General features: G+C 39.5%; 2 protein-coding genes and 3 non-coding genes across 8 annotated transcripts; all 5 read left to right on the top strand.

Moving 5' to 3' along the window:
* Window positions 1-25,097: 25,097 nt before the first annotated feature.
* Window positions 25,098-65,968, top strand: LOC120858167 (cyclin-T1). Its single transcript, XM_040234056.1, has 9 exons — window positions 25,098-25,345; window positions 29,204-29,285; window positions 43,523-43,651; window positions 45,738-45,798; window positions 47,271-47,333; window positions 48,777-48,822; window positions 49,993-50,156; window positions 50,321-50,391; window positions 59,996-65,968. The coding sequence occupies exons 1-9, from the start codon at window positions 25,185-25,187 to the stop codon at window positions 61,397-61,399; spliced, it is 2,181 nt and encodes a 726-aa protein (XP_040089990.1). The 5' UTR covers window positions 25,098-25,184; the 3' UTR covers window positions 61,400-65,968.
* A 4,028-nt stretch (window positions 65,969-69,996) lies between these two features.
* Window positions 69,997-88,473, top strand: LOC120858178 (KAT8 regulatory NSL complex subunit 2). Of its 4 annotated transcripts, none has more exons than XR_005719799.1 (11): window positions 69,997-70,088; window positions 70,667-70,933; window positions 71,940-72,118; window positions 72,618-72,732; window positions 75,843-76,006; window positions 76,183-76,349; window positions 77,276-77,372; window positions 79,226-79,320; window positions 80,886-81,037; window positions 86,949-87,068; window positions 87,744-88,473. XR_005719799.1 is itself a non-coding variant. In XM_040234079.1 (10 exons), the coding sequence occupies exons 1-10, from the start codon at window positions 70,033-70,035 to the stop codon at window positions 87,873-87,875; spliced, it is 1,449 nt and encodes a 482-aa protein (XP_040090013.1). In that variant the 5' UTR covers window positions 69,999-70,032; the 3' UTR covers window positions 87,876-88,473. The 4 variants fall into 4 exon arrangements, 2 of the variants coding, with proteins under 2 accessions (XP_040090013.1, XP_040090012.1); XR_005719798.1 differs by having other exon boundaries at window positions 80,886-81,139; XM_040234079.1 differs by lacking the exon at window positions 79,226-79,320 and having other exon boundaries at window positions 69,999-70,088.
* LOC120858968 lies at window positions 77,464-77,599 on the top strand. The gene has a single exon (XR_005719994.1). It is a non-coding gene; the product is annotated as a small nucleolar RNA SNORA2/SNORA34 family (small nucleolar RNA).
* Window positions 85,852-85,983, top strand: LOC120858969. Its single transcript, XR_005719995.1, has one exon. It is a non-coding gene; the product is annotated as a small nucleolar RNA SNORA2/SNORA34 family (small nucleolar RNA).
* Window positions 87,395-87,533, top strand: LOC120858973. Its single transcript, XR_005719997.1, has one exon. It is a non-coding gene; the product is annotated as a small nucleolar RNA SNORA2/SNORA34 family (small nucleolar RNA).
* Window positions 88,474-110,317: the final 21,844 nt, after the last annotated feature.

Here is a 110,317-nt window from a genome sequence, read left to right as displayed (position 1 = left end):
ACGTTTTGAAAATATTTCCTATCAAATTTGTCTGAGCCCACATTTTGTTCTACACAACTGTAATAACTTTCATTTTCTCTTATGATTATTGATTTAATAAGTTTATACTTATTTATTTTAAAATCTGTCTTATAATCCAAACATTTACAAAAACACATAAACCTCTTTTCACTTACTTGACAGTTTTCTTTGAAACACAAAATGTTTTAATTTTTATGAAATCCAGTCTATCTTTTCTTCTGTCATTTATGCTTTTGCTGTCATTTATTACAAAACATTGCCTAATCCAAGGTCATGAAGATTTTTCTTCTAAAGTTTTAAAGTTTTAGCTCTTAATGTCTGTGATCCATTTTGAGTTTATTTTTGCAGATGGTGTGAGGTGGGGTCCAGTTCATTCTTTTGCAGGTGATTATCCAGTTTTTGCAACACCATTTGTTGAAAAAACTATTCTCTCCCATTGAATTGTCTTGGCACCTTTGTTGCAAATCAATTGACCATAAATATAAGGGTTTATTTCTAGACTCTCAATTCTATTTCACTGATCTAATATGGCAATTCTTATGCCAACATCACCATGGTCTTGATTATAGAAGCTTTGTAGAAGAATTGAAATTGGGAAGTATGTCCTCCATCATTCTTATTCTTCAAGATTGCTTTGGTTATTCTGGATACCCTACATTTCCATATGAATTTTAGAGTATCTTGTCAATTTCTATCAGATATCATTATCTTTGGGTAATATTTCTTTGTTTTTTAACTGAAGTATAGTTGACATACAATATTAGATTAGTCTCATTTGAGTGATATTTCACCACAAGGAATTCTAAGCTTCTAAAATATGTCTGGAAAGAGACCTCACATTTATTTCCCCCCGTATCCTAACTCACATATAGAATTTGGCAAATATTCAGGAACCTCTAGCTTGGTCCAGGACAAGCATATCTAAGTTTTTATCAATAATTCTTTACAATGCCCTAGTTCCTTGGTGTATTTTAGAGTATTAAATGTGAATAGCTCAATATTATAAATATTAGGAGCTCTTCTAAAGAAGCTCCATTGAATAGGTTTGCTAGATTAATGTTCTGCATTTCCTCTGAAAAATGTATTAAAAGATGCCTGAAACACTCCAGTTGCAGCCAAGAGCTACTCTCTAGCATACCTGCATACTTATGCTCCCACCAGCTGAACTGTATGCATACCAAGAGTCAACTGTTATTTTTCTCCCCGCAAAATTTACTCCAGTTTTACTTTGTAATTGCAATTTAATGATATATTATTTAAACTAATGGAATATGTATTTTTAAAAAAGGATCAGTGGGTGCCTCCATGAGATTTACTAGGGGCACCCCAAGCAAATAGTCCCAACCTTTCTCTATAAAATGTATCAAGCAAGAATTAAATAAACTTCCGGGATATTAAAAAAAGAGCAGTGATTTTGTATAAAAATGAAATGGAATGCTTTGGAAAAACTCATGCCTAAATTTTACACTTGGAGTTAAAATGGATGTGAGAAAATTACCATTTTGGAACTATCGTAGAGATAACCGAATCATCAGTAGATGCTAAAACTAGTAAGAAAAAGTTTGATGTAAAATAGGGTATTTACATTTCTTCAAAATATCTTCCTGGAAATCACTACTAATTACAAAATAAAAATAGCAACTTTGAAACTGTTTGGGTTTCGTCTCAGGGGCTCTGAAGAGCTCTGATACTGTAGTACTTTATGTCTCAGTGCAGAAAAGAATTCAACAAGAGACAAAGTGATAGGTAAGAAGTAGCTGATTAGAGGAGGACACTTGGGAGGCTTACAAGTAGGTGGGCAAGGGGATGCCATGCTCTGAGAACTTACTGGGCTAGTTTTATAATCACAGGAAAAGTGGGGAGAGGGAGAAGGACTTCTTTGTCTTTCTTGAGTAGACGTCATGCTTCCATCATCAGCTCCTCCTCCAGGTTGGACAAGGGAGTTTTTTGTCCCTACATGGTCAAGCTAGGTGCACAAATTATTGTTTTTTATGTGTGCAGAGAGCATGTCCTAGGGATCATTAACTTACTGAGCTCAATGGGCAGGATGTGAGTCTCACGCCACCATTGTTTTATTGTTTTGGTTCATGTCTTCTGCCGCTGCGTGGTTCTGTTGCTAAGCTAGTCTGCTTGGTTTCGTGGTTAAGCAAACCTGCTTTCTTAAGTAATCATTAAATTACAGGGTCTCCCATACTGTTTCGTATAATCTCCCAGTGGGATTAACTACTTATTCACCTATTTTGTTCCTTTACTCTGTCACTATCAACTTGGCAGTGAAGAAGACTGGAAAACACCACCTTAATCAAATGGTCAAAGTTAACATCACCAATAATGGGACAAAATGACATCTCAAGCCTCCTGATGTGATGTATTAAAAACGTACTATTGCTTATTCCTGCCCAAAATATTTAAACCTGATCTAGAGAAAGGAAGTGTTAGTTGCTCAGCTGTGTCCAACTCTTGGCAACCCTGTGGACTGTAGCCCACCAGGCTCCCATGTCCATGGCATTTTTCAGACAAGAATATTGGAGTGGGTTACCATTCCCTTCTCCAGGGGATCTTCCCGACCCAGGGACTGAACTTGGGTCTCTCACACTGCAGGCAGATTCTTTACCATTTGAGCCATAAGGGAAGCCCTTAATCTTAATAAACATCAGATAAACCCAAATTAAGAAAAATTGTATTAAATGTCTTGCCTGTACTCTTAAAATTGTCAATGTCACGAAACAAAGGAGCAGAGGAATTTTTCCAGATAAAAGGAAACTAAAGAGGCATGCCAACTAAATGCAATGCCTGATCCTTAATTGGATCCTAAAAGGGAAAATTTTGTTCTAAAGGACATTAACAGGGCAACTGGAAAAATTGGAATATAGACTGTAGGTAATTAGATAATAGTATTGTATCAGTGTTAAAATTGCTGAGTTTGATAACTTATACTGTGGATTATCTAAAAAAATGTCCTTATTCTTTTTTAAAAATAATTTTATTTATTTGTTTTTGGCCGTGCTGGGTCTTTGATGCTGCTCGGGCTTTTGTCTAGTTGCATGGAGCAGGGGCTACTCTCTAGTTGCAGTGTGCAGGTTTCTCTTTCTGGTGGCTTCTGTTGTTGCAGAGCATGGGATCTAGGGCATGTGAGCTTTAGTAGCTTTAGTAGCTGCGGCTCCCAGGCTCTAGGGCACACGCTCCATAGTTGTGGCACACTGGCTTACTGCTCTGGGGCATCCCAGATCAGGGATTGAACCTATGTTCCCTGCATTGGCAGGCGGATTCTTTACCACTGAGCCACCAGGGCAGCCCCTAAAAAAGTGTTTTTATTTTTAAGAAATACAAACTGAAATATTTGAGAGTAAAGGACATAATATGAACTACTGATTCTCAACTAGCTGAGAAAAAAATAGATGTTTATATATAGATATGCTAATATATATAATATATATATATATGAGGGGAGAGAGAACAAGCAAATATGGCCAAATATTAACAATTGACTAATTTGGGTAAAGGGTATAGGGAATTTCTTTGTACCAGTCTTACAAATTTTCTATAATTTTGGAAATACATCACAAAAATCAGTTTTAAAAATGATTAACCATAAAGTTTATTTTCTTTCCCTCCTAAATTTCCTAAAGTGACGTCAAAATAGCAACAACAAGGACTTCCTTGGTGGTCCTGTGGTTGAGAATCTGCCTGCCAATGCAGGGGACACAGGTTCCATTCCTGGTCTGGGAAGATTTCACATGCCACGGGGCAACTGAGTCCATGCACCACGACTACTGACACCAGTGTGCCTAGAGCCCATGTTCACAAGAGCAGCCACTGCAGTGAGAAGCCCACACCCTGCAACCAGAGAGCAGCCCCCACTTGCAGCAACTAGAGAAAGCCTGTGCACAGCAAGGAAGACCCAGTGCTGCCCCCAGAACAAACAAGCAAAAAAACAGTGATGAAAATGGCATTAACCTTCAGGGGCAGAGGGAGAGTAAGTGTGCAGTAGCAGATGATTATTTCACTGGAAACATCTTTTGAATAATGGAAGTGGATAAAGGGGCAGCAGCTAACTTATCAGAATGCCCATGCGTGTGTGCTGCAGCACTTCATCCTGTCTGACTATTTGAAACCCCATGGACTGCAGTCCCCCAGGCTCCTCTGCCCGTGAGATTCTCCAGGCAAGAATACTGGAGTGGGGCATCACGCCCTCCTCCAGGGGATCTTCCCAACCCAGGGATGGGACCCCCATCTCCTGCATTGGCAAGTGGGTTCTTTACCATTCATGCTACCTGGGAAGCCCCAGTTTATCAGAATAGGAAAAGTTTTAACTCAAGTTTCTGCAATGGAGGATATATCTAGAATTGACCTAATCTGCTTGAGAATCTCAAACTTTGGTATATAGCAGGTACCACAGATGGTAGGAGTAAAAAAATAGGTCTGAGAACAGGGAGGTACTCACTGAAACTCTGTCTACAGAAGGCTCATCATATTCACCATGCCCCAGCAAGGAGATGAAAGAGTTCTCTGTCCAGAAGCCCCATTTCTGGCTATATATTCAAAGGCAATAAAAACAGGATCTTGAAGAGAAATCTTCACTTTCATGTTCACTGCAGCATTATTCACAATAGCCATTTACAGAATCTCAAGTGTCTGCCAACGAATGAATGGGTAAAGAAGATGCGGTATGAATACATTTACAATGAAATACTATTCAGTCATGGGAAAAAAGGAAATCCTGTTATTTGCTGCCACATGAACGAACCTTCAGGGCACGATGCTAAGTAAGATAAGTGAGTGAGTCAGACAGAAGAAGACAAATACTGTACGATCTCACTTATATGTGGAATCTATAAAAGTAGAACTCAGAAGGTAGAATGGTGGTCACCAGGAGCTGGAGGTGAGCGGATGAGATGTTGGCCGAAGGGTATAAACTTCCATTTATAAGATGAATAAGTTATGGGGATCTAACGTACAGCATGGTGATTATAGGTAATTAAATGGTATTATATATAATTGAAAGGTACTGAGAGAGTAGATCCTAAATGTTATTACCACAAGAAAGAAATGGCAATTATGTGATGTCATGGAGGTATTAGAGCTAATGATACAGTGGTTAACATTCTGCAATATATTTTAAATGTATCAAATCAACATATTGTACACCTTAAACTTACACAATTTGCTTGTTGTTGTTTAGTAGCTAAGTTGTGTCCAACTCTTTGTGACCACATGGACTGTAGCCCACCAGACTCTTCTGTCCATGGGATTCCCCAGGCAAGAATACTGGAGTGGGTTGCCATTTCTTTCTCCAGGGGATGTTCCTGACCAGGGATTGAACTCACGTCTCCTGCTTGGCAGGTGGAGTCTTTACTGCTGCACCACCAGGGAAGCCCAAACTTACACAATGTTTTATGTCAATTATATCTCAATAAAAATGAGGAAAAAAGAGAAAGATGTCTTTGGAGGAACTGAATCTTGGAGGCACTGCACTCCTGGACAAGATTTACTGTGAGGGATGGCATATGGTGTAGGACTAAAAATACCATGATTAAGTGAAAACCAAGATCCTCAAAAGTGAGACTCTCAGTCTTGGTCGCAGTATGCTAGCAACAAACACGTAACAATCCCCAGAGAGGCAAGTATGGTGTTCTTCCCTGGAGAACACGTAGAAAGCCAGTGGAAAGCTCCTAGAGAAGCCCAAAATGGATAACCAACCCTGCCCTCCAGGCTTCTAGTCAGCTTTTTAGTTCCTCACTCTTACAATAAAGAGCCAAGGATAACCAGTTATTTGACAATAGTTATCAGTGAGGAAAACAGAGCCCAAAATAAACTCATAGGAAAGAAAAGAGCAGGAGAAACAGAGCTAATGCAGAGAACAGAAGAGAATTTCAAATAAAGTATAAATATCCTGGAAGAAAAAAGATGTGGAAAAGGAAAACCAGAGGACCAAAAACAGTCCTTGGAAATTAAGAATATAGTCACCAAAATATTCTGATACAAAGATATGGTGATTTGCCCATGTCCACAGCTTCTTTATTACCCTTCCTCTTGTGTGTGGGCTGGATTTAGTGACTCTCTTCTAACAAAAAGAATAAGGTGGAAGTGACAGTCACTTCTGAGACGAGGTCATAAAAAGACATTTGGCTTCCTTCCTCCTTCCTCTCTTTCTCTGATCACCAGCTTTCAGGAAAGTTAGCTGCCAGGTTAGAACACTCAAGCAGCTTATGGGGAGGCTCATGTGGTGAGACACTGAGGTGTCGTGTCAAGAGCCAGAGATGCCCAGCTGTTGATAAGAACTGAGGCCTCCAGCCATGAGATGACTGGAGCCCCTGTTGACACCCTGTCTGAAAACACATGAGAAACCCGGAGCTAGAGCCACCTCCCTAAACTCCTTCCGGATTCCTGATTCACAGATACTATAAGGTAATACATGTTTTGTTGGTTTAAGCCTCTATGTTTTAGGGTAATTTCTTACACAGCAAAAGATAATTAACCCAGAAGGTTGGAAGATAAAATTGAGGAGGCTCCCAAAGAGTAAATTTTTTAAAACCCAAAGGAAATATAGAGAAATATGACTAAAGTTAGAGGATCACCTCAGGTTTTACAGCTGATAAATGGAAGTTCCAAAAAGAGAGAAGAGAGAAAATAGAGAATACATTAATAAAGAAGTAATAGAGGAAAATTTGTCAGAAATGAAGGGTACAAATGTCCAGGTTGAAAAAGCTCATGGAAAGTCTATCACAGTGAATAAAAAAAGACCCATACAGAAAGTTCCAACATTATGAAATTTTGAACACTTTGGGTACAAAGAAGGAAACAAAAAGCTTCTGGAGACAAATAAATCCTACACAAAAGAATACAGCCGGAAGTTAGAGGGCAATAAAGTATACCTTCAAAGTTTTCGGAAAATGACTTTCAACCTAGAATTCCATATCTGGAAAAGCTGACAAGTGTGATGGCAGTCTAAAACCATTCTTCACTCAAAAACATACTTCCGATACATTCTTAGAAAGCTAGTCAAGGATATATTCCAGGAAAAGGAGAGAGTAAAACCAAGAAAGAAAGAATCCAGGAAATAGGGAATAAAATCCTGGACAGAGGCAAAAGCAAGTTTTAGGAAAGAGCTATGTGCCAGGAATAGAAGGCAGAATGTAGGAGTAGGAGAGAGAAGTTTGGGAAAAAAGGAATTGGTAGATTAGTTGTTGTGTTTTGAATGATTGGAAAAGATATCACTGGGCATTGGATAGAGTTGTTGAAGTAATAGCAGAGAACCAAGCAAATGGGGGGAAAAAAAAACAATGGTGGCAGTTCTTAACTCTAGGAATAAACAAAAAATTGAACAAAAAAGTTATTATAGTCAAATTAATTGCCTTAGAAGTAAACAATTTTTACATATTTTAAGACTACAAGACTATAGATATAAGCTTGTATTAGGGTTTCTACTGCTACATCTCAAATGACCACAAATTTAGTGGCTTAAAACAACACCCTGGTGGTCCAAGTGGCTAAAACTCCACTCTCCCAGTGCAGCTGGCCAGGGCTCAATCCTTAGTCAGGGAACTGGATCCCATATGCTGCAACTAGAAGAGGATTCCTGTGAGCAGCAACTAAAGATCCCACATGCTGCAACTAAGATGGGAGAGCCCATCTGCCGCAACTGAGACCGGACACAGCCAAAATAAATAAATACTTAAAACAACAACATCATTCACTCACCATCTGACACTTCTATAAATCAGAAGTCTGGCAAGTCTCTACTTAGTCTCACAAGGCTGAAATCTAAGTCTTGGCTGGGCTAGGGTCTTATTTGGAGTCTCTAGGAAGAATCTTGGAGAAGGCAATGGCACCCCACTCCAGTACTCTTGCCTGGAAAGTCCCATGGACAGAGGAGCCTGGTAGGCTGCAGTCCATGGGGTCACTAAGAGTCGAACATGACTGAGCAACTTCACTTTGACTTTTCACTTTCCTGCATTGGAGAAGGAGATGGCAACCCACTCCAGTGTTCTTGCCTGGAGAATCCCAGGGACGGGGGAGCCTGGTGGGCTGCCGTCTATGGGGTCACACAGAGTCAGACATGACTGAAGCGACTTAGCAGCAGCAGCAGCAGCAGGAAGAATCTATTTTCAGGTTCATTCAGGTTATTGACAGAATTCAGGTTTTTGTTGTTATAGGACTGATGCCTTGCTGACTGTCAGCTGGGACACTTTTTTCAGCTCCTAACTGCCACCCACATTCCTTGGCATGCAGCCTGCCTCCATCTTCAGAGCCCCACATGCTTCCAATCTCCAAATTCCACTTTTTCTGTTAACTGGAAAAAACCACTCAGATTTTAAAGGGCTTGTGTGATTAGATTAGGCCCACTCACATAATCTCCTTTTTTTCTATGTAAAGTAACAATCACCAGAGTGTTTTCCATCATATTCAGAGGTTCCACCCACATTCAAAGGGGAGGGGATGATATAAGGCCAAGATTCACTGAGGGTCATTCTTAGAATTTTTCTTACCATAAACCTAAAATTGTGACATAACTATACTAGAAGAACTAGGACGGGAGAGGGGAAGCTAAATTCTCAACTATCATTACAGGAGGGCAATATATAAACCAAAATGGAACATGGGAAATTAGTGAGTAGGCCAAGTGTGTTTCTCTGAGAGAGGGTGATGAACTAACTGAGAGAGGGTGATAAACTAATTTGGAGACAAAACTATCCTCACCAGAGCACAATGCTTCGACCCAGCTGGGTGGGGGCAAGTAGGGTGTAGCGCTATTAAGGGATTCCTAGGGTTTATTCAGAGAAGGCAATGGCACCCCACTCCAGTACTCTTGCCTGGAAAATCCCATGGACGGAAGAGCCTGGAAGGCTGCAGTCCATGGGGTTGCTGAGGGTTGGACACGACTGAGCGACTTCACTTTGACTTTTCACTTTCATGCATTGGAGAAGGAAATGGCAACCCACTCCAGTGTTCTTGCCTGGAGTATCCCAAGGACTGGGGAGCCTGTCTATGGGGTCGCAGAGTCAGACAAGACTGAAGCGACTTAGCAGCAGCAGCAGCAGCAGCAGCAGGGTCTATTAGTGGGACCCTTTGTACAAATCTTACTTGAATGCTAAATACATGAAACAGAGCTTCTTTGATATGATTAGAGAAGAGAGAGTGCCCAGTGGAGTCCTACACAAGCTCAGTCCTTCTCAGCCTTAATTTTGTGCTTTATCCTTCCCCAGTTATCCCCTCCCTTTACCCCAATACAACTTTTGCAACAGTTCCTGCCCACATTTAATTTCCTTCACATGTGTTTCTTATTCTGCCTGGAGTACCCTTTCTCTTTTATTCCCGTTTTCAAGCAATTCATCTTTTACTATCTTAATCTTGTCATATCTCCTGTAAATCCTCCCTTTAGAATTAGTCATTCAGTATCACTTATTCATTCATTCACCCTACAGATACATTTATGAGACCTCTATTAGATATAAGGTACTGCTAGGTATTGCAGATATAATATGGGTCTGATTATTTACTCACTGCCTACTAAAATTCCTTCAATAGTTCCTATAAAGTTAAAAGGTTAGCATGGATAACATAATCCTCAATTATCTGGCCCCTGCCTAGTTTTCAACACCTGCTTCTTAGCTCCTGTCTACCACTTGTCTGTACTCACGGACTTGGAGCTCATTTAATAAGACTCTCAATTCTCTGTTCCTTTGTCTGTGCTGTATTCCCTTCTTGTCTCCTCAGTTAATTCCAATCATCCTTTAATATTGAGTTCTAGAAGCACTTCCTGTGGAAGTTCTTCTCTAAAGGTCCTTGCATTCTCATTTCAATCTAATAGCATTAGGTACTTCCTCTTTAGTGGTTCTACAGCATTCCATATTTAACTGAATCATACACCATATTGCAAACTTTTTTGTTTGCATACTTATCTTTATTGGATAGTTGGCCACTTTATGGCAGAGAGAGGTCTAATCCTATCTATCTTTGTAACCCTAGTCACCAACATAAAGTCTGACTCATAGTTGGGGTGCTTAAAAAATATTGATTAAATGAGCAAATGAATTCATTCAGTTGAACAAACTGGGTGTTTTAACAAGGATATTAAATGACAGGAGAGGGAATGGATGGTTACTTTCTCTACTACATAATTTTAACTAGTGTAGTGGTTAATCTTGGGGGATAAAACTCTAACCCAAGGTAGGAAAAGAAATGACTAAGAAGTGGCCCTTCTAACCCTCTATTCTATGTTTCCCTTACTTGTTTCTTCAGGTTTGTCCCTCTTCTTGTTCTGAAAGGAATTTTGATATCCTAACAGATATAAGTTGAAGAAGGCCATCTCAGGTCCTCCCTGACTTCTTCTAGAATGTTCAGGCGGGAGCAGTGGAGTCTGTTTGGTAACCATGGTAATGTCCTGAAAAGGACATCTTTTTTTGGGTGTTAGTTCTAGAAGGTCTTGTAGGTCTTCATAGAACCATTCAACTTCAGCTTCTTCAGCATTACTGGTCGGGGGATAGACTTGGATTACTGTGGTATTGAATGGTTTGCCTTGGAAACAAACAGAGATCATTCTGTTGTTTTTGAGATTGCATCCAAGTACTGCATTTTGGACTCTTTTGTTGACTATGATGGCTACTCCATTCCTTCTAAGGGATTCTTGCTCACCATAGTAGATAAATGGTCATCTGAGTTAAATTCACCCATTCCAGTCCATTTTAGTTCACTGATTCCTAAAATGTTGATGTTTACTCTTGCCATCTCCTGTTTGACCACTTCCAATTTGCCTTGATTCATGGATCTAAGATTCCAGATACCTATGCAATACTGCTCTTTACAGCATCGGAATTTACTTCCATTACCAGTCACATCCACAACTGGGTGTTGTTTTTGCTTTGGCTCCATCTCTTCTTTCTGGAGGTATTTCTCCACTGATCTCCAGTAGTATGTTGGGCACCTATTGACCTGGGGAGTTCATCTTTCAGTGTCCTATCTTTTTGCCTTTTCATACTGTTTATTGGTTTGCAAGGCAAGAATACTGAAGTGGTTTGCCATTCCCTTCTACAGTGGACCACGTTTTGTCAGAACTCTCCACCATGACCCATCCGTCTTGGGTGGCCCTACACATCATGGCTCATAGTTTCATTGAGTTAGACAAGGCTGTGGTCCATGTGATCAAATTGGTTAGTTTTCTGTGACTGTGGTTTTCATTCTGTCTGCCCTCTGATGTAGGATTAAGAGGCTTATGGAAGCTTCCTGATGGGAGAGACTGACTGAGGGGGAAACTGGGTCTTGTTCTGATGGGCAAGGCCATGCTCAGTAAATCTTTAATCCAATTTTCAGTTGATGGGCAGGGCTATGTCCCATCCCTGTTGTTTGACCTGAGGCCAAACTATAGTGGAGGTAATGAAGATAATGGCGACCTCCTTCAAAAGGTCCCATGCAGGCGCTGCTGCACTCAGTGCCCCCAACCCTGCAGCAGGCCACCGCTGACCCACCCCTCTGCCAGAGACTCCTGGACACTCACAGGCAAGTCTGGGTCAGTCTCTTGTGGGGTCACTGCTCCTTCCTCCTGGGTCCTGGTGTGCACAAGGTTCTGTTTGTGCCCTCTAAGAGTCTGTTCCCTTAGTCCTGTGGAAGTCCTGGTGGCTCTACGGTGGGGTTAAAGGCAACCTCCTCCAAGAGGGCTTATGCCATACCCAGGTCTACTGCACCCAGAGCCCCTGCCCCTGCAGCAGGGCAAAGGCTAACGGAGTTTTGCCAAGAGAACACACTGGTCATAGCAAACACCCTCTTCCAACAACACAAGAGAAGACTCTACACATGGACATCACCAGATGGTCAACACCAAAATCAGACTGATTATATTCTTTGTAGCCAAAGATGGAGAAGCTCTATACAGTCAGCAAAAACAAGACCGGGAGCTGACTGTGGCTCAGATCATGAACTCCTTATTGCCAAATTCAGACTTAAATTGAAGAAAGTAGGGAAAACCGCTAGACCATTCAGGTATGACCTAAATCAAATCCCTTATGATTGTACAGTGGCAGTGACAAATAGATTCAAGGGATTAGATCTGATAGACAGAGTGCCTGAAGAACTATGGATGGAGGTTCATGACATTGTACAGGAGGCAGTGATCAAGACCATCCCCAAGAAAAAGAAATGCAAAAACGCACAATGGTTGTCTGAGGAGGCCTTACAAATAGCTGAGAAAAGAAAAGATACGAGAGGCAAAGGAGAAAAGGAAAATATACCCATGGGAATGCAGAGTTCCAAAGAACAGTAAGGAGAGATAAGAAAGCCTTCCTCAGTGATCAATGCAAAGAAATAGAGGAAAACCATAGAATGGTAAAGACCAGAGATCTCTTCAAGAAAATTAGAGATACCAAGGGAACATTTCATGCAAAGATGGGCACAATAAAGGACAGAAATGGTATGGACCTAACAGAAGCAGAAGATATTAAGAAGAGGTGGCAAGAATACACAGAAGAACTGTACAAAAAAGATCCTCATGACTCAGATAACCACGATGGTGTGATCACTCACCTAGACCCAGATATCCTGGAATGAGAAGTGGGCCTTAGGAAGCATCACTATGAACAAAGCTAGTGGAAGTGACAGAATTCCAGTTGAGCTATTTCAAATCCTAAAAGATGATGCTGTGAAAGTGCTGCACTCAATATGCCAGCAAATCTGGAAAACTCAGCAGTGGCCACAGGACTAGAAAAGGTCAATTTTCATCCCAATCCCAAAGAAAGGCAATGCCAAAGAATGCTCAAACTACAGCACAGTTGCACTTATCTCTCATGCTAGCAAAGTAATGCTCAAAACTCTCCAAGCCAGGCTTCAACAGTATGTGAATTGTGAACTTCCTGATGTTCAAGCTGGATTTAGAAAAGGCAGAGGAACCAGAGATCAAATTGCCAACATCCGCTGGATCATCAAAAAAGCAAGAGAGTTTCAGAATAACATCTACTTCTGCTTTATTGACTATGCCAAAGCCTTTGACTCTGTGGATCACAATAAACTGGAAAATTCTGAAAGAGATGGGAATACCAGACCACCTAACCTGCCTCCTGAGAAATCTGTATGCAGGTCAAGAAGCAACAGTTAGAAGTGGACATGGAACAACAGACTGGTTCCAAATCAGGAAAGGAGTAGGTCAAGACTGTATAATGTCACCCTGCTTATTTAACTTATATGCAAAGTATCTCATGCGAAATACTGGACTGGATGAAGCATAAGCTCGAATCAAGATTGCCAGGAGAAATATCAATAACCTCAGATATTGCAGATGACACCACCCTTATGGCAGAAGAACTAAAGAGTCTCTTGATGAAAGTGAAAGAGGAGAGTGAAAATGTTGGCTTAAAACTCAACATTCAGAAAACTAAGATCATGGCATCCAGTCCCATCACTTCATGGCAAACAGATGGGGAAACAATGGAAACAGTGAGAGACTTGATTTTGGGGGGCTTCAAAATCATGAAATTAAATGATGCTTGCTCCTTGGAAGAAAAGCTGGACAGCAACCTAGACAGCATATTAAAAAGCAGAGACATTACTTTACCAAATGAAGGTCCGTCTAGTCAAAGCTATGGTTTTTCCAATAGTCATGTATGGATGTGAGAGTTGGACTATAAAGAAAGCTGAGCACTGAAGAATTGATGCTTCTGAACTGTGGTGTTGGAGAAGACTCTTGAGAATCCCTTGGACTGCAAGGAGATCCAACCAGTCCATCCTAAAGGAAATCAGTCCTGAATATTCATTGGAAGGACTGATGCTAAAGCTGAAACTCCAATACTTTGGCCACCTGATGCGAAGAACCAACTCATTGGAAAAGACCTTGATATTGGGAAAGATTGAAGGCAGGAGGAGGCGGGGACAACAGAGGATGAGATGGTTGGATGGCATCACTAAAGCGATGGACATGAGTTTGAGTAGGCTCCAGGAGTTGGTGATGGACAGGGAAGCCTGGTGGGCTGCAGTCTTTGGTGTTCCAAAGAGCTGGACATGACTGAGCAACTGAACTGAACTGAACTGAATGTCCTGAAGAACTACTATGACTGAAACTCCCATTGTCTGAGGAGGCACAGGATTTATGGGTTCACAGTAGGGATGGAATGGCAGTGGACAAAATAACTTCACAAAAATTGATGAACCAAAGTGCTTGTTACCCTTTTTCTTGTCCTAGTCTTTATACTGTAAGCTTCAGAAAGCAGAGTAGAAAGAGCGCTGAAAAAAGTGAAGTGAAAGTGTTAGTCGCTCAGTTGTGTCCAACTCTTTGTGATCCCATGAACTGTATAGCCTGCAAGGCTCCTCTGTCCATGGAATTCTCCAGGCAAGAATAGTGGAGTGGTTTGCCATTCCCTTCTCCAGGGGATCTTCCTGACCCAGGGATCAAACCCGGGTCTCTTGTATGGCAGGCAGATTCTTTACTGTCTGAGCCACCAGGGAAGCCACTGATGTGGGCTCAAATCTTAGTTTTGCCATATTCTAGGTGTCTGACTTTAAGGGCTATGATATCTACTTCATAGTTAACAGAATTAAATAATGTATGCAAACTTCCTCAGCATGTGTTCTGCATATAATAGAACCTTATATATGTATATAAGGCATTAATAAATCTGAATATGGTACTTTCAATAAGTAAGTTATTTCAATAGTAATGTGCTGTGCCAGTTCATACTGACTTTTGAGAACTACCTGCTAAGTTTTCAGGAATTCTGTGAGCTGGTTAACCCATTATTATTATTGTTGTTGCTATTACAGATAATCTACAGATTATCTAGACTTACAATTGAATAAAATATACTTATTAAAAATAAGGGTGGTGGTTGTTCAGTTGCCCAGTCATGTCTGACTCTTTGCAGCTCCATGGATTGCAGCATGCCAGTAGTGAATCCTAAAAATTCATCTTTTCCTAATTATTTTATTACATTTTACTATTATCTATGTTTATGAAGTTATTTACATCTACTGTATCTAGATATTCTGTTCTGTTGTTTTCATTACTTTTCCTCTTTGCTTTTCAGTTTGGGAAGTTTCTACTGACATATTTTCAAACTCTCTGATTCTTTCCTTGGTCATATCCAGAGTAGTGATTAGTCCATCAAGGCATTTTTTATTTCTGCTATCGTGCTTTTGATTTCTAGCCTTTTGATTTTTTCTTAAGAGTTTTCATCTCTCTGCTTATATCACTCACTGATTCTTTCATGGCGTCCACTTTTTCCATTAGAATCCTTAGGATATTAATCAGTTACATTTCCAGTTTCTGCCATATATGAGTCTGATTCTAATGCTTGCTTTATGTGTACATAATTTATATATATATCTCGAATGCCCTGGGCATGGCCAAATATATATTTGTCCAGTTGTCCAGTATGTATTTGTATATATGGCCATGCCCCAGGGCATGTGGAATCCTAGTTCTTTGACTAAGTGTTGAGCCTGGGCCCCTCTGCAGTGGAAGCATGGAGCCTAACCACAGGACTGCCAGGGAAATACCCAGACTGTATTTTTTGCATTTTAGCATGCCTTGTAATTTTTTGTAGAAAGTGAGACATGATATATTTGGTAAAAGGAACTGAGGTTCTATGTTTGTCTGGCTGGGAGTTAGGCTATGTTTCCTGTTTGTTAAAGCTGTAGGTGTCAAATTTCCTCTGATGTCCTTGTTTCCTCTGATGTCTTTGGGTTTCCCTAGAAATTCCTTCTTAATCGGGTCTGAGTTTATAGTTCTTTTAGACCGAATCACCTGTTAACAGGAACTCAACTGATGTATTGGTAAAGGGTGGGGAGGGGAAGTGTCCTGTGGGTCTCATTCTTTTAGTGAGATTGTGTCCCCTTACTCTGACTTTCATAGATGCTTTTTGTCTTTTTTCCCTCTTACATGAAACAAGACAGCTACAGGAAACTGGAGTTGGCTTATTTTCCTTCTCCCACTTTGGTCAGGCTCTGTTGAATAGTTTCCCTTGAGGGAAGGGCTTTTTAAAGAACTGAATGCTCTAGTATATTTCAAAATGGCTACTTTTCACTCTTCCCATTGGAAGGATGAAAGGATTTTTCTCCTATCTTCATAGTAAGACCTGTGGGGCTCTGAGAAGTAAAACTCATAAAAATGTGGATATCTACTTAGGCTGGGCACTAAGGAGTTTTTGTTTCTGGAAATCTTTCAATCAAGTTCATGTTCAGTCTCCAGTAGTTAATCAATTGTCCTTTAAATATTTACATCAGTTACTGGTTCCATGATTTTGCTCCTAGTAAGCCACGATTCTGTGTTCTGCCTGTTCTGATTCTTCTTTTTTGTGGTAGAGGTTTGCCCTGTCACCTTGATTCTCTGAGGGATCTAAGAAGGGTTACTGCTTTTCAGTTTGTTCAACTTTTTTGTTGTGAGAACAGGAGTGATAACTTCTAAGCTCTTTATATGTCATACTGGAAACCAGAATCCCTGTCTATTACATCTGTGTGGAGGAAATACTATGTGATGGTATGTTCATCTCTTCCCAATTTCATGGTCAGTGATGTCACACTGGTAGTTTGAAATTAACTATGGTGAAAGAATTACACTACAGAAACTGGTAAATACTACAGTCAATTTATTTGCTTTGTCAACTGTTTAGACTTAAGAAAGTGATCAAGAAAATGTTAATAATGTACGTTAAGTTTAAAAATGTATCATATCTGCAGCCATTAAATTGTCAAAAGCACAAAAAATTGAAATATTTTCCCAGTATTCAAAAACTATTCTCCAATTCAGCAAAGATGTTGCTCAAGTCACTGACAAATAAGTGAAGTTCCAACATGTCTTTTTGCTTCACTTTCACCTTATTAATGCATATGAAAATGTCAACCAGCAGTCAAAGCTATACAGGCATCCCTCATTTTATTGCCCTTTACTTTTTTGCACTTTGCAGATTCTGTGCTTTTTGAAAACTGAAGGTTGGAGTGAGTCTACCAACATGAACTTTTTTCTAACCATATTTGCTCACTTTGTGTTTCTGTGTCACATTTTGGTAGTTCTCACAATGTTTTTAGCTTTGTCCTTACTATTACATTTGTTATAGTGATCTGTGGTCAGTGATCTTTTGTGCTACTATTGCAAAAAGATTACAACTCACTGAAGGCTCAGATGGTGGTTAGCATTTTTTAGCAACAAAATATTTTTAAATTAAGGTATGTATTATTGTTTTTTAGATATAATGCTACTGCACACTTAAGAACCAAAATATTCATGACTCACTTTATTGCAATATTTGCTTTATTGTGGTGGTCTGAAACTGAGCCCACAATATCTCCAAGGTATGCCTGTATTTGTCTGTCAAATGTCACCACACATTTGGTTCTTGATTCAAGATTTGGGAAAATTCAATGAAAGCATTTCATGAGGATCAGCTGGCTATAAAAAATTTACAATAAAGAAAATTATATATTTTAGTTTTATAAATTACATGCTATATATCCTATCAGTAAATTTTGTAATAAACTTATGTAAATATACACATCACTCAACGTGGAGCTAGGGATAGTTATGAATAGCACACCATCTTTTCATATTTTCGTTTGGAAACTACATGAATGTGTGGAGAGATTGTTGTAAAAGCAGTAAATGGTAATGTGTGACATGACTGAAATATGACGTTCATAAGCACAATGCAAAATAAGATCAAAGCATGAAATATCATCCTATACCCAGAATGAATAGCCTTGTAAGTGTGACAGGAAACAGAGTCCTATTTAAAATGTTAAAAAAAAAAAAAAAGAGGGAAATTTCTCTGGTCTAAGATTTTGTCAGTTGTTCTTTAAGGGCCATGTGTCTGAAAGCTAACGCTATTCTGACAATAAGCATATGTTGAACACCTACCGTGTGCCAAATGGTGTTCTGTTCAGGATGACATTTAAGATCACAGCTAACAGCAACCAGTGAAGAAAAATAAGTAAAGGGAATCCAAACTGGAAAAGAAGAAATTAAACCATCACTGCTTGCAGATAACATGAGAGTATACATAGAAGATCCTAAAGACGCTACCAGAAAACTACTGGAACTCATCAGTTAATTTGGTAAAGTTGCAGGTTACAAAATCAATACACAGAAATCATTGCATTTACATACACTAGCAATGAAAGATCAGAAAGAGAAGTTCAAGAAGCAATTCCATTTACCATCACATCAAAAAGAATAGAATCAGTTCAGTTCAGTTGCCCAGTCGTGTCCGACTCTTTGAGACCTCAAAGACTACAGCATGCCAAGCTTCCCTGTCCATCACCAACTCCTGGAGCCTACTCAAACTCATGTCTATTGCTTCAGTGATGCCATCCAACCATCTCATCCTCTGTTGTCCCCTCCTCCTCCTGCCTTCAATCTTTCCCAGCATCAAGGTTTTTTCCAATGAGTTGGTTCTTCGCATCAGGTGGCCGAAGTATTGGAGTTTCAGCGTTGTTAGCATCAGTCCTTCCAAAGAACACCCAGGACTGATCTCCTTTAGAATGGACTGGTTGGATCTCCTTGCAGTCCAAGGGACTCTCAAGAGTCTTCTCCAATACCACACTTCAAAAGCATCAATTGTTGAGTGCTCAGCTTTCTTCCCCAGTGGCTCAGAGGTTAAAGCGTCTGCTTGGAATGCGGGAGACCCGGGTTCGATCCCTGGGTCGGGAAGATCCCCTGGAGAAGGAAATGGCAACCCACTCCAGTACTCTTGCCTGGAGAATCCCATGGAGGGAGGAGCCTGGTAGGCTACTAGTCCATGGGGTCGCAAAGAGTCGGGACACGACTGAGCAACTTCACTTTCACTTTCAGCTTTCTTTATAGTCCAGCTCTCACATCCATACATGACTATTGGAAAAACCATAGGTTTGACTAGACGGACTTTTGTTGGTAAAGTAATGTCTCTGCTTTTTAATATGCTGTCTAGGTTGGTCATAGCTTTTCTTCCAAGGAGCAAGCGTCTTTTAATTTCATGACAGCAGTCACCATCTGCAGTGATTTTGAAGCCCCCCAAAATAAAGTCTTTCATTGTTTCTATATCTATTTGCCATGAAGTGATGGGACCAGATGCCATGATCTTAGTTTTCTGAATGTTGAGTTTTAAGCCAACTTTTTCACTCTCCTCTTTCACTTTCATCAAGAGGCTCTTTAGTTCTTGTCCACTTTCTGCCATAAGGATGGTGTCATCTGCGTATGTGAGGTTATTTATATGGAATATTATTGAGCCATAAAAAGGAACGCATTTGAGTCAGTTCTAATGAGGTGGATGAACATAGAGCCTATTATAGAGAGTGAAGTCAGAAAGAGAAAAAAAAAGTATCGTATACTAATGCATATATATGGAATCTAGAAAAATGGTACTGATGAAATTATTTGCAGGGCAGGACTGGAGACACAGACATAGGGAACAGACTTATGGACACAGTGTGGCAGGCAGTGGTGGGGGGGTGTGAGGAGAGGGTGGGATGTATGGAGAGAGTAACCTGGAAACTTACATTACCATATGTAAAATAGATAGCCAATGGGAATTTTCTGTATGACTCAGGGAACTCAAACCAGGACTCTGTAACAGCCTAGAGGGGTGTTATGGGGAGGAAGATTCAGGAGGGAGGTATACGTATGGCTGACTCACATTGACATTTGGCAGAAACCAACACAATTCTGTAAAGTAATTACCTTAAATTAAAAAATAAATTTAAAATTAAAAAAAGGAGACGATTAAAAACTTAAAAGAAAAAAGATTCCATCACTCCGGGATGAGCCTTAGAGAGCATCACTGGCTGCCCTTGGCCTTTGTAAGGCTTAGGAAAATTGGCCTGGTGCAGGGATGGAGAAGCCTTTAGTGGCCAGAGGACTGCCAGAAATTGGGATGAGGAGGCAATGGAGCAGAAGATGCCAAGTTGGGAATGAGGGGAATGGGTTTAAATGGTTGAGACTGTGGACTCTGGCAAGCAACACTAGACTCTCAACGCAGACTCTCAAAAAAAGACAAAAATGTTAAGAGAGAAGTACTGTACCTGCGCAGAACAAGTTCATGGAATAGAACAGCCCAGACCAGACCAGACCATTCGTACAGAGGATACTGGATTATTTATAGATTCTACCTCCTCAGCACGAACACTAGGTCATATTAGCTACATTCTTCCATATACTCTGACAACAGTTTTACAAGGAGCAGGGGAAGGATAATACAGTTCGAAATACTGAAAAGAAACTGTTAAACCAGAAGAAACTGAACTATCTTAATGAAATAATTAAACTACTGGATCTAAAATTTTACCAGATTAGATTAACATTTATTATCTCCTCTATTAATGGGTAGTACGGGTGTGCATGTGTAGAAAAAATTGGAGAATGAGAACACAGGGAATATAGCCAGTATTTTATGATAATTATTAATTGAGTATAACTTTTAAAAGTTATGAACCACTATATTATATATCTATAGCTTATATAATATTATATATCAACTATACATCCATGTATTTTTAATTAAAAAATAAATGGGAGCTTTCTTTCAAGAAAAAAAATGTGATACATATATACAATGGAATATTACTCAGCCAAAGAAATAAGGCCGTTTTCAGCAACATGATGGACCCAGAGATTGTCATACTGAGTGAAGTAAGACAGAAGGAGAGATATCCTATGACATCCTTTATATATGGAATCTAAAAGAAATGATACAAATGAACTTACTTACAAAACAGAAAGAGACTCATAGACTTAGAAAATAAACTTATTGTTGGGGGGGGAGGGACATTTAGGGAGTTTGGGAAGGTCATGTACACAATACTATATTCAAAATGGATAACCAACAAGGACCTATTGTATAGTACATGGAACTCCACTCAAAGTTTTCCTGCCAGCCTGGATGGGAGATGGCTTTGGGCGAGAATGGATACATGTATATGTACAGCTGAGTCCCTTCACAGTTCACCTGAATCTATTGCAACACTGTTTATCGGCTTTACCCATATACAAAATAAAAAGTTTAAAGTTTGCAAAAAAGTAACAATATTTTTTTAAAAAAAGATCACACAGCTAGTCAACACATAACTGGGAATTTTTAAAACATTATGCTAAGTGAAACATTATACTAAGTGAACATTATCCAGTCACAGAAAGACAATCCTGTGAGACTGTCTCATATGACATATATGAAATACCTGTCCACTAAAATGAATAAGTATCTTTCCACTTATATGAAATGTCTAAAGCATTCAAATTCAAAGCAACACAAAGCAGAACAGGAGTTGTCAGGGTTAGGGGAGGGGGAACTGGGAAGTTTTTCAATGGATATAGACTTGTAGTTATGCAAAAAGAAAAATCTGTAGATACCTGTTGCATAACAATGCAGTTGACACTGAACTATACACTTCAAAGTGGTTAAGACAGTTTTAAAATAACTGGGATTTGATATCAGGCCTGACTCAAAAAGCTATGTTTAGCAATTATGTAGTCACTGCTGCTTACTTTCAATAATTTCATCTTCAGTCAAAGAACATTTCCTTTCTCTGATTTACACAGGTCCCCCTCTTCCATTTGACAGGGTAGGAAACCATTGGCTAGCATATGCTTTGCCTGAAGCCTGTCAAACGAGAACTTTTTCTTGGAAGACTGGTACACAGCTACAGTAGCAAATTCAAAATGGAGTCATCAATCCAAGAGATTCAGCAGAGAACCAAACACTGGTCAGAGAAACAGGCAAGAGGGATCTGGGAGAAATAATTTTGGCTGTTTAAAAGACAAAATTCATGATGACATGACTGAAAAGTGCTTTTTCTATTAACAGAAAAAGTCTGCCATGGAAGAAGTTTGAAATAAAAAATGTTTAATGTTATAATTTGAAGTATTTTTGAAACCATTTGGTGTCATTTCAGGGGCTCTGAAGAGCTCTGGTACCAGTCCTTTATATCTCAGCACAGAAAAAGAATTCAGCAAGAGACAAAGTGATAGATAAGAAGTGATTTATTAAAATTGGATGCTTGTGAGGCTTATGAGAAGATGGAAAAAAGGATGCCATGCCCCAAGAGTTTACTGGGCTAGTTTTATAATTAAAGGAAAAGTGGGCAGGAAGATCAGAACTTCGTTATCTTTGAGTAGACATCATGCTTCCATCATCAGCTTCCGCTCTAGGTTGAGGAGGGAGGTTTTCTTGCCCTTACATGGTCAAGTTAGGTGCACAAATTAACTGTTTTTTATGTGTGCAGAGAGCATGTCCTAGGGATCATTAACTTACTGAGCTCACTGGGCCACATGTGAGTCTGATGCCACCATTGTTTTATTATTTTGGGGCCTATCTCTTGCTTCTGTTGCATGATTTTGTTGCTAAACAAGCCTGCTTGATTTTGTGGTTAAGTAAACCTGCTTTCTTAAGTAATTAATAACTTACAAGGGTCTCTCATACTACTTCTACTTACAATCCCCTAGTGGGATTAACTATTCAATCATCTACTTTATCCCTTTACTCCATACTTATCATCCTTTCCTCAATTTTTCTGGAGTAAAATGGAGCTAATGGTAGTTCAGATGGTAAAGAATCTGTCTATAATGCAGGAGATCTGAGTTCAAACCCTGGGTTGGGAAGATCCCTGGGAGAAGGGAATGCCAACCCACTCCAGTATTCTTGCCTGGAAAATCCCATGGACAAAGGAGCCTGGCAGGCTATAGTCCATGGGGTTGCAAAGAGTCAGAACTGAGTAACTAACACTTCAGTCAGTTCAGTCGGTCAGTCGTGTCCGACTCTTTGCGATCCCATGAATCGCAGCACGCCAGGCCTCCCTGTCCATCACCAACTCCTGGAGTTCACTCAAACTTATGTCCATCGAGTCAGTGATGCCATCCAGCCATCTCATCCTCTGTCATCCCCTTTTCCTCCTGCCCCTAATCCCTCCCAGCATCAGAGTCTTTTTCAATGAGTCAACTCTTCGGATGAGGTGGCCAAAGTACTGGAGTTTCAGCTTTAGCATCGTTCCTTCCAAAGAACACCCAGGGCTGATCTTCAGAATGGACTGGTTGGATCTCCTTGCTGTCCAAGGGACTCTCAAGGGTCTTCTCCAACACCACAGTTCAAAAGCATCAATTCTTTGGCACTCAGCTTTCTTCACAGTCCAACTCTCATCCATACATGACCACTGGAAAAACCATAGCCTTGACTAGATGGACCTTTGTTGGCAAAGTAATGTCTCTGCTTTTGAATATGCTATCTAGGTTGGTCATAACTTTCCTTCCAAGGAGTAAGCGTCTTTTAATTTCATGGCTGCAGTCACCATCTGCAGTGATTTTGGAGCCCCCCAAAATAAAGTCTGACACTGTTTCCACTGTTTCCCCATCTATTTCCCATGAAGTGATGGGACCAGATGCCATGATCTTTGTTTTCTGAATGTTGAGCCAACTTTTTCACTCTCCTCTTTCACTTAATGCTAATTATAGGCAGTATATGGCAGAGGAAGGCTTGCAGTAAAAGAAAATACTTCTGAGAATGAATCAGAATCAAACTGAGTGGGAAACGCCATGTCTAGAAATGACAAAACTCAAAATATTTTTTATAAAAGACAAAAGGTTCTAATATTACTCAAATATAATCAAGGTGAATTGACTGTTCCAGGAAAGCAAGAACAATGAAATTACATTTGATTTTAAAATCTACATTAAAAAAAAAATCTACATTTACAAGTGGTATAGTGTAGGGCAAACTACCTAATCTCCCAAGCCTCAGTTTCTTTATTATAGGTTGTAGTGATCGTTTGTTTGACAAACACTCATTTACTAGGGCCAGGACTACAGTAGGTAGGTGCTAAGGATACAAAAGCATAGATGGTATTGTTCCTACCCTCAACTTCACATAATGTAATAAATATTATGAGGAAACCTACTGAATGTTTTCTATGTGCCCGGTACTACTATAACTGCTTGGAACTTATCAAATCACTTAATCCTTTTCAGAACCTAAATCGTATGTACTGCATACCATATAGAAGGCAATGGCACCCCACTCCAGTATTCTTGCCTGGAAAATCCCATGGATGGAGGAGCCTGGTAGGCTGCAGTCCATGGGGTCGCAAAGAGTCGGACACGACTGAGGGACTTCACTTTCACTTTTCACTCTCATGCATTGGAGAAGGCAATGGCAACCCACTCCAGTGTTCTTGCCTGGAGAATCCCAGGGACGGGGGAGCCTGATGGGCTGCTGTCTATGGGGTCGCACAGAGTCGGACACGACTGAAGCAATTTAGCAGCAGCAGCATACCATTTATAACAGGTACAAATAAGTTAAGTATCTTGCCTAGGAACAAACAGTCCTCAAGCTTGGAGCGGGGATATAGCTTGACAGTGGACAGGAATTAAAAAACCTGTGCATGCGCAGAATGGTAGTGGAATTTTCCACACGGAAGGAGCAGTTTTAGTTCATCCGGTCATACAATGGGGTTAAGATAGTACCACTTTTTCGGGTTGTTCCGACTGAATAAGAGTCAGCGATGTGGTAAGCACTAAATTATTAATAAAATGAAATTATTAATTTATTTTATTCCTTTAAATTGGTTCAGCGTGGCGAATCATTAGTGTTTTCGAGGCTTTTAGCTACGCGTTGAAGCTTTTCAAATGGGTAATTTATACTGCTACCAACGAATTCAAGAGCTTCCGGTGGCTTTATGTTACGATATACGATAGGGCTACTCGCTTTGATTACTTTTTTCAGTTTTTGACACTCTTACCCATTTTCTCTGTCAAGTTCTCTATCTGCCTCATTTTGTACAGCCACCTCCGTCACAAGCGAAATTCTCCGAGAAACCGCCACGCGGCGCGAGGGCGGGAGCCTCATCCACCCACAGCCTTTGCCTCGCCCCCTCGCTCAGGGCGCGAAGGCTCAAAATAGTTCTCGCGAGAGGAGACATTTTTTTTTTTAACGAGAACTCCTAACCCCACCTTGCCTTTCCAGGGTCACATGACTGGCGCCTGTGTCTTAGAACCAAGGTTTTTCTGATCACCTACTGGCTGTTAACTCGGCTGCAGCCTGACCAGGGGTCCATTCCGGAAGTAGATCCTTTAACTAGCACTTCCTCCCCGGAAGCGTGTCACAACCTAGCCGTCCGGCCTTTGCGGAAGTTCGTCACGTCGCAGTTGCCCCCGCATAGCGGATGTGTGTCGCCGCTTAGGTGACGCCGAGAAGTGCTTGCAGCCGCCGCCGCTGCCTTCTGGTTGAAGCACTATGGAGGGAGAGAGGAAGAACAACAATAAACGGTGGTATTTTACTCGAGAACAACTGGAAAATAGCCCGTCTCGTCGTTTTGGCTTAGATCCAGATAAAGAACTTTCTAATCGCCAGCAGGCGGCCAATCTGCTTCAGGACATGGGCCAACGTCTTAACGTGTATCCTTGCGGCCTAGGCCTTCGGCCTTGGAGTCGGTCTCGCCCTGCTCTGCTTCCAGTCTTCAAGGTCTGCTAGACAGGAAGGGAAGAGGGTGGGCAAGGACTGGGTGTCTAGTTAGGAGAGCCTACGATGGGCAAAAGTTAAGTGTTCGCGAGAGGGAAGCGAGGCGGAGTTAATTTCCCGCTCGCTCACCCGTGCCACCAGCCTTGGTGGGAATGCGTTTCCTTCCCACTTTGTATTTTAAAGTAGTAGTAGTCCCATTTCGGTGTGTTGTGATCTCCTGTTCTGGTGACTTTGAGATTCTGATTTTCTGTTATGCCCAAAGTGTCTAGTGGAGGTTTCACTGTTGATGGCTGCCTTAAACTTACTGTGTAAAGAGAGTTTTGAGAAATTTCAGTACCTGAGGGTTATTAAAAGGGTGGCCTAGAATTAATACCCCAGCTTTGGCTTAAAATCCGTTCCTTCCACTTACTGGTTGCTTAAGACTGGTTTATAAAATGGGATGATACCTCTTGAATTTGATTTCTATGCCCAGCACAATATTTGGCACTTATATGTTCAAAAAGTAGTTACTGTTAAGAGTTTTACAGTATTTCAGAGGAAGGAACGATGTCAGTTTAGTTTTTAGGCAAGTAGACTTACAGATCTAATGTTCTGAAAAATCTTTTATAAAATACTGGGGTTTTAAGTTACTCAAAATGCTAATGTATATTCGTTTTTCTCATATTTAAAAGATTTATTGGGGTTTTTTTTTCCACTTTAAGTGTTTGGTCAGAAAACGTCATTTTGTAGCAGAGAAAACTGTAGAGTTTTGAAGTTCTTTCCACTTAGGAAGTAAAAAATTTGTTTTTGGGCGCAACTTCCATTTAAATGTGTTGCTGGCTGTATGTTTCTTTCTTAAGGTTGTCCTCACTTGAAAAAAGGTGTCTTTGGTGCCCATATTCAGTGTGTTTCCTAAGCAATCCAGTCCGTACTGAGTTAAATTTTTTAAAATTCTGTTTTAGTGCATCCTAGTATTTTCCTTGTGTGTGTATTACTGTGGTACTGTCTCATCTCTGTGTGCTCAGTCGTGTTCCACTCTTTGCGGCCCCATAGACTGTAGCCTGCCAGGCTCCTCTGCCCATAAAAATTTCCAGGCTAGAATACTGGCTGCTAAGTCGCTTCAGTCGTGTCTGACTCTGTGCGACCCCGTGGACTGCAGCCTACGAGGCTCCTCCGTCCATGGGATTTTCCAGGCAAGAGTACTGGAGTGGGTTGCCAATACTGGAGAGGGGTGCTATTTCCTACGGGGAGGGTGGAGGGGGAGAATCTTCCTGACCCAGGGGTTGTTCCTGTGTCTATTGCGTCTCCTGCAATAGTAAACAGGTGGTTTCTTTACCACTAGGGCCACCTGGGAAGCCCCCATCTGTGTATATCCCACATTGTTTTCTGAGGTCTTTTTAAGTAAGGCATTCAGAAATTTCCCTTTTCAAGAGAACCCTTGGACAGTGTTGGTGGTAGTGTATATTGGTGCAGTTGTTGTGGAAAACCAAATAGAGGTTCCTCAAAAAGCTAAAAATTGAATTACTATATGACCCAGCAATTCCATGCCTAGGTATATATCTGAAAAAACAAAGACACTCATTTGGAAAGATATGAGCACCCAATTGTTCATAGCCTGGAGAAGGAAATGGCAATCCACTCTAGTACTATTGCCTGGAGAATCCCATGGACAGAGGAGCCTGGTAGGCTACAGTCTATGGGGTCGCAAAGAGTCGGACACGACTGAGCGACTTCAGTCAGTTCAGTCAGTCAGTTGTTCATAGCAGCATTGCTTATAGTTGCCACGATATGGTAGCAAACTGAATGTTCATGGACGGATGAATGAGTAAAGAATAGGTGGTATATATAGACAATGGAATACTATTTAGCTATAAAAAAGTATGAAATAATGCCGTTTACAGCAATGTGGATGGACCTAGAGGTTATCATACTCAGTGAAACAGTCAGAAAGAAAAAGACAAATGTATATTATTTACATGTGGAACCTAAGGAATACAACTGGTGGAAACAAAAAGGTAGACTCAGATCTAGAGAACAAACTAATGCTTAGCAGTGTGGAGAGGTGAGGGGGCAATGTAAGGGTGGGAGTGGGAGGTACAAACTACTGGGTATGAGGTAAACTACAAGGATGTATTTTATATTTTACAACAAGAGGAATATAACCAATATTCTGTAGAAATTGGAAATGGAGCATAATCTTTAAAAATTGTGTTAAAAATTAAAATCGAAATTTTTCTTTTCAGTGAATATCAAATAATTCATTAAATACCAAAGTGTTTCTGGTCCCAGGGATCACCTTATGAGAAAGTTTGGTTGCCAGAGGGAAGTAGAACTGAAAAGTTAATTGCTGGAGCTTAGAAGATGAGGAGATTAGTGGAAAGATTCCTAGGAGGAAATCAATCCTGAATGCTCATTAAAAGGACTGGTGCTGAAGCTGAAACTCCAATACTTTGGCCACCTGATGTGAAGAACAGACTCATTTGAAAAGACCCTGATGCTGGGAAAGATTGAAGGCAGGAGGAGAAGGGGACGACAGAAGATGAGATGGGTGGATGGCATCATTGACTCAGTGGACATGAGTGTGAGCAAGCTCTGGGAGAAGGTAAAAGACAGGGAAGCCTGGTGACACAACTGAGCAGCAGCCTAGGGGGCAGATCAGGGAGGGCTTGAGAAGATGAGATAAGCAGAAGCATACCTAGAGGACAGATCAGGGAAGGGTGTTGTGAATCAGTGTGAAGAGAGATTCTGTGCTAATGGATCACCTTGGCAGGATTTTCAGTAGACAGGTGACAGGTTTAGGTCTTAGTTTTGTTTGTGGTCCTTCTTGGTCCACACATATTGAGACCTTGTTTATTCAGCAAGTTTATAGTGATACCTGTTTCATAGAAGGCATTGTGTTAAGTGTCAATAGTTTGATAAAAACAGATTTGCTTTTTAATTCTGAGAGGCAAGTATGATATCTTGGTTTAAAATTGAAGAATTATAATTATTGATTTCCAACATTGTGTTTCTGGTGTACAGCAAAGTGATTTAGTTACACGTATATATAAATGTCTTTTTCCATTATGGTTTTTTACAGGATATTGAATATAGTTCCCTATGCTGTTATCTGTTTGCTTATATGTATATATTATATATAGTTGTTTGTATACTAATGCCAGGCTCCTAATTTATTCTCTCCTGCCCTCTTCTGTGGTAACCATAGTTTGTTTTCTATGTCTGTGAGTCTGTTTCTGTTTCATAAATAAGTTCATTTGTGTCATTTTAGGTTCCACATAAAAGTGGTATCATGGTATTTTGTCTTTCTCTTTCTGACTTCACTAAGTATGATAATCTCTAGGTCCATCCATGTGGCTACAAAGGGCCTTGTTGCATTCTTTTTTATGGCTGAGTAATACTCCATTGCACATAGGCACCACATCTTTATCCATTCATCTGTCCATGGACCTTTAGGTTGTTTCCATGCCTTGGCTTTTGTAAATAGTGCTGCTGTGAACGTTAGAGTGCATGTATCGTTTTGAATTAGAAGAATTTTCTTTGAATATATGCTTAGGAGTGGGATTGCTTGATCATATGGCAACTCTGGTTTTAGTTTTTTGAGGACCCTCCATGCTGGTTTTCATAGTGGCAGCATCAGTTTACAGTCCCACCAATAGGGTAGAGAATTCCCTTTCTCCACACCGCCAAGAGGTAAGCATGATTTTCATTTAAGAGCATCTACTGTGCTTGGCTGCATGGTCCTTTTGGGGGCATATAGAGATTGTATTTTGGGGGATTGTACTGTCTGTTTTGGGACCTTAACTTGGACATTTTAGCTCACAATTGACGATCAACACTGCTATAGTGTACATGCATCGATTCTACATGATTCAGTCCTTTACACAGTTCCATCGAAATGTAAGTATAATTTTTCTATATGGTATAATTCTCTTGTGATTAATTTCAACTTCATATTTCTTTTGTGGTTGATCTTTGCTGCTGAACTGGGGTTTGAAGTTTAGAATTTAGTATTGATCACTTTCATTATGTATGACACTGCTATTCTGAATCCAGCCTTCTAGTTTTTCTGTTTAATGTCTAGCTACTTGTTTAGCTTTAGTGAATTCTTAGTGTAGGTGGATTCTCTAATAGATCATTGAACACTTAGAGTTAACATTTTTGGTTTGGGAGAGTAGTGTTAAAGGGGAAACTAACTTAAGTGTAACTTTTGAACTGGTTAATAATATGGGCACAGGAAAACAAGTGAATGTTAGTCATTTACATTTTCTAAAAATCTTTTTGAAAAGAGTCCAATCAGTGTCTGGTTGGAAGGGGAAGGTACATTATATGATGACTGGGTGATGACTTTTAAGAGGAGAAAAATAAAATAATAGTAATAAAGGGATTTTTTTTTTCTGGACAGAATTGTAAATAATGCTATTTTCAGTTTTGCTACCTGAAATGGTCCTATTTAACATTATTGTAAATGACTTGGAAGCAAGTGAATAGTGATATTCCAATTGCAGGTAAGAATATATTTGTTTAATAAAATCACAAGATAATAGGGCTGAACTTGATGACTACTTCATATGGATTTATGAGTCAAATATTTCACTTTTTTTAAAGAAAAGGTTATGTTTTGAGGTAAGGTGTTTCAGACTTACCCTTAGGATAATAGGGTTTGAATCTCTTTTTTATGCCATAGGAAAAGAAATTAAAAAGCAAGATATTAGTGGACTCATTATTGGGAATAATTGTACAGGAAACCCTTTAGATTTGTGGATTAAATATTCCCAATTTTTGCAGATTATTCAGTCATTTTGGCTGTCTCCTATCTTTAATCCCTCTACCTCCTGTGATTGCCAGGAACACATTCTTCTTAAGAGAGAGAAGCATTTATTGAGGCTGTCTGATAGCTCTAGAAGAGAAAGTAGTAGATAAAAAATGGTATTTGAAGAGGAAGTCTATTGCTGTCTTGCCCATTCTAAAAGTTTTCTACATTTCTTTTATTATGGTAAAGATTTGAAATCCAGGGTGAAATACATCTCACATCAATTTGTCCACTCTATGCATGTGTGTGTGTGTGTGTGTATGTGTGTATGTGTGTGTGTATGTATGTATGTATGCATGTATGTATGTATGGGCTTCCCTGATGGCTCAGTGCTAAGGAATCCACCTGTCAGTGCAGGAGATTCGGTTTCAGTCCCTGGGTTGGGAAGATCCCCTTGAGAAGGAAATGGCAACCCACTCCAGGATTCTTGCCTGGGAAATCTCATGGACAGAAGAGCCTGGCTGGCTACAGTCCACGGGATCAGGAAAGAGTCAGACACGACTCTGACTAAACAGCAACATGTGTGGGTGTGTTTCCCCTGCTTTACCTTTTAAATTACATCTTGTCTTATTTTCTATGTATTTATCTTAGCAAGGACAGAGACTTTTCTGTGTATCCTCTAAAGCACCTTCAGTAAACTTAATGAATGAATGGATGATCTGGTAATTATCCAATATAGAGATATTCTTTTGGATTTCAGTACCTTTTCGAGAATCCAGTGATTCTTTTAATTTGGGGTTATTGATCCTCTTTAGAGAACTGATTTTAGGAACATTCTGGAATTAATGGATGAAAAATATGACTCCTGTAGGATGTTAATTCTAAGGGTTTAGCTGTGTTGAGTCTGAATTCAACTTTAAGGGGATTTAGTACATTGTGGCATTGATACATAGTATGTCCTGTGAAGTGCTCATACATGTTTCTTGTTAATTTTTTATTACAAAGGTAATAAATGCTTGTGGTAAAAATTAATACAAGCATGTACAATGTAGAAAGTAAAAGCTCATCTGTAATCCCATCCTCCAAAAGTAACTTTTGATAAACATTTTGACAGTAGCGTCTCAGACATTTTTTTGTGCCTGTAGTACCAGCATTTACGTATTTCTATAAAAATCACTTGTTACTATATGACTCTTATGCAGTTGCCTTTTATCACTTAACAGTATTTATGTATTGGGCATTTTCTTGTTATTTTAAATGGGCACATAGTATTTGAGTAGTTCCTATAATTTATTTTACCAGCTTTTGATTGGTGGATGTTTGGGTTGTTATAGTTTATTGTATTAAAAATAATTTATATAAAGTAGTCTGGTACACATGACTGTTTTATAAGTTCCTATAGATGGAATTGTGTCCAAGAGTATGCATTTAAAAGATTTTTATGTGTCTGTTTGCTTTACTGAAAGATTATATCAGTATACATTGTTTCCAGCACTGTGGAAGACTGTTCTTTTCTCTCCATCCTTGCTAATAACAAATACTCATTATTTTAGGAAATAATATTTGTCAAGTTCTAGGGATAGAGTGGTGAGCAAGATAGTGGGAGTCCTATTTTCTGAATTTACATTTCTTCAGTTAGTGAAATTGAACTTCTTTTGCCTGTTGGTCATTGCTCTTGTGAAATTGAAGAATTGACTTAAAAATTCTCTGTTGATTCTTTTTGCCCCTATTTTATTTTGGTTTTCTCATCTATCAAAGCTGTGTGCCATGTGCCATGAATACTTTTCTTGTTTTGTTGTAACTCTTTTATAGTGTTTCGGAGCCTAAAGCTCTTGCGTTTAAAAAAATTTTTTTTTAAATCTTTATAGAGGTATAACATAAAGCATGGGCTTCGCTGGTGGCTCAGTAGTATCCACCTGCCAGTGCAGGAGATGTGGGTTCAATCCCTGATTGGGAAGATCCCCTGGAGAAGGAAATGGCAACCCACTCCAGTACTCTTGCCTGGAAAATCTCATGGACAGAGGAGCTTGGCAGGCTACAGTCCATGGGGTCATAGAAGAGTCAGACAGGACTTAGTGACTAAACCAACAATAGCAGCAACATAAAGCACTCAAGTCTGAGGTGCAGCACAATTCTTTTTTGCATTTTATTTATACATAACCTCCACTCAGAACAAGATATAGTGTATTTCCAATACCTTTGGAGAGAACTTACTTATGATTGCATAAATTGTATTCCTTTAGTGGACATGATAAAATGACTGGTTTATTTTTACTTAAATCCTGGCATTGCATTCATTTTTTGAGACGAAATTAAGCCTCACTATAGTCCATGGGGTTGCAAAGAGTTGGACACAACTGAGCAACTGAACTGAATTGAATTTCTATATATACTATCTTAAATGTTTTCAAGTGGGGGAATGTAAAAGTAAAGGTGAGCAACTTGATATGTGTGTATTTATGTTGCATTTTCTAATATTTGTTACACAGGTGTTGTAATAGCTGACAAATTTGGGTGTATATTACTCTCATTAACTGACTCTTAAAAGGTCAAGTTTAGTATTTCAAATCCTGATGCTGTGAAAGTGCTGCACTCAATATGTCAGCAAATTTGGAACACTCAGCAGTGGCCACAGGACTGGAAAAGGTCAGTTTTCATTCCAATCCCAAAGAAAGGCAATGCCAAAGAATGCTCAAACTCCTGCACAATTGCAATCATCTCACATGCTAGTAAAGTAATGCTTAAACTTCTCCAAGCCAGGCTTCAGCAATATGTGAATCATGAACTTCCAGATGTTCAAGCTGGTTTTAGAAAAGGCAGAGGAACCAGAGATCAAATTGCCAACATCCGCTGGATCATGGAAAAAGCAAGAGAGTTCCAGAAAAACATCTCTTTCTGCTTTATTGACTATGCCAAAGCCTTTGACTGTGTGGATCACAATAAACTGTGGAAAATTCTGAAAGAGATGGAATACCAGACCACCTGACCTGCTTCTTGAGAAACCTATATTCAGATCAGGAAGCGGCACTTAGAACTGGACATGGAACAACAGACTGGTTCCAAATAAGAAAAGGAGTACGTCAAGGCTGTATATTGTCACCCTGCTTATTTAACTTATATGTGGAGTACATCATGAGAAACGCTGGGCTGGAGGAAGCACAAGCTGGAATCAAGATTGCCAGGAGAAATATCAATAACCTCAGATATGCAGATGACACCACCCTTATGGCAGAAGGTGAAGAAGAACTAAAGAGCCTCTTGATGAAAGTGAAAGAGGAGAGTGAAAAAGTTGGCTTAAAGCTCAACATTCAGAAAACTAAGATCATGGCATCCAGTCCCATCACTTCATGGCAAATAGATGGAGAAACAGTAGTTGACTTTTATTTTTTAGGACATCTGGTCCCATCATTTCATGGCAAAGAGATGGGGAAACAGTGGAAACAGTGGCTGACTTTATATTTTGGGGCTCCAAAATCACTGCAGATGGTGATTGCAGCCATGAAATTAAAAGATGCTTACTCCTTGGAAGGAAAGTTATGACCAATCTAGACAGCATATTAAAAAGCAGAGACATTACTTTGTCAACAAAGGTCTATCAAGTCAAGGCTATGCTTTTTCCAGTAGTCACGTATGGGTGTGAGAGTTGGACTATAAAGAAAGCTGAGCACCTTGATGCTTTTGAACTGTGGTGTTGGAGAAGACTCGAGAGTCCCTTGGACTGCAAGGAGATCTAATCAGTCCATCGTAAAGGAAATCAGTCCTGGGTATTCATTGGAAGGACTGATATTGAAGCTGAAACTCCAATATTTTGGCCACTTGATGCCCTGATGTTGGGAACGATTGAAGGCAGGAGGAGAGGGGGACAACGGGATGAGATGGTTGTATGGCATCACCGACTCAATGGACATGAGTTTGGGTAAACTCCGGGAATTGGTGATGGACAGGGAGGCCTGGCATGCTGTGGTTCATGGGGTTGCAAGGAGTCGGATAGGACTGAGTGACTGAACTGAACTGAGTGGTTAAGAGGATGATCTCTTGAGTCAGACACATCTCAGTTTGTATCCTAGCTGCACTGCCTACAGCTCTTTGGCCTTGGGCAAGTTACCTTGGGCCTCAGTTTTCTCATCTCTTTGGAGTAAAAAATGGTGCCTACCTCATAGGATATAGGTGAATTAATTTGCAGAATGCCTGCACATAGCAAGTATTAGCTGGCATTATTATTGTTTATAATATGGAAAAAATCTTACACTCTTACTTGGCATAAGAATTCCTTTTGAAACTACCTTTGATAGGAAAATACTTCGATAAACTAGCTTGGTGTATGATTGTGTGAGGAGCAATGAGTATATGGTTGATTGCACAAAAATTAGATTGAAATTTATCTATCTGTTGCAGTCTTTCACTGAACTGAGATAGTGCCTTGTTAGACATTGTTTTTATTATATATATACGTATATATATATGTTAGATTCTTTCAAGTGTATTTTTAGATCCTTGAAGGCAAAGTTGTCGGCTTAATATCTTAGTATTGCCTTTGAGTTATCTTTTTCCTTTTCCCCTTTGTCCAATCAGTTATAAAGTCCTATTAATTTCTGTAATGGTACTATTCTGTTTTTCTCACCCTATAAATATATTTTTTTATCATAAAATTAAAGAGGACAAATTGAAGGAGGTAATTATTTCTCTGTAACTATGGTCTTCAGAGATAATCCTATTAACCTTTTGGTGTATATTTCCACTAGAATTTTTTTCTCTTCATGCAATTACATATGTGTGTGTGTGTATATATATATATTTACTGAAAACCTATTCATTTTTCCAAGGTGAAAACTGTATCTCTTTTTTACTTTATTTCTACTGCTAGTGCCTATTCTAAACTTTGTTTCCTCGTGCTTGTATTAGTAAAATTTTCTCTAAGAAAAAGTAACAATGTATCTATCCTTTCTTCCTTTTAGTTCCATCTACCACTGGATTAATCTTTCTAATTATTTCTTAAACTCTACATTTTTTCCCCCAAAATGTTTAATGTCAGTCTCTTCTTAAAAATTTTTTGTGACCTATATCCTTTTATTTATATCCTTTACTCAGTGTACTGTTCAAAATGTGCTTGATGCCCTGATTTCTCATGTCTTTGTTCACACCCATTTTCCTCTGGATTTTTTTTGTTTTGAGGTCTAGTAGAATATTTGTAGCAAGCTCCATATACAACTGCAGCAGATATAAAGGAAGAGGAATATTATTCTGTATTGAATTTGTGGAGAAAAATCTTTTCACAAAGTAATACAAATAAATATTAGAATTCTTATCAGTTATACTCAGTAAATAAATATTTCACTTCTATAAAATTTTTTATTGTTTTCTTTAACTTCTGGTGAATTCTGTCTAGTTCATGCAATTGCCGTGTTTGATTCACTGACATTCTTGTTAAGATTCTAGAGAAGTTCTGCTTCCTGAGATTTCCCAAATCACCAGGGTATGTTTATGTCCTATTCTGATTTCTTTTCTAGCTTCTGAGTTTTCTGTCTTCTTGTGTATTGGCTTGACTTTTTTTTTGGCCTCACAGCATGGCTTGTGGGATCTTAGTTCCCCAAACAAGGATTGAACCTGGGGTCCCAGCAGTGAGAGCACTAATTAAAGTTTTGTGCTCTTCTCCATATGTAAGTATAATGGGATAATTTGCATACGATAGAATTCCTTCTTTTGATGTACAGTTCACTGGTTCTTGATATATTCAGAGGTCAGCAACCATCACCATGATCTAATTTCTGAACATTTACATCACCCCAGAAAGAAACCCCTCATACTTCAGCAGTCACTTCCATTTTTCTTTTCCCAGTCCCTGGCAGCCAGTAGTCTACTTTTGTCTCTAAGAACTTGCTGATTCTGGACATTTCAATTTACTCCTTGTTTTGCCGAGAGTTTTACTTTATCGCTTTAGGTTTGAAGAATTCGTTAACAAAAGAAACCACTCATTACCACAAATAAACAAATTCACTTTTTTTATAGAAGGTTATTTGACTTAATTTAAATATACAATCATTAAAAAAAATAAAAAACAGTAGAGACAAGTAACAGAATTGGGCCAACAGCCTATGTCCAGACTTGAACAGCACTGGCCAGTCCCTTGTTAACAGCAATCTGGATTCCCAGTTGGAATGATCCTGGGTGGTACGTCCACCCCACAGGTAAGACTTCAAATTGCAGTTTTGCGGGCTCGTGTTTGTAATCTCAGGCCTCAAGCCGATAGCATCAGTTTGTGTGCAAAAAATCAGCTTTTGTGAGAATGTAACATTGTAAATATCATCTCTGCATAGTTTTTGGTGACTGATAATAAAAATAATTTTAAAAGATAACTTCAAAAAGATTCAGCTCTAGTTTTACTTTAATTTTACAATGCTGTTTGTTTTATCTTCCTGAGTCTTAAGAATTTTTAGATGGGGAAGAGAGGCTGGCCAGGCCCTCAGGGGCTTAGGGATTTCAAGTCCTACTGCCTTTCTTCTCTAATGTGCCGATTGACCTGATGGTAACAGTTGATGTGCTTGTAGGCAGGCATGTAGTCCAGGCAGTGTCTGGGCAAGGTCAGAAGTGGGTCAGAGGCCTGCTCCCCTATTTCTGAAGCCTGAACAAGACTCATCCTTACCAGTTGACCTCAGAATTATTTAGACTGAAGAGCCATAGGAATAAGGCAGAGTAACATGAACAGTCTCTTTAATTCTGTAAGTCAAATAACAGTTCCAGATAGTCAACAGAAATAAAGTGATCAAAGAAATATGTAATGGGTTAAGCAGTACAGAAAAGAATCTTTGAGCAGTAGGGGATTTAGTAAAGAAAAAGACCCACCATGAATGAGAAGTACGTTTTTGTGCATCAACTCCTACATCCATTGTTATTGACAGTTACAGTAGTAACAACAAAATGTTCTATTAAGGTATGATTATGTTTATCTATGAAATTTTGTAACTCTGATTCCTTGCAAAATCTTTCATAAAGGCTTTAAAGGGGACCTAATACTGGGAATAGAGTAAGGAATAGGATTTGAGTCCACAATACATACTTAAGTTCTCATGGAGGAAAAGTAATAGGTGGTCCCCTTCCAATATAAATGATCAATATGTGTTAGTCATCTGGAAAAAGGGGTTCCTAACTGATACATAGAAGTTAGTTTCTAAATAACTGGTTACAATACATACAAGTTGAGGGGCTATTTAAAAAAACATAGGATTTAGGGAAGATAGTCCATTCACAATATTTGATGAAGTTCTGTGATAAGTAGGGTTCCCAAATGTGAGATGTTGGTCCACTTAGCAGTCTATTGGTAGGCTTATCACTATGATAAGTAGTGGTGTGATTATTAAAGTCCAAACAATTCCCAGTAAAATGCCACAACTAATACTCTCCCCCAGATAAAATGAGTAACACATGAAATTGATGTAATATAGCAGACAGATAAATTTTGTCCATAGAAAGTCAAAGTTAAGAAAGAACAGGCCTTGTTTGCAAGGCAGGTAAAGTTATCCTGAGTTTGGGTCTGGCTCCTATTTCTCCATCTGAAGATTCCCCAACATTTTTCATCATGTTCTTTTCTTAACAGTAGCAGATAATCAGGAGTTGAGGTATGAATAACAATCCACATTACAGTAAGTCTCCAAGAGTCTTTTCTTGAGAATAACAGTATGTTAATGGCACATTTCCATTTTTCCTGTCTGGAGATTATATGATGATATCCTTCCCCTGTGCAGTCATATCAGCCGCAGGTATGGGAGGATGGTTAGGCTGCCTCACCCAGACTTTAGCTTCAATAGTATGTATTTCATTTGTGGATCTAAACCTTCTATCACCTCTGACCGTTAGTAAGGTGGGAGGTTCTCCGTTTTGTACTTTGTCAGTTACAAATGGAAGAATCAGCAATTGACAACTTGATTATGTTTATTAATAAGTAGATCATCCTTTTCCTCATTTAGTCAAATTACTCAAATTTCTCCTTGGTAGTCTAGGTGTGTAACTCTCCATGGACACAAATCCATGTTAATGCTAAACTGAAGCATTCTTGGATTAATTCAAAGTGTCTGGGAGACATTTTAATTGCAACACCGTTTGAAATAGCACATATCACTCCTTTAGAAAGTGTCTGTTCACATGTAGGTGACAAATCCAGTCTTGAGGCCTCAGGATTAGCTCAGAAAGAAACTGGTGCTCCTGGGCTGACTTTCTAATTCTAGCTGTCTCAGGATGGAACTCTGTTTTATGAATCTGTACATTTAGAATAGTCATCCTCATCAAAGGAGTTTCTAATTCTTCTATAGGTCTATTATTTAAAATATTGAGGGCAGTGTTTAAATTAGTCCTTCAGTTTTTATAAGAACTCTCTCCAAGTTTAATTAATTGCTATTTAAGCAGATCATTCATTCTTTCAGTCAAGCCAGCATCTTGAGGATAATAAAATATGAAAAATCCGTTGTACATTATGTTCCTGGACACACTTGTATTAACTTACTTTAAAATGTGATCCATTGTCATTCTGAATTTGAAATGGAACACCATAATATAGATTAATTATCTCCAGTGTTTTAATAGTATTACTCTGATTGGCTTTCCCCAAGGGAATGGCCACTAAATATCCAGAATAGGTGTTCACAGCAGTACACACACATTGGCATCCTTCTTCCCAAATTAATGGACCAATATAATCAGTTTGCTGTATTTGCCCAGGCAGCTTGCCATGTGCCACTTGTCCTTTACTGGTTGTGGCAAGCTTCTATGCTTAATTGTTGACAAATTGGACATCGTAAAATAACACATTTAATGAGATCTATAGTTAAAGAAATACCTCAATCCTGAGCCCACCTGTATGTTGTTTCTCTCAAATGGCCCCATTTTTGGTGTCTGCTAAAGTCGAACATTTAAGTTGCTGGAGTCTGGATCAAGTTCTGCTGCTTGAATTCAGGTTTGTTCATTTCTAATAGAGTTATACCATTATTTCCTAGAATTTAGAACACTGTGAGCATCTACATGAGAGACTGAAACAGTAGTAGTTTGAACAGTTGCCCATATGTCAGACCATAATTCCTTTCCCCATAGCTCTTTGGAGTGAATTTGCCAGTTATTTATGCTTAGGGGAAGCCAACTGGCCAATCTTGGTCGTTGGCTACTGACCAAGAATCTGTATAAATATGACATTCTGTTAAATTTTCTTGTTTTAGAGCCTGACATACTGTGTATAATTGAGCAAATTGACTATTCTTAGTATGACTTTTTCCGGCCTCTGGAAATTTCCTGTTCTCGAAACCCAAAGGCTCTATTTTGTTTTTTTCCATAAGCTCCAATTGGCATATAGTTCATTGATTGATACAGGTTATTTTATGTCACAGGGTATCTGCTCTCCATCCAAAGATAGATTACTGAGATAAGCTTTAGAAAAATTAAGTTAAATGTCTTAGCAATAAAATATAACAGCAAGGAGCTATCTGGGGAATAAGTCTCGGTCAACATAGATCTCAGTTAACAAAACTAGAATTTACTATTAAGTGAAACAATTTTTTGTGAAGGCATTAACCTTCTAGCCAGGGTTAATGGTTAGTCCCATCAAACAAGAAATGAGGTTTATCAGGGAGCCGGGAAAAGTCAAGCAGCCATCTTGGATTTCCCAGTCCCCTGACTGACTGATTTATAGCCTTTGTTTACCTGTTTTAAATTCCTTGATTTAGAAGCAGACAGTTGCCATGTTCTAAGAACATCAGGATAGCAAAAGTCTGACAATGAAAGATTAATTTTTTTAGAAGCAAAATGAGCTTATCTGGGTGTGCCACATTCTTCATAGATCATTGTGAAATATTTATTTACTTTACCAAAGTTGCAAAAGATTTTAAAAACAAATATAAATCACTTAAAGGCAATGAAATTCTCATAGTCTTGTTATCAAAAGCCACATCCCAGAAAGCTGTTCTCTTAACAGAGAAAACCAAGTTCCAGTCTGATACCAGCTTACTGTTAATAACAAAATTTGTTTATCTATTAATAGTTAATTTTAATTTAATCTTCAAGATTTCTGTAAATTTTGAAGAGGTGATATTTTTACAAAGTTGTTATTCAGTTGTTAAGTCATGTCTGACTCTTTGCCACCCCATGGACTGCAGCATGCCAGACTTTACTGTCCTTCACTATCTCCTTGAGTTTGCTCAAACTCACGTCCATTGATGCCATCCAACCACCTCATCCTCTGTCTCACTCTTCTCCTCTTGCCGTCAGTCTTTCCTAGCATCAGGGTCTTTTATAGTGAGTTGGCTCTTTGCATCAAGTGGCCAAGGTATTGGAGTTTCAGCTTCAGCATCAGTCCTTCCAGTGGAATATTGAGGGTTGATTTCCTTTAGGATTGACTGGTTTGATTTTGTTGTCCAAAGGACTCTGAAGAGTTTTCTCCAGCACTAGTTCGAAAGCATCAATTGTTTGGTGCTCAGCCTTCTCTGTGGTCCAGCTCTCACATCCATACATAAGCACTGGAAAAACCATGGTGTATGTGTTAGTCACTCGATTGTGTCCAGCTCTGCAACCCCATGGACTGTAGCCCACCAGGTTCCTCTGTCCATGGCATTCTCCAGGCAAGAATACTGGAGTGCGTTGCCATTCCCTTTTCCAGGGGATCTTCCCAACCCAGGGATCGAACCCAGGTCTCCTGCATTGCGGGCAGATTCTTTACCATTAGCACCACCAGACCTACTATGGAAGAACCATAGCTTTGACCGTACAGACCTTTGTTGGCAAAATGATGTCTCTGCTTTTTAATACACTGTCTAGGTTTATCATAGCTATTCTTCCAAGGAGAAAGCGTCTTTTGTTTTTACAAAGGCATCAGAATAAAGCCATAACTAAAATGACAAAAGACTTTATTTAATACTTTTGTTTATTTATTTTTTGGCTGTGCTAGGTCTTCATTGCTGTGTGGGCTTTATCTAGTTTTGGCGAGTGGGGGCTACTCTGTAGTTGTGGTGCACAGGCTTCTCATTGTGGCTTCTCTTGTGAAGCAAGGGCTCTAGAGCCTGCTGGCTTCAGTAGTTGCAGTGCTAGCGCTCAGTAGTTGCCATTCCGACTCTAGAGCACAGGCTCAATAGCTGTGGTGCACAGGCTTAGTTGCTGTGTGGCATGTGGGATCTTCCAGACCAGAGATGGAATTCAAGTCTCCTGCTTTGGTAGGTGGATTCTTTACCACTCAGTCACCAGCAAAGCCCTGTTATGTTAGGGAGACTTTCCTAAAGCATAATTATTTTTTAAAAAGCTCTTACCTCATTTACATTTTCTTTCCTTAAAAATTTCTTCACATTGAGTTACTTTCCTTGCTGACAAATTTGTAAAGGAAACAGCAAGATTTTATTTAGCTTATATTAAGCCTAGGCACAGTGAACGTATTCTACTGATTATTATATGATGACTCTAAGACATATTAGACATCTATAAGACATATTAAGACATCTATACTGATTAACTCAACAGACTTAAACCATCTTCAATAGCAGATATCGGCTTCGTACTAAATATTTCCCAGATCATGTGGTCCTAAAATTTATCTTGGCCAGTTTTCTAGATATTTAGCTTTAATTTGTAAGCACACACTTTTAAGTCAGTTAAATAGAGCTCATTTACAAGTTAACCTTAGCAGTGTTATCCAAGGACAAAGACACATACTGAGACAGACACATATATCCAGACAGGCAGTGGTTTTAGTTTCTGTTTGAGATTTAAAATGTCTCTTGGTCTCTCTCCTTTCCCCCCTGTCATTTCCTGAGAATGAACTTCTTTTTGTTAACCTTGCGGTGCTCCTTTTGATATCTAACTTGTGCAGCCTTTACAGCAGCTTTTTCAGCTACCAGCTGGGAAATGGATACTTGGTCAGCTAAAGTGTAGTTTTGACATGGTAACGTGGACAATCAACCTTGCAGGTCACATAATTCTTTTTCCAGTTTTGACTTCTTTTCAACCAGTTTTAATTTGGCTTCTTGAACCTTATGGTAGGCAGAGAGGATCCAGCCTCTCTGATCCATCATGGTACATTCTTGTTCTTTCTCACTTGGCAAGAGCCGCAAACATTCAAATAACTTTTAAAGGTTCAGCCCTCTTTAATTTGGGGTTCCAATTCTCACACAATCCAGTGGATATGTCCCATTCAGTAGCCAACAAGAAGTAAGGCATCTTCCCATCTTCCCATCTGGAAATAAAGACTTCATTAACCTTAATGTCTTTCTTCTTAAGAGTGGCATTTTGCTTCACGAATCCTGCTTACAGCGCCAATTTATGTTTTGCCAAAAGTTTTACTTTCGTTTTAGGTTCGAAGGATTCATTAACAAAAGAAACCACTCGTTACACACAAATAAACAATTTCATTTTTTTATAGAAGATTATTTGACTTAATTTCAATATACAGTCATTAAAAGAAAAGAAATAGAAGTGTAACAATGTATACATCACCAAATTGGGCTGACAACCTACATCCAGACTTGAACAGCCGTGAGAAGTTAACAGCAATCTGGAGGCCCAGTTGGAAAAGATCAGGGTGGTACATCTACCCCACGGGTGAGACTTCAGATTGCAGTTTTGGGGGCTCCTGCTTATTATAGTCTGATGCTGCAAACTGATATCTTCATCAGTTGGCTAGCAAAAAAGCAGCTCTGGTTTTACTTTAACTTTACAATGCTGTTTATTTCATCTTGTTAGTCATAAGACTTCTTAGACCCTGGAGGTGGGACTGGGCTGGCCAGGCCCTTAGGGGCTTCAAGATTTCAAGTCACATTCCCTTTCTTCTCTAAAGTGCCTCTTGACTTGCTGGTAATGGTTGGTGTCCTTGCCAGGCAGACATGTAGTCCAGGCAGAGTCCGGGCAAGGTCAGAAGTCGGTTAGAGGCCTGCTGCCCTACTTCTGAAGTCTGAACAAGACTGGTGGTGGTGGTTTAGCCGCTAAGTCGTGTCTGACTGAGCCCACCAGGCTCCTCTGTCCATGGGATTTCCCAGGCATGAATACTGGAGTGGGTTGCCATTTCCTTCTCTAGAACAAGAGAACAAGGTTACCTCTATTTTAATTTCCCTAACAATCCTTAAAAAAAAAAGTATATAGAGTGCTTTGATAAAACTTAATCTCATTTTAAATAGAAAGCTGTCTACTTACATCTATAGTGGCTACTTGAAAGTAGCTTTTAATGAGAGTTCATTGAAGGATTGATTTAGGAAGTGGGCTTGGGTTAATGGATAGGAGAGGAGAAGATATTTTAAATAGAAGGGAAAGCATAACAGGTGATGAAAATTGAGGTAAGCAAAGAAGTTGGTTTAAAACTTAGTTCTTTTTTAGAACTACCTTGCTCTAGAAATAAATAATAAAAATGATTTATTTTCTCTTCATCCAGTCTGTGGCTCCAGCAGCCTTATTTTTAGCAGCCAAAGTAGAGGAGCAGCCAAAAAAATTGGAGCACGTCATCAAGGTAGCACACACTTGTCTCCATCCACAGGAATCACTTCCTGATACCAGGAGTGAGGTAGGGGGTTGATTAATTACATACATCTGTTTTTCTTAATTTATTATGATCATAACTTAATTTTGCAACTTTGATTTACTGAAATCTCAATGGGGATTGTTAAAGGAACTTTTAGTGTTTGTTTTTTCCTTAAAACATAGAAATTTTATGGTAAAAGTTGTATTTTTTCTGGTAAAATTGGAAAATGCATAAAAAGAAGAAAATATATTAACTAGGTATAATTTGTACCACAGATATATAAATGAACCAGTATTTCCAGCTTCTTTTTTATAAGTAGCTATACATGTATGTATTTTATACCTACTTTTTTCACTTACTGTATGTCAAATATTTCCCCATCAGTTCTCTACTTTCTTTAAACACTGATATAGAATTTCATCCTGTACATACATATATTTTAACCATTATCTCTTAAGGTAATTTCCAGCTTTTTACTGGAAATATCTCTATGGAGAACATTATTTTTGTTAATGAATTTTTAAAAAATGGATCCTGTCATTTATATGTTTAACTTAAGAAATTCAAGTATGCTCATTAGAAAAGAACTCAAACACTAAAGAAGCATTTAAAGTAAAAGTCGAAGCTCATCTCCCCTTCTTCTCCTAGGAGAATACTGTTGATTATAATTCAGATATATATTCTTCTATCCCTTTATCCTTTGTGTCTACATATAGCTTCCCCTGCCTCCTCCCTTCCATCTTTCCTTGACCTTATGAAGAAGGGAAACTCTCCTGGCTTTAGAATTCAGTGATTGGGGAGCAATGAGTTTGAAGAAAAATTATAGATTTCTGTACCAGGTTATTTGTCTGTTACAGTGGATGCATGTAAGAGATAAGTGAAATTGTGGAACCACAGCTCCTAGTTATATGAGTCAAGTGTTTAAAATAGCAATGTCTTGACGTTTTCTCTCTGGGCTGCACCAGAGTAGTTTTGTTGAAAAGTTGTTGGTCTGAACTTTTATTTATGTTTAAGACTACTAACTGCCATTGGTCCGTAGAATTGACCAAATAACAAAATTTTAATGAAATAAAAAGTAAAATCCCAACTTTTTTTTCTTTAACGTATATTTACATGACTTCTCACCTGAGTCTGTCTTATGAGGTGACTCAGAGAAGATGCTTTCTTCATTATGTGGAAAGGAGAGCTACCATACATAGGTTAAGTCCTTATTGGACTCACTCAAGATCATAAAGTTCAGTGGAAAGTTAGCAGCAACATAAGTCTCTTAGCTCTTGGCTCAAGCTTCATTCTCCTAGAGCTCTATACTAGTGCTGTCCAATAAAAATATAAGGGAAGTCACATATGTAATTAAAATTATTAAGCTTTTCATTAAGCTTTTATTTTAAAATTTTATTTAAATTTAAAATTAATTTAACATATTTTATATAGCATTTTGTTAAACCCCCAAATATAGTCATTTCAGCATATAGTCAGTTTTAAAACATTATTAATGAAGTGTTTTTTAACATTATTATTTTTTAACTAAGTCTTTAAAATTCATTGTATATTATACATTCATAGCACATTTCAGGTGCTTGATGGCCATGTATGGATAGTGGCTATAGTAATGGCTGTACAAATTTGAAGGATTTGTGTTTGTTCCATTTTCTTGTGAACTCCTCTGTGAATTTAAAAAATCTAGCATTACTCTAAAAGGAAAGTAACAGGAATCAAATGTTTGAGATTGCATGCAGTACTGTGGGAAGGCTGTGCAGTGTGTTTTGATGATGTTAAAAAAAGGTATGTTAATATTTTAATTTAAAAAAAGTTTTTAATCTGTATCATATGAACATTATAACCTAAAATGTCAGTCTGAAAATGAACCAGATATCTGGTGTTTATTCTGTAGCCCTTTATAAATAAAGTGACATCTTTTGCTGTACCACTTATTTATCTATTTCTTTTTTTTAAGGAGAATCCGTTACGGATAAGGATTAATTTCAGTTCCTACTTTCCCTCATAACTGCACCCTTGCCTTTTGTGGCTTTGGTTTCCTTTGGAGGTTGTTATGATAGAATTGTCTACATTTTATGTTACATACTGTGTCTTTTTGGGGAATAATTTATGTGTCTTCTCACATCTGCAGGCTTACCTGCAGCAAGTTCAAGATCTGGTGATACTAGAAAGCATAATTCTGCAGACTTTAGGTAAGTTTATTTTCCTTTAAAACATTAAAGAAATATGTATGCAATAGAATGTTTTTCTAATTTGCAAAATAGGAAACAGGAAGAGAATTTCTTGGGAAGGTTTTTGTACATTGTAGAGATTGCTTAACCCTGCCACAGAGAGAATGAAGGCACCACCGACCTTTGAGATAGCCAATAGCAGGCTTTTTCTGCTTGTTTTTATTCTAGGATTCATGATTTGCTTGATAAATTTGGCAGTGTTTAACTTTCTGATAAATAATAGCAGAAACTATCTAAATAACTTTTTTCCTTCCAGGAGTTTTCATAGTCTGTCCTTATATTTAAATAACAGTATTTGTTTTTAAAATTGGTAATCAGCGTTCAAAACAGTAGAGTGGAGATGGAGGAATTCAAGCTAAATTAAATTGATGGGCTAAAGAACTGATGATGTTCTGTTATTATCTATAATTATTTTCATAAGACTGCCTTTAAAAGCTTAGCAAATATGGAAAATAAAGATTTTCTTGTTCTTTTGGCTCTCATTTTTCTCTTTAGATAGAGTATTTCATGAGTCATGTTGGAAAGTTGCTGATCGGCCTGTATTTTTTGCATATACACCTATACACAATGAATTCTTCAAATTAGTTTCTGCTAATTTTTACTTTAAATTAGTTATCTTCAAGGTAACCATACTTTAGGGGGCAATGATATTTTTCTGGTGGGATACATTTTAGTATTTTAATGTGGAAACCTGTAAAATCTAACTTGTAAGAATCAGTTGTGCTTTTAGAATAATTTGCATCAAGTAAATTTTGCCATAGAATTTTCTTTTTTTTAATCAGTTTGCCTCAGACTTTACTTTTTATTTCTTGGGCTTGCTGCACATAGCTTGTGGGATATTAGTTCCCTGACAGGGATTGAACCCAGGCTCTTGGCAGTGCAAGTGCAGAGTCCTAACCACTGGACTGCCGGGGAATTCCCTAGAATTTCTTTACTTGTACTAGATAATTTTATTTACGTACACAAAAAGCAATTTCTTGGAAAATTTTTATAGACATACTACATTTTGGTTAAGATCATTTAAAGTTAGATAAAATGATCAGTACTTAATGATGATTGAGATGATGAAAAGGAAGAAGACTGAAGGAAGAGAGGAATAGGTTTTAAAAATGTTTTCTAAAGGTTAAGCTTTCACAGATCATCATTATGTAACTGCATCTTTTCCAGTCATATATTCTGTTGTCCCTAAGAACACGTTTTGTATTCAGATGTTACTGATAGTTCAGGGATCTTGAGATTCTGTTAACTTCATTAATCTGAGTGGCCTTTGAAGATAATCATAAGAGTGTGCTCCATACTTTATGTGACTCTCAGCTTCTCAATAGGCAGTTTTGGGACCAGAAAATGAGAGAAGCCTTCAATGATGACTCAGATAAAAGCAGTATAAAATATTTTGAGTATCTTTAGGTTTTTAACCAGTTACTTTTTTTTAGGCTTTGAACTAACAATTGATCACCCACATACACATGTGGTAAAGTGCACTCAGCTTGTTCGAGGTAAGGAATCCCAATCCCACCCTGAGATGCTATCTTAAACTGTTTTACCATTTAGAGGCTAAGATTTACTGTGGGCTAATACATAATACAGCTGCTTTGGCCAAAATTTAAATTAAAAAACCTACCTGGTTTTTAAATTTCAAAATGAGTGGTTGGAGCTTTTCTGTTAAGTTCTTGTAGTGTTTTTAGGTGACTTCCAGATAAAGTGAGTGAGTTTCTTGTTTATCAAAGCTGGAGGCAGATTTTGAAAAGTCACTAAAATCAAAGTATCCAATTACAATTTTAAGGATATCTTGGGAGTGAGAATGAAAGTGAAGTCTCTCAGTCGTGTCCGACTCTTTGCGACCCCGTGGACTGTAGGCTACCAGGCTCCTCTGTCCATGGGATTTTCCAGGCAAGAGTACTGCAGTGGGTTGCCATTTCCTTTTCCAGGGGATCTTCCTGACCTAGGGATCAAACCCAGGTCTCCCGCATTGTAGGCATATGCTTTATGGTCTGAGCCACCAGGGAAATGATCTTAATTTGATTCTAGGGTTGATTGTCCTGGACACTGTTAAAGGCCACCCAGAAGGCCATGTAGAATTGATTTGAACTTAACTTTCATCATTGTTAATTCCTTGGCAGACTTGCTTTTTATTCTAATTTAACTTTAGTAGCCATGATTGCATTAAACCTAGTTCTTCTTTTTATTCAAATAGTAATATCAAGAAAGAATATCTAATAGCATTGTGCATTTAAACACAATTTCTTGTTTTGTAGATTTTCACTGATAATTGGCCTTATCATGTGTTTCATCTGAAAAATCAAGTTTTTTGAGTTCTTTATATTTTGAGAACATTAAAAGGTTTACATTGAGCAAGCATAGTGTTAAACAGAGATGGGTTAAATATGTTAATATTTCATCTAAGGAAGATTAAAATTTACTTTGTCACCCAGACAAATTTTTTTTGAAGGAGGAAATTTTTTTATTGTAATATGTTTAAATAATTTATGTCATTTGCTAATTTTTTCCAAATATATAAAGGTCTTCTGATCTTGCCTCCAGATTAGTTCATCCCCTAGCTTAGAACTTCTTAGTGGACTCTTGTATCAGGATCTCTGAGTTACTTGTTAAAAATGCTCATTGTTACTACATCCTTCTCCAAAAGTGTTGAGTTAGACTCTAGGGAGGATGCCCAGGAATTGCATTTTAAATATGTAACCCTTATATGTGGTGTGCAGAATAAAGCTTAAGTCCCTAAGTCTAGAAGCAGCATAATTGTTAATATAATTTTAAAAAATCACTTAAACTGTTTCATTTGACAATGGAATGTAAGCATCAGGTGGTCAGAGACCATGTCTGTCTCATTTGCCACTGTATTCTCTGCCTTGCAAATATTAAATGCTTACTAAGTAATTATTGAGAATGAATGGAACTAATAATCCCCCCTCTTTTTTTTTTAGCAAGCAAGGACTTAGCACAAACTTCTTACTTCATGGCAACCAACAGGTTTATATTTTAATATTTTTCTCTTCTCTTTTTGGGATAGTACTTTACTTGGGTTGGCATTGTCACTTTTTGTTGGGTATATGGAAAGATGATAGGTCTGGCACTTAGTAAGCTAGGAGCCAAGGATCTAGTCAAGGATCTCTGATATTAATAGAATGTGTTATAGACAAGTCCATGGTAAATGTTGATTTTTCTGCACAGTTGTTATGCGTGCCTTAAAATTTCCATGCTGCTTTTTAAATTTGTTAAGGTGATAAAATATTTTTGTTGCTGATTGATAGCCAACTTGATTCTGCATTTGTTACTTTACATTTAAATATCCAAGAGCATAGTTTTGAAAGTTTATTTAAACTTGGATTTCATTGCCAGTTGGTGACTAAAATCTAGTTTGGAGGATTCTGCTGTAATTGTGGTATTTTAAAAGGTACTCTTTGTCTTCACTCACTCCCAGATAAATGGGCACATATATGTGTGAAGAGTTGTGATACTTTTTCTTTCTCATTCCCTTTTTAAAGAAAAAGTTAACACATAACATGTATTACCAAATTATTTGCTCATTCTCATCTCCAATCTACTCTGTAGTTCTTGGAAACCAAAGATACTCCTAATGACTGTCGAGGCTAAGAAGTTCATTTTTATAGCCTGATGGGAGAGATTTTAAAAATAAACTATCAAGCATATTCACACTTGAGTGAGTGATTATCTATTCATTGTTTAAAAGAGACCAGACCTATGACTGGCAAGAAATAAGATAATTTTTAGGATAGTTTCTTAAGTATTTGATTTAGGGATTGTACATATTAAAAATGTTAAAGTTTTTCTTTTGTTCTGACCTTATTCTTAGGCTGATTAATCCTTATTTAAAAAAACTGAGTACTCAGTCTTTTATTTTTGTTTTTATTTTTTCTGGTCCTTCATCAGTGTGTGGATTAAATGATGTGTAGGCAAAAAAATTAGACAAGTTGTAACCTGAGCACATGGGTTAATGGAAAGATTAGGTTGGGTGTTGGATCAGAGCACTGGCTATTTCTTGCCTTTCTTGCTCTCAAGTGTTTTTTTTTCTTTTTCTTTCTTTCTTTTTTTTTTTTTTAAATAATGGAGAGTTTTTTAACTTTGGGTTCAGAATTTAGAGCTCATGACACTCTCTTGTTTCCTTCCCTCTGATGTCAGCCTGCATTTGACCACATTTAGCCTGCAGTACACACCTCCTGTGGTGGCCTGTGTCTGCATTCATCTGGCTTGCAAGTGGTCCAACTGGGAGATCCCAGTCTCAACTGATGGGAAGCACTGGTGGGAGTATGTTGACGCCACTGTGACCTTGGAACTTTTAGATGGTAAGTTTTAGAGTAAGGGACCTTGAAGAGCACTTGCTCTTGATCTATCACATACCTGGCCAAAGGTGACTTGATTTCAAATAAATACAGTTAGTTGAGGTTATTCTTGTTTCATTACTTCTGTCTCTCTGAATTTTTCTTAAATGTTCTAATTTCATTTGTAGAACTGACACATGAATTTCTACAGATTCTGGAGAAAACCCCCAACAGGCTCAAACGAATTTGGAATTGGAGGGTAAGAATTATTGTTGTCACTTTCTTTTGACTACATCAGTGAGATACCAGATACGGATATGTACCCTAGGTTTGGAATTTCTACTTTTTATAGTTATGCAGTGGTTACAATTTCAACTTCATAGCTGGGATACTGGCTCAGAAATCCATTGATGTAGGTAACAGCAGGATTTATTTTGTGTTTTGCAACTCTTCATGGTTTTTATTTGGTCAGCAACATTGGTTGAGTATTTTTTTGTGTGTAGAGAGTGTTACAAAGGGGGAAATTTTGGCTTTTCTGAGACAGAATGTTGGCTTCTTATATAGGAAAGATACAGAGTTAGGAGGTTAGAGCTGGTATTGTAATTTTATCTTTGAAATTACTTGCTTTTAAATGGATTTTAGAATTTTGTTTTTATATAGATCACAGTTCAAAGTTATATTTCAGGTATTCTTGAAAGTCTTATTTATGATTAACAAAATTATTCTTTTTTTTTTTTTTTCAGTGTCAGAAAGCTTAAAAGTATTCCTTGCATTTCTGAGAATTCTAGACTGAGGATGCTTAATTTCTTTCTCCTAAGTTGAGTTATAGAAAATGAGTTTGCCTAGGGTTCAAAGGAGATTTGAGAGTACACAAGTCTTATCTTTTACTTCTTTGTAAAACTTTACCAAAATTTCTAGAGTTTTAGACTAACTGTAATCATAAGACAAGGATGTTCATGAATGAATACAACTTCATTATTTTTATTGCCTTGTAGCGGGATCTTAGTTTCGTGTGTGTGTGTATGTGTGTGTCTATATGTGTGTGTGTGTGATCAGTTGTTTTCTGACTCTTTGCGACCCCATGGACTATAGACCACCGGACTCCTCTGTCCATGGAATTTTCCAGGCAGTACTGGTATGGGTTGCCATTTTCTCCTCCAGGGGATCTTCCCGACCCTGGGACTGAACCCATGTCTCTTGCGTCTCCTGCAGTAGAAGGTGGATACTTCACCACTGTGCCACTTGGGAAGCCCCTAGTTTCATGACCAGGGTTAGAACCTGGGACCCTGGCAGTGATAGCACCGAGTCCTAATCACTGGACTACCAGAGAATTCCCACAATATTATATGTTTCACTATAGGTACTATGCTGTATAGAGGATCTCTCAGATATATTCATCTTGTATAACTAAAACATTTTGCCCTTTGACTAATATGTCCTTGTTTCCTCCTTCCCTCAGTCTCTGGAAACCACTATTCTACTCTCTACAAGTTTGACTGTTTTAGATGCCTCACATAAGTAAGATCACATAATACTTGTCTTTCTCTGTCTGGCTTATTTACTTAGCAAAAGGTCCTCCAGGTTCATTTATGTTGTTGCAAATGGCAGAATTTCCCTCTTTTAAAAATGTTTTTAAAAAATTTAAATTGTGGTAAAATACAAATAACATAAAATTTACTGTCTTAGCCATTTTTAAGTATACAGGTATTACATGCATTTATACTGTACTCCAGTGTTCTTGCCTGGAGAATCCCAGGGACAGGGGAGCCTGGTGGGCTGCTGTCTGTGGGGTCTCACAGAGTCGGACACGACTGACGCGACTTAGCAGCAGCAGCATACTGTTCTACAGTCATTATTACCATCTATCCCCATAACTTTTCATTTTCTAAAACTAAAACTCTATAACCATTAAACAATGACTGTCTATTCCCCAACTCTGGCAGCCACGATTATATTTTATTATTTAGACTATTGCTAGTACCTGTAAACCTCATGTAAGTGGAATCATTCATTATTTGTTTTTTTGTGACTGATGTATTTCAGTTAGCACGTTCTCAAGGTTTATCCATGTTGTAGCATATTGTAGAATTCTAATTGTTTTCTTAAAAGGCTGAATGATCTTTTGTGTGTTTGTACCACATTTTATTTATCCATTCTTCCATTGATAGACATTTGGTTTGTGTCTGCATTTTAGCTTTTGTGTATAATGCTGCAATGAATATTGGTGTACAGTATCTCTTTTGAGACCCTGCTTTCTATTCTTCTGGGTATATACCCAGAAGTAGAATTGCTGGGTCATAGGCTAGTACTATTTTTATTTTGTTGAGGAACCACTACACTTTTCCATACTGGTGTACCATTTTACATTCCTACCAAACAGTTCAGTTCAGTTGCTCAGTTGTGTCTGACTCTTTGCGACACCATGAATTGCAGCACGCCAGGCCTCCCTGTCCATCACCAACTCCCAGAGTTCACTCAAACTCACGTCCATCGAGTCGGTGATGCCATCCAGCCATCTCATCCTCTGTCGTCCCCTTTTCCTCCTGCCCCCAATCCCTCCCAGCATCAGAGTCCTTTCCAAGGAGTCAACTCTTCGCATGAGGTGGCCAAAGTACTGAGGTGTCAGCTTTAGCATTGTTCCTTCCAAAGAACACCCAGGACTGATCTCTCCTTTAGAATGGACTGGTTGGATCTCCTTGCAGTCCAAGGGACTCTTCAAGAGTCTTCTCCAGCACCACAGTTCAAAAGCATCAATACTTCGGCACTCAGCTTTCTTCACAGTTAACTCTCACATCCATACATGACCACTGGAAAAACCATAGCCTTGACTAGATGGACCTTTGTTGGCAAAGTAATGTCTCTGCTTTTGAATATGCTATCTAGGTTGGTCATAACTTTCCTTCCAGGGAGTAAGCGTCTTTTAATTTCATGGCTGCTATCACCATCTGCAGTGATTTTGGAGCCCAGAGAAATAAAGTCTGACACTGTTTGCACTGTTTCCCCATCTATTTCCCATGAAGTGATGGGACCAGTTGCTATGATCTTAGTTATCTGAATGTTGAGCTTTAAGCCAGCTTTTTCACTCTCCTCTTTTACTTTCATCAAGAGGCTTTTTAGTTCCACAGAGTTCTAATTTCGCTGTTAATGCGTGTTTTTTTGGCAGTAGCTGTCTAAAGGATGTGAAGTGGTCTTTGATTTGTAATTGCCTAATAATGAATGATGTTAAGCATTTTTCATATTGTTATTGGCCATTTGTGTATCTTCTTTCGAGAAATGTCTATTCTAGTCCTTTGTCCATTTTCAGATTGGGTTGTTTGGTTTTGTTGTTGAATTTTAGGAGTTCTCTGCACATTCTGGATACTAATCCCTCATCAGATATATACTTTACAAATATTTTCTCCTGTGTGTGTTGCCTTTTACTCCAGATAGTGTCTTTTGATGCACAAAATTTAAATATTTCCATGGAGTCCTTCTTTGGGGAGGGGTGTGGTCACCTGGCCTTTGCTGTCATATCTAAGAAGTTATTGCTAAATGCAGTGTTGTGAACCTTTTGTTCTTTGCTTTCTTCTAAGAGTTGTATATATATATTTTTTAATTGGAGGATAATTGCTTTACATTGTTGTATTGGTTTCTGCCTTACAACAAGTGAACCAGCCATTGTTGTTGTTCAGTTGCACAGTCATGTCCGACTCTTTGAACCCCATGGACTGCAGCATGCCAGGCTTCCTTGTCCTTCACTATCTCCTGGAGTTTGCTCAAACTTGTGTCCATTCATGCCATCCAGGCATCTCATCCTCTGTCGTCCCCTTCTCCTCCTGCCTTCAATCTTTCCCAGCATTGGTCTTTTCCTTTGAGTCGGCTCTTTGCATCAGGTGGCCAAAGTATTGGAGCTTCAGCATCAGCATCAGTCCTTCCAATGTATATTCACGGTTGATTTTCTTTAGGATTGACAGCTTTGATCTCCTTGCCATCCAAGGGACTCTGAAGAATCTTCTGTAGCACCACAATTCAAAAGCATCAATTCTTTGGTACTCAGCCTTCTTTATGGTACAACTCTCAGATCTGTACATGACTACTGGGAAAACCATAGCTTTGACTATACAGACCTTTGTTGACAAAGTGATGTCTCTTCTTTTTAATACACTGTCTAGGTTTGTTATAGCTTTTCTTCCAAGGAGCAAGCATCTTTTAATTTCATGGCTGCAGTCACCATCTGCAGTGATACTGGAGCCCAAGAAAATAAAGTCTGTCACTGTTTCCATGTGGTAATGTATATATGTCAGTGCTACTCTCAATTCATCCTACCTTCTCCTTCCCCCACAAGGGGAAGTTCTCTGTGTTCACAAGTCTGTACTTGGTGCCTGTTCCTGCCCTGGAAATAGGGTCATCAATACTATTTTTATAGATTCCATATATATGCATTCATATATGATATTTGTTTTTCTCTTTCTGACTTACTTTATTCTGTATAACAGGTTCTACATTCATCCACCACAGTTTAACTGCCTCCAATTCATTCCTTTTTGTGGCTAAGTAACATTCCATTGTATATAGGTATCACAGTTTCTTTTATCCATTCATCTGTCAATGGACACCTAGGTTGCTTCCATGTCTTGGATATTGTAAATAAGTAGTGCTGCATTGAACATTGGAGTATAGTCTTTTATTTATTTATTTATTTTTTTTTTGGAGTATAGTCTTTTAGAATTATGGTTTTCTCAGGGTATATGAGTTTTATTGTTTTGGATCTCAGATTTGGATCTTTTATCTGTGTTAATTTTTGTATATGGTATTAGGTAAGGGTCCAGTCTCATTCTTTTGCACGTGGATATGTAGTTTTCCTAGTACCATTTGTTGAAAAAACTGTCCTTTCCCCATTGAATGGTCTTGGCATCCCTGTCAAAAATCATTTGACCATGTATGACAAGGTTTTTTCTGGACTTCTGTTCCATTCATCTATATGCCATTACCCCACTGTTTTGATTACTGTGGCTTTGTAGTAAGTTTGGGAATCAGGAAGTATGAGTCTTCTTGCTTGGTTTTTCATTTTCGAGATTGTTTTGTCTATTCAGGGTCCTTTGAGATTCCATATAAATTGTAGGATGGATTTTTTATTTCTGCAAAAAATGGCGTTGGAATTTTGATAGGGATTGCAGGAAGTATTGCTTTGAGTATGCACATTTAACAATACTAATGTTTGAATTAATGTTTGGATCCAGTACATGGGATGAGTTTCCGGTTATGTTTTCCATAATATCTTTCACCAGTGTTTTGCAGTTTTCACTGTGCAAGTCTTTGTGTGTTAGTCGCTGAGTTGTGTCCGACTCTTTGTGATCCCATGGATTGTATAGCCCACCAGGCTCTTCTGTCCATGGGATTTTCCAGGCAAGGTTACTGGAATGGGTTGCCATTTCCTTCTCCAGGGGATCTTCCCAACCCAGGGATTGAACCCGGATCTCCTGCATTGCAGTCAGATGTTTTACCTTCTGAGCTACTAGGGAAGCCCGTGCAAGTCTTTTACTTGGTAATTTCTAAGTACTTTCTTCTTTCTGATGCTGTTGTAAATGGGATTGTTTTCATATAATATCCTTTGCAGATTGTTTACTGTTCATTCAGGGAATTGTGACTGAATTTTATCTTGCTACTTTGCCTAATTCATTAATTCTAATAGAATTAGAAAAAACAATTTTTTGATGGCGTCTTTGTAGTTTTCTACATATAAGTTCATGTCATCTGCAGACCAATAATATTACTTCTTCTTTTCCAATTTGATGCCTTTTATTTCTTTTTCTTGCCTGATTGCTGTGGCTAGGACTTCCAGAAGTGTGTTGAATGCAGGTGTTGAAAGTGAGCATCCTTTCCTTATTCGATATTAAGGAAAGCTTTCAGTCTTTCACCGTTGAATATGATATTCACTGTGGGTTTTTTATATATGGCTTTTATTATGTTTAGATAGTTTACTTATATCCCTAGTTTGTTGAGTATTTTTATGTTGAAAGCGTGTTGAATTTTGTCAAATGCTTGTTCTTCATAAAATGAGATAATCGTGTGTTGGTTTTTTCCCCTTCATTCTGCTTATGTGATGTGCTTGTGTACATGCTCAGTCGTGTCTCACTTTTTGTGACAGTATAGCAGTTGATTTCTGTATGTTGAACTGTCTTTATATTCCAGGAATAAATCCCACTTGGTCATGATATGTAGGTTTTAAAATAGGCTTTCAAATTCATTTTGCTGGTATTTCGTTGAAGATTTTTTATCTATGTTTTTAAGGGATATTCGCCTGTAGTTTTCCTTTCTTACAGTGTTTTTGTCTGATTTTGGTATCAGGGTGATGCTCACCTCATAGAATGAGTTGGGAAGTATTCCTCCTCTTATTTTTTGGAGAGTTTGAAAAGGATTGGTGTTACTTCTTGTGGTGGCTTTTCTTGTTCTGGAGCACGGGCTCTACGTGTGCAGGCTTCAGGGATTGGAACACACAGGCTGAGTAGTTACAGGTCAAGGGCTCTAGAGCTCGTGCTCAGTAGTAGTTGTGCACGGGCTGAATTGTCCCACGTCATGTGGGATCTTTCTGGACTAGGGTTTGAACCTGTGTCCCCTGCATTGACAGGCAGATTCTTAACTACGTGACCACCAGGGAAGTCCCCAAATTTTGTTTTGATTTTTCTCTGTTTTTCTTTTTTCCATTTTATTCTTTGCTCTAATCTTTATTGTATCTTTCTCTGCTACCTTTGTTCCTCTTTTTCTAGTTCCTTAAATTGTAAAAGTTAGTTATTTTGAGATGTTTGTTGATTTGTTTTTGTGCTTCACAGCTTGTGGGATTTTAGCTTCCTGATTTTAGTGTGTTTATAGCTGTAAATTTCTCCCGTAGCACCACTTTTGCCTTTTGCTACATCCCTTAAGTTTTGAAATGTTGTACTTTTGTTTTCCTTTTTCTCTTAAGTATTTCCCTTTGATTTCTTTGATCCATTGTGATCCACCCCCCCCCCGCCCAGTTTTCACTAACTTTTATCTCGTTTTGATTTTTAGTATGATATGTGTCTTTTAAAATCTGTTGACTAAGTTTGCGGCCTAACATATGGTCTGTCCTGGAAAATGTCTCATATTCACTTAGAGAATGTATGTTGCTGATTTGGGGGAGGGTGTTCTGTATATGTTTGTTGGATCTAGTTAGTTTATTATTTAAGTCCTATTTCGTCATCTTCTGTCTGATCTATCTACCATTGTGAGGGGCTGTTGAAGTCTTCAACTATTACTGTAAAGCTGTCTATTTTTCTTGAATTCTTTTAGGTTTTGGCCTCATAATTTTGATGGCCTGTCACTAGGTATGTAAATGTTTATAACTGGTGTGTCTTATTTCTATACCTAGCCTTTTAACATATATAATGTCCTTCTTTGTCTCTTAAAACCTTTTTTGATTTAAAGTCTATCTTGTCTGCTCTTAGAATAGCATGCATGTTCTCATGGTTACTGTTTGTATTGTATTTCTTTTTCCATCCTTTCACTTTGCTTGTTTGGGTCTTTGGATCTCAGTGGCATATAGATAACTGTAAGTTGGAGTTCGAGCATATGTTTTTATCCATTCTACAAATCTATCTTTTCCTTAAGAGTTTAGTCTACTTACACTTAAAGTAATTACAGGTACGGAGAGATTTACTTCTGTCACTTATGGTATTTTTTATATAGGCATACCTAGTTGTATTGCACTTTGCAGATACTGCATTTTTTATAATGAAGGTTTGTGGCAGCCTTGTAATGAAAAGGTGTGTTTGTGCGATTTTCCCAATAGTATTTGCTCACTTTGTGTTTGTTAAATTTTGGAAATTCCTATTATGGTGATATGTGATCGGTAATCCTTAATACTACTACAACTCAAATGATGGTTAGCATTTTTTAGCAATAAGGTATTTTAAATTAAGGTATGTGCTTGTTTTTTTAAGAAATAATACTATTGTATATTTAATAGACAATATAAGGATAATTTTTATATGCACTGGGTAATGAGAAATTTTTTGTGGCTTGCTTTATTGTGATGGTGATGGTTTAGTTGCTCAGTCTGACTCTTGTGACCCTGTGGACTGTAGCCCACCAGGCTCCTCTGTCTATGGGATTTCCAGGCTAGAATGCTGGAGTGGGTTGCCATTTCCTTCTCCAGGGTATCTTCCCAAGCAGGGGACTGAACCTAGATCTCCTGCACTCTAGGCAGATTCTTTACCGACTGAGCTACCAGGGAATTCCCTGACTTAATATTGTGATATTAGCTTCACTGAGATGGCCTGAAACTGAACCCACAGCATCTCCACAAGTATGCTTATATGCCTTAGAGCTTTTTGTCCATTTCCTGCATTACTGTTTTTTGTACTTAGTTGATTTTTCTTAAACTTTCTTGCTTGTTTTTTGTATTCTAGGCTGCTTTCTTTGTATTTATCATGGGATTATCTTGAACATCCTAAAGTTACAGTACTCTGATTTTTTTTTTCTATTTGGTTCCTCAGACTTGATAGAATTTCCATTGTGCTGTCTTCAAATTTGCTGATTTTTCTGCCTCTTCAGATCTGCCTTTGAAATCCTCCAGTGCATTTTTCATTTCAGTTATTGTACTTTTCAGCTCCAGGATTTTTTTTCTGGTTTCTTTAAAGAATTTTATTATTTTCTTTTTAAATCTCTTTATCTTGTTTTGTTAACATGTGGTTTTCTTAAGTTTCAACTTCGTTTCCTTAAGTGTCTTTAAGGCAGTTATTTTAATGTTTTTGCCTAGTAGTAGATGTGCCATTGGGTTTTTTCCAGGACAGTTTCTGTTGATTTTTTTTTTTTTCCTTTCGAATGGGCTTCTTTATATGCCTTGTGATTTTTTGTTGTTGAAGATCGAATGTTTAAATCTTAATAACACGGTAACTCTGGAAATCAGATTCTCTCGCTTTCCTGGGTTTTGTTATTTTTTGTTTTTGTATATTTGGGCTGGTGGCTTGATTTTAAGGGATATCTCTGTGCTGAAGATTAGCCTGATGTGTAAAATTGTGGACTTCTCTTTTCTGAGCCTTCTCCTAGACATTTCTGTATTTGTAGTTTTTAAATGTTCTACCATAATGTCTGGCTCCCAAAGAGGGAAAAGGAAAAAATGAAGTGGGGGAGGAAGGGTATTGGCCCTTTGTATCTGGGGAATTCACTTCAACCAGAGGAGGAGGGGATCCCAACAATGGAGGGAGGTACAGCAGTGGTCTCCTGCCTCTGTGTGCCTCTGTGATTGAAAGCAGCAGTCAGCGATCAGAGCAACATCTCCAGCATTTGCCAGTCAGGTTTCCCCAAGCTGTGAGAAAGCTACTGTAGGAACGGGATGCACAGCTACCTGGGGCTGAGAGCTGAAATTGAGGGAAATTAAACCCAATTATTTGCCATGGCTTACTTATCCTGGAAATTACAAGCCTTCAGCAGACTACAGTGTTCCAAAATAGTTATAGCAAAAAGATTCTGCCTGTACAGTTGTTGTTTAGGTGGGAGACAGATTCTTAGGGCTTCCTACTCTGCTGTCTTCACAGAACTGCCCTCCTTTTTTAAGGCTAAATGATATTTCATTGTATGTATAGGCCACATTTTTAAAATCCGTTCTTTTTTTTTGTTGAACACTTGGTTTGCTTTCATACCTTAGGTATTGTGCCTCTTTGCGATCTTGTGATTCTTGATTGAAGTTTTAAAAAATCTTAAATCTCCTGATGGTAATAATTATCAGTCTCATGTTAGAGTAGCCTTCTGGTTATGGGCTATCCCAACTCCCAGTGCCACAGCAGACACAGTCTACTCATTTCACTGTCTTTTTTCCCATATGATGAATTACTTGAAGTGAAAAAATGCTATTTGCTTCATTCTAGGCATGGCAGGCTGACAGGAAAACAAAAGCAGATGACCGAGGAGCAGATGAAAACTCTTCGGAGCAGACAATCCTTAATATGATTTCCCAGAGCTCCTCAGATACAACTATCGCAGGTTTAATGAGCATGTCAGCTTCTTCTACCACAAGTGCAGTGCCTTCCCTTCCAGCCACTGAAGACTCAAAGAGCAACTTAAGCAATGTGGAGATGTTGTCAAGTGAGCGCTGGCTGTCCTCCCACCCTCCTTTCAAGGTAGAACCTGCTCAGGGTTATCGGAAGAGCGAGAATTTAGCACTTGGAGCTGATCATTCCTTACAACAGGATGGTTCAAATGCGTTTGTTTCCCAGAAACAGAATAGTAAAAGTGTGCCGTCAGCTAAAGTATCACTGAAAGAATACCGTGCAAAGCATGCAGAAGAGTTGGCTGCCCAGAAGAGGCAACTGGAGAACATGGAGGCCAATGTGAAGTCACAGTATGCGTATGCTGCCCAGAATCTCCTGTCTCATCATGACAGCCATTCTTCGGTCATTCTGAAAATGCCCATAGAGGGCTCAGAAAACTCTGAGCGGCCTTTTCTGGAAAAAACTGACAAAACAGCTCTCAAAATGAGAATCCCAATGACAGGTGGAGATAAAGCTGCCTCTACAAAACCAGAGGAGATAAAAATGCGCATTAAAGTTCACACTGCAGCTGACAAGCACAATTCTGTAGATGACAGTGTCACAAAGAACCGAGAGCACAAAGAAAAGCACAAAACTCACCCATCTAATCATCATCATCATCATAATCACCACTCACACAAACACTCTCACTCACAGCTTCCAGCTGGTACTGGGAACAAACGTCTGGGTGATCCAAAACATAGTAGCCAGACAAGCACCTTAGCACACAAACCCTATAGCTTGTCTAGCTCTTTCTCCTCTTCCAGTTCTTCTCGTAAAAGGCCCCTCCCTGAAGAGACTGGAGGGGCGGCATATGATCATTCAACCAAGACTGCCAAGAGTGCTAAATCCTCTTCCATAAATTTCTCCTTCCCACCTCTTCCTACAATGGCCCAGTTGCCTGGGCATAGCTCAGACACAAGTGGCCTTCATTTTTCACAGCCCAGCTGTAAAACCCGAGTTCCTCACATGAAATTGGATAAAAGCTCCACTGGGGCCAATAGTCACAATACACCCCAGACCACAGACTATCAAGATACTGTGAATATGCTTAACTCCCTTCTCAATGCCCAGGGTGTTCAGCCCACTCAGCCCCCGGCGTTTGAATATGTTCATTCTTACGGAGAATATATGAATCCACGGGCTGGTGGAATGTCCTCCAGATCTGGCAACACAGACAAACCCCGGCCACCACCTCTACCATCAGAACCTCCTCCACCACTTCCACCCCTTCCCAAGTAAAAAAGAAGAGAAAAAAGCTTCTTTAAAAACACATTTGTTTTTAAACTACTGATTCTGGACTAAGAAAATTACTTCTCATATGAAATATGTCACCCTTCTTGGACTAGGAAATAAATTAATATTGAGACATAGGTGGGAGGATGGTTGAGGGCCTTGGTTGTTAATATCTCCTGCCTCAGAAATTTAACTATTTTATTATAGTTTTTACTGGTATTGGAGAGGTGAGAATGTGTTAAAGCTGTGAATGATTCAGAATACTTTCTCTCTTCTTGGCCTCTCCACCTCCTGATTAGGTTGATTAGAGTTGATATCTTCCCTCTTCTTGCCAGGACTGAAATATGGAGGGTTTGTTTTATCAAACAGTTGTGGATCCTTTTGGTGTTTAATATATCAGAAGAGAGGAAGTATTTAAACGTCAAAATCTTTTAAGAGACTTTAAAAAAATAATTTAAAGAAAGTAAGTTATCTGTTTAGTTTTTTTTTTTTTTATAATTGGGGGAGGGGGAGGGATTTTGCTGTGTGTATGAGATCCACAGTAATGAGTCCTTCCGGGTGGGATTGGAGGGTTGATGGTGTGTGTAGGTGGGATGGGAAGATAGGATTTTGGCCATGAGTTCTGAGACAGGCTCTGGCCACTTGAAGTGTTTCGACCTGTAAGTGTGTATATAAGTGTGGATATGTGTGATATTAAGTATGTGTGTGTTTAAAAATCATGTTTTATCTTTCCCTCCCTGTCCTTCACCATTTCTACTTCTCGACAGTCTACTAGAGAGAACACGGTGTGGCCTTTTTGAGCATAAAGGGAGGAAGAGGCATATATTTGGCATGATATTTTCCCCTATTCTTTATGTTGTAATTGAAGGTAGCCTTTTAAATTCTAGTTTGGGCAGGTGCAGCCAATAGTCTGATTTTGAACTCTTACACGAACTTCCTTTTTTACCCTCTTTTTCCTTTTGATAGAGAACAAAGATGGGATTGAGGAAGAAGGCTGGAGAGCTAGGCTGGCTTTGGCCCTACAGAATTGTATTTTTTTTTTTTTGCCCCCCACGTTGGGCTTTAGGAAAGTGTTCAAGTGAGAGCAGTCTCAGGGTCCCTGAATGGAAGTGGGGTGTGCTGTCCTTTCTGTGAAGCCCAGACCATATGTGAGAATAGTTTTGGGAGAAGCCATGGAGCTAGAGGATACTGAAAACAATGAAAATTGTGATTGGGAATTTTTAGGACATTATATTTTAAATTATATTATGAATGTAAGACTTTCTGTATGTCTGAAGGGAAGCAGCTGCATCCTCAATTTTTGCAGCCTGTATGACTTCAGAGATCGGAACTTACGAATTTAACAGTGCTGATGCCATGAGGGTGAGCAAGCCTAGCCTACAGATAACTTATGTTTAGATTGTCCATCTTAGGTGGCTTTAATTCTAGGCAGAAGTTCTTCTGGAGATTTCTAAAAGTCCTTTAGAAAAATGGATCAGGAGTCCTGTTCTTATGGGTACTTAATTGCCCCATATTTTAGGAGTGAATGTTTTTGTTGAGGAAAGAAATCTTTCAGGGGGCTAGAAAGAATTCTAAGCCCAGTTGTCCAGCTGAAAATGACACCAAGTCACAGATCATTTACTGTGATATTCTTCAGTCTTCATGGTGTTTTTTGCTATGGAAAAGGTGATGCAATTTGAATTTGTCTTCTTGATTTTAATGCAGCTTTTTTCACACCAGATATTCTTTATGGATAAATTGAATTTTCTCATTGGAAGTCATAGGGAGATAGGAGTTTTATGTGTGCTGCTGCTTGCCGGGGACAGGTTGGGGAGAAAACTGAGGCAGTTGGAATTGCCGATGCACTGGCCTAATACAGGAGGGAATTTGTACAATAAACCTTAACCGAAGGTGATTAGTGTCCTACGTTTCTGCATATTTTAACTGTCTAGAGTGCCTGCCATTGCTGTGCAAAGTGAGCTCTCTGCTGATTGATACACCAGTAATACTTTTGACTTGGAATGTCACTTTACTTTTACAGATGACATTTTCCTCTTTTTCCTTGATATTTTCTGTGTTATGTTTGGTAATGGGTAGATGTGTGATGTGTTTACTAAATTTAGGCTGTTCGTTTAGATTTTGTTTGGTGGAGTCAGCTTTCTTCCTTGACCTTTAAAGGTTATTAAGTTTGCTTTCGTACCTTTGTGGAAGTGATGATCACTGATTTGATTATGAAAATGTCTCTTACAGCTTTATGTTTTTCTCGTGAAATGTCGCATATTTTCTAATCACAGTCTCTTCCTCACCACAGAGATACATGTTCACTTGGCCTCAGCAGTTCTCCATGGCAGTCTGTAGTTAGTTCCTTAAAACTTTGTCAGGAGTGACCTTGAAAAAAGTGCTTACTAGAGCCTAAAAGCTGCTTTCTGCTGCATAGTCTGGCCTTTGCACTAGTAGATCATTGCTGTTAGAGACTTTTCTGTATTAGTCCCTCCTGATACTGTTTTAAGATTCCTGTAGTGTCTGCTTTTATATCTGTGCATATGTTATATGCCTCCTTATGGGCTCTGCATGAAGTGTTCGCTGCATTGTCTTTGGGTTAGCAGATGTCCCTGTCAACTAGCATGCATGTTGTCCAAATTCCATAAACTTAGGCTTCACGAGGTTGTGTGGTTTCTAAACACTGTGTCGTCTTTTGCCCTCACCACTTCAAAGAGTGAGAAACAGGATTTATACATCCAAAGTTAGTCTCGTAAACATGGCTTTTCCCCCCTCTTTTAACCTAGACTATCAAGGATAAGTGGTGATAAGCAGGCCTGGAGCCTCAAGTTCTATAAATCTCATTCCTGAAACTTTGCTTGAATCTCATGTTGGCAAAAACGATTATCTGTGAATTATCCTTAGGACTTTTAACCAGATACCTGTATTGCTGTTCACTTACCTTTAGTGAAGCATTAATCTAAAGCTGCGTTGGTCTTCTGAAGAATCAGTTATGCTTTTTGGGTTTAGAAAATACTGGGAATTAGTCTAGTCTTTTTACTTGAATCAATGTGTTTCCATATCTGAGACCCTCAGCACCCCTCCACCTTTTTTAATGATTTTAGTGTTTTCATTTAATGTATCCTTTTACATAGTTCTGTATTATTGGCTTCACCAGTATTGATAGAAAAATTAAATCTCCAGGTGGAACAGCAATGGATTAGAATATAGAAATAAAATCATGGTAACATCAGTGCTGGGTTTACTTTCACCTCTGCTACCTAATTCCCCACATTGAAAATCCATTCCCCTCTTTGTTCCTGGACAAAGGCCAATTAGAGGGGTCTTATCCCAGTATGGTTGGATTCTAAACATACCTGTATTTCCCACAGAAACGGGACTGTGGGAACTTGGGAACTGATTAACTTTTAAGAGATTATTCCTTTGTTGATGATCTGTTTTGATCTTAATGCCAGGGAAAAGGGATTCTCAAACATCTTGAAGTTGGAATACAAATGTTACTGTCTTGGGGTTGGGAGAATTTAAGCAGCCTATGCAACCCTTCACATGGTGAGAAGTAAGCCCTCTGCAGTCCCATTAAACTTTCAGTGACTGATGTCTCCCCAGATTTCTTGTGTTGCTGCTTGTCAACACCCAGCTTTTAACTGAGTATCTGTTCCTGGTGGTTTAAAGAATGTTCATGTTGTATCACACTGTCAAGTTTTATCTCTTTATCCCTATGTGGGATAAAAAGCCTGGTACTATAATCCTGCCTGATAGAGTGGTCTTGAGTGAGAATTATTTTTAAGTGGGAGACCCTTCCATTTTAATGTCTCTACAGGAATGTTTACTGAAAAGTGGTGTCTACTCTTCCTGTTTTTAAGTGTGTATTCATGGTGAATGAAAAGAAGAGAAAGACTTGGGTTTTCTGTTGCCATATTAAGCATGGAGAGGGATGCTTGACAGCATGCTAATTGAAGCCAGAGCAAGTATGTCTCCATCAAGTTATCAGGAACTCTTCAGTTGAAAGCTGAGGCCTCAACTGATTAGTGGTTGATCACATTGGATTTGGTTACAAGATGGAGTGCTGGCTGGGTTAAGCACACAAAAGAATGCAGCTGACTTGACTTAGTGTTAACCTAGGTTTCTGGATTTGAAACTGACCACCTCCTCACCCTACTCCCCACACCTAAAACTGTTTTCTTATCAGACCAAAGAGCAAAGAAGGAAAAAAAAAAATGAAACACTTTACCAATCTATGTCACTCAGGTACAATTTTGTGGTGATATTTTTGTCTTTTTTTTTTTTTTTGTATTGCTCCTAAGAGTCCTTTCTCAGCATATTATTCTGCTCTTGCCTCTGTCTTCCTTGGGGCACCTCAGTTCTGGATGCTACTCCTGGGATCTCTACTGCTGTTATGTGAATGATAAGACGTAAGTGACCATTACAGTAAGGGCTCTTTGTAAAAAATTTTAAAAAATGTTTTTAAAAATTAAAAAAGTACATTGTATACATTTTATAGTCTGGCTATCAATTTGATATTTTGCTGTCAAGTATGTTTCTCAATCTGTATTTATCCATCCCATCAATAAATGTTAAACACTCATCTGATGATCATTTATGTGTGCTGAGTCTTCAAGATAGTCTTTATCTGTCATTTCATTGATACGGTAATAGTTGTCTTAGTTTTAGTAGTATAGTATGTACTTTCTTACTGCACAGGATCCTGTGGGAATTGAGTTCAGTGGGAATACCTAAGATTTGATCATCACAGTGAAGCTGACAGTGTAAGTATGGTGTAGCTGAGGGGAGAAAGCCCTCATTCTACACTTGTCACATGGATACCTGGAAGGATGCCTGGCACACAGAGAAACAGACAGCTCTAACAGAAGATAGCAACATGTACTGCTTATCTAGTGAGCGCTCTCAGTGATTCATACTTGTATATTTGGTTCTTTGAAAAAATCTGAAATGTTGGTATAGACAGCAGTGCTTTTATAAGAAAAAAAATTAATAGCCTGTGACAGTGAATACTCACCCTTTTCCTGGGAAATAATAAAATCACATACACAAGGTAATTCTTGTAAATTATACATTTAAATGGAAAGAATTTTTATGCTATAATGCTTAAAATTATTTTTTAAAAAGTTAGTAGCTATAGTTTAAAAGCTCTAAAAGGAAAGATAAATTTAACAGTGTTAAACACTTCTTTAAAAAAAAATCGAGTTCTGTGCATTTCTTCTTCCATTTTCTGAAATACTACAAGAACATTTTTGTTGGCGGTGCCCCTCCTGAAACTTTAGTGATAAAGTTGCTGATATTTTAGGAATATTGGTCTGACTTAAATGGAAGAACAGAGAAGTAGTAAATGAATAGTGTGAGAATGGATGATATTATAAAGTCATACATTTAGTGATTTGCTTTTGTTAAAAGAGATATCAACTGTATCATCCTTGGGAATATATGAGGTATAAATCAACATAAACTTCCAAACAGCTAGATCCCTAGTTACAGAGGTTTGTTAAACTAACTGGTATAGGGTTAGGGTTCAGTGCCTAAATCATCCCGGTCTCTGACACTTTTGAAAACCAGTAAGATTGGCTTGATCTCTATCATTCAACATTCTGTAGAAAGTTTGAAGCCCTCTCTATGACTTGTGTGGATTCCTTAGAGGCTTGTATTTATTGTAATCTCTAGCTCTGGGGCTACTTCTGTTGAATTCATTCATTTCGGGGATTGTCACTTGTCTTGTGCTACCTTTTTGGCACTGTGGAATTTTAACCTTTTCTTGATTCACATAACACTCAAAACCAAAGAACCGCAGTGATGAAAACAAGTTAAAACTGAAAGCTAGATTACATCTTTTCTGGAAAGTAGTTTTAGGCACTCCCTTGCCTTTAATTTATTCCTTAGTTAGAATATAGTATTTACTAAGTACTATATACCATTTACTGATGGCAGTAAACAAAGCAAGCATCTTGCCCTCATACAACTTACATTCTAGTTGTAGAAGAGACAAAACACGCTAGATGATAAGTACTTTGGAGAATGTAAAGCAGGGAAGGAGAGGGATTTCATGTGTGTGGGTAAGATTGAAATTGGAAATAAGATGGCTAGGGAGGAAGGCCTTACGAAATTTCAGTTCATCAAAGACCTGAAGAGGTGAGAGAGCAAGCCGCAGGAAGATGATTCTAGCTTGCAAAGTTTGTGAGGTGAGAAGATAGTGGCATGTTTGAGAAAGAGCAGAGGCCAGTGGGGCTAGTTACAGAACTGACTGAGGAAGATGGTAAGTAGTAGGATAATGTGGTCATAGAAGCAGCAGCAGACTAGATAAAGTAGGGCTTTGTAAGCCATTATAAAGACAGTGAAATGGAGCGCTGTTGACAAGTGTTGAGAAGTGACATGATCTAGCTTGGGTTTTAAAATACTCATTTGGTGGGGAATTCCCTGGTGGTACAACAGTTAGGACTTTCACTGCCAAGGGTCCAGGTTCAATCTCAGGTCAGGGGACTAAGATCGTGAGCTGCTGGAAGCTGTGAGGTGTGGACCCCCACCCCACCCCACCCCCAAAATATTCATTTGGCTGCTGTGTTGAAAGTGGACTACAGGAAGTCAAAGGTAAGGGGACACACAGTAATTAAGGTACCGGATGAAAGTGGCTTGGACCAGGTTGGAAGTGCTGAAGGTAAGAAGTACATATCTTGAAATGGGAGCCGGTAGGATCTGCTGTATGGAGAAGGACATGGCAACCCACTCCAGTGTTCTTGCCTGGAGAATCCCAGGGATGGGGGAGCCTGGTAGGCTGCCGTCTATGGGGTCCCATAGAGTTGAACACGACTGAAGTGACTTATCAGGATCTGCTGTAAGGTTTGAAGAGAAATCAAGGATGACTCCCAGTGTTTGGCCTGATAAGCTGGAGGAAAATAGATGAGAGTGACTATAGAAAGTACAGGATTTTAGCATTCATTTATCCTCCTCCCCCTCCAACACTCACTTCCTCTAGGATTAGCCCCCAAAACTCCAAATTAAAAATATCCTTCAATTCATCTTTCCTAACCTCTATTTATGAACAGCCTCAGGTCTACTTTAACCTGTTCAGTAGCTAACAAAGTGCTCCTCGGATTAAAAACAGCCATCTACTTTGATAAAAAGCAGAAAGAATTTGCCAATATCTTGGCCATTTAATAATCTCTATCCCTCAACTTAGAAGTGGTTCTAAATAGCATATTTTGTCTTCTCAAGTTTAGTAGGATTTCACAGCATCCCCCCGCCCCCACAACTAAGGCCTTCTCTAGACTCCCTAATTAAAGCCTTGTTGCATCTCTCCCTAGTCCCTAATGCCTCTTTACATTGTCCCCTATAGTGGTTTTAATTTTCCTTTTCGATATCACTGCATTTGGTTGAAGATTCCCATATTTTCTGTAATGTGACTGCCTCCCCTAGTTTTAAGTTATAGGATGTTTATAACAAATCTCTGTACTTCTGAGGGTTGGAGTGTTTGCTTATGTATGTAACACAGTCCTGGTGAGATGAAATGCTTTTAACTGAAAAATCCTTAAAGGATTACAAGATTGGAATTTATCTGCCATTCTATATACCTGCGTTATTTAGCATGGAATTGTAGAGAAGCAAGGCCGCAACTAGAACTCATTTACTCAATTTTCTTAGAACTCAATTTTCTCAGTCCAAAAAGAAAAAAAGTGAAAGTGAACTCCCTCAGTCGTGTAGACTCTTTGAGACCCCCATGGACTACAGCCTACCAGGCTCCTCTGTCCATGGAATTTTCCAGGCAAGAATACTGGGATCTTCCCGACCCAGGGATCGAGTCTGGGCCTCCTGCATTGCTGGCAGACACTTTTACCGTCTGAGCCATCTGGGAAGCCCTCTCAGTCCAATGCACTTCACTATAGAAGAGAGAAGAAAGGGATAAAGAATGAGTCACTCAGTCGTGTGCCACTCTTTGCTACCCCTCTCCGCCAGGCTCCTCTTGTCCATGGGATTCTCCAGGCAAGAATACTTAAGTGGCTTGGCTTTCCTTTCTCCAGAGGATCTTCCGGACCCAGGGATAGAATCCGGGTATCCTACACTTAAAGTGGATTCTCTACCGTCTGAGCCACTGGGGAAACTCAGAATAAGGGCTGGGTTCAAATTCACCTCCTCGCCCTATTTACTAGATATGGGCCCGTTCTGTTCATAGTTTCTAACTTCTTAGGGTTCCGAAAATTAAAAGTTTATATGTGTAATTTCCCAGGCTCAGTAAATACTTGAAAAAATGTTTCCATAAATGAAGTGTTCACAAAAGAAAACTAAAGCCTTTTCCTGTATAGACAATGAGAGTCAAATGTACAGTGATTCTTTGGCCTCTACATGTCGATTTTGTTGTACCGACTATGTAGGGGTGGTGAAATAGCTGCGGCCTAAGATCACACACAGAGCGCCCCAAATCCGCCTGGACATCAGCCACGATGAGAAACGTAAAGAGCTGTCCCCACCGAGCAGGTCCCACAACCCACGCTCCCTCCGCCTCACTCTCTCCGGAGCTGAGTTGCTGACAGACACCTCTTCTAGCCACCCAGCCTCGCCTTTTCGCAGCGCCCCGCCCCCTGAGCTCGATAGATAGCCAATGGTGACACAGAGTCGTAGGCTCAGTATCCAATCAGTGGCTGGGAGCCCGGAAAGGCATGGTTAGAAGTGGCTGGCGCTGCCAGAAAGCGAGTGGCGCGGCGCAGCGGCAGAGGTAAGATGGCGGCTGTGCTTGCTCTTCGCTTTTGGAGTTAGGCTGCTGCTTCGCCCCTTCTGTTTGTTCCGAGCTGCTACTCTGTCTCAATCAGCGTCAGGGGCGCTTTACTCCTCTTGGCTTCCAGGACCCAGATTCGCCTGTGCTTGGAGTCTTAGGACAAAATGGCGCTTGCACGGGCCTCCGAGGATGGGCAGGGCCCAGCCTTCAGCTTTGAGGCGGGCCGGGACAAAGGCGGCATGCGGGGAGGCGGAGGTCAGGGTGGGGCGGGTGGGTCTGCGGCGTTGCGCCGCGGCGTGCGGCAGGAGCTGGCGCTTCCGCCTCTTGCTGCTTCTCCCTCGTGTGGCGACCGTGCGAGCCCTTGAGATACTTTGAACGTGGCTGTGGTCGGAGTTGGGGGAGGGCTTGGACAGAGAAGTTGAGATGAGGCAAATTCAGTAACATCTTGGTAGACTTGGGCGGAAGGGAGTTAAGGAGCGTGACTTCCGCCTGGCGTTTTAGAAGCCGCGCGCAGTCTGCCCGGGTATTGTGGAGCTGGGCTTTTCGGGAAGGGTAAGGGCTTTTTGATCTTTGTGCAGCCCTGCAGGTTTTGGTATGAACAGGATTCGGATTCACGTCTTGCCGACCAATCGGGGGAGGATCACCCCAGTGCCCAGATCTCAGGAGCCCCTGTCTTGTTCGTTTACTCATCGTCCATGTTCGCAACCTCGTCTGGAGGGGCAGGAATTTTGCATTAAGCATATCCTTGAAGACAAGAATGCGCCTTTCAAGCAGTGTAGTTACATATCGACGAAGAACGGAAAAAGATGTCCCAGTGCTGCCCCAAAGCCTGAGAAGAAAGATGGGTATGTGTGTGTATATATATATATATGTGTGTGTGTGTATATATATATAGAGAGAGAGAGAGAGAGAGACAAATAGATACCTGTCGAATGTACTTTTAGTTATTAAGTGAGAGGAGGATGTGGCAGGATGTGGCCTTGGAAAAAGTCGCCAAGTTTTTTAGGCCACGTGTTTGTAAAATTGAAGTTACGGGTATATCCTTGGAAAAATTTTTAAAATGGTGAAAATGAGGAGACATCTCCTAGTTGGGCCATTTTATTATCTCTTTGGCTATTTTACCTTGTGAAGGTTGCTCAGTCGTGTCCGACTCTTTGCGACCCTGTGGACCATACAGTCCATGGAATTTTCCAGGCCAGAATACTGGAGTAGGTAAGCCTTTCCCTTCTCGAAGGGATCTTCCCAACCCAGGGATCGAACCCAGGTCTGCGGCATTGCAGGCAGATTCTTTACCAGCTGAGCCACCAGGGAAGCCCTGTAAAATAAATTCTTAAGCCTAGGTTCCATGGCTCTTTTGGCTGTCCTTGAATCTTAGGTAATGGAAAATTGTATACATGTGTATTTTTCTAGGAAAAGATTTCATCATTTAAAGTATCCATGCAGAAATAATTTGGCTAGATAATTCTGCATTGTGTCCCACATCTTACTACCTACAATGGATTGATTTTGAAGTGTTATAAAATGTAAAATGGCCTTCCAGAACCAATTTTGAGAGATGAAAGTGGATCAGTGTGACTTGTTGCAAAATGATACCAGCATTTTTATAGTTGGAATATTTCCTTAGATGGATAGATCACTAGGGTATGTTAACCTGCATTTCCCTTCAGTAATACCAAATGAGTTGACCTTGCCTGTTAAATTACTCTGCCTCACTAGCATTTTTAATCTATAAATGAAGATAATAGTCATTTTGATTTCCTGAAAATGATCTAAAGATCACTGTCTGTGGAAATCACTGAACTCTTGTAAGAGGGAGCATGAGTATGAAACGTTAATATTTTGTCTCCTTAGGGTATCCTTCTGTGCTGAACATGCTCGGAGGAATGCCCTGGCACTTCATGCGCAAATGAAAAAGACTAATCCAGGGCCTGTGGGTGAAACACTGTTGTGCCAGCTGAGCTCGTACGCTAAGACGGAGCTGGGGTCTCAGACTCCAGAAAGTAGCCGCAGTGAAGCCAGCCGAATTCTGGGTAAGGATCTTCTTTCTCATAATGAAAACACAGGAAGAAAGTTAACAAAGAACTTTGGTTTATCTCAATGCCTTGAACATATGTGGCACTTGAAAGTACAATATTATTATTAATTCACTGCCAGTTTGGGAGAATTCAGGACTGCTGCTGTTCACCAGTCTTTTTGGTTTTAATTAGTGTGTGTTTAGGTTTACTTTATCCTGAGTTTATGACTCTTTCAGTGCTGTTTTTATACTTTACTTTGTTAGGTAAGATAATTTCAGGAAACAATAATTTTAAGTTGATCTTTCTGTCCTTTTGAGGCTATGGTTAACTCATTTGTGTTATAAGTACTTATACTCAGGAAGTATGTTTCTTAAGCCATTTTTATTTGCCAGTGCTTCTGTATTAAGCATTTTTAATTTTAAGATTTGGATTGGTGTGTTAAGTAATCTAGTTTTGTGTGGTGGAGTTACAGAGGTGGGAAGTCTTAATGGCTGCTCTCCCTTCCTTGCCTCAGATGAAGACAGCTGGAGTGATGGGGAGCAGGAACCCATTACTGTGGATCAGACATGGAGAGGTGACCCTGACAGTGAAGCTGATAGCATAGACAGTGATCAAGAAGATCCCCTAAAGTAAGTTGTAACTCCACATAGGGCTTTGAAATATTTTAGAAGGTAGTATGTGGAATGTAGTACTGCATGCTGTTAATAGATTAATAAGCTAGGAGGGTTGAAGATAGCTTAGCTATTTGTGAGCAGTAATAGCTTCTGCATATTAAAGTGTCATTATTCATCACCATCTTGCCTCAGAGTAGGATTTGATTCTTTTTTTAGAAGTCTTGTAATTTGGGAAAATTTTTGGACATCAAATTCTACACGTGAGAAAGTGCAGGGGGAAAATAGATTTCTTGGACATAGGAGTTGAGAGGTGGGTAGAGATCAGAGAAGAGTGATGAGAATTTGTGCTTGACTTAAACCTCAGGAATAAAAAACTGATTATATTTGAATAACAACTTTTCTCCCTCCAAAGTTCTGATTAATTTATATTTTATTTACCTTTATATGTTTAGGAAAAATTAAAAGGTGTTTAAGAGCTTCCTTTGGTTTCATGCCTAAGAAAGAGAAACTGATTCAGAAACCCAGGAGTAATTGTCCTAATTACATCTTACTGAGGTTCTGCTCTTTACCTAACCCACGATTGCTTTGGAGTTACAGAACATTGCCACTCAGAAGTCCAGTGTTTCTGTGTCTGATAGTTTGGGTTTAGTTTTTGTTTTTTCCTAACTTCTATCTCTTGATACTTCCCACTGACAGTTTAGGTGGAAGAACTCTTACATAGTGGGAGGGGTGATGCATTTCTAGACTTGACTGTGTTTGACAAATTCTTAGAATAGCGTCTTCTTCATTCCTTGGATTCTGAAGTTTATAAGAAGTCATTTAGGGTTCTATTTTCTGAGTAGAACAGTTTCATCTATTTTAAGTAATCTGAATTTAGAGAGCTATTCATGAACTACTTGTTTGGAAAGTCCATGTAAGTAGTTTGAGAAGAAAGGCTTGTTTCTAGCAGGATATTTTCATAGTAGAAACTTTATACTAAGCCATAGATAGATGTAGATATTATAGATATTATATATATATAGATAGATGTGGATATAGATAGATATAGATGTAATTTGTATAGTTACATTGTGCTTCTGGAAATGCCGTACTTGATTGTTTGAGGTGTACGTGCTGTAGGATCACAAAGTGATTGTCTTTGGGTGTGGTAAACACTCAGTTTGTAAGGTCCAGAAACTTTATTTTGTCTGTGCTAATCTAGAGTGGGTCAATCTTCACTGATCCACATTCATGCTAACCTGACTTACATACAGGAGATTGGTGGTTTGGTCGCCAAGTCGTGTCCAACTCTTGCGACCCCATGGACGGTAGCCTGCCAAGTTCCTCTGTCCATGGGATTCTCCAGGCACGAATACTGGAGTGGGTTGCCATTTCCCTTCTCCAGGGGATCTTCCCAACCCAGGAATTCTTCCTAGGATTCGAATCTGGATCTCCTGCATTGTAGGCAGATTGTTTACCGACTGAGCTAGGAGGGAAGCCCTTACAGGAGATTGTTACATGAAACAAAATACCAGTTAATTTTATGAGAGATATAAGTGTTGAAAGGGCTAGATGTCAGTTTCCCCTGAAAGGAACAAAGGGAAAAAACAATTTAACATGATACAATAAGTGATTCCCTTTTTTGAAATTGGTCTAATAATAAACCTAGACTTATATTTGTGCATATCAGAGCAAGAAGAGTTAGAACACGATTTTTTAAATTATAACTAGTTGTGAATATTTGTGGCTCCATCTTTAAATAAATGACTCATTTGTCACATGAACTAGGCATTTACCTTAGTTAGGATGCTCATCCGCCTCCCCAAATGATTTGTTGTAAATTGTAGTCCCCAGTTAAATTCTCTTCTGGGTACAATGAATTTAATTTCATTTTAACAAATGATGTTAGGTTAAGGCCTCAGTATTTTAGGGATTCAGGTATTAATGCAGACATGCCCCATTTTCCTGAATATGAATAACCTCATCACCTTGTTTAAACATTAGATAATTTTGAAATTTTCACATTTTCTGAATCTTAGATTTTGCCGTTTTTCTAATTTCAGAGTCCTTTGTAGTTGTATTTTTCTTATACACAGGTATTATCTCCTGTTTATATTTAAGAAAAGTTTTTGGCAGAGATTATTTGCTCTCAGTCCTAAAGTTAATAGTTTTATTCTGTGTGTTTCAGTGATTTAAGAGTTAAATTTTAAAGAGCACATACTTTTTGGATTTAAAATTAATATATAGTTCATGTATATTTTGCCTTTTAAATAATAGAAATAATTTTTACTAGGTCAAAATACGAGAGTATCAAGTCGAGGTATATATCTAGCTTTTTTTTTTATTTCTAGAATAAGTTTTTTTTTTTTTTTTTAAAGTTAATTCATAGTTGGTAGCAAAGCTTAATAAAGTTGATGTGGATCTATATCTTTGGCAATTAAGGGTTTCTCCAGGGTACTATATTTTGAGAATATTGTCGAGAATGAGGTGAGGACATTGACTAGCCATTGGGATCAGTGTTTTGAGGGCTGGTATAAACTCCAAAATACAAGTGTAGCTTATTTTTATTTATTTATTTTTGGCTATGCTTTGTGGCTTATGGGGTCTTAGTTGCCTGAACAGGGATTGATTCCAGGCCTTTCACCAGTGAGAGCGTAGAATCCTAACCACTGGACCATCAATTAAAAGTGTACTTTTAAATTAGAAGTTGTAATTGTTTGTGATCTTTTGTACTTTAATTAAAATATATTGAGATACATGCTACTAAATTAACACTTTAATTTACTGGTAAGTGATTTTTTCTGTATTAAATTATTAAAGGGAACAAGACTGTAGATTAATAAAAGTTTTGAGTGTTCTGTTATCTTTACTCCTGTTTAAACATAATGCAAATAACTGGGGAGCATAATGAAACATTTTTCCTTATCCACATTTTGAAATCATACATTAGTATTCATTCTTGGGTATTTTGTTTTTTAATAACAATAATAAAATGCTGTGGAAACATTTTTATTTAGTAAGGTGATTGTCTTAGCACTGACTGCTTGTTGAATAGCAAACCTAAGTCTAACCTTCACTCTTTGCTCCTTTTAAGCTTGGGTCTTATTGTTGTGCCTTCTTATCCTTTTTGAATCATCTTATTCTAGACATGCTGGTGTCTATACAGCAGAAGAAGTGGCCCTGATTATGCGTGAGAAGCTTATTCGTTTGCAGTCTTTGTACATTGATCAGTTTAAACGACTTCAGCATCTGCTCAAAGAGAAGAAGCGACGTTACTTACACAATCGCAAAGTGGAACATGAAGCTCTAGGCAAGTTTTATGCCAGTTCCAACAACCTGTTGTGGGTTTAATCAACATGTGAATTTGGTAGTTAGACTTACTTCTTTTTTGTTACCTGGACTGGAGAAGGATTTGCTTTTGAAACTGTTTGAAGATGCATCCTTGGTTGCTTGGCAGATAACATTTTGACTGTTTCGACTTTCCAGGTAGTAGTCTCCTGACTGGCCCAGAGGGACTTTTGGCCAAAGAACGAGAAAACTTAAAGCGTCTGAAATGTCTTCGTCGGTATCGTCAGCGCTATGGAGTGGAAGCCTTACTACACAGGCAGCTGAAGGAGCGCAGAATGCTGGCCACAGATGGTGCCGCCCAACAGGTAATTTGTGTATATACCTCTAAGGTGTATATGTTTGCTTTTACAGAGTTATGGTGAACACTGTTGTATAGTTTTGGTTCTAAAATCTAACTAGGGTTACAGGGCTTCTCTGATGGCTCAGATAGTAAAGAATCTGCTTGCAACATGGAAGACGTGGGTTCAATCCCTGGTTTGGGAAGATTTCCTGGAGAAGGAAATAGCTATGCACTCCAGTATTATTGCCTAGAGAATCCATGGACAGAGGAGCCTGGTGCGCTACAGTCTATGGGTTCGCAAAGGGTTGGATGTGACTGAATGATTAACTCTCACTTTCAAAATTTTTGTTCTGAAATCTAACTTATTGGACATGGGCTATATTGAGCACTTACCTGGGAGTCCAGAGACATGGGTTTTAGTTCCCTTCTGATCAATTCTGTGCCTGCTCTGATAAATGAACCTATCTGGACTCTTTTATTTTCATCTGCATATTGAAGGATTTCTATAGATTTCTAAGTTACTTGGTTCAGAAATCTTCATTTCAGAAATAGGCACAGAACACCTAACAGTTTGTGACTCTTGTTTTAGAAAGCAGAGAAATAAGTAGAATAATAAGAACAATGAATGTCAGTAAGTTTGATGAAACAAGTTAAGTGATCATTTTTAAATTTGTTTAAAACGACTTTTAAACAAAATGTCAGTAATTCCATTTTTCTCATTTTTTTGAGGCTCAGCATAAGACTACAATTTAAGATAAGTAAAAGGTAGTTTGAAAAATGCTAGGCCTGTGTATTACACTTTTGTAATACGGAGGAGTTGTATTTCAGATTATGTTTGGCTTGTTATTTGGACATGAGGTTAAAATTTTTTTTTTCCTTTTGTATAGCATCGGTGAATAAATTGTTAAATGATAGATAATTTATTTTGACTGACATGTTTTCTCATTTTAGGCCCATACCACTCGTTCCAGTCAGAGATGCTTGGCCTTTGTGGATGATGTTCGTTGTTCCAATCAGTCTCTTCCAATGACCAGACACTGCCTTACCCGTATCTTTTTTGCTCTGTTTAGTTTGCTAGCTAATCTGAAGGCTAGTGGGGATCTGTGATAGTTTAGTTAATTGAAGGTCTTTGTATTCTTTTGGCCCTGAATCAAGGCCAGCAGTTTGCTGAAGCTGTTGGTTTCAAACAGGAGCCTAAAGAAGTCTCTTTCTATGGTCTGTTGGCCATTTCAGATCTTGGAAATGTAATGGTCAATTCATTAGAAAGAAACATCTCAGTCATTGGTGATAGGGGCTAATACTTATTTGTAGTTGATTAATACTAGTATTCCAAAATTTAGAGATCCCTGGTTTAACTTTTTCATTAAAATTATAATAATGTTAAGTCCAGTTACTATAAAAGAAAACTGTTGTGTATCCAAAAACAGGGGGATGATTCTGAACTGTGAGCCGTCTTTGAATATTATCCTTTTGTGTGGTCAGGCCATGGCTTGTATATTTTAGTTTTCATTCAAATAGGAAACTTACATTTATAATTCGGTTGTAAAATTTTTTGAGTTGTGTATTAGATTATGAAAGTGCATCTACATTATGAACATTGATTGAGAAAAGTAACTTTCATAGTTAATGCACTTTTAAAATATAATCTTTATTATATGAAAGGCATAAATCTTGTTGGATTTCATTTGCCTGGCAAAATACACAAATATTTGGAAAGTAAAATGTATTTTCTTTGGTAAGCGAAGGAAAGCTTTCTTTTTTGAAAGGAAAACTGATTTTTTTTCTATTTTGTTTATTAAATACAAGTTTATTAATGTAACATGTTTAATAAAGGATTATGTCCTTGATATCAGTATATAAAATTTTTATACAGAGTAATTAAAGATAAATACTGAAAACATAATTGGGCAAAGGCTATCTATGGACAGATTAAAAGAAGCGGCTGATAGTTGAGAAGTATTCATCTTCACTGTAAATAAGTGAAATAAGAAAACAAGGAAGTTTTTTTAATCTATGCATTTTGTTTTTCTTTTTGGCTGCACTGCCACAGCCTGTGAGTTCTTAGTTCCCTGACCAAGGATTGAACCCAAGTCCTGGCAGTGAAAGTGCTGAGTCCTAACCACTGGACCACCTGGGAATCCCCTAATCTAGAAATTTGATACTTATCTATGTATGAAATAGAATTAGTTTCAAAAGTTTGTGAGGAAATAGTGAAATGGGCCCTTCTAAACACTGCCAGTGAAACTGTAAAGTGGTACAGGCTTTTTAGAAAGCAGTTTGACAATATTCATATATATATTTTTTCTTTTTTAACGTTCATGTTCTTTGATGTCATCTCTGGGAATTTAAGAGGATAATCAAATACAGATGACTATTTTTACATAAAATTCTTCCAACTGGAGACAGCCTTAAAATTTTCAGGGATGGAAAATAGGAAAATTTTGATGAAATGTAATATGGAATATGTTCAGGAATTAAATATATTTAAAGTTTATGAATGACCAGAAAATGATAGTGACAAAAATAGAATATGGGATTCAGTAGAGTATGGTTTTGACTACATGGAACTAATACTGGGAGGGAGTATGACAGAAATGTGACTTTTTGGATGGGGGGGTTGTGAGTGCCCTTTCCCTCTGCCTTGTGCTTGAAGGTTTTCTTCAGTGGCCTTGAATTACTTTATAAGGCAAAAACCCAACTTATGGATATTAAAGAATATTCTAGACTTTTTCTTACTGCACTATACTCAGTTTATTAGAATTTTAATATTTTAAAAAGCAAAGTTGAACATAAAATGTATTTGAAAAGAGAAGGGAAGTATTATTTTTCTCTTTTATGTTCTTTTCCTTTCCACTCCATGGTTGCCTAAGTCACTTACCCTTCCTTAAGTCCTTATCCCAGAGAAAGATGCGACTGCCATTGGTGACCTGTTAACTCTTTACTCTGGTCTAATGGAGAGAGCCCTGGACTGAAAGTGAAGGACCCAGTCTCTAGTTGTAGGTCAACCATTCCCTTCTTTGTCTGTTGTCCCCATCTGAAAGGAAAGGGGGGGAGGAGGGGGGTAGAAGGTTTTTCAGGGATATTGTGATAATAAATAAGAGGCTTGTGAAAGTCCTTTGAATTACATGAAAAGTTCTAATTAAAACATTTAATGGATTAACATTTAAGATTTTGATAATTTAAACAAGATTGGGCTTCTTAAGCACACAGATTGCAGTTTGTTGTTCACTTGATAATTGGTTTTCATTTCAATAGTTATTTATTTACAGTGAGCTATATGCTGTATCTTGAGAGCAGTAGTTCTTAGCTGGGGCCATTGTCCCCCAATTGGCAACGTGTGGAGACATTTTTGTCCGTCATAGCTCTGGTGGGGGTGCTGCTGACATCTAGTGGGCAGAGGCCGGGAATGCTGCTAGTAAGCATCCTACAGCACTCAGATAGCCATAATGCTGGTAGTGGTAGTGCTGTGTCAACTCCGTTTTAGAGAGTTTGGCAAGTTCTAAGAATGGATTAAAAAAAGCAACTTTCTTCAGGAGGTTTTATTTGGCTTAAAAATTATAATGTACATTAGATTTTTTACCTGTAAAAAATTACCTTAAAATTTGGAGGATTAAAAATTATCCATACTTGCATAATCAGTTTATAGAAAATTGGATACAATCAATTTATAGAAAATTGTGCTTTCTTGTTTAAAAAATGAGCCCAAATTTGAAATGACTGTTAATTTAGGGAAAACAACTGTGTAGTTAGGATATCAGGAAATGCTAAAACTTGAGAAAAATATATTTTGCAGACTGACTTCTGAAATTTTGCTATCTAATCATGATTTCATTGTTCGTTCATCCTACAGCGCTTCTTTGCCAACTTGGAAATATAGCCCCTTTCTGCTTCTACCCATAATAGAAGTTGTTAGGACTCCTGGAGTGTTCTTGGAGTACTTCTTTCCATGGGCCCTTATTAAAGCAAAGTATTTCCTGTTAGAGTATGATACCTAATTACATTACTAGAGCTTCTGTTTTCCCCAGTACCCTGCTTCTTTTAAACAAATTTATGTAATAAACATTTTGGAAACACAGTTCAAAATGTTTTTTTTTTAAAAATAGAAACAACCTTCTGCCCATCTGCTTAACATCAGAAACAACATTGTATCTTTTAACTCTTGGAAGGAGTCTTGCAGAGGTAGGGGCCTCTGCAAGCTATTTGCTTTTGCCGAGACATTTATTCTAGATAGGCATAGATTTCTAGGATCATTACTGTTGACACTTAGCACTATGTTTTTAAATGTTTTATATTTGACCCTCATAGAATGAGATTAGTGTCTGTTCTAAAGTGTAGATCCTGAAATGGAGGTTGGGGGCAAGTTTTACAGTACTAGTAGAGCTAGAATTACTCTAGTAAATGAAAATTTGAGAAATAACTTTAAAAATTGTAACCTGCATTTGATTCTGTATCAAATGTAACTAGTAATCTTGTGTAGTCCAGACCTTGAATTTTACATGGCAGACAACTTTTTTGTGCCTTGGATAGATCCATTTTATTTCCCTTGACCATTTTTCTACAGATATTTGTCAGGACACGAATCAGGTTCTCTTCAAATGCTGCCAGGGGTCTGAAGAGGTACCCTGCAACAAACCAGTTCCTGTAAGCCTTTCTGAGGATCCTTGCTGCCCACTGCATTTCCAGTTGCCTCCTCAGATGTATAAGCCCGAGCAGGTACTGTCTGTGCCAGACGATCTGGAAGCCGGCCCCATGGATCTGTACTTGAGTGCTGCCGAGCTTCAGCCCACTGAGAGTTTACCTCTGGAGTTCAGTGATGTAAGTTAGAGAAGCTCTGCTCTGGTTGGCCCTAGAGGCAAGGCCTTATTTATTAATGGTGAGACTAGGTTAGTCATTTGTGGTTCAAAAAAGAAAAAAACTGATAAATTTTTTGAAATAATATGTATGGTCATATTTGTATGTTAACACATTCATTTGGAGACAGTTTAAATTTACAGAAGTTTTTCTGAGGGCATGATAAGGGAAATTATAAACTAAGAGAAGTTGGAGGAAAGTCTCTTTGTGATTGGATTTATGTAGCTGGGAAATTTGGTGCCCATTCACGAGGTAATTCACTAGAATCTTAATAATACAAATGAATTCCAATATCTACTCAGCAGTGCAGTGTTTTGGTGTGTAGTCAGGGTTATCGTTTCTAGATTAATGTGTCCCCCCCAAAAAACAGCCCTAAACTTAGCTCTGCCTACTGTTTTTCATTTTTGATAGTTATTAAAGATTCTTTCATGAACAGACTTGGATATTATTGAACTCTCTAAATATTTATTGTGACAACCTTCTAAGTGTATATACTTGATTGCCTTTTTTAGTCTGCTCCTCGCTCTTAAATGCATCTCTCATTGTATTTGCTTCCCTAATTAGCACTACCCTACTATGTCATTCACTTTAGGGATCATTTGACGTTCCCTCTCTTTAGCACTTGGCTTAATCTTTAGCTTTCTGAGTAAGGTTTCCATTATTTATTATGAAGATAAATCTTCTGATTTTAATAAGATGTCTTGTGTATAACCATGGCATATTTGAAGTGACAAATCTAAATAGAAAATTTAGTAAAGGTTGCAGTATTGTTTGTGTAGGAGTAGAAGCAGGATTTGGATGGCCTACAGTATTGCTCACTAAAAAGATACATCAGGAAAGGCTAATAACTTAAAAAGTGGTACTGATTCAGTAAACTGATTCGGTGAATCAGTAAGCTGATTCCAAGGAATTCCCTGGAGGTCCAGTGGTTGGGACTGGGTGCTTTCACTGCTGTGGCCTGGGTTCATTCCCTGGTTGGGGAGCTGAGTTCGCACAAGCCCAGTGGTGTGGCCCAAAAAGAAGAGTGAACTGAATGAATTTCCTTACCCTCTTTTTTGATTGTATACTGTCTGTGGGCTCAGTATATTAATGTTTGTCACTTTATGACAATAAAATTATACTTTTGGTTATAATCTTGATTATGATTGCTTTTTAAAACATTTCTTTCTGGACTTCCCTGGTAGTTCAGTGGTTTGCACTCCCTACTTCCACTGCAGGGGCATTGGTTTGATCCCTGATGGGGAAACTACGATCTGGCAAGGTGCATGGCACAGCTAAGAAAATTAAAAACAATTAAAAAATTTTTTCTTTCAAACAAATTCATAGGATAGGAGAATCTTAGAGATTATATACTCTAGTGCTTTCCATAGTTTTCCAGTGAGATCGTGTTGAAGAGAGTAAATGAATAGATAGCCTTAGATTGATGGGCAAATTTTTGTCCACTTTTCTTCATTTTTACATGTAAAGAAAACCCAAAGAGGTACTATCTTTCCTTTTTTTAAAAAAAACTTAGTAACATGAACAGATTTATCTGTTTTGAAAACAACCTGATCAAGTACTATGTTGCCAGATTCCCTTCACATAGTAATGTATATATGTAGAAATCAGCACGTTTTATTTAGATCTACTAGATTATTGTTAATTTTTTTTTATTGTTAATTTTTGTTTCATGTGATTGTTAATTTCTAGAGCCATTTCTGTTTTGACCCTTTTGTTTCCCCTTTCACTTGTTTTTGTCATTAATTTTAAAGAGTGTTCTCTCTCAAACTTCTGATGATTTAGATCTGAGAAAATATGACTCTTTTTGTTGAAGATTATATTCTTGTTTGCTTTTCAGAGAATAATAACACAAAATGTTAGTGATTATGAGATGTGAAAGAATGTACGAGAAGTAACTTTATTTTTGAGAATCTAATGGGTTTTTAAGAGGGACCTTTGTTGTTAGAGGCTTAAAAGTGATAATTAGCTATTAGTACTTGATCATCTATTATGTCCATATTAATGTACTTTAGATGAACCACATTGGTCATTTAAAAAGTAGTTTTATTGTTTGGAGGTAAAAATTCTCCAGAAAATGTTGAAACACATTCAAATGCAGTTTTATAAAAGAATTTTTGTCCTCCCATAAATTCTGAATATTGTAGTCTTGCTGGGAAAAAATAGTTTCTTAATTATGTGAATTCTACCCAGCAATCCTCCTGTGTTCCTTCTTAGATATCGTTTCTGTAACTTAATAATAATTTCTGGTAACTTGTGGGAGGACCAGGTATCAGACATTAACACTTGCCTGTTTTCTGTCCTTTGATCTAAGGATATTTGACAAATAATAATTTAATACCTTAATCCTGTTACTTTGAGCTTGCTCTCTTTTTGTGTTTGTTTGTTTTCTTGAGTTTTATATTTGACATCAGAACAAAATGTGGATTCTTTCCTATGTTATGGTACGTCTCCACATGTTCCTCTTACGTTAGGCGTTTCTGCTGATCCTTTCTTCCTCTCTTATTTTAGGTTCCTGTTCCCAATTTTAATTCTCATAATGGACAACACTCAATATGTGAAGAAAGCCTTTTTAGTATCTATTTTTCTTTGAAAACTTTCTATGCCATTGTCATTTCGAGACTTTGAAACGTTTTGCCACATTACTTATGTGGGTTCTTTTAAATTTCACATTAGTTACTTATGCAGTTGACTCTTCAACAACATGGGCTTGAGCTTGTGTGGGTTCACTTACTATGCAGATTTTTTTTTTCCAGTGCATACTTTTTACAGTCTTCATGATCTGTGGTTGATTGAATCTGAGGGTACAGAACCATGGACTCTGATTTCCGACTGGACATTGTGGCCCCTGACCACTGCATTGTGCAAGGATCAAGTGCATGATAATTGTGCATACTAAAAGAATTGGATAGAACAGTTGACAGTTTTTTTTTTTCCCCCTTCTGTCTGCAGCATGCAGGATCTTAGTTCCTTGAAACAAGTACAGGGATCAAACCTGCACCCCCTACAGTGGAAGCATGAAGTCTTAACCACTGGGCTGCCAGGGAGTCCCAGTAGTTAATAGTCTTAATGGTGTGAGAACACTGGTTTCTGTGTATAGAAGTTTCTAACACATCTGAAATATATGTTAGGTAGCCAGCTATATCCTTTTCCTTATGTTTCTGCTCAGATTGAGCAGCTTTAAGTCTAGCACATCCTTTATCAGTTCAGTTCAGTCGCTCAGTCGTGTCCAACTGCGACCATGGACTGCAGCACGCCAGGCCTCCCTGTCCATCACCAACTCCTGGAGCTCACTCAAACCCATGTCCATTGAGTCGGTGATGCCATCCAACCGTTTCATCCTCTGTCGTCCCCTTCTCCTCTCGCCTTCAGTCTTTCCCAGCATCAGGGTCTTTTCAGATGAGTCAGTTCTTAACATCAGGTGGCCAAAGTATTGGAGTTTCAACTTTAGCATCAGTCCTTCCAATGAATATTCAGGACTGATTTCCTTTAGAATGGACTGGTTGGATCTCCTTGCTGTCCAAGGGACTCTCAAGTGTCTTCTCCAACACCACAGTTCAAAAGCATCAATTCCTCAGTGCTCGGCTTTCTTTATAGCCCAACTCACATCCATACATGACTACTGGAAAAACCATAGCTTTGACTAGATGGACCTTTGTTGGCAAAGTAATGTCTCTGCTTTTGAATATGCTGTCTAGGTTGTTCATAACTTTTCTTCCAAGGGGCAAGTGTCTTAATTTCATGGCTGCAGTCACCATCTGCAGTGATTTTGGAGCCACCAAAAATAAAGTTTCTCACTGTTTCCACTGGAGAAGGAAATGGCAACCCACTCCAGTATTCTTGCCTGGAGAATCCTGTGGACAGAGGAGCCTGGCAAGTCACAGTTCATGGGGTCTCAAAGAGTCTGACACAACTGAGCAACAAAACACACCCACACACACAGTTTCCCTTGTTTCCCCATCTATTTGCCATGAAGTGATGGGACCAGATGCCATGATAAGTTTTCAGAATGTTGAGTTTTAAGCCAACTTTTTTACTCTATTTAGTTTCATCGAGAGGGTCTTTAGTTCTTCGCTTTCTGCCATAAGGGTGGTGTCATCTGCGTATCTGAGGTTATTGATATTTCTCCCAGCTATCTTGATTCCAGCTTGTGCTTCATCCAGTCCAGCATTTCGCATGATGTACTTTGCATATAAGTTAAATAAGCAGGGTGACAGTATACAGCCTTGACATACTCCTTTCCCAATTTGGAACCAGTCTGTTGTTCCATGTCCAGTTCTAACTGTTGCTTCCTGACCTGCATACAGATTTCTTAGGAGGCAGGTAAGGTGGTCTGGTATTTCCATCTCTTGAAGAATTGTCCACAGTTTGTTGTGATCCACACATTCAAAGGCTTGAAAGTTATAGTCCTTCCTTTACCTGAAGGATATGATTCTTCGTTTTGGTGATGAAAACCAAGGGAAAGGATTTTGAATTCTTTAGACTTATTTTTAAAGCGTAGAACTTCACTTTTCTCAAGAAGCTGAATTACTGGAGACATGGATCCTCTGTAAAGTGCCTTGAACACAGGACAGTTTAAACCCTTGGATAGTTTCCACTCTTGGGAAGCAAGAGTTTAGCAGTAGAAAGCAGAGGCATGAAAGTGAATTTGACACATTGTCTGAGCTTTTATAGCGCTTTAGGCCCTGAATCAAGACCAGTAGTTTGCTGTAGCTGTTGGTTTCAGACAGGAGCCGAGAGCATTGTCTTCCTATGGTCTGTTGGCTTCAGCCCTCCAGTGGGAATAGCCAGTTCAATTGGAAGAAACATAGTCTGTAGGATATAATGTCATGTGTGTGTATTTTAAAAGGCAGTTGGATTATGTTAGGTTTAAAAATCAGGAACTTACTCTCTGTGGGCATAATGACTTAACCAGAATATTTCCTGGCCATTCAGAAGGACTTTTGAGTTTTATTGTCTTTCTTTTTTCTTCCCTATACCTCTTCCTGTTTTACTCACTTGCTGGCTTTGTGGCTGTTAGAATATTTATCAAGTCGTCTCATATTGTCCAATCTGTTAAGGCAGTATTTCATTTTAATTTATAATTATGCTGCTGTCCATTTTAGATGCATCACTCATGAACTTAAGAGGTTGACTACAACTAGTCTTAGAAGTAATTCCTGTTTTGGGGAGGGCGGGGTGCTGCACAGGTCTAGTTCCCTAACCAGAGGTTGAACCTACACCCTTGGCAGTGAAAGAAAGCATGGAGTCCTAACCACGGGACTGCCTGGGAATTCCCAGTATATGCTTCTTTAAAATACTTTTTATTGTGGTAAGATATTTATAATGTAAGATTTGCCATTTTAAAACATACTATTCAGTAATATTAAGTACATTTAAATTATATTGCATTCATCACCATGATCAATATCCATTGAACTTCCCACAGAACTTTTCTCAGTGCGGATAGAGACTGTATCCATTAAACTGTAACTCCCACATCGCCTCTGTCTCTAGCCCTTGGTAGCTACTATTCTACTTTCTGTCCCTGAATTTTCTTGTTTAAAAAATACTCTTAAAAGCTACTATAGTGGTCTGCACTTTATATTTGACAACAAGAATCAGTACTTTTTGATCTAGTCCCATTTGTTGCATGAACATTTGTTACTGTTTAAAGGTAGACAAGGGGTGAGGGAAGGGTGGGAGAACTGCTGTGAGAGTTGCTAAAAGTAGGCACACTTTAGCTTGTTGATTCACTCGGTGTTGCTGATAGGTTTTTTTCTTTTTCTTTTCTTAGGATTTGGATGTTGTGGGTGACGGTATGCAGTGCCCTCCTTCACCCTTGCTTTTTGATCCTTCACTAACCCTTGAAGATCATCCAGTCAAAGAAATTGCCGAAGGCCCAATGGATATTTTGGCAAGTGAAGAATAACTTCAGCCAGGCAGAGAGCTCCATGCTGGCCCTGCCTGGCATGTACTCCCGGGGGTTGAGGTTGTCATCACTAGCTGTGAAGGTGCCCCTGGTTGCAGTTTTCCAGATGGGCCTTAGAACGTTTACTAGCCCCTGGTCCCCTTATCTGGGAGAGAAGGACATAAATTTATTTGGTTAACTAGGAAAGGTTGAGGCAAGGAATGTAGGTAAATTGTTGATTTAAGGGAGAGTTCAGTATTAGAATTGTTTTCATCATAAAGTTAAGCACAAGCAGTGTGATTTGGTTTCTTTGAGCTTTGGCTGGGACACTCATGGCCCTGACTGAAGACCTGCAGTTACACTATAGCTGTTGGTTTCAAACAGAGGCCCAGAGCACTGTCTTCCTGTGTGATCTGTCGGTTGTTCTGGAACCTCAGCAGGGAATGGCTATTTCATTTGGAAGAAACAACCCACAGCTTTCCTTTTGAGCCTCGGGAATGCTGCCAGTAATGATTTGTGACTCCAGGGGTCAGGAATAGTCAAGTATGGGGAAGAGCAACTACATAGTTATATCTGCTGTCTTGTTCTGGTTGCTTACTGTACATGGGCTTTATATAAGTCAGATTCATGCTGCAGGCCACAACGAATGAGTTTGTAACCAAACTGACTTTGTTTTAACAGGGCCAGATGCAGATGGCTGGAGATGGGTGCAGATCACAGGGACCTCGAAATTCTGAGAAAGCCCCTGCACCATTGTCTCAGAGTGGAATAGCTACTGCAAATGGGAAGCCGGAACCCACTTCTGTTAGTTGATAGCTTGTTCTGGGAACCAGTTGACTTTGGAGGATTTGTATTTCCCATTCTTTAAACAAGTATTTCTGACCCGTCTCTCACTATAAAGGACAGTCCAGACTACCTTGTTTTTCTTTTGGGTTATCGAGTGCTCTAGTCAGATGTTGGGGGCAGGGACCAATAGTGTCTACAAGCTGTGGATGTCTTCCCACTCCATGCAAGGGGGAGAGGTAGGTGGTTCCCATCAGAGCTGCTGGGATTGAGAGTCCTGGAGACTGTGCCTAAGGGAAGAGAGGTTTTTGTAATGCTGTTTCCCAAGTCTTGGGATGTTGAGGGACCCAGTGATTGGTTATCTCTGTCTAGCAGCCTGTATTTTAGCCTTTCCTCACCTCTCATCCTTATTGGGTACTCTGAAGCTCCTCTCCTCAGTGAACTCTGACCCATAGTCTTTGAGAAAATAGCCCACAGAACTGGGCCTTCTTAAACCATCCATCTTGCTTCTAACCTATGTAAATTTCTGTAGTGGCTATCTTATGTAAGATACAATAAAAAATTATTGTACATAGTTTCTATTAAATGTTAAAGTGTTATGAAAATATAAAACAAGGAATTGAATGCATGTTTTGTTTGTATTTGAGAGTGTGGTGTCTATATGTTGGGCGGGGTGGGTTGGGAGCTGTCTGATGGGAAAGGGAAAAGAAGACAGATATCAAAGATTTAAAAACCTGTAATAAGTAAATGGAAAGGGCTCCCTTATTAAAACCTACTTGTCTAGTTATATTTCTGCATATTCCTCCCAAATGGGAGGAATTTTTCATCCTCTGTGCTCCTTCCTCCCACTCACATTTTTTTCTCACAATTAATGGCTGATTGTTGTCTCAAAATCCTCTAAGGCTAGGAGTGGGTGTGGGTGTGTGGGTGGCTGTGTGTGTAAAGCTAGGATTGTGTGATCTCACCATAGTGTAATATGACAAGGAGGCCAAAACGTTACCCTTTGTAAAAACTGGAATGGAGAAAAGTTACATAGTTACATTATCACCTTGGCTTTGGTTTATTTCCTGGGAATGGTCAGGAAGTGACTCAGAAGACCTGTCAGATGAATCCTGAGATCACCTTTAATAGGGCTTGCTGTATACTCCAGTTTATTTGTTCCCACTGCTTTCTTGTCTAGTACTTTTTACACTATTCATGAACATCCCTTATGCAGATTGAAAAACTTCTGCAACAAGATTAGGGATTAAAATATCTTCTTTCCATTTTTTTTTTTCACTCCACCACACAGCATGTAAGATCTTAGTTTCCCAATGAGACCCCTGCTCTCCTGGGGTGCTAGTGCACAGTACTAACCAATAAACTGCCAGGGAAGTCCCGTCTTCCCATTGTTTTTAATTGGCAAACTGCTAGCATCCACCTCACTCAGTCTGGTGGTTTTATAAATTAACAGGTTCAGGTACCTTTGGTGGGGGCCGGAGGGTGGAGTAGAGGCCATGGAACCTGTCCTGGAACCCAGAGATTCTGATGGCCACTTGTCTGCAAATGCAAAGTGAAGCGTTCGGAAAAGGCTACACATAGCTACTACTCTCCTCCAAGGTTTTATCCTCTGTAAAGATTTGGTAGGAAGAGACTTTATTTGGGCTGCATTTATAGCTCAGGAAATGCTGTTGCATGGTAGTCCCTAAGCAAAGGTTACCTGTTAGAAGACATGGCCTGCCTTTAGTGGCAGCATCCTGAGGGAGCTGTGGCCTCAGTGTAGATCTAAAGATGGAGCTGGAGCCCTACTATTTTCAGCTGATCAGTCAGTTATCCTGATATGGAGCTCCTTATCCTGGACAGAGTTTGAAGTTTCCTGGTGGTACTTCAGAGGAGGAGATGGTTGGGGGCGTGATTGACTCAATGAAGAGGAGTTTGAGCCAACTCCAGGAAATAGTGAAAGACAGGGAAGCCTAGCATGGGGTCACAGAGTTGGACACAACTGAGTGACTGAACAACGAATAGATCCTATCTTTCCTGGCAAGAGTGCCTTAGGGATCAGGACCTGTAATCTTGCAGAGCCTAAAGTCAGGTGGAAATACCCCAGCAGGTCCTGGTTGTAATAAGCAGGGCTACTCTGCTTCTGTCTCCTGGTCCCAAGCCCATTTTTTTTAATTCCCAGGGGAACATAACAGTATAGAGATTTCTTATTTAGTGCATGTTGTGCATGCTGAAGAAGAGGGCCTCCACAGAGGCTCAGCACCTGCAATGCAGGAGACCCGGGTTAGATTTCTGGGTTGCAAAGATCCCCTGGAGATGGAAATGGCAACCCACTCCAGTAATCTTGCCTGAGAAATCCCATGGACAGAGGAGCCTGGTGGGCTACAGTGCAAGGGGTCACAATAAGAATGGGACACAACTTAGCGACTAAAATAATGAACAAATGTCCTGAAGGATAGCACCCATCCTTGAAAAGTATTTCCTCCATGCTGGTGTTTTTCAACTGTACCTTCAGTAGGCTGTTCAGGGCTGTCTAAGGTCAGCTGCTTCTGGATGGTGCAGTGTGTGATATGATCAGTTGATTCTCCTTCGCTGTGCAGTGGATTCCTTAGGTGATACGTCATGTGGAATTTCATGCCTGCAGTGCTGCCTGAAGCCCTGTGAACAGGAAAGGCAAAACCCGTACCTGAAATAGGCATCCCTGTGAGGTTGTATCACTTGCTCTTGAAGGACTGAAAGGGCCTGGTGTATCCTGCTTCCTGCCGAGAAGGTGGTGTGGTTGAGGGATAGTGCATCTCAGTATTGCCTCTCTTGGTGGCGGGTTAGACGTTTGGAGGGGACAGTAGCCAGGTGATAACTAGGAGTCCATTTCAGTATAACCTCCATCTATGTCTACTTCGTTTATGTATCTGTCCTGGTTCTAGGGTGATGATGAAGGATGGTTAACAGCTGATCAAGTCACTTTGTCTACTTGGTTTTCCAGTGCCATTTTTAAGTGGAGAATGCTTTCTGGTGGGTGTTAACAAGTGACAGAGAAACATTTTCATGTTTGATTCATATTGTCATGTCTTGTCATGTATCTTTACCTGACCCTCTTTGTGTCTTCTAGTCCCTTTTCTTCCAATTTCCTGACCAGTCAGCCAGATCCTTGGTCGCTGCTTAAGAATCTGTATATTCTTACCTCCGGCCGTGTCTCCTTCCACAAAAAGTAGATGGCCAAGTGCACTGCTCACATCTTCATCTACTGAGATGTTTTTCTCTTTTCACTGAAGGCTGGATTAAAGCATATAGGAAGGTATCCCTAGGTTATATGCAAATACCATGCAGATTTTGGTATGCCCAAGTGTCCTTGAATCAACTACACAGATACGAGAGGATAACTGTTAAACGCTCCAATAAAACGTGAGGATAAATCTTCATAATTTTGGATTTAGCCACAGTTTTGTAGATCTGACAGCAAAGCACAAGCAATGAAAAAATAAATTGGATTTCCTCAAAATTAAAAATCTGTTTGCATCAAAAGATACAATTCAGAAAGTGAAAATATAGCCCATAGAATGAAAGAAAATATTTGCCCATTAAATATATGATGAAACGTTATCCAGAGTATGCCAACATAAAGACAAAACCCCCAGTTTTAAAATGGATAAATGACCTCAATAGACCATTCTCCACACAAGAGATACAAATGGTCATCAAGCAGAAAAAAAGATGTCAAATATCATTAGTCATGATGAAAGTGCAAATTAAAATCAGTATTCAACAACTCCACATATTCTAAAATGGTTATAATCAAGAAAACTAAAATGTTAGCAACAATGTAGAGAAATTGGAAACTTTAAAAATTGGGGAAATGGGAAAAGGCACAACCTATGTTTACAACATAAATGTACAATTAGCATGGGTTCAGCAACTCTGCCCTCAGATACATACCCCAAAGAACTGAAAACAGCTGGGCGCATGTATGTTGATGGCACCACTGTTCGTTCACAAGAGCCCAGAGGCAGAAACAGTGCAGATGCCATCAGTGGGTAAATAGGTCAGCAAAGAGGAGCAGATCCAGAGGTTGAGTGAATCCTGATGGTCCAGTGGTTAAGACTCCACACTTCCAGTGCAGGCGTGCAGGTTTACTCCTTGGTGGGGAACGAAGATGCCACGTGCTGCACAGTGTGGCCAAAAGATAACAAAAATGGGATAGATTCCATACACAGCATTATTATCTGTCATAGGAGGAATAGAGTAAAATGGTTCAGCCTCTGTGGAAAACAGTATGGTAGTTCTTTAAAAACTTAAACACAGAATTAATGTATGATCAATTTCACATGACGATATATACCAACAAGGCTGAAAGCAAAGACTGGAACAGATATGGGTACAGTCATATTCATAGCAGCATTAATCACAAGAGCAAACGCTAGAAGCAACCCAAGTGTCCACTGATGGATGAACGGGTAAACTAAATGTGGCACATATACAAAGTAATGTAGTTCAATCTTCAAAACTGAGGAAATACCAGCACATGCTGCAATGTATATGAGCCTTGGAGTCATGATGATGAGTGAAATAACTCTCACAAAAAGACAAAAATGTGATTTCACATGCATGTGGTATCCAGAAAAGGCAAATTCAAATTCAGAACATAGAATGTGGTTGGTTGCCAGGAGCTGAGGATAAGTAGAGCTTAATGGCTACAGAGTTTCACTAGTGAAAATTGAAAAGTTCTGAACATGGATGGTAAGGATATTTGTCTAACAATGTGAATGTTGTTAATGCCATTGAATTTAAAGCATAGTTAAAATGGTTTGAATGGTAAATGTTATGTATGTTTAAGCACAGTGAAAAAAATGAAGTACTGATACATGTTACCACGTGGATGAACATCCCAAGTGAAAGAAGCCACACAGATAAAGAGTAGCTTGATCATACTCATCTCAGTTCAGATCAGTTCAGTTCATTTCAGTCGCTCAGTTGTGTCCGACTCTTTGCGACACCATGAATCACAGCATGCCATGCCTCCCTGTCCATCACCAACTCCCAGAGTTCACTCAGATTCATGTCCATCGAGTCAGTGATGCCATCCAGCCATCTCATCCTCTGTCGTCCCCTTCTCCTCCTGCCCCCAATCCCTCCCAGCATCAGAGTCTTTTCCAGTGAGTCAACTCTTCGCATGAGGTGGCCAAAGTACTGGAGTTTAGTGGACTTAAATCCATCCAGACTGTAAAAATGGGGTAAAGTGTCAATAATGGCTCCAGGAAAAGAAAACTGGATCAGTTTTAGTCTGGTGACAACCAGCCCTGGTGACAAAGTGAAGACTCAGAGGCCATGGTAGATCCCCTCGATGGAAGAGTGAATACACACTCCTGTGAAAGAACAGTGTGCAGGACCCATTGAAGTCCCACCATGCATTTCTGTATAGCAGTGCTGACCCTTAGAGCTGGCCCCACTAAAATTCTTGCTCAATTTTTCAAAGATCCATTACAGTACTGGTTGAAATAGTAGGAAATTGGCAACAACACTGATGTTCATGGAGATGGGGATGCGATCCATCAGTTTTAGTCCACATGGATGGACGAATCCTGTGCAGCTAAGAAAGTGGGTGAAAGGTCTCTGTCTGATGACAAGGAGACCTCAGGGTTCTCTTTGTGTATGTACATGGATCAATTGTCTGCACCCAGGATCCTATCTATAAGACCACATTTATGTGACATCAACATAGATGTAAATGAATCTGTTTGTGTGTGAGGGAGAGAGAGACAGAGGAGAGAAGCAGAGCCTGAGAGATATGCACAAAAACAGTCATAGTGGTCACTTCTGGGGATGGGACTTACCAATCTCTTCTCCTTTAGGTGAAATTTCATGTTTCAATAATGTGTATGTAATATTTTAATAATTAAAAAGTAGAATCGTATGTTAAATGTGGCCCATTCATCACTCATCTGTGGTGGCACTAATGGTAAAGAGTCTGCCTGCTAACGCAGGAGATACTAGAGACACTGATCAGATTCTTGTGTTGGGAGGATCCCCTGGAGAAGGAAATGGCAGCCCACTCCAGCATTCTTGCCTGGAAAACTCCATGGACAGAGGAGCCTGGCGGGCTGCAGTCCATGGGGTCGCAAAAAGTCGGATATGAAAGCATAGCAGCAGCACAGCATCAAGAACTACAACTTAACAGCAAAAAAAAAAAAAAAATTTGTTTCAAAATTGCACAGAGGAACTGAATAGACGTTTTTTCCAAAGAAAACATACAGAGGGGCAACAGACACATGAAAAGATGCTCAACATCACTCATCATCAAGGAACTGCAAATCCAAACCACAGCGAGGTATTGCCTCACCCCTGTCAGGATGACTGTCATCAAAAATACAAGAGAAAGTGTTGGTGAGGATGTGGGGAAAAGGGAAACTCATTGTTGGTGGGAATGCAAATTTGTGCAGTAGCTGTGGAAAATAGTATGAAACTTCTTCAAAAAATTAGAATGACAATGTGATCCAGCATTTCCACTCCTGGGAATATATCCAAAGGAAGTGAAATCACTATGTCAAAAGATGATGCTGTCAAAGTGCTGCACTCAATATGTCAGCAAATTTGGAAAATTCAGTAGTGGCCACAGGACTGGAAAAGTTCAGTCGTCATTCCAATACCAAAGAAAGGTAATCTCAAAGATTGTTCAAACTATCATACAATTGCCCTCATTTCACATGCTAGCAAGGTAATGCTCAAAATCTTTCAAGGTAGGCTTCAACAGTATATGAACTGAGAACTTTCAGATGTACAAACTGGATTTAGAAAAGGCAGAGTAACAAGTGATCAAACTGCCAACATCTGTTGGATCATAGAAAAAGCAAGGGGATTACAAAACAAAACATCTGCTTTATTGACTAAAACCTTTGAGTGTGTGGATCACAACAAACTGTGGAAAACTCTTACAGAGATGGGAATACCAGACCATCTGACCTGCTTCCTGAGAAATCTGTATGTGGGTCAAGAAGCAACAGTTAGAACTGGACATGGAACAATAGACTGGTTCCAAATTGGGAAAGGAGTATGTCAAGGCTGTATGTTGTCACCTTGTTTATTTAACTTATATGCAAAGTACATCATATGAAATGCTGCTGCTGCTAAGTCACTTCAGTCGTGTCTGACTCTGTGCGACCCCATAGATGGCAGCCCACCAGGCTCCCCTGTCCCTGGGATTCTCCAGGCAAGAACACTGGAGTGGGTTGCCATTGCCTTCTGCAATGCATGAAAGTGAAAAGTGAAAAGGAAGTCGCTCAGTCGTGTCAGACTCTTAGCGACCCCATGACTGCAGCCTACCAGGCTCCTCCGTCCATGGGATTTTCCAGGCAAGAACACTGGAGTGGGGTACCATATATGAAATGCTAGGCTAGATGAATCACAAACTGGACTCAAGATAGCCAGGAGAAATATCAACAACCTCAGATATGCAGATGATACCACTCTAATGGCAGAAAGTGAAGAGGAACTAAAGAGCCTCTTGATGAAGGTGAAAGAGGAGAACAAAAAACTCAACTTTCAAAAAACTAAGATGATAGCATCTGGTCCCATCACTTTGTGACAAATAGAAGGGGAAAAAGCGGAAACTGACAGATTTTGTTTTCTTGGGCTCCAAAATTACTGTGGATGGTGACTGCAGCCATGAAATTAAAAGATGCTTGCTACTTGGAAGGACAGCATATTAAAAAGCAGAGACTTCCCTTGTTGAAGTGAAGGACAGGGAAGCCTGGTATCCTGCAGTTCCCAGGGTCGAAAAAAGTTGGGCATGACTTAGCGACAACAAAAACAACGTCAAAGAAATACCTGTACCATATTCACTGCAGCATTATTTATAATAACCAAGATATGTAAACAGCCTAAGTGTCCATCGACAGATGAATGAATAAAGAAAATGCAATAGATAGATACAATGGAATCGCATTGAGTCATAAAGAAAGGAAGCAAATCTTGTTATTTGCAACAACATAGATGGACCTCAAGGGCATTACGATAAATGAAATAAGTCAGAGAAAGACAAATATTTATGACCTTAATTATGTGTGGAATCTACAAAATAAACTGAACTCATAGAAACAAAGAACAAGTTGGTGGTTGTCAGAGGCAGGGTGTTGAGGTGAATGGGTGGAATGTGTGAAGATGGTCAAAAGGTGCAAACTTCCAGCTCTATGGTAAATCCTGGGGATGTAATGTACATCAGGGTGACTGTAGCTAACAACCCAGTGTTGTGTGTTTGAAGGTTGCTGGGTTTGATCCCTGGGTCAGGAAGATCCCCTGGAGAAGGGAATGGCTACACACTCCAGTATTCTTGCCTGGAGAATTCCATGGACAGAGGAGATTGGCAGGCAATTTCAAAGAGTTGGATATGACTGAGCGACTTTCACTTTTAATTCTCTTCCCCACCCTCAGAGGGGGCGTCCCAGGTGAGGCCAGTGGTAAAGAACCCACCGGCCAATGCAGGAGACCTAAGAGACGGTCCATGGGGTCGCAAAGAGACATGACTGAAGTGACTTAGCACACACACCCTGAGAGAAGTCTCAGTTCAGTTCAGTTCAGTTCAGTCGCTCAGTCGTGTCCGACTCTTTGCGACCCCATAAATCGCAGCACGCCAGGCCTCCCTGTCCATCACCAACTCCCGGAGTTCACTCAGACTCATGTCCATTGAGTCCGTGATGCCATCCAGCCATCTCATCCTGGGTCATCCCCTTCTCCTCCTGCCCCCAATCCCTCCCAGCATCAGAGTCTTTTCCAATGTGTTCCCATTTTACACGTGAGAAAACAGGCTCGTTTTGCTTTTAACAGCCATCCAAGTGGTGGAGCAGCTTTGAACCCCAGTGTTCTTATTCCAAAGCCCCAATTTCTAGACGGTGGAGTCCAGGCACTGGAGACTATCCCTCTCCCACACTGATGGTTTGCTCTAGGGCCAGCCATCACAGAGGCTGCTGGATTAACCATTTAATCCACTTACTCTGCACCCCCTCAGCCCTTTGGCGGCCTCCCTCCGGCCACTGCCTGACACTTCAACCGGCTGAGGTTTTACAGATGAATCATCACCATCCCCCTGCCCTCCCTGCCACGTGGGGCAGGCCCCTCCTATCCTCATTATTCTAAATCTTTAGCTCACAAATCTGCAGAACTGTGTTAATAAAGCCCTGTTCACCGTGTGTGTGCAGGCTTTGAAAAGGGAATCTGAGGGGGAGTTTGGGGTATGAAAGGGACAGTATTTATGTCCATAATGGGACTTAATCTGAAGCTAAAAACTAGGTCTCAGAGAGAAGAAGAAGAAAAAAAAAAAAAAAGCTGAGGCTGAGGGCTACAAGCTGCTGAAAAGGGGGCTTGACTACTGGATAGTAAATGTGTAATTTAATGAAAAAAATCAACACTTGGATGACAGCAGTTTGCCTTTCAAGGCCAGATTGGCCACCTGACACTTGGGCATTCCTCAGTTCTGGGATGTGATTGTCTCTCAGCTTTGGGGGGCCTTGAGTGGGGGTACTTTCCTCTCAGTTATAGGCACACCCACCCACATGTGGACCCATGACTGCAATCCCTACAGGGCAGGTGCTCCTCATGCCTGGCCCCAGGTCATAAGGAAGGAATGGCACGTCTGTGCGGTCACACGTGCGCCCCCTGCAGGAATGAGCATCATGTGGCGCCGAAGCCGCCCCATTCGGCAAGCGGCTGGCTGGCGGTAGAGGAGCTGCCCCGCTCTGAAGTCATAAAGTGGATGGTAGATTGGGATCCCTCCGCCCTAGACTCACCAGCAAGCCCCTCACCTACATCCACCTTCTGCTCTCTCCTCTGTAAAGTGGTTGGCCACTATGTAAACTATAATGCAAAGTTCTGGGTGTTTTGGACACCTTGGGTTGTGCGGGTCCCACAGCTGGGCAGAGGGCAGATGGAAGAGGAAAGATGTGGGTGTAGCAGCCATGACAGCAGAGCTAAGAACTGGCCAAGCATGTGGATTTTAATATCCAGAAACAGGTAGTTGCCACAAGCAAATCCATTAAGGCCATGTTTACTCTCTCATCAGTTACAATCATCTGTTTGAACAGAAGCCTCTGGAGTTTATTACTGATGTTATTGCCCATCACAGAATGACTGTGCTCAGCTCCTAGGCACTGGGGCCTCCACACACCACAATTTTCCATGTGCTGTGCACTCACTTTCTTGGTTAGTGCCTCTCAGTAGCTCCCTGTTGCCTAGGGCCTGTGCTGCCCCAGGCAGAAAGCGCCATATGAGGTCCTGCCCGTCTTCCCCACCTGTGCTGTGTGCCTGCAGCAGTGAATCACCTGCTGACTTTTTTTTTTTTTTGAGAGACAGCGGTTTATTGCGTGCACGTACACAGCCTTAGCACAGGCTGCCCGCGGGTGCTCCTTTCTTGTGAGCACACTGTGTACAATCGGTGCCCCAAGGATCTACACATGTCCATACGTAAATTACACGCGAGACTCGTACATGGAAAATAGTGTTATGCTTTGCTGCTGCTGCTAAGTCGCTCCAGTCGTGTCCGACTCTGTGTGACCCCATAGACGGCAGCCCACCAGGCTCCCCCATCCTTGGGATTCTCCAGGCAAGAACACTGGAGTGGGGTGCCATTGAGAGTTATGCTTTAGTTGGTGGGAATTTTTAGGACTTCGAGCCGGGGAGACAGCATCTCAAGTAACCCTTGAGAGAACTGCTTTGAGGAGGTGAGGGGAGGAGCCAGATTATATAGAAGTTTCATAACAAAGGGCAGGCAATCTTAATATTAGAAGATCATGGTTAATCAAAGAAAACTAGTTATCCAAAGTTAGGGAGTTTAATGGTTTTCTATGTATGGGAAGATACAACAGTCTGGGCTCACTGAGATTCATTTAGTATGCATGTCAGCTATCCTGGGCCAGTATCCTCTGTTCTTGCACATCTTGAGCTTGGAGTGGCTGCAGTCCTGATGGCTGTCGGATCAGAGATGTTCTTCTCCCTGAGTGCTTAGGGCTTGCCAGCTCACATTGGAGGGCTGAAATTGCTAATGATCGTGACATCCTTGTTTACTGACATGGCGGCAAGTGCTCCATTTCTCACACCAGTGATCCCCAAACACTCAGGTAAGGTCATTGCCCGTACCTCTACACCTTTGCATGGGCTTCTCCTCCTGCTCTCCTGTTCCCTTGTCTTTGAACCCTCAGCTCCCTTATCATTTCCCCTTTATAGCAAGGCGGTGTTGGTTGCTCACCTGGAAATCTTTGCCCAACCCATCCTGCCTTCTTCCTGTGGATTGGTCCAAGCCAGCCATGACAACCACTTCCCCCACTGATGATTGGTCAGGACAAGGACTCATGATCCAGTTCTGGCAAATGAGATATGAGAGGAAGTCTACAGGGGCTTCTGTGAGAGCTTTTCCTTCCGGAAAAGAAAGATGGGCAAGGAAGAAGGTGCCTCCTTGTTTTTGGCTTGAGCACTCTGCCACACACTATGTGGTCCTGAGGAATTCCTCCCCCTCATCTGCAAAACAAGGCAGTAGGGAAAAAGAGGTTCTGGAGCCTCCTCAGCTCTGACATAACTGTGGTTGGTGTCTTAAAAATATGTCTCTCCAGCTGTAAGTCAGCCTATGACCACCATGGACAGTGACCACTATTTTCCCAGGTCAGGGCTGGGCTGAGATGAGTCCACAATCACATCTAAATCCTTCCCTTTCATGGCTGCTCAGGGCACCCAGGACAGATGAGGTCAGGGTTTCCTGTGCCTGTGAGGACTCTGGGCTCTAGGTTCCTCTGTGATTCCCCAGTGCTGCTGCTACAGAAAATCTCCCTTGGGGCATTTGCGAATCTCAAGCCCTCCCACTGAAAGGCAAGTTTGGAGCTCTGAAAGGGAAGCAGAGGGAGACCACATGGAGCTGGGGGTGGGGGTGGGGATGATGCAGAGGTTCCAGAGCCTGTCCATCTTCTCCTTCTCTCTTCCTCCCATCCTCCTCTTCCCACATCTTTCTCTGTCACAGATTAAATTTCTGTGGCCCCTTGGAAGAATAGAGATCCCTGGTGGGGCTCCCTCTGAGGCAGGCCCAGTAGAGAGACTTTTTTCTTCTGGATAAGTCGAGTTTCTCTTCATTCTTTGAACATTTGGGGACATGAACTAATTTTCTTGGCCAATCTGTCATTTATTGTTGATTCACTCAGCTCTCATCACCTTGTTAATTCATGTGTTCCCTCCTTTATTTAGCTCTTACTGTTTTTTAAGCAAGAAGGGAGTTTTATTAGAAGAAACCTGCCGGGAGCCAGCGTGAGGAATCCCACCCGTGACAAGGTCATGAGGGAGGAAGCTGACATACGCAAGGACGTATCAGACTTCAGGAGTTCCCCCTGGCATTTCCTGAGCATGTACCCCCCCCCAAAATAAGAATCTGCCTGCTTTTCCGCTCTTCTGATATTCTCTGGAAAAAAGTCAACTCAGGGCTTTAGTCTTCTGCATTTGAAAGGGATGTTTCAGTTAAACCCCCTCTGATAGCTCTCTAGCTTGCCTAACAGGTTCGCCAGACCTCTTACAGCTTGTGAATTGCTTACAGCCCCCCAACTGCGAGAGGCACAAAGCTTAAAAGCATTTTAAAGATACAGAGCCTTTTCTAAAGAGTTAAAAATTATATTGGTAGAGGGTTTTCACTGTTGACTCAATGACTGCTGCCAGACCTCCATATTCTTTATCTTTTAGGCATCTGGGAGGATGTTAATCAATGTATACGGGATATGGAAAAAGATATGTAATAGTTTTGATGTTAGCAACACTAGACTTTTGAATTAATTACTTTTCTTTGTTATATATCACTGCACTCCTCTTGTGTCCTTGCTATGTAAGAATGTAACTTTATTTAGTGCTTTCTGAGAATGGCACCAGACTTTGGGAAGATCAACACAAATAAGTCTTCTGGTTGACAAACCCTTATCAGAAAAAAGGCTGTAAAATGTTAATTGGCCCTTTTTGGCCAGAAGATGCTGTAAATTACCTTAGACTTGTGTATACAACTAGGTATGCAGAGAGAAAAGCCTGGTTTTGATAAGAGTCTGGGCTGCTAACACTGCATAATTTTGTATTACCCATTGGTCTCTATGTACAATCTAAAAGGTATATAAGGCCTTCTAAACAATAGGAGCTGGAGCCAGTCGCTGGACTGGTTTCCCCCGTGTCTCTTTTTCCCTCCCTCTCCTCTTTACTTTAATTTCAGGCTGAATTTCCATCTGGAGTGCGGAGGCTCGCCAAGTCTACTTACTTGCCCTGGCTGTTAAGACCCGCGTGAAAGGGAGCCTAAGGCGAGGCACCCTTAGATATTCAAGCGAGCGCCGGCGGCCCAACGTAGATGGTGCAAATTCCTTGTCTGGAATTTTATTGGTCTTCCGCGTAATCCAAGCTATTCAGCCCTCTTCCTCCACTTAATCTTCCTACTACACTATTTCTTCTTAATCTAATCTTATATTAATAAATAAGTCTTTCCTTGTCGACTCCGTCCACCCTTCGAATTCCCTGGATCCACCGGGGTTGGACCCCGGCAGATACCTAAGAATAAATTATGGAACCATAAAAGATCAGAATTGCCAAAGCAATCCCAAGGGGGAAAAAACAAAGCAGGAGGCATAACTCTCCCAGACTTCAGACAATACTACAAAGCTACAGTAATCAAAACAGTGTGATATTGGCACAAAAACAGACATACAGTTCAATGGAACAGAATAGAGAGCCCAAATAAACCCACACACTTGTGGTCAGTTAATCTTTGACAAAGGAGGCAAGAATATAAAATGGGAAGAAGTCTTTTCAGTAAATGGTTCTGGGAAAGTTGGACAGCTGCATGTAAATCAGTGAAGTTAGAATACACCCTCACACCATGCACAAAAATAAACTCAAAATGGCTTAAAAAGTTAAATATAAGACATGACACCATAAAACTCCTAGAGGAGAGCATAGCAAAATATTCTCTGACATAAATCATACCAGTGCTTTCTTAGGTCAGTTTCCCAAGTCAATAGAAGTAAAACCAAAAATAAAGAAATAAGACCTTGCTTTTGCACAGCAAAGGAAACCATTAAAAAATGAAAAGAAAAGCTGTGGAATGGGAGATGATATTTGCAAATGATACAAAACACAAGGGCTTAATCTCTAAAATATACAAACAGCTCATACAACTCAACAACAAAAAAACAAACAACCCAATGAAAAAATGGGCAGAGGACCTTAAAAGACATTTCTCTAAAGAAGACATACAGATGGCCAGTAGGCACATGAAGTTTCTTAACATCACTATTAGAGAAATGCAAATCAAAAATACAATGAAGTAACATCTTGCACCAGTCAGAATGGCCATCATTAAAAGGTCTAAAAATAACAAATGCTAGAGAGGGTATGGAGAAAAGGGAACTAACTCTCCTACACTGTTGGTGGGAATGTAAATTGGTGCAGCCACTATGGAAAACACTGTGGAAGTTCTGCAGAAAAATAAAAATAGAATTACCATATGACCCAGCAATCCCACTCCTGCACATATACCTGGACAAAACTATAATTCAAAAAGACACACTCATGCCTATGTTTACAGCAGCACTACTCACCATAGCCAAGACATGGAGACAACCTAAATGTCCATCAAGAGACGAATCGGTAAAGAAGATATGGCTTATATACAGTGGAATACTGCTTAACTATAAAAAAGAATGAAATATGCCATTTGCAGCAACATGGATGCAACTAGAGGTTATCATACTAAGTCCAAAAGAGAAAGACTAATGGCATATGTTGTAACTTACATGTGGAATCTAAAATATGGCACAAATGAACTTATCTACAAAACTGAAACAGACTCACAGACAGAGAACAGACTTGTGGTTGCCAAGGGAGGTCGGGGGGTGGGGGAGGAAAAGATTGGGAGTTCGAGATTAGCAGATGTAAACTGTTATATATAGGATGGATAAGCATCCTATAGGATGTCCTATAGGATGTATAGCACAGGGAACCGTGTTGACTATCCTGTGATAAACCAGAAAGGAAAAGAACATTAAAAAAAGAATATCTATAGGTGTGTAACTGAGTCACTTTCCTTTACAGCAGAGATTGGCACAACATGTAAATCAACTATACTTCAATAAAAAAATAAATAAATAAAAGGTAGCATCATCATGGGTTCATAGTGTTAGGTAGTTAGGGAAAAGGAGTCCAGAATGACGGTGGCTAAAAGATAAGGAAGAGAAAAGCCCGCGAAAATAGAACAAAGGAAGGTCCGAGGACAGGAGTGAGGACCTCAAGTGAAACAAACAACACTCCTGGCTGGCCCAATTTACATAGGACAGGCCCAGGAAAAAAAAACACACACACACAAAAAAAAAGAGGAGCCAAAGCTAGCTTTCTCTCTCATTCTCTCACGCGCTGGGGTGCTCTTCTCTTTGTGTCTTTGGGTTGACATGCCCTCGCGCCTCGAAGATGGATTTTATGGTAGCCTCAGCAGTCTAGTACAATGAGTTCCCAGGTGCTGCTGCTGCTGGTGGTCTAGAGACCACTTTGAGAACCATGGTTGTAGGCAGTGGAAATCTGTTAAGGTCCCTGCTGTTTTTCTGTCCAGTTTCACTATCACAGATTTTTTTTTTTAGTGGATTCTGTTTCCACTGCCAGGAAAGGTCAACCAAGGATTATAGAAAAGCCGGGGCACTCAGCACAATGTGTGAGTCCCATCAGCTTGTCTTGCACTCAGTTTCATGAGCTTCACTTTGCTCCTTGTCGAAGTTAATTCCAAAGACTTCAGTCAATCAGTCTCCAGTCCTGGAGGTGTTAGGGGTGAGGGCAAATTGCTGGCCAGAAAAAGAAATTTCAAGATAATTGTGGAGAGAGGGTGAACCAATACCACAAAAGGTTTACGGCTTCTGTTTACATAAAATATGTGTTACTCGCTCAGTTGTGTCTGACTCTTTGCGATCCCATGGACTGTAGCCCCCCAGTAGGTAAGGTTAATATGATGGAAGTTCTAGTTTATTTTTTCTCTCCGTCTGTAATAGGCATTTTATAGGCATCTTAGATTGCTACAAGCAACCTGGTCAGAAAGGTGCTGCCTTTGGTTTTCAGTTGTGTTTCTCACATGAAGTGCTATCCTGGAATTACTAGTTTGTATACTCTTGGTATGTATAAGCACAAAGGAGTTTAGCTTTTAAAACTCTTTATTACTAAATGTAGGCTTGTTAATTTATTTACCCATTCATCCATCCTGTAATTCACTAATTCTTTGTACCAACATTCGCTGAATATCTTCACTATGTAAATTAACTTTGTAAGTCCTGTGGAGAATAAAAATAAAGTCCAGTTTTCTGTGTAGCAAAATCTGTTTAACACTAAGACATTATGAAACTAATATAAACTTTCCATTTTATTTAAGAGATGGAAATACATAGTAGTGAAATAATTTAAAACAGGGAAGGTTTTGTACAATCACGTATATACACAGGGCTTCCCAGGTGCCACTAATGGTTAAGAACCTGCCTGCCAGTTCAGGAGATGTAAGAGACTTTGATCTCTGGGTTGGGAAGATCTGCTAGAGGAGGGCATGGGAATCCACTCCAGTGTTCTTGCCTGGAGAATTTCATGGACAGAGGAGCCTGGCGGGCTACAGTCCATAGGGTATCAAAGAGTTGGACACGACTGAAGCAACTTAGCATGCATGGGTGCACATCTACAGGTTTCCCACGTGGTGCTAGTGGTAAAGAAACCACCCGCCAAGGCAGGAGACATAAGAGAGGTGGGTTCGATCTCTGTGTTGGGAAGATACACTGGTGGAAGGCACAGCAACCCACTCCAGTATTCTTGCCTGGAGAATCCCATGGGCAGCGGAGCCTGGTGAGTTACAGTCCACAGGTATGCAGAATCGGACATGACTGAAGTGACTTACCACACATACACAAATATATAATTCATGCATAAGTATATATGCATGCATATGTATATATAGTTATATATATAGATACAATTTTAGAAGTAATAAACATGATTTTCCATAGTTACTTCTTTAAGATAACAAATAAAAGTCTTAATGCTTATATATGATTCAGAAGATATCCATTCACAGAACAATCGAGGAGAGTAATTATTCATTTTTGGCATACGAGAACAGCCATAACAAGTTACCTGAAGCTTTAGGTTGGGGCTTCCTAGCCTTTTTGGGATTGAGAATGTTAGCTTCATAAAAACACGGCTGCTGTCTTTGTATTACCAGTATTTAGAACTGTGCCCAGTATATGGTGATACACATGAACACAATTAACATTAGTTGAATGGTTGAAGGACAGAATACAAAACCCTTTCAATGATTGGCAAAGATACATGAAGCATTTCCACAGAAAAGTGACCCAAGTCCACACACCATTTTGTGTACATTTCAGGGAAGCTTTGGTATCCCCTGGACTTCCCTGGTGGCTCAGACGGTAAAGTGCGTCTGAGACCTGGGAGACCTGGGTTCGATCCCTGGCTCAGGAAGATCCGCTGGAGAAGGAAATGGCAAACCACTCCAGTACTATTGCCTAGAAAATCCCATGGACAGAGGAGCCTGGTAGGCTATAGTCCATGGGGTCGCAAAGAGTCGGACATGACTGAGCGACTTCACTTTCTTTCTTTTCTTGGTATCCCCTAATCCTTACCCACAGCTGCCAGGTTAAGAACCCTAGCCTTAGCTGAAAGAAAAGAAAAAGACAGGAGATGTACAAAAGAACGTCAGCCCAAAGCAGAGAGTGTGGCTTCTGTCAGGGGCCAGGCCATTCCTGAAATGTCCACGTGATACTAGGAGGGAATTTCCATATAGCAGATTTTGTGTTAGGTAACTTATCTTTTAAACCAGTTGTGTTATTCCAAGATTATCTCAAATATACCAAATATATCTCTACTAGTCAACTTCATGTCATCTGTTTTCCTTTGTACCTGTTTTATCATTCAAAGAATGTTAGGAGGTATATATAGTATGTGATAGTCCATGAATAAGAAAAAAGGTTCTGGTGGTTTTAGAATGTGCTAGTAGTGTCTTTGAGATACCGAGTGGCAAATCCAGTCACATTTGGACTCCTGAACACATTTTGACACTCTCTTTTGGACACCTCACTGGTAATTTTTCTGGGTCATCATGTTCTAATGTATATCTGTTGCTTGTTAAAGAGAGATTGGAGTGTTAGTTTTCACTTAGTTTTAATATGTGAAGTAATGACACTGGAAATATAAAAGCAGGTTTTCTTTTCTATCTGTGATGACACACAAAATTAACGTTTTCATTTTTTTTCCTCATGGAGAAACACGGAAAGGGAAAGTGTTAGTCATTCAGTCGTGTCTGACAACTTTGTGACCCCATGGACTAGCCTGCCAGTCTCTGGAATTTTCCATGCAAGAGTACTGGAGTGGGTAGCCATTCTCTTCTCCAGCAGATCTTCCCAACCGAGGGATCGAACCCAGGTTTCCTACACTGCAGGTGGATTCTGTTACTGTCGCTACCAGGGAAGCCATACCCAGAAATTAATGTTAAAAAATGTGACTAATAGGATCCATTTTTCTATTTGTATTAAAAGGTCAGAGAACATGTAGTCGAGACTAATTGATTTAAGAGATGATCAGTTCAAAAAAGTTAGTTTAGCACAAGATAATTTTTAACAGAGAAAAGACACAGATTTAGCATATTTTATCAATGTTTATACTCTTATATACTTCACAGTTACACTAAGAATATTGTGTAATTGTTTGTTTATCATATTCTCTAAGAACAAAAATTGCCTGCTTATAAATCATAGATGTAGAACCAAATGGATATTGTTCAAGTTTTTACAACTTTTTTTTCTTAGCACATATGTCAAAGTTCCCAGAAATCAACATAATGGTTGTTTTTCTTTTGATGTAATGCAAGCACAGCTCCAGTTTCATTTCTCTGAAAAAATCCTTTATATATTTGAGGAATTTTCAAAACGATATAGCAGTACTAATATTGTTGGATAAAGTTTCTTGATCCATCTTATTCATTCTCCCTTTATACTGTGATCTCTCAATGTATTCTGATATCTGCAATTGTCAAATGATGGTACCAATTTTAAATTGAGTCAAATTCTTTTTCATTTTATACTTTTAAATTGCCATCCTCATTGTTAGTCTCAACTACTTATTATTTTCTTAGTGCCTTTTTCTTTCAAAGTAAACTGTCTACTAGACTTTGGGAGGTTTTATTTCATTTTACAAGTATTTCAATTACCATGGTTATCAGTATAAAAATCCTATTTCTTTTTAAGTAAGCATGATCAAGTAAGAACGTTGTATTTCTACTAAATGCATAGCTGTCAAAGAAATAATGCTAATTGATTTAGGGCATCTGCCAGCTGGAGAAGAGACTATTTCATGTGGATATTTGTCTATGGTAATAGTGATAGGACAGGGGGACAGCTTTTAAAAAAGTGTTTTTTTTTTTCCTTTGGGAGGGGATGGAGAGAAAGCAGAGTCTCTGACTGACATGAAGTGAAAGGAATTTCCTTTCACCCCCCAAATAAAATTTTGTGCTTGCGTGCTAAGTCGCTTCAGTCGTGTCTGACTCTTTTGTGACCCCAAGGACTAGGGATTCCTCTGTCCATGGGGTTCTCCAGGCAAGAATCCTGGAGTGGGTTGCCATTTCCTTCTCCAGGGGATCTTTCCAACCCAGGGGCTGGAGCCCCGTCTCATACGTCTCCTGCCCTGGCAGAGGGGTCTTTACCAGCAGCACCACCTGAGCTCGTCTACTTCCAAACCTGCTACTGGCTGTGCAAGCTCTTACATGTTGTGAAGAATCTGTGTCAAGATTGTGTAGTCTTGCTTTCTCTGGGCCCTTTTGGTTTTTCTACCACGATTTTAAGATTTATTTTCAGAATTCACTTCAGTCTTTTTTCTCCTTCCTGATAAAGATGTGTATTTCGTAGAACATGAAGCATTTTGAAATTTTGTTGTTGTCTCTCTACCTAAGCTAAGAATGAAAACCAAAACCCTTATCTTGACTTTACAGAGTCTTTCACTGTCTGGCCGCTGACTGTATCTCTGCTCTAACCCATCACTCTTCTTGTTGCTTATGTAGCCAGAAGCCTCGACATGAGGATTCAAATCCAGTTCTATCTGGCTCTGAACCTCATCCTGTTAGCCATGCCCTACACTACCTTTGTAAGCACCTCACCTCTCTCCCACAGAGTGTAGGTGCCAGGCGGTCCACAGGTCTAACTCCAACTCCTGTTTCCACCTCAAAACAGTTCTTTTCTTGAAGTCAAATTTTGTTAAAGTATGACATCCATTGAGGTATATGTAAAAATCATAGCTGTAAAGCTTGATTACTTTTCATGAATAAATATACTCAGGCAACCAGGAACTAGACCAAGAAGTGAAATAAATACTACTGTGTCCCAGCAGAGCTCATGACCACCCCTGCAGAACCGGCTTCCCCCAGGGCAACCACTTTCCTGAAATCTGAAACCACCGGTGTTTCCGTGGTTGAACTTTACAGGTCCTCTTCTGTGTCTAGCTTGCCTTGCTCTCAATAGCAAAAACTAGCTCTTCAGCTATAATCACATACCCAAGAGCTCCATTTCTCAAATTATATCTCAAGAAAGGTTAGTGTCCAAAGATGTTCATCTGAGAGTTACAAGTTGGTTTACTTTAATAAGCATTTTGAATTCCTAAGAGCAGAATGCAATATGGAATGTGTCCTACAGTGTTTCCACAGCACAGTTAATAACACGTGGAACACATTACATGATGGGTAAAGCTCGAATGGGGGTTTTCTGTGGGGTTCTCAAGAGTTCATCCTCACAGTCTATGCCCTTCTCCATTAATTAGTTCCTCTGGCAGTGACCCATTCCCTGCTAAAGAGGACAGGCTAACTTGAATGGGATGGCCCCAAGTTATTAGACAAGTGCATGCTTGTTCCAGGATACTGGCCGTACCTGCTTACACAATTGGTGATTCAATTTTCAGTTCATTCACCATAGTGGAAAGTATGAAGGGGGCTGTTGTGTTTCCCCACTTTAAGGGAAGTCCACTGGGCATCTCTGTCTCCTTTTTGTCGAGAATTCATTAGAGAACCAGATACTGATCTTAGGCAAAGATTTGGTTTGGATACTCAAAAGATTTTCTTTTTTCCTGTAACTGAAAATCTTAAAAAATTTTTTAAAAATTGAAATATAGTTGATTTACAATATCATGTTCATTTCAGGTATACAGCATAGTGATCCAGTTTTATATATATATATATACACTTTCCAGATGGCACTAGTGGTAAAGAACCTGCCTTCAATGCAGGAGACGTGAGACGTGGGTTTGATCCCTGGGTCAGGAAGATCCCCTGGAAAAGGGCCTGGCAACCCACTCCAGTATTCTTGCCTGGAGAATCCCATGGACAGAGGAGCCTGGCAAGTTACAGACCATAGCGTCACAAAGAGTTGGATATGACAGAAGCTACGTAGTGTGTATATATATATATACACACTATATATATATATATATATATATATATATATATATATATATATTCCTTTTCAAATTCTTTTCCCTTATAGGTTATTACAAAATACAGAGTAGAATTTCCAGTGCTACACAGTAGGTCCTTATTGGTTATCTATATTATTTGTAGTAGTGTGTCTATGTTAATCCCAACTTCCTAATTTATCCCTTGCTCACCCCCCTTTTCCCTTGGATAACCATAAGTTTGTTTTCTGTGGTTGTGAGTCTGTTTCTGTTTTGTAAATAAGTTCATTTGTATCATTTTATAGATTCCACATAGAAGCGATATCAATATTTGTCTTTGGCTTACTTCACTTAGTGCGATAATCTATAGGTCCATCTCTGTTGGTGCATATAGCATTATTTAATTCTTTTTTATGGCTGAGTAATATAGATGGGGAAACAGTAGAAACAGTGTCAGACTTTATTTTTTGGGGCTCCAAAATCACTGCAGATGGTGACTGCAGCCATGAAATTAAAAGACACTCCTTGGAAGAAAAGTTATGACCAACCTAGATAGTATATTCAAAAGCAGAGATATTACTTTGCTGACTAAGGTCCATCTAGTCAAGGCTATGGTTTTTCCTGTGGTCATGTATGGATGTGAGAGTTGGACTGTGAAGAAGGCTGAGTGCTGAAGAATTGATGCGTTTGAACTGTGGTGTTGGAGAAGACTCTTGAGGGTCCCTTGGACTGCAAGGAGATCCAGCCAGTCCATTCTGAAGGAGATCAACCCTGGGATTTCTTTGGAAGGAATGATGCTAAAGCTGAAGCTCCAGTACTTTGGACAACTCATGTGAAGAGTTGACTCATTGGAAAAGACTCTGATGCTGGGAAACATTTGGGGCAGGAGGAGAAGGGGACGACTGAGGATGAGATGGCTGGATGGCATCACCGACTCGATGGACATGAGTTTCGGTGAACTCTGGGAGTTGATGATAGACAACAATATACAGCCTTGACGTACTCCTTTTCCTATTTGGAACCAGTCTGTTGTTTCA

Source organism: Oryx dammah, unplaced genomic scaffold (assembly GCF_014754425.2).
Source record: "Oryx dammah isolate SB20612 unplaced genomic scaffold, SCBI_Odam_1.1 HiC_scaffold_29, whole genome shotgun sequence".
Classification (NCBI taxonomy): domain Eukaryota; kingdom Metazoa; phylum Chordata; class Mammalia; order Artiodactyla; family Bovidae; genus Oryx; species Oryx dammah.
This window is presented reverse-complemented; position numbering and strand designations above follow the sequence as displayed.

Coding starts and splice junctions, on each gene's coding strand:
- LOC120858167 (XM_040234056.1), top strand. CDS start 25,185: ATGGAGGGAGAGAGGAAGAACAACAATAAACGGTGGTATTTTACTCGA. Junction 25,346..29,203: donor ATGGGCCAACGTCTTAACGT/GTATCCTTGCGG, acceptor TGGACATTTTAG/CTCACAATTGACGATCAACA. Junction 48,823..49,992: donor TACTTCATGGCAACCAACAG/GTTTATATTTTA, acceptor CTCTGATGTCAG/CCTGCATTTGACCACATTTA.
- LOC120858178 (XM_040234078.1), top strand. CDS start 70,033: ATGGTTAGAAGTGGCTGGCGCTGCCAGAAAGCGAGTGGCGCGGCGCAG. Junction 70,934..71,939: donor AAGCCTGAGAAGAAAGATGG/GTATGTGTGTGT, acceptor TTGTCTCCTTAG/GGTATCCTTCTGTGCTGAAC. Junction 87,069..87,743: donor AAGGCCCAATGGATATTTTG/GCAAGTGAAGAA, acceptor TTGTTTTAACAG/GGCCAGATGCAGATGGCTGG.